We start from the raw sequence: 144,179 nt of genomic DNA on the forward strand, positions 1-144,179 counted from the left end.
TATATATTGATTAATTCTAGCAAGCAAAGTCACATGTCTTATTAATTAAACTTCTTTATAAGGTTTGGTTGGGAATCATCCATCGTTGGGAAAAAAGTATGCGTCGTTGCTGATGCATGAGATAAAGGTTGGATCTATAAAGAAAAGAAAGGTCGGCGACTTTATAAAATGGTCGAAATGATGTAAAGTAGACTATGCACTGTCCCCAAATTCAGCTCCTTTTCAGATTGGACCCAACCTTGGAATTGCTTGGAAGTTTTTATATAAAATGAAAGAAAAAAAAAATTATTTACTAGCATGTTTATTGATATATTAAATATATCATCGTGTAAAAGCTTGTCATATCGCCTAACATAATTTTTTTTTTTTTTTTTATAATTGATATATATATATATATGTCAACTTATAAATAACAGATAATGATATAGCTTTGAAAAATTGAAATGCAACAGAAGCATGATTATTCTTTCTTTTTTTAGGGCTAAAGTAGACAGAAGTTGACCTTTCAACCGAAAAGGAGACGAGTTGGGCCCAAAAAAAGCATCCTTGCTAACATAGGATATGTCTATATATATATAAGACCAAACCATGAAATTATGATAATGGACCCTCCAATATTTGGGCTTTATTTTAGAAATTTTGTGTCACTTTGTTAATCGGACTAAGCAAGACAGGAGCATATCACCTCTGTCTCTGCTCACCGACTTGAGCCTATGAGACTAACCTTATATTGATTTTCACCGCAAATAAAATATTGCAAGCAATCGAGCCCAAAAAATATATATTTACAACATATTTCGCCATATCGATTATGTAAGAATGCACAAATCTATTATATCAATTAATAAATAGTATTTTAACTTTGTTATAAATTAAAAGGGATTCACGTAAGGGTCCGTTTGGGAAAACAAATGTTCTCAAATATTTCTTTCTCAAATATTACTCAAACACAAAATATTTTTTAATTTTTAATTTTCATATTTTTCATATAATCATTACCTAATGGCTAATAATTATAATTTTTCCAACCTTCTAAACAAAACTAAGAAGCCAAATGCCATTACAATCTAAAATTTAGCTAATAATTCCTTAAAATTGTCTGCATTCGAAGAGACAAATGGGTTGCACGCATTTGTCTTAAATCTCCATATATGTGCATGGTTACTGTTTCCCTTACAATTGATTAATTTATGTTAATTTCTCTTTCATTTCTCTTCCTCAAACTCACACTCTCTTATCTCATATTTTGAAAAATTTTATATATTTTGATGGTAGGTTATTGAAAATTACGAAAAGTAAAATAAAAAATTAAGTAAAAAAAATATACATTAATGTGTAGATAAAAAGCTTACAAAATAATAATATTTTATTATTATAATTAGTGATATGACTGATTATAATAAACAGACAAAGGTAAAAAGTAAGGAAAATGCTACATGTCCCGCTGGGGGCTCCCGCTGGGAGCTCCTGCTGGGGCTGTAGCATTTTTTTATATATATTTTTTAAATTTATTTTTATATAGATATTTTTAATAATTTTAAATATTTTAAAAAATAAAATAAAAATTATAATATTATTTAAAAATATTTTCTTAATTACGAAGTAGAATAAAAATTAATATTTAATGATTTGTATTTTACTTTCTGATTAAATAAGTGTTTTTTTTTTTAACTTTCTGATTAAAGAAGTGTTTTTTAATGATTTGTTCTTTACTTTCTGATTAAGGAAGTGTTTTTTAATGATTTTTTTTTTACTTTCTGATTAAGGAAGTGTTTTTTAATGATATTTTAAATTTATTTTATTTTTTAAAAATATTTATAAGTGTAAAAAAAATATATAAAAAATAAATTAAAAAATTACACATAAAAAAGTACATGTTAAGCTCAACGGGAGCCCCCAACGAGGGTTGTAATATGACTATTTTAAATATTTAAAAAAAAAATCATAATATTATTAAAAAATATTTTCTTAATCATGAAGTAAAATAAAAAATTATAAATATTTTACTTCGTGATTAAGAAAATATTTTTTAATATATATTTTTTACTTTTGGATTAAAAAATTATTTTGTTAATAATATTTTTATTTTATTTTATTTTTTTAAAATATTTTAAAATATTAAAAATCTATATAAAAATTATTTAAATAAAATATATATTAAATAATATTACAGCTCCAGCGAGAGCCCGCAGCGGGAGCTGTAGCACCACCCAAAAAGTAACCTTTTATCCCAAATTTACCTTAAACTTTAGCGACTAATAATGCTGTAACCTAACCTAAACATTATCCAAAAATCAAATCAAGTGACTACTTAACTCTGTTAACTTATCAGTTATTGTACGACAATATATGTCTCGTTGTTGGCAGAAAGTGGTCCACATGGATACTGTTTTTTAAGACCAAAATAAACACACCGAAATCGGGCTTTAAAATTGCTGCCCGATTGGTTGATGATGTACTTCTCTATTGATCTGGAATCAATCTCAATTATTTAAGAGGATGTCTGCACAATATATTTTATAATATATATTTTAAAATGAGGATAATTTTACAAGATAATGTTATTTTTATAAAATATTTTATTAAACTATCTTTCATTTTACAATGAGAAATAATAAACTACCAACTAATTTACTATTCTTAAACTACTATTAAATAAAATAATATTTTTTTAAATTTGATTTTGCTTTTTAGTTTTGATTTGATGTATCTAAAATTTGAAAATATATTTTATAAGAAAGTAGTAGATAAATTGTAAATGGATTGTTAGTGTATCACTATTCTTTTAAAATATAATTGTATAATATGTTGTGAAAAAGTAGTAGATAAATTGTAAATGGATTGTTAGTGTATCACTATTCTTTTAAAATATAATTGTATAATATGTTGTGAAAAATTATGTGTGTTTATTATTTTTCATTATTTATTACCGATCAAATCACAGTTCAAGATAGGGGTGCTACCCGCATGGTGCGGGGCGGGGGCACCCCCTCCCTGCCCCCCGCCATAATATTAAAAAAAAAAATTTTTTGGTCTAAAAATATTTTTTTAGACCAAAATTATAATATAATTTAAATAATAAATTAAAATTTATAAATATAAAAAAAATTTAAACTCATTAGAGTTAGATTTTGGATTGATTTGGCCTCCTAGGCCAATCTTTATATAGGAGGCCAAAGCAATCCAATGACTTGAATATAATTTTAAGTCTTTTATAAATTGTGTATATTTATATACAATATATTTATTTAATATATATAAATAAAAAAATTTTTTTTAATGTGGGGCGGGGGCGGGGGCGGGGCGGGGCCCCGCTGGGGTCATCCCGCCCCCCGCCCCCGCTATGCTCTCTCTATGCGGGGCGGGGGACCCCGCCCCCGCATGAGCGAAGCGGGTTAGCCCGCCCGCCCATGCGGGGGCGGGGCCCCGCTGCCCACCCCTAGTTCAAGATGCGCGCAGGACGTGGAAGACATTTTATAGCCTAAACTCAGACCCATAGAATTTTAGGTCCATAAAATTTCAAGCTAATAAAAAAATGAACCATTTAATTTAAAATAAATAAGTGATTATTTTTTGTGTACAGGACAAATAAATGTTATTCTCAATTTCTTTTTTTTTTCAATAATATATATATATAGGTATTGCAAAATTTAAATGTTTATTTATTTAGGTATTTTATATACGAAGTTATTTGGAAAGATCAACGATTGAGAATTAAATTTTTTTTTAAAAAAAAAAACCGAGTATACAAGATTTTGACACGATTTTTCAACAGCAGCAATGGTAAAGATATAACTCCAAGTACTGTAAACAGTGCAGGCCGACATATCCTAGCCTACAATTTTGTTGTCATCTTCCGTTTATTACAAGAGGAGGAATTGTCGTTGAATTCAAGACTCTTTTAACTTTATATTTGTTTTTGTTTCTCATGAATGGGACCCCCCACATTTTTTTTTTATCTCTGATCAGAACGGTGCCCCATTTCCCATTACTGAATGTGATGTACATTCCAAATACCACCACCAGATTCCTATCCCTTTGTCCCGCAAACAGATAAAGTCATGTAATGCATGCTCGATATCCAAACTCACCAGACAGTACTCCAAAATATATGGCTAATCATGTCCCATGCATGTGGTGCATGGGCTTGCACTTCGATCAAGTGCCCCACCATGTTACAATCTACCATTGTCAATGTAATATTATAAATGGTTGAGTCCTTTCAAAACATATATATTTAAAATTCCAAATGCTTATATGGGCTTAATTTTTTTTTTCAGAAAAATTAATATTTATGAGATTGTTTTGATCATGTAAGGATAATTCTTATGGGTTAGGTTGTATATAGGATCAGAAGACGACACTAGTGAGGATGAGAGGCAGCTTTTTTTTAGTTATATATATATATATATATATATATATATATACATAGTTGTGACCACAAAATGAGAGTAATGTGACGGCCGTATTTTCGCATGAATACTTGTTAGAGAACACAACAGAATATCTCAAGCACAGCTTATTAAGTTGCTCCACAAGTTTATTCAACTTGAACGAATAATCCAGCCAGCTTCAAACATTTCCTCTTGGTGGTAAAATATATTACGTAGAATGAACTAGAGTAATACTCAACAAATCCACAACCTATATACTTTCACGAGAGAGATTCTACACTTTTTTTTTTTTAAAACTATGTGATAACCATTTGAGGGGGCTATATATAGCCCTCCCTTTGCATCTTATATAGTTGGCCTTAAAAGTTAGCCTTTAAGCCATACAATAAAGTGGTTGTTTGCCACTTTAATTCTTAAGCATATAACGCATGGCTATTAAGCTATATGTTACATGCTGTTACGACACAGAAGGGGTTTGCATGCCTGTGCGAGCTCCCTTCCGTCTTACAACACTGCATACATGAATTAATACCGTGACCACTAGTAGTTTAGATTTTTTTTATATACGTCTACAACTATCTCTCGATCGAGTCATGCAATAATTTATCAATTTTATAATGATACATTATGTGAGTTATAGAAGACCATTAATTATTCAATAGATAGAGACAAAGCAATAAGCTCGTTTTGTATAGTTTCTTCAGCATATGTAATCGTCAATGGTTTGATCTCCTGCCCAGTGTTGTTATCCATGTCTGGTCATCTCTTTATTAACATCATTTTAAAAAGAACTTTAGAGATTTTCTATTTAGAATTTCAAGCTCATAGTGGGATAGTAAAATAATATAAAGTGTATCTTAAAATATTTATTGTTATTCTGATCTAGAGTTTTTAAAACAACATTAAATTTTCAATAATTTAAATAAGACCCTAAAGGATACTATTTTATATTTTTCCAAAATAACCACTTAACCACAAGTCTCTATCACAAGAAAATTACTTATATGTAGTCAGTTATTTAATGTTAAAAGAATAATATTATATATAGTGTTATATACAGTTATATAGTACGTAAGCGTCGCGTAATCATTTTAAAAAATAACGAGATTTACTATTAAAAAATTAGTTTTTTTATGATGAAGATCTCGTATTTATTTATTTATTTTTAAATAATTACATGATGTTTGCACACTTCACAATTGTAAATATTATTTTTTTTATAAAAATAAATATATTCTCGTTACAAATAATAATTCCCGTCATAAAATATAACTCGTTATGAAGATTATTTTTTCTTAATGGTGCCCATAGATATTTGTACCGAATCATTCCTAAGTAATTACTTAAAGTCAACACCTGCAGAAAGGAAGTAGAGATTGATCCAAATCTCACAGAATAACTCCATGCAGAATATAACCTGTATTTGATGTACATCACTAAAGATCCAAAATCATCATTGTTTTCTTAAAGAATAAAATAGACGTTCATTAAAATAAATCCATATTTGTTTCCAGTCCAATGGGGTTGTAATTGTATGGCCTCCCCACTTTCTCTACAAATAGACGGACGACCCTACAAAACTCAAAACGGAAAGTGAATAATACAACGGAAAATTAAATAAGTAACGCGTAACGTAAACGCATGCAAGATGTCAGATCAGTCAGTTACTGAATAAATCAAATTTTTAAAACAAATTGCCATTTATTAAAAAAAAAATACCGTTAAAGCATAACGTCTATCGATCTCCTTTCTATAATGGGAAAAAATTATTCTGTTCTCTCAAATGTACCGTTCTAGCCTCTAGGTAATTTTTATTTTTATTTAATAATTAAGAAAGTGATTTTAAGTGTATTAAAATATATTTTTTAATTTTTATAAATTTTAAAATATATTTAAAAAATGTAAAATATATTTAAAAAATGTAAAAATATAAATAAAAAACAATTACAACCCAAAAGCGGTACAGTTGAGCGAGGCGGTAGAATAACCCTACTCTTCTATGATGTACCGTCGCCGCAGGAGAAGGAATCGTATCATATGCAGAGCAATCAATATATCGGTAGACTCTCCCTCGATCATCACTAATATTTTCATTTCTTATAAAAAAAAAATCAGAAAAAAAATTGCATTTCTTATATTTTTCTTACTGTTTAGTTAGCTGACAAAATAATGAAAAAAATGATATTTATAATTATGAAATGTATAAATGACATTTATTTAAAAAAAAAATATGAAATTTTTATAAAAAAAATAATTTTTTAATAATAATTTTTATTTTATTTTTTAAAAAATATATGATATTTATATAATTTATAACTATATCTAACGTTAGTTCAACAACGAAAAGCAGCTTTAACCAAAAGTTTCCACTAATTCCTTATCCAATCAAAAGAGATAAAAGGGTTAAAAAAGGTTATCAAGATTAGTTAGAGATCCTGTTGAAAAAACTGTAATCGAAATGGCAACATGCGTTGTACCCAAGTTTTTTCTTTACGGTGGTTTTTTTTTTTTTTTTTTTTTTAAACGCTGAAAAAGTACTGTTCGTTTATCAATTTTCAAATAAATATTTTATTTCAAAGAGATCGTTTTCTAAAAATCTGCAACCGTAGTGGCAACAGCCAACAGAACACGGTCCCTCTCCCATCGTTAAAAATATGATATTTCAAACATTTTGACGAATAATCATGGCCCAGCTACTTGCCGACATCACCCAATCTTTACGCTCCTGAAAATCTCATTTCCAATCCATCAGTCCTTCAACGTCTGGGATTTCGCCTCAAGAATAAATGCTACTTTATTGCACTTTCTGATAAGAATTAGCTAGATACACACGATTAGAAAAAGAAAAAAAAAAAAGCTAGATACACACGTCTTGTCCAGCAACCGAACGAAAGTATTGCGCCAAGTGGGAAGAAAAACCAAAGGCAATGTGCATCTCACATATTTCACGAGAAAGACGGTAAGGCGGAGATTTATTAGTGGATTTATTGATTTCTTTCCCTTCCGGCCTTTATGTTAAGTCTTTTGCTCTGCGTAGGAAGTGAACAGTGGAGACGGTGGATCTTCTGCTTTATTCTTTTACTTGTTTTGTTATAGGACGGAGTTGTTGTAGATTTGGGGTGCTCTGAGAGTGAGTTTGAGATGGGTTTTGTGAGTACCATACTGGGTATTTGGGGTTTTGGAGTGGGAACTTCAATTGGGATTGTGATTGGATACTACATGTTCATCTACTTCCAACCTACTGATATCAAGGTCCGTCTCTCTCTCTCTCTCTCTTTTTCTTTTTAATTGCCTTGTAATTTGCTCTTGATAGCAAATTCAGCTTTCCTTCGGTTATTCTTGATTCTATTTGTCTGAATGTATTTTTTCATGTTTTTTCTACATTGAATGTTTCGGTTCATGGTAGTGCCTTTTATCCAAATGAATCATACGCAAAAAGAATATTCCGTTGCTATGTCTGAGTTCCTGTAGATACCACTGTTCTTGCTTTTTGACATGCCTGGACTTTATTCAGGAAGCGAATTACTTTGTACCGACCGGGCAGTGTATGCAAATTGAAAAGCACGGACGAACCACAGGGAAACTTCAACAATACTTAGAAGCGATGTTTCGGTTAAAAATAAAAATCACCTTAGATTTTCTCACTATATGTTGTACCAGAATCAGCTAATTCTTAATTGAAATCTTGATTTTAAATCTTTCAGCTGCTATATATATATATATATATATATTTTGTAAGGGTGTTATTTTTTCTGTATAAACTCAAGAGTTAGCCGTGAGGAAGAAAAACAAAAGGCATGTAAATCATGTAGCACGTTAAAGCTACTTCTAAGTTGATTGTATTTTCCTCATGTTGTGCACGCCAGGATCCTGCAGTCCGTCCTCTGGTTGAGCATGATTCAAAAACTTTGCAAAGTCTGCTTCCAGAGATACCCCCATGGGTTAAAAATCCTGATCATGATCGTGTATGTTAATTCTTTAGAACTGTTCTTTCACTCTGACTCAGTTGTGTATTTTGATTTCTACTGATAAAAAAAAAAAAATTATGTATTTTGGTTTCCGAAGTGCAATGTGTTAATAACAAGCTTCTTTTACTTTTGTTTTTATGAAGCTTGACTGGCTTAACAAATTTATTGAGATTATGTGGCCTTATCTGGACAAGGTATGCATATCTGTGATCATTTTTATTTCTTCTGTAATGGACATTATTCTTTTGGTTGATTTTTCTTTTTTAGTTTTGTATTTGAGTAAGTCCAATATTTATAGGCAATATGCAAGACTGCAAGGAATATAGCAAAGCCTATCATTGCTGAGCAAATTCCAAAATACAAAATCGAGTCTGTTGAATTTGAAGCTCTGACCTTGGGCTCCCTACCACCAACTTTTCCAGGTGGAACTCTCTCTCTCTCTCTCTCTCTCTCACACACACACACAATTGGAACAACATATGCAATTGTTTATGAGGTCGTAAATTTATTTCTCACAAGAAAAGTTCCAAACTTTTTATCAAGTTATGCAAGATATGCAGATCATACTCGCACCTGCTGCACTGGGGGAAGGGTGCTAGTGAAGATTATTTGTGACCTATTAGACTATTGAATAACAGGTTCTCATGTAAACTGAACAATTCCACATTTTCTTAGGCAGAGACCTCTCAAATCTGCCCTACAACGGTCTCCTTGTAATAGTTAATTTTGGTATTAGAACGGACTCCTGTTAAATAATGGGTCTCCTTGTAATGGTTAATTTTGGTATTAAAACGGACTCCTGTTACATAATTGGTCTCCTACCCAATGGTAACCTTAGATTTTGCTTCCATTGCTTTACCAGCTTTTGTGTTTCTATAGAACTTGTACTTAAGTGGCTTATGTTTGGGCTGTTGCATGTACATTTACCATTACAATTATGGCCTATTATCACCATTAGTTTGTCCTTGTTGAAGTCTTAGGGGATGCTTGGGAATGAGATAGATGAGAAATCATTGAATAGTAGTGAAATGATTTGAGTTAAGATATTTTATTGAGTTTTGAAAAAGGAGAGAGAAAAAGTTAATAAAAATATTATAAATTTAAAATATTTTTAGAATATAATTTTTGTTTTAAGATTTGAAAAAGTTGATTTTTTTTTTTTTTGAAATTTGAAAAAGTTGTAATGATTAAGTAATAATTAGATGAAAAAGTTGAAATTGAAAAGTGTTTGAGTGATGTTTGGGAAAGAAATGAGATAAGAAATTTTGAGATGAGATTGGATAAAATGAAACGATCTCTATTCCCAAACAACCTAGTTTCCATTTGAGTTCTTCTTGTCCTGGTCTTGGAACATATACAAAGTATTGACAATGACAGCTATACTAACTTCATTTATCTTGTGTGTTCCTTACTCCATATGCAAATTTCTATGCTAGAGAAGTGCACTTGTAGACTGAATGCTGATTCTTGCTCTTGTTCTGTGCCAGGAATGAAAGTTTATGTCACTGATGAGAAAGAGTTGATAATGGAACCATCGGTGAAGTGGGCTGGGAATCCTAACATCATTGTTGCAGTTAAGGCTTTTGGCTTGAGAGCCACAGTTCAGGTATTTTCTTGGACGCTGTTGGTGAAGAGAAAGAAACTATTTCTTGTCAGGACTCAAAAGTTGACTGCCTGATTAAAAGGTCATGCATGGCACGTATAGATCTCTCTGTCTCTCTCAAGACACACACACATGATTGCATATGATTTAAGTCTGCCAGATTCAAGTTTCCTAAATGGGTTGTGATTTCTTGGGAGTGTTTCAGGTTGTTGATCTGCAAGTGTTCGCTGCTCCACGTATCACCTTGAAGCCTTTGGTTCCAACCTTTCCTTGTTTTTCTAACATTTATGTGTCTCTAATGGAGAAGGTGTGTGTTAATGGTTAAATTCTCATTCTATGAACTGCCCAGTTATAATTTTGCAGAAAAATTATCTTTGTTGTTACATATGCTTCATCTGTGGCTGGTGCCTACCCTCTGATGCTGATAATGCTCAAATCTTGATGAGAAGATCTCTTGCTTGAAGAATAATTTCTTATCATCTTGTTTATTTGAAAGCTCAATTTTTTTTTTTTGTAAGGCCCCGTCCCCAGAGTCAATATGCAGTTATAATATCCATAATAAGATCTCTCTCTGTCTCCGTCCTTTATCTTTTTCCCTCTTATGGTAATTTTATTTTGATTTTTGCAGCCGCATGTTGATTTTGGACTAAAACTGCTCGGAGCAGATGCTATGTCCATTCCTGGCCTTTATAGGTTTGTCCAGGTAAAATTTTCTATTTTCATTTTTTCCTCTTCTCGTCGGTTAAGTTATGATGTCATTGGCCAGGATTTCAATACATACCTGATGTGTAATATCCATATCAAGGATGAGTTTGTTGGGGGGGAGCAAATTAAGAACAAAATGAAATGATTTGATATCCTTTAGCAAAGTGACTGGAATCTGATTGTATTTTCTCCACTATTCTTGGTTGTATTTGGTTAAATTATGTGTCTTTCCTGAATATACCCTATTTCCCCAGGAGCTTATTAAAGATCAAGTTGCAAATATGTATCTCTGGCCCAAAGCCCTAGAAGTACCAATATTGGATCAAGCGAAGTAAGTCTGTTGCTCTACCTTTAAGTTATGATGATGCAAGCCTCTTGTTAGGACTTGCTAATGTTAATCTTTGGCAGAGCGATGAAAAGACCTGTTGGGATTCTCCATGTGAAGGTTCTGAAGGCAATGAAGCTTAAAAAGAAAGATATACTTGGGGCATCAGACCCTTATGTGAAACTTAAGCTCACTGAGGACAAGCTTCCTTCAAAGAAAACAACTGTCAAACACAGAAACTTGAATCCTGAATGGAACGAGGAATTTAATATGGTTATTAAGGACCCAGAATCACAAGCTCTAGAGATGACTGTTTATGATTGGGAACAGGTGTGTTTCTTCAGGTTTGTTTTTGGTAAATCCTGGAGTCTCCGAGGTCACCCATACCTGTGGTCAATATTAACTTTTTCTTGAACATGTGTGGCAATCTGTGCAGTCACTACCCACTGTTTGGTACAAATTTTGTATTTCAATTTATGCCGTAATTAAGTGGGAAATTCAGAGCCTCTTTAGTTTAAAAGCATCCCTTGGTTACCTATACAGATCTCCATATTACCCAACTCACAAGTTTAAGTTGGATTACCTTTAATTTTTCCCCATGTATTTCTCAGCTGGGTTTTCTTTTACTCAGGTTGGCAAGCATGACAAGATGGGTATGAATGTTATTCCATTGAAAGAGCTTACACCTGACGAGCCTAAAGTTAGGACTCTTGAGCTACTGAAAAACATGGACCCAAACGATGTTCAAAATGAAAAGTCACGTGGGCAGCTTGTTGTGGAAGTGGTTTACAGACCTTTTAAGGAAGAAGAAGTACCCAATGACACCGAAGGTGAAAATGAGCTACAAAAGGCTCCAGAAGGAACGCCTGCTGGTGGTGGTATGCTTGTAGTTATCATCCATGAAGCTGAAGATGTGGAAGGAAAGCACCATACAAATCCATATGCCCGGTTGCTTTTCAAAGGGGAGGAGAAAAGAACCAAGGTATATTGTTGTTATTAGTTTATTTATAGCTGTCATATTTGTTGGTTTTGGCTATGGATCGCTGTTTAAACTTTTTAGCAAAAGATACATGCCAAGTTGATGATAAAAAATTTTCTAATGGGGTTTTTATCAGTTCACTATATTGTTTACAAGCCAAACCCCTACTTTGACATCTAGGAAGGATTAAATACGGCATTCTATCTTATTTAAGATCTTTATAGAACATCAGGTAATGTGAAGCTGTTGTTATCTATACTGTTTAAAGCAGCATAGATATCTCCTATTCATTTATTATTATTATTATTATTATTATTATTATTATTATTATTATGTCCTTGCGGACCCAAGAGTCCAGCTTGAATGTCTTTTTTTATTTTCACTAGTATAATTGATAATAACATGCCATTGACACAGCATGTGAAGAAGAACCGAGATCCAAGATGGGAAGAGGAGTTTCAGTTTATGCTGGAGGGGCCCCCCACCAATGATAGGATTCATGTGGAAGTTCTTAGTGCCTCTTCAAAATTGGGCCTGCTGCATCCCAAGGTACATGTTTCATCCACTCTAAAAATCATCTAAACACCAGTTTTAAGATGGCAGCTCCTTAAACTCATGTAGAGTGGGTTTATAGGGGGCACATCGTACACTCTAGGGAATCTGAATGATATTGTTCTAATACCAAAATGAGGTTAATTTCTGCACTCTCCTCCTCGGCATGCAAAAAATGAACCATTTTTAGGAAATTATAAATACTGGTGTTGGTTATAATAATGCAACAAAATTGGCTTACGGAAATACTGAATGGGAGGGAATTAAAGAAACAGAAGTTCCAAGGGAAAACAGAATTTGCCATTGACAATTAGCTTGTAATTTCAGAGTCTTTTTTGTAGTTCTGGTTTTTAAGTTTCCTTGTATCGTATTCTTTCTCCATCAGGAAACTCTGGGTTATGTGGATATAAATCTAGCTGATGTTGTTAACAACAAAAGAATCAACGAGAAGTATCATCTCATAGACTCGAAGAACGGCCGGATTCAAATTGAGCTGCAATGGAGAACCGCAGGTGGACCGTAACACTTTTGATGACCTGGGTAGCAATTCCTCGGACAATGATATATCCAGGTTCTATTATTGTTTTCTTAGGATAAACCAAAATATTTGTTCTTCTCTGTTAACAGTAGGATTGATACATCCTTCAAAAACTGATTTCTGTACAGAAACCGAGGAAGAAAAACAATCTACTCCAGCTTGCATGCAGTTTGCCTGGTCCTTATGTTCCTAGCTTTGGATTTCGTTCAGTTTTGAGAAGAGTGTGATATATATTTTTTTTTATCAGAAGAGTGTGATATATATATTTTTTTATCAATAAAAGATAGATATTATATATATACGAACGAAAAAGGTATAACCCTTGTACACAAAGAAGTATCCATAAGTGCTCCTAAATACATTTTAAGAACGATAAATTAAAGATAAGAAATCTTGAATATTGTCCCCATGCAAAACAATAGTGGAAGACCAAAACATTAGAGTGGAGAAAAAAATTCTTCAACTCGGTCATTGTGTGTTCCTTATCTTCAAAACACCTTGCATTCCTTTCCGTCCAAATACATCACATAATGCATAACGAAATTATCTTCTATACTGCTGCCACTTGTTGACAGCCTTGCAATTTTGTCCAACAACCCAACAAATCTATCACCCTCAAAGGCATAATAATCCAAGTAACATCAACTCTTTAAAAGATCTCATCCCATAACACCCTTGTTATCACACTGTGTAATAAGAGATGGTCTACAGATTCTCTATTTTTTTTACACAGTACCAATCCACCAATACACAACCTCTCTTAAATTATTCGTAGTCAATATCTTTTCAAGAGCAGCATTCTAAACAGAAAAAACTATTTTAGAAGGCACACGAGCTCTCCAGACTGATATTAAAACCTCAATGATGCTAATCTGAATCATTTTCTCAGTTTTCAATGAACTTGTCTTGAACTAGTGTATATATATGTTTATAAATATCAAAAGAACGAGAAGAAAGAGACAACTCTACGACTAAAGTCCGGACGTTGACTACCTATAAAAAAAAAAAAAAGTCCAACTACCTATAAAAAAAAATAAGTCCGGACGTTGACACTTGCATAGGCGAGCTTCCCAAAGGTTTTTTCATGCATTGAAATATGAAATATAGATGCCTGTTTTGGTCTCATTTAGTAAATTCCTCGTTAGGCCCACAAAGGGCATCGATTCGGGCTATGTTTATTGGGCTTGCAACAATCTAAACTTTCTGATCACACAAATAGAAAAGGCCCAAGTGGGTATAGATGTGAATTCTCCAAACAATGCACTGTATTTATTCTCAGAATATTTTACTATTATTTATTATTTATTATTATTTAATATTTTATTATTTAATAATTTATTTTTATTTTTATTATTATTCACAAAATACTTTAAATATTTTTTCCAACTCAAACCCAACCTAAAGCTGGGTGTGAATAATACATCAAGGTCATCAAAATTATCACTGCAAAAGTCTGTACAAGCTGGACGTTTGGACGTTGAAAGACGAAATTGCAATCGTCTCGTTCAATCATCCATCAATGGGCTTTCCCAATTCCCAAAACGATTTCCAAAGGCCTTTGGGATATTTGCTTTTCCAATTCTAGCCAACGAGGCCATCATTGAAGTTTCTACCAAGCTTTCCTTGTGCCGTAGCCTCCGCACTCCGCCATGATAGACGAATCTTTGTTTTGACCGGAACCGTTTGGCCGTATATGTCAAATTTGATATGGTACGTTTGGATAGTGAGAAGTGTTGAGAATGTTTGTGAATATTAGTGAAAAAGTAATGAAAAAATAATAATAAAATATTGAATAATAGTAAAAAGTAGGTGAACAGTAATGAATAGTAAAAAAATAGATAAAAAGTAATAATAAAGTAAAGAATAGTAATGAGAGAGTACTTGAGGTACTCTCACTTGCCAAACATACCACAATGGCTGTGATCATTAATTTTGATAAATGAATCGTTTAGCCAGTTGAGATTTTTTATTCTTCTTATCTAAACACTATTTAAGATTAAAATAAAGATAGATAGTCTTTAGACTCCACAACAAACATTAAGGGTTTGTTTATTTTCGGAGATGAGTTGAGATTAAAGTTAAAAAGTTGAATAAAGTATTGTTAGAATATATTTTTTAATATTATTTTTGTTTTAAAATTTGAAAAAATTGAATTATTTATTTTATTTTATATTGAAAGTTGAGAAAGTTGTAGTAATTAGATTATATGAGATGAGATGAAATATTTTCTGAAAACAAACGAGGTCTAAATGGTGCCACGGATAACGTGGAAGTCAATATTATATAAATAGTAAGGAAAATGATAACTTGCAACTATTTTTATAACTAATTTACAATTCCATATGAAATGAATGGTAGTTTTGTAATATTAAAATTTATTTTTAATGAAGTGACGTGATTTTATTGGTTGTTTGATAATGAATTGTAAAAGAGTTATAAATGTATCATTACTCAAATATAAAATTACTTCAAAAAAAAAAATCATATTGGGCTCATTTATATTTCAATTACATATTGTTGGATTAAGATTTTTTGAATTTATTCTCGTTATTTTAGGAATTAAAGAGGTGAGACAAGCATATGAAGTGAATCCACAATATTTATATATTTTCAAATAAACTTCTCATATTGTATTAAACATTTAATAAATAATCAACTTGATGTATCTATCTCTGTTACTTTAGATCTTAAAAATCGAACAAAGTTTCAGTGATTCTAAATTATTTTCTGTGGTGGGCATTATCCTTGTATTTTTGTATAAAATAGTTAACCATGGTTGTCACACTCCTAGATTCTCATTCATTTCAATGTATTATTTAACAAACAATTGAAAGAATTCAGAATAAGTCCTGTGCACACAACCAATGTCTGAGATCAAAGGAGGAAATAATGGTTTTGTTGGGAAGCAGCCCAAATATACTATGTTCGTAAGTGGGGAATTTAACACTAGAGACCACGAATTTCAACCTCCCAAGTAAACAAGAGCATCATGAAGAGGGATTCTCTCCTCCTTTTCCCTTGAGATAAAAGGAGAGATTGAGCATCCAAAGACCCAACTATCCAAATGGGTTTTGTCAGTAACAAAAGCAGCAATCTTTATTCTTCAAATCACTTGCTTTAGATTCGTCTAATTCTCCCAATTCCCCACTAAACACGCCTTTTTTTTTTCTTAAATTTTCTCACTGGGGAATATGAATCTGTTCTCAGGCCAGTGCCCCAGTTTTGAGTTGACATTTGGAAGAACAAAGAGATGCTCTGCATTCCCTGTCTTTGTACCCAAACTTATGCGGCTCTCAAATTATCCCAAGTAATCAACTTGGGAACAAAAGTATCGTTGCATTTCATCCCCACTTATAGAACTGCTTTCACCCAATCTCATAAAAGTGGTCCAGAAAATGCCCCACTTTTTCGTATAATAAAAAGATCTGAATCAATTGATAAAAGTCCACGAGTGGACTCGGGTTGAGTCGTGTTCATTCTCGGGAATCGGTCCAACGTGCAGAAGATGAATGGGATGTTGTAGTGATCAAAGGGTTGAGATTGCAGTGGAGCATGCATGGTCAGTGAGAGAAATGCCAAGGAGGGGATGATTAGGTTGTGTCTAGACAGTGAACTGTGGAGTTTCACTATTATTTAATATTTTATTATAAATTTTATTTATTTTTAATTATTATTTAATATTATATTATTAATTTAATATTATTATTATTCAATTCAAAATTTAGGGAGTGTCAAATTGTATCAAGATATATATATTATACTATATGGATCAATCCGAACACGATCCATTATTGACCTGTTAGTGAATATTATGAAATATGTTAACACGACACGATCCATTTCAATTTGTTTATTTAAATAGGTTGAACAGATCAGAAATTAATTCATTTGACTTGATTAAATTTAACATAATTTTATATAAATGTTAAAATCACAATATCTATAAAAAAAATATAAAACTAATTACTAGTCTAAAATTATAATCTAAATAATAAAAATATTAAAATTAAAATATCAATAATTTTACTTTTAAATATAATGATATAATTATAATTTTAACTTTATTAACAAATTATAACAGGTCAATATAGATTGACCCGTTATTAATTCATTAAATAATAATATATTAACAGGTTAATTAATTTTAATCCAAACTTGTTAGGATTAAATTTAAATCCGTTATCATCATATTATATTTATATTAGATTAACGAATGGTATCACATAGCGTAACTCATATAGGATCCTTCGAACTGCTGGGAAAGTAAACATAATGGAAGGATCGTGGAAGACGTTTGACTCTAGGCCCACCACTGGACGATCCCGATTGGTGAGAGAGTGAGAGAAAATAGAGATGGAAACAAAAAGAGTAGACTTTCAGCTCACAGCCAAACTGGGAGTCAGAGGGACTGCGTCCGTTTGGGAAAAGACACAGACAGCCTTTGCAACGGGCCCATTCTCTTTCAAACCAACCCCTCTCGTTCAGTTTTCTCAGTTCTGAACCAAAAAGGACACCATCTACATTGGTCTTGATAAAGAAGGTGTGGATAAAAAGGACGTACCGTTTGGTAAATTATTTTCAACCCAAATGAAAAAAAGTAATTTGAGAGTACTGCTACTTAGAATTTTTAAATAGAGATTATATTATAAATTTAGTTAATTTTATTTTTAAATTTTTTTAAAATTATAATAATATTAATATTAAAATGATATTTTTTTTATTTAATAAAAAATTTTATACATACAATTTTTAAATAAAGATTATAAATAAAAATTTTCTTAAAAATAATTGCCCACATTGTTCGGTTGAAATCTTAATATCAATTATTTCCTTCATGATCCTTGGTTTTAATAAATGAAAAAATTTATAAAAAAATTTCAGTAAACTCAAAAAATCGGTGGCACTCCAATTAGTTAAATGGTCATAAAAGTATAAAAATAAATAAATAAATATAAAATAAATAGTTAAAAGATTAAAAATTAAAATATAAAATATAAGTACATTTAAAAGTAAAAATGAAGAAGTTGCACGTTATGGATACAACTGGCGGACCTGACCCGAAAGCAGAAGAAAAGGGAGAAAGACATCGACATTATCGTGCCCCTGTCATTCAAACCTGACAAATCACGCCGTCAAAAAAAACACACCATACAGATGAGTACCATCAGCCCTAAACTCCATCAGGACCGACTTGGTTAACCTCCGTCAAATCCGTAGGCCCAGCCATGCCCAAACTGCAGGTGCTAGCTACCTAAGGCCACACACACCCCTCCCATGCAACCCCCCCCTCTCTCTCTATCTTTTTGTCTTTTTGACAGTTTCAAATTGTTTATTCATTCCAAGTTTGATCCTTTGGGAGTGTTCGATTCTCGCTTTACGAGGCACTACCACTTCCACAGCTACTTGTTATAAGCTTCACAGTACCATTTGATTTCCCAGTTCTCTGCATGAGCTGTTGTCACCTTCCACACCCTTTCGCCCGCAAGTAATTCTCCGTGAGTGAACGCTGAGAGCCAGAGCCCAGAGATAGCCAGAGAGACATGACGACCTCTTTCACCTTTTCCATATTTGTTCATGTCGCCTTTGTTTTCCTTCTTTTCTCTCCGTGCTCTTCTACGTACGCTAATGATCTTCAAGTTCTGTTGAAGCTAAAGTCCGCCATGACTGGACCCAATGTTTCGGCCCTGTTGGACTGGGAGGACTCCTCGTCACCAACAGCCCATTGCTCCTTCTCTGGAGTTTCATGTGACGAGGACTCGAGGGTTGTTTCTCTTAACGTGTCACTTATTCCTCTCTTCGGCTTCATTCCCCCGGAGATTGGGTTACTGAAAAAGCTTGTCAGCCTAACCATCGCCGGTGGCAATCTCACGGGGAGACTTCCTGTGGAGATGGCGAACCTCACGTCACTCAAGGTACTCAACATCTCCAACAACCTCTTCAACGGAAACTTTCCCGGAAAAATCACTCTTGGAATGACGGAGCTCGAGGTTATCGACACTTACAACAATAACTTCTCCGGACCGCTTCCGGCGGAGTTCGTGAACTTGAAATGGCTCAAGCACCTTAGTCTCGGAGGCAACTTCTTCTCTGGTCCGATTCCGGAGATTTACGCCGACATTCAAAGCCTCGAGTACTTGGGCCTGAACGGCAACTCACATACGGGCAAGTTCCCAGCGAGTCTCGGTCGGTTAAATAATCTCAAAGAAATGTACGTAGGCTACTTTAACGCTTACGATGGAGGTATTCCGCCGGAGTTGGGATCGCTCAGCTCGCTTGAACTCCTCGACATGGCGAGCTGTAACCTCACCGGTGAGATTCCCAAGAGTCTGAGCCTTTTGAAGAACTTGCACACGTTGTTTCTACAAATCAACCGCCTCGCAGGTCATATACCTCCCGAATTCTCTTCTTTACATAGCTTAAAATCACTCGATCTCTCTATCAACGAACTCACCGGAGAGATTCCGGAGACCTTCTCGGATCTTAAGAACATTACGCTAATCAATTTGTTTAAGAACAAGCTTTACGGCCCAATCCCGCCCTTCGTTGGAGACCTTCCAAATCTTGAAGTTCTTCAGATATGGGAGAACAATTTCACGCTCGAACTGCCCGAGAACTTGGGTCGGAACGGGAAGCTCAAGCTCCTCGACGTGGCTACCAATCATTTCACCGGTTTGATTCCTCGCGATTTGTGCAAAGGAGGGCAGTTGAAGACGCTGATCCTGATAGAGAATTTCTTCTTCGGACCAATCCCCGAAGAGCTCGGCGAATGCAAGTCTCTTACCAGGATCCGAATCATGAAGAACCAACTCAACGGAACGATTCCGGCAGGGATTTTCAATTTGCCGTTGGCAGAAGTGATCGAGGTCAATGATAACCACTTCTCCGGAGAGCTTCCCTCCGAGTTCTCTGGGGACAAACTCGGCATTCTCACGATCTCGGGGAATCAAATCACCGGAAGAATTCCTCCGGGAATCAGAAATCTCAAGAGTTTGCAGAACTTATATTTAGAAATGAACAGGTTTAACGGGGAGATTCCCAAGGAAATCTTTCATCTACCAGCGATCTCTACGATTAACATAAGCGCCAACAATATCAGTGGCGAAATTCCTTCTTCGATTTCGACCTGTACTTCTTTGACGTCCTTGGATTTCAGTCGAAACAATCTGTTTGGCGATATTCCCATAGGGATTTCCAAATTGAAGGTACTCAGCATTCTCAATTTCTCGAGAAACCAACTGACCGGCCAAATCCCCGGTGAGATCCGATTCATGACGAGTCTCACAACCTTGGATCTTTCTGATAACAATTTCGTGGGAAATATTCCCACCGGTGGGCAGTTTTTAGTTTTCAACGAGAGCTCGTTTGCTGGAAACCCCAATCTCTGTTCGCCACGTCATGCGTCCTGCCCGTCCTTGTCGGGAACTCCGGGTCGAGGCTTCGGTCGGGGGCATAACAACTCCGGTTCATGGAAGGTCATCATAATCGTGATTGCGATCGTAACGGCTCTGTTATTGGGGCTCGTCACGGCTTACATGATGCGGAAAAAGAAACTCCAGAAATCTCGGGCTTGGAGGCTCACCGCGTTCCAACGTCTGGATTTCAAAGCTGAGGACGTGCTCGAGTGCCTGAAGGAAGAAAACATAATCGGCAAAGGCGGTGCCGGGATCGTCTACCGTGGGTCCATGCCTGACGGCGGTGACGTGGCGATCAAACGGTTGGTGGGTAGGGGTTCCGGGCTGAGCGACCACGGATTCTCGGCCGAAATCAAGACTCTGGGGCGGATCAAACACCGAAATATCGTGAGGCTGTTGGGGTACGTTTCGAACAAGGATACGAACCTGTTGCTGTATGAGTACATGCCCAATGGGAGCTTGGGTGAGCTATTGCATGGATCAAAAGGAGGCCATTTGCAGTGGGATATGAGGTACAAGATAGCCGAAGAGGCTGCCAAGGGCCTGTGTTATCTTCACCATGACTGTTCGCCGCTGATTATTCACAGGGATGTGAAGTCCAATAACATTCTGCTGGACTCGGAGTTTGAGGCTCATGTGGCTGATTTCGGACTCGCCAAGTTCTTGCAGGACGCTGGAGCCTCCGAGTGCATGTCCTCCATTGCTGGCTCGTATGGTTACATCGCCCCAGGTTCGTTCTCTCCTCCATTTATTTACAGTATACTCGCTTGTAGTATAGTAGTAGTGAATGTGCAATTAGATCGATACGAGTAATGCAAACATGCAGCCAAATCACCTTAACAGAACATCACCTTAACCTCCAAAAAGATATGGACCCGAGATTATCATCTCAACCAGTTCTCAGTTCTTTTGAAAACTCCGGTAACGTGTCTGCTTTTTGTCTCATTTAGTTGTGTGTGTTAGCATTTAAGCCTGAAGGTCTTCAAAGTTTTGAATTCGAGTACTAGACATTTACTTTCACTTCACTTTGAACGTGACCTAAGCATCTGAAGTCTCATTGTTCTTTGCCGTTCAATAGAATACGCTTACACGCTGAAAGTAGACGAGAAAAGCGACGTTTACAGCTTTGGTGTGGTGCTGCTGGAGCTGATTGCAGGGAGGAAGCCGGTGGGGGAGTTTGGCGATGGCGTGGACATAGTGAGATGGGTGAGGATAACCACATCAGAACTCTCACAGCCGTCGGATGCAGCATCCGTCCTGGCAGTGGTGGACCCAAGGCTGAGTGGGTACCCTCTGACAGGTGTCATACACCTGTTCAAGATAGCTTTGATGTGTGTTGAAGATGAGAGCTCTGCCAGACCCACCATGAGGGAAGTCGTTCACATGCTCAGCCATCTTCCTCAGTCTCCCGCAAGCCTCATCAACCTTTAACTATAACATGGTCTTGATGGGTTCTGAAGATCAATATTTAAGTACATAATAGTAAAGCAAAATTGTAATAATATTGTGACAACAGGTCGTGGGTGCAAGAAGACTTGGACTCAATTTCCATGCCTATAAAAAAATGTTGGTTTCTGGGTGTTGAACTCGGTCTGCTAAGCTGTTATATATGTGTGTTGATTGTCACAATAACGTATCGTGCATCGTGTCTTTGCTTCTTTTGGTTGTGGATCGACGATATTCGTATTTACACATGCTTGGCTAGTTCATATACAAACTTTGCAATGCTATGTTTTTAGACCAAGCTTTGAGAATGGTTGCATCTCTTATATTTTTCAACTTTTTGTCATGATTGTTCATTGTCCGACTACACTTTCCAAGTTTTGAATGTGCGAGAAGTCAGTTCTAGTAGTTACGAGTTCGCTTGCCCCTATATTTTTTTATGGGAATGTTGAATTCTTCATTTTGGCTGTTGTTCTAGTTGTATGACATCTGATGAGCTTTTAGATTCTGCCTTTACCATCTAAAATATGACCTAAATTTGACCAAAAAAAAAAACCCCAATGAACTAACCAAGCTTGCGAATCAAGGCGAACATTAACTGTAGTTTGTAGGTCTAGCACCACATGATTTCACCAACTAAGATGGTATTTCCAAATAGAACACCGTTTGACTTTAAAAGAGAGATCATTGTGACCAGTATTTTTTAAGACTACAGCACATTAACCCTAAGAGTTTAACTACATATCAGCCACTCTTACTCATCAACCCACACTTTATGTGGATTTATTTTTATTTATATTTTTTTCAAGCAAAGTGTGTGTTTTGCATCATTGGTTTTTCCTCCCCAAGCTGCTAGCCTCCATCTCATAAAACCATCTCCCCACGTGAAGTCCAGCAGCCCACGTCTCCTTTAGCCACTGCATAGCAACGTCTTTCCTCTGCATAGTAATCATGCCACGCCAAACAGAAACCGACGCCACAGCCTAGCCACGAGTCACTGCCTTGCACCACCAACCTCCATCTCACAAAACAACACTCCCTCATGGAGGCAAGCCATTGCATCGTGAGACTACCCTCACTATTGCGGTTCTATTGGGGACTCCGGTCTTGTCCCTAAACACTAAGGTCCATGAGTTTGCCTTGGTAAAGATGATGACCGAGTGACTTTGCCAACTTGCTTGGCCTTCAACAAAAGGGTTGATGTTTAAGTGATGGAATGATGAGAATTATGATGAAATTTGGTAGTCTAAGTGTTTAGTAGAGGCAAATCAATGTGGAATGGCTAAGGACATGTCCTTGAGTGTGACGCCAAAATGATGGGCTAGGGTTGGATGAGTGAGTTGAGGTTAGGGTTTTGGGTGATGGGTGACTAGGGTTGCCGTGGCTAGGATGAAGGATTAAGGTTTAAGATGCAATGCTAGGAGCGTATGCACAGGGAAGTGCTCATGGGCAGGCGCATGGGCGTGCGCGCTGGGCTGCGCGCGTTCACTAGTCTCACCAAGCATGCGCATAGGCTTGCACACATTGGGCATGCGCGCTGGGCTGTTGTGCCCAGCGCGCACTGTGTGGGTGAGTTGGCATGGTTGCCAGCCATCATTAGGCGTCCTGGGCATGTCATGGTAGGGGCCATGACATTCATGTGGAGCTGCTGTGGGGCTGTCCAGCCTTGTCACAGCATGGCTGGTGGCTTGGCCACCCCCACCTTTTAAGAACATACTTGCCCTCATGGATCTCATTTGAAACTCTCCATGCCCTCCCCTCATATTCTTCCTTGGTCATCTTCATGGCAAAACAATGTGTTCTTCTTTTCCCCAACTTTTCTAGCATTAAGGCCTCACTAGTCTTGACTTCCTTGAATGCCAAGGTTGCCCATTCATAGTTCTTGGACCCGAGCTTAAATTCCATAGTCCTTTTGTTGTAGTCAAGCACTACCCTTCCAAGACTCTTGAGCCATGGGTTGCCCAATACCACATCAAGCTCTACTAGAGGAAGTACATGTAGATCTACCACTATTCTCAGCCCTTGAACATTCATTTTTACTTCTCTCACTAGCTCTTCACATTTCATCTTATTCCCACTCGCCATCTTTACATCAAATGACTCTGTAGAAATTGGCTTCAACCCAACTTTGGTGACAATGTTGGAGTTGACAAAATTATATTTGGAGTCACTATCTACCAATAAAGGGACTTCAAATCTTCCTATACATGCCATCACCCTCATGGAGACAATACTTTTGGTTCCCTGCCATGGTATTAAAGAACAACTCGGCCTCCTCATAATTTTTATTAACTTTGACCTCTTCTTACTTGGACTCTTGGCTAGATGATTCCACAAAATAACTATCATCCTCTTCATCGCTCCTCTCATCAACCAACATGTACATTTGTCCTGTTTTACGTTTGTGTCCTATGCCCCATTTTTCTCCACACTTAAAACAGAGGCCCTTTTTTATTCTATATTGGACCTCTTCCCTTGAAAGTTTCTTCACTTCAAGTGGCTTAGATTTAGAAGCACTCTCCATTTCCTCTTTGTCTTTCCAAGGAACATTGGTTTGCAAATGTGTAGTAACATTGCTCCTCATCTACTTAGATTGACGTTTCTCCATATTAGTGCTCTCTTTTAGGATTTTTGCCATCCTCATAACTTCTTGAATCTAAGTGGGTTGCTTCAATTTGATTTTATTGGCTATCCAAGGCTTCAACCCATCCACAAACGTACCCACAGGGACCTCCTCAGACCACCCTCCCACAAGAGTTTGTAGTTGCCTAAACTCTTCAATGTAACTATGCACTTTGCCTTCTTGCCTCAACTTGGCAAGTTGGCCATGGTGGTTAATGGTAGGGGATGACCCGAATTGCATGAGGAATCTTTTTCAAAGGTCGTCCAACCCAATCTTCTCATCTCTTTCTCATATTGGTCTCGGATCCACCTCCACCACTTACTTGCTTTTTCCTCCAAATAAAAACATGTCGTCGACACCCTTTCATGTCTAGGCACCTCATACGTATGAAAGTAGTGATCCATCTTCTCTAGCCATTTATATGGATTTCCCCCATTAAACTTGGGAAAGTCCACCTTTGGCCTCTTAGGTCCTCGGTCATAAGCCCGGTTTTCCCTTCCATTTTCATGGTGGTCAACATCATATCTCCTCCCATGATGGTCTTTTCTTCTATCATTATGGCCTCCACGGTCATAAGGTCTCTGATGCTCATGCTCAAACTCAACCTCAAAAGCTTCTTCTCTTTGTGGTCTCTCAAGCCTCACATCTTGATACTCTTCTCTCACTCGTGGCCTCTCAAGCTTTACATCTTGATACTCTTATCTCACACTAGGGGTTCTAGTGGGTTGGTCAACATTTGGGATCCATCCCTCAACAACTACTTGATTGTTTTCAACTCTACCACCTCTTCTAAACTCATGTTGTGGTAGCTCATGTACAGACCCCATGACACTTGTCTCGGCCCCCATTAACAAAGGCCTCATTCATTTGCCTATCCGAACTATGTGGTGGCCTTTAACCATTAGTTTCCACCATTCTTCTCTCAAGCCTCTCTAGGATTGCATTGGTCTCCCGCTTAAAAGTCTCCATGTCCCTTCTACTCTCCTCAACCGCACGGTTGGTAGCATTCAAGAACATTGTAAATTCGGCCAAGGTAGTCTTGACCTCATTGATGATGTTGTCAAGCCTTGAGTTTTGCATTTCTACGGCCTCTATACGTTCTTAGTTGGAACCACCTTGTTCCTCCTCTTGAACAACACGGTTCATGGCTAGCAATTTAGTGGGTGGGGCTTTGTCTTGGTTCACAAGTCCAACCTTGGGTCTTCCACCAACTCGTGTGGTCGACCCTTACAATCAAACTACTTATTTCTCCTCCTCAACCCCTAAACTTCATGTATTCAACAATTCAATCAACAAAAATAATGGGATCCACTAGGGTCTCCTCCAACCAATTCACAAAGTTTGGGTTAACGCGTTGTTTACCTCTTAGAGAAGTGAGAACTTCTCAAAACACCAAGCAAGGTAGCACCTCTAAATGAAATCTCTTAACGAAAGCACCAATTAATGTTAGGACTTCTCAAGAGCACCAAGCAAGAATGGCTCTCAATGAAAGCACAAATTAATATTAGGGATCTCGGTCTTGTCCCTAAACACTGAGGTCTACGAGCTTGCCTTGGTGAAGATGATGGCCGAGTGACCTTACCAACTTGCTTGGCCTTCAACAAAGGGTTGATGTTTGAGTGATGGAATGATGGGAATGGTGATGGAATTGGATAGTCTAAGCATTTAGTGGAGGCAGATCAATGTGGAATGGCTAAGGACTTGTCCTTGAGTGTGGGGCCAAGATGATGGGCTAGGGTTGGATGAGTGAGTTGAGGTTAGGGTTTTGGGTGATAGGTGACTAGGGTTGTTGTGGCTAGGATGAAGGATTAGGGTTTAGGATGCAAGGCAACTAGGGTTGGTTGGCTTGGGAAAAATTAAGGAAAGATTCCTAAGTGGTAGGAATCTATTTAGGTAAGTGTGGGATTCGGTTTTGGCTAGGGTGGACAGATTGAGGTTGACTTGAGGTATTTTAGGAGTGGAGAGGTTTAAGGGATTGAATGAGTGATTGGAGGAATTGAGTGATTCAAGGGATTGAGAGATTTAAGGGATTGAGAGATTCTAGGGAAGTTCCTAGAATTAAGTGGTGTGATTGGGATGAGTCAACTTTCCTTAAATTATGGAAGCTGCCAAATAGGTCTCTTGATGGACGGTTAGGGTTTGTGTGGGTGGAGGCAATGTGTATTTCAGCTAGGGCTTAGTTGGATGAGGAAAGCTAGTTATGGTACGTGGCAAGTTTGAAAAAATGAGAGGCAATATGGTTCAGCTAGGTCAATGAGTATGATGGATGGAGGGCAATTATGAGAGGTGATCAATTGTGGAAGGTAGGGCAAACACAAGGGTGGTTGACTTTGGTAGATGACAAGGATCAAATGGATGAATGGATGGAGTTGTTGGCTGAACAACACAAAGAATTCTCAAGAACAACTCAAGAACAATGCACATAAAATAATAAGATCAAATAATAGAAAATGGAAGACAAGAGATGAAATGGAAAATACTCATAAGATTAATTGATCCTTAGGGATTCACGAATTGTACCCTAAAGATGAAAAGAAACAAGATAGATTGAATCACATATTCACGAATTGCAATGTGATGATCCTCTACTAGGGATTCACAAATTGTACCCAAGTAGTCCAAGCGCCAAGCACCAAAAAGATGATCTCAAGAACAATAGTCTACCCACTCAGGAGATTTGCCAAAAGATGTGTAAGAAATGCCTAAGGGTCTTATTTATAAGGATTACAAAGTGGAAATCTCCAAAAATTCCATTGGAAAATAATTAAATAAAATAAAATAAAAACAATAATATAGGTTGCAAGGGCCAAGTGGCTAGTGGCATGCATTGGCCCATGGATGAGCTTGGCTGGTTCATGGCCCTTGGTTGGGCTAGTTTGGTCCACAGCTTGGTAGGGTGCACAACATGGTCTATTGTTGGGCATGGCAGGGTGCCATGCATGGGCCTGCTGGTGGGCATGGCATGGTGCCATGCCAGGCCTGCTGTGGGTGTGGGCAGGAAGCCATGCGTGCGCACTGCATGGCCCAGGAGGTGGCCTGGGCGTTGACTCTGTGTGGCCCAAGTAGGTGGCCTGGGCGTTGGTGCTGCAAGGCATGGGCTGGAGCCATGCGCTGGGTGGCATGCCTGTTATAGCCACTGGCCTGGCCTGCAGGGCACGGGCTGGCGCCGTGCATTGGATGGCATGCATGTGAGGGCATGCCACTAGGCTCGCTGGCTGATGTTGCTAAGGCGCATGCAGGGCCGTGCATGGGGGCGCGTGCAGGAGCGTGCGCAGGGAAGTGTGTATGGGCAGGCACATGGACATGTGCTTGATGGGCCGCACTGGGCTGTGCGCGGTCACTAGCCTCCCCAGCCATACGCATGGACCTGCGCACGCTGGGCATGCACGCTAGGCTGTTGCACGCAGCACAAGCTGTGTGGGCACGCTAGGTGCGCTGGGCAGGCTAGGTGTGCTGGCCTAGTTACCAGCCTTACTAGGCGTCCTGGGCATGGCATGCCTGTGAGGCTGCTGTGGGATTGTCCAGCCTCATCACGGCATGGCTGCTGGCTTGGCCATGAGCCACAAAACATGGGGTCTTGACAAGTTCGTCCACCACACCACATCACCAACCAGGACGGCAACCTCTGCTCAGCCACTGTAGCCTAGCCCTGAAACCACCGTGTAAGAGAGCCAACAAGCCACCTGCAATCATATGACAAACCTTTGTTTTTCACACCCCAAAAAAAAAAGCAACCCATGTCCAACAGCTGTTCCACGCCTTTTTCCTCAGTCGCAAATAATGCTATTTCGTTGAGCACCACCGTTCAATTGTACTCCACCTTTCACCATGGTTGCATTACAGTAGATAAGCCCCAAAGCTTGGTCGTGCTACTCCCCACACCACCTTCGTTTCGGTTAACACCCACTCCACCATATGTAAGCCTCTCTCTCTCTCTCTCTCTCTCTCTCTCATAGTAAAGTTTTTCTTCCTCTTGACTTCAAGTCCTCTAGTTGATGTTTTTTTTTTTTTTTTTTGTGCTAAAACCGACAGGTGATATGGGGGAGGTTCTTCCCATTCGAAGACAACATGGGATTAGTGTGGGGTTAAGGTCAAAGACGACTTGGGGATTGAGGGCTTCTGTTGGATTTTTGGCTTCTCCCGGTTCATGGGATTAGTGAAACCGGTTCCCACGTAGGGTGTGTCGTGTGCGTTGGGGGGACCGGATGATACCAAGATTATTTCTAACCCTAAATGTGGCACAATTTCAGCTTCATAAAATGCCCCGAATGAGTTCAGATGGCCAACTCAAGAGCCACGCCCTTAGACAGTGTCGGACCTGATCTTCTGCACAAAACCTAGCTGCCTCCATGAACACGCTACTAGAAATTAAGACCATTGAGTTTGATGGGCAAGTACAACATTAAGCTTGGTCCTACGTAAAATATAAACAGCAGATGCAACTTCAAAATATTAGTCCGAATTGAAAGAATAATTAATATTTGTTAGAAATTCTAGATCTTCTGAATTGATGTTCCGCGAGACATCGCAACAGCTAGACATCGCTAGCTGTCCATGTGGATCCACGTAGTCCAGCAGAATGGATGATGAAGGGATGGGCGGATCATATAAATGAATTGGGCTTATGATGTAGAGGAGAAAAAACCCCCGGATCACTTATTTTAAAATCTTGCTTATTGGGCCGAAGTACTGGATGTTGGTTCAAGATTAACCACAACACGACTGGTCGTTGGATGAAAAAATCCTAAACAGCCCATCGGACCTTGGAAACGAAAATAGGAAAATCAACTTATCCTTGGCTTTTCTAACTTTTTCTTTTTCATGCAGTTGATTGTTTGAGCCTACAACATCTGTTTTTTACAGAGACTCCCCACCTTCAAGAAGGATCTTTTTTTTAAATAATGAAAAAATAAATTCGAACAAAAACTTGAGGGCTATGGATTCATTATCAATCACTTTACACGTCTTTCTCTATCTCACTTGAAGGGGTATATTTTCTTTTTTTAAGTAGCATCTAACAAAAAATGCATTGATTTTAGAAAAATTTTATTATCAAGTTAGTATGTAGAGTATACTTAATAAATTACTTACGTGATATAATTTGATTTGAAAAATATATTTAAAATTTTTAATCTCACAAATCAAATCTTATTATTTAAGTGATGTGGATGGTGTGTTTTATCCACCTGTTTGAGAATAAAATAACTGTTAATTTTACTATTCTTTTATATATAATATCAAAATAGTGAGAGACTGAGGGCTCGTTTGAATAATGAGATGAGATGAGATGAGTTTTGAATAATAGCGAAAACGGTTTGTGAATAATAATAAAATAGTTTGCATTGAAATGTTTTATGGTATTTTGGAAAAAGAAAGAAAAAAATTGAATAAAAATATTATAAAGTAAAAATATTGTTAGAATATACTTTTTTTAATATAATTTTTTTTATGATTTCAACAAATTGAATTGTTTTTTGTATTTTATTAAGAAATTTAAAAAAATTGTAACGATTAAATAAGAAAATTAAGGATTAATGAGATATTTGAGTGGTGAGTTGAGATGAGATAAAAATTGAAAATTAAATAAAATATAATTAGAATATTATTTTTATTTTGAGATTTGAAAAAGTTGAAGTGTTTATTGTATTTTATTTAGAAATTTAAAAAAATTATAATGATTAGATGAATTTAAATGCTTTCTAAATTCAAATGAGGCCTAACATTAAAAAATATTTATATTTATAATATTTAAATAATAAAATGGTATGAAATTAAATTAAATATTTATCTATCCAAACCAACCATGAGAGAAATCGAAAGGAATAACAAAGAGACAAAAGGTAAGTAAAAGTATGCGTGTGCGCGTCTCTCTCTCTCTCTCTCTATCTATATATATATATATATATATATATATATATATATTTATAGGTGACTCCCCACTAACTACTAACACGAGAATATGAATTTGTACTCCCGTAGCTAGTGGATCGATGTAGTGGAAAACGAATATATGCTGGAGGCATTGTTCCTAAACTTTAGTCACTTCGCATGCCATCCTAAATTCTAAAGGAAATGCTATGCATCTGCCCCACATCGGCACACACTTCACATAACTTTTTTTTTTTTTTTTGTTTTTTTTTTTTTACACTCAATAGGTTGAGTGTGTGCCGGTGTGGGGCAGATGCATATATTTTTCCAAATTCTAATACCTGGAAACAAAAACTCATGCTGCACTCTGATTTTTTGAGCATCGTATCTTAGCTCATATAAAGTGGTATAGAGTATTGATATTTGACTCATCAAATAAGTTTAATTTTTTAAATTTGATGAATTTATATTTAAAATCACTACATTAGATTCACTAAACACTAAAATCTAAAACTTTAAACTACAGCGTATTCTAATTTATCTTCAAATTTGAAGATTCAATATTCGCACTCTATAACTATTATTTTATTTATTTAAATTATTATTTTCTAATTTTGAGCCACAATATATTTAAGTTGGAAAATAATAATTTGAGTATCAAATTAAATTATTAATTAACATATAATTAGTGTAATTGTAAAATATGAAAAAATAAATAAATTAAAAATATTATTATTAAAAAAATAATATTATATTATTATTTTGATGAATCCAATAGCTAATCCAATGTGGAATTATGAATAGAGAGGTTTTTAATTTATGAAAAACATATACTTTTCATCAAAATTAAAAAATAAAAATGATGAATCCAATGCTAATACTCTCAATCACTTCCATCGTTTGGTCATTTATTGGTAACAATAGAATCGCACCTTTTTTAACAACGCACAACAAAACAGTGAACACTTTAGCATAGTCCACAAGCGAGCTTTCAAGTTGGGATTTGAGAATAATTTAGAAAGCAACTTCCGATTGAGATTTGAGATGATATGAGATGAGTTAAAATCACTTCTCAATTTAAATAAAGCATTTCCTTTCAATTTTAAGACGTATGATTGGCATTTTTTAGAACAAAGTCGTTGCTGGCCGGTCGGGCTAATAAACATAGAAGAGTAGCCCTCCAATCATTGATTGTCACGTAAGAAAATACACTATAAGAGAAATAGGTTTCCCCACACAGAAACACTTATAATCAAAAGCAACTCTATTGATTTTGCCAAGCGCACTTCATGTTTTCCTTTGCTCGTCTTCCTCGCTACCCCCGTCTTCCATTCCATCCCAACCCAAACAAAGATCTCGACTGCAAAAATAATCCCCGATGGCAACTCGAACGGCCAACACGGACTGCGATGGAATTCAACAGATAATAAAAACCTCAGAATATTGCTTTCAGGAAAGAGATACGATTTCTGTAAATCTGTACATAAAGCTCTATTTCTTCCCCTTTTCAGAGGAATTTCCCGATTTCTCGACATTTTTTTTTTTGCGAAAAAATCACTGGTTTTCAATTGGAGAAAGTTCAATCATATTTTCTTGGGTTTGACTGTAAATCAATTGGGTTTACAAAATTCAATTTGTATAAATCTTCGGCAGTGGATGGAGAGAAGCATCATATGACGTTCAAACTCCAGCGAAAAGCAAGTAAATAAATTTCATACCCAATTTCTAAAAAACACACAAGTAAATAAATTTCATATCCAATTTCTAAAAAACACATGAGTAAAGTAAACATAACAATAGAATTGGATTAGATTAACAAAAGAAAAAAGAAGATGATGATGATGGTCTCCCAACAAATTTCTCAATTTCTATTTTGATGGGTTGAAGTATTAGGGTCTATATTGGAAGTATGAAGGTTGGCAGTTTGTATCAAGGAAAATGATGATGGAAACATAGAAGACTTGCTGTGATGGAGAACACAGTGTGCATAAAAGGTGTTTGCTAAAATGTAGAAGATAAAATCACAAATTTATTGTATTGCTACGGGTTTTGAAAATGCCATCGATTATCTTCCCCTTCCAATATCACAAGTGTAGAAGCAAGACTTGGTCGTTCTCTTCCCCTTCCAATATCAGTCTCATCGATTATCTTTTTCTTTTGCAGATGATGTAAATACAAGTTCACAAAAAAGAAAATGAAGCAAAAACAGAATACGATTAGCCTCTGTGTCGCTAGAGGAGACGAAGGTGTGTGGGTTTCAACCGTTCATGCTATGCGAGAGGGGGTGCGGGCTACTGTGCAAAGGGGCAAATAGGGGGTGTGAAGGGTTTATACTAATCTACAAAAATCAGATATAGTGCAACACATGATAGCTTAGATAGAAAGCCTAGGTGTCAGCTAATTAGTGGTGGATTGTTCTTCTATATTTATTAGCCCGACCACTCCGCAAGTTTTCTTTTTTTAGTAAGAGTCATTTTATTCATCATTGCACATTAAACTTGATTTTTTATTTATTTTTTTCTTTATTCTTATTAAACGAATGCAATTTTTTTGCTGAATATTTATACATCACATATGTAATAAGAAAAAAATCAAATAAATAAATTATGTATAATATATGATGTAAATATATGAATAGAAATTTTCTTTAAAAAAAAAAATTTAGCTTAATGGACGTTGGAATCAGGTCCTTAATTATTTTGCAATATCTAATCCGATTCTATTGTCTGTTCTTTTGAAGAACCCTGGACGCCAAATTTTGCTATAATGATTGTTAAGAGTATTAGCATTCATCTATTTATATACATATGTATAATTACCTATTTTGTATAACTACTTTAACATTTAAGCAAAATTTTTATATTGACTTATGCATATTTGAGATAAAATAATAATAAAATATTATTTTATTATTATTAATTTTTTGCTAAAATCAATTTTTTATATATATTTTATAATTAGCATCCACTACATACATTTGATATTATTAATACAAATGTAATAATAAAAAATATAATTTTTTATATATTATATTAAAAATATAATAAAATGAAAAAATATATAATATATTATAATAATAAAATGAATGTGTATGTAAATGTTTGTTGTGTTGTTGAAGAAGGGAAAAAAAATAATTGTGAGAGAGAGGGAGGAGAGAGAAATAATAATTAAAATATATTTTATAAAGTAAATAATAATTATCTAAATTTAGATAAATACTATTCATAACTAGCTAAATATTTAGATACGTATAAATCAATATAAAAAATTTTAAAGTCATATTCTATAAATAGGACTTTATATATATATGTGTGTGTGTGTACAGAACAATGTGAATACTCTATGAAATTTCTTTGCTTTTCATTTTATCTTTCCAAAGATACCTTTTTCTTCGGATTAGAATTTTGACTTGGAGAACTTTTATTAAGGGTACATTTAGATAGTGAGAATATTCGAGAAATATTAAGAATGTTTATGAATAGTTATGAGTAGAGATTGAAATGAGTTTTTGGGTCCCATTGAGAGTATTTTGAATTGTTTGGATGTGTAAAGTATGTTAAGTTGTTGACTTTTGGATAGGTAGTTGAAAAATGTATGTGTCTCATAAATATTATAGTGATTTTATTTTTAGTAATAAATATTATAATGATTTTATTATAGTGATTTTTGAATATTAATAAATATTATAGTGATTTTATTTTATTTTTATATATAATAATGATAAATATTATAATGATTTTATTTTTAATTTATATATAATAGTGATAAATATTATAATGATTTTATTTTTATATATATAATAGTGATAAATATTATAGTAAAATTATTTTTTATTTATATATTATAGTGATTTTATTTTTTATTTATATATTATAGCGATTTTATTTTTTATTTATATATAATAGTAATAAATATTTTTTATTTATATATTATAGTGATTTTATTTTTTATTTATATATAATAATGATAAGTATTATAGAATATTTGTAAATAATTATGAATAGAAATTGAAGTTAGTTTGTGGATCTCATTGAAAATATTTTAAATTATTTAACATATAAAATATTTTTAAAAATATAAAAATACTTAAAAAATATCGAGAATATTTTACTATCCGAACATAGCCTAAGTCTTTTCCGTACATTAACACATAGAGAAGATAACCACCGCCTCCTATCGTACCAATCTTCAACCGGTTTGAACCAAACTCTCGGCAGCAACATCCATCATCTTGAACGAAAAAGAGCGGGGAAAGAAATGAGGAACTTAACTTGGGTTCTCCTCCATGTTTCTTTAGTTTTCCTCCTTTTCTCTGCATGCTCTTCTTCGTATAGCAGTGACCTCGAGGTGCTATTGAAGCTCAAGTCAGCCATGACTGGACCCAATGTTTCGGGACTGGTGGACTGGCCGGAGAACTCTTCTTCTCCAGCAGCCCATTGCTCCTTCTCCGGAGTTTCATGTGACCGTGACTCGCGTGTTGTTTCTCTTAATGTGTCTTGTATTCCTCTCTGCGGTTTCATTCCGCCGGAGATTGGGTTGCTGAACAAGCTGGTCAACCTAACCATCGCCGCTGACAATCTCACGGGGAGACTTCCGGTGGAGATAGCCAACCTTACGTCACTCAAGGTCCTCAACATCTCCAACAACCTCTTCATGGGGAACTTCCCAGGAGAATTCTTCCTCGGAATGACGGAGCTGGAGATTCTCGATACTTACAACAATAACTTCTCCGGAACGCTTCCAACGGAGCTCGCGAACTTGAAAAGGATCAAGCATCTTAGTCTCGGCGGCAACTTCTTTTCTGGTCCAATTCCGGATGTGTACTCCGAGATTCAGAGCCTTGAGTACTTGGGCTTGAACGGCAACTCACATACTGGCAAGTTTCCGGCGAGTCTCGATCGGTTAAGTAATCTCAAAGAAATGTACGTGGGGTACTTTAACGCTTTCGATGGAGGTATTCCGCCGGAGTTGGGATCGCTCAGCTCGCTTCAAGTCCTCGACATGGCGAGCTGTAACCTCACCGGCGAGATTCCAAAGAGTCTGAACCTTCTGAAGAACTTGCAGTTACTGTTTTTACAAATCAACCGCCTCACAGGTTATATACCTCCTGAATTGTCTGGTTTGGTTAGCTTGAGACAGCTGGATCTTTCGATCAATGAACTCGCTGGGGAGATCCCAGAAAGTTTCTCAACGCTTACAAATATCACGCTAATTAATCTGTTTAAAAACCACCTTCGTGGTCCAATCCCTGCGTATTTTGGTGACCTTCCAAATCTTGAGGTACTTCAGGTATGGGACAACAACTTCACGTTTGAACTCCCAAAGAACCTGGGCCAGAATGGAAAACTCAAACTCCTTGATGTAGCGACGAACCAACTCACCGGTCCGGTTCCTCTGGTTTTGTGTGCGGGAGGTAAGTTGAAGAATCTGATTTTGATGGAAAATTTCTTTTCTGGGGCAATTCCCATGGAGCTCGGCGACTGCAAGTCGTTAACAAAAATCCGAATCGAGAAAAACTTACTCAACGGGACGATCCCGGCTGGGATTTTTAACTTGCCCTCGGTAGAAGTAGTCGAAGTCAGCGATAACTACTTCTCCGGTGAGCTTCCCCCCAAAATCTCAGGGGACGCTATTGAAACTCTTGTACTTTCCAACAACAGAATTACTGGGAAAATGCCTCCTGCGATCGGGAATCTCAAAAACCTGCGAACTTTATCACTGGAAATGAATAGACTTTCAGGTGAGATTCCTAGTGAACTGTTTGGTTTGCCCAATTTGATAAATATCAACATCAGCGCGAACAACCACATTAGCGGCGAGATCCCAACTTCTATCGCCCGCTGTACTTCTCTTAGCTCCATCGATTTCAGCCGAAACAATCTCTTCGGAGAAATTCCAAAAGAGATTGCGAAGTTGATGCTGCTCAGCACTCTGAATCTTTCCCATAACCGGATCACCGGCTGCATACCAGAGGAAATGCGCGACATGAGCAGCCTCGTATCCTTGGACCTATCCAATAATGATTTGGTGGGGAGAGTTCCTAGTGGTTTTGTGATATACGATGACAGTTCATTCGCTGGAAACCCAAATCTGGGTCCCCAGAGCCATTTCTCTTGCCCATCTTCACCTGGTGAGGTTCAGAATTCGAGTCAAACCCACGGTAGGTTTTGTTCTCCGGTGCTCATTGCGTGCATTGCAGTGTTCGTCACTGCTCTGCTATTGGTACCGCCTCGAAGCAGACACAGCCACGTAAGCAAAGGCGGCACAGGGATCGTGGAGCGCGGGAAGGCAACGTCAGAACTCACTGACATCCGACGTGGCCTTATTGCTGGCAATGGTGGAACCCATGCTTAATGAAACCTTAATATCTCTGTTAAAACAAACAGTTGGGAACAAATGATCCAAGATCCAATAAATGAGAAGCATTTAATTTACATTTTTCTATCATGAAGGCCATTGTTTTTTTTTTTTTGTTTGTTAATTGCAAAATTAGTCTCTGGATTTTTATTTTTGTATTTCAAACTCTCAATTTGTTATTTTTTTCAAATTGATAACTACAAATTTAATGGAGGTACTTAATCGTAAGTTTCTTGAAAAGTTGAACACTGAGATAAAAAATGTGAAAAACTCAAATGCTGATTTTGCAATTAACCATTTTTCCTTAGAGCATTCCCATCTCATTCCTCATATCACTATTATCCCTCAATTATAGGAAAAAATTTAAGAAAAAGTTCAAAAACTCTCTCTCATCCTATTCCCTATTTTAGAATTTTGATTTAGGGAATGAATAGTAGTTTCTTAAATTATTTTTTATTAATATTTTATTTGAATAAATAAAATAAATTCTTTTTTCAATCAACTACATTTTCTCTTATACTCATATTTATTATACTTTTAAATAATATTTTTAAAAATAATTTAAATAATTACTAAAATATAAAAATAATAATTTTAAAAATATTATTAAACCCTTAAAAAAATAATTTAAATTTTTGTTTAAAACATTCACTATAATAATAGTTCAAAACATAAGAAAAAATATTAAGTAGTTAAGTTTAAAAATGGAAGTGAGAGAAAAAAATGATAAAGAAATAATCGAATAATATTATTTTAATAGAATAGAAAAATAATAGGGAATGAGATGTAGAATGTTTTTAAAAAATGAGTAAAATTTAGGATAAAATTATAGAAAGTGTCATTTTTAGCTAAAATTTAGGAAAAAATTTAAGAAATCGGATGTGAATGCTCTTAAGCACGCACTTCATTTATTTAAAAGACACCGTTAATCTTAATACAATACTTGAAAAGACAAAAGAAAACTAAAAAGGGCTATGGAACCATCAAATTGGTCCATACCTATCCCATGATTATTGGACGATTTAAAAGACGGATTGTCTTACCAACAATTTTGAACAATCAATCAAATAAATTGTCATGGTGTCTCCGTCAAAGATGGTGGTCAATTGTTTTGTACTGAATTTGCAATGGATAGAGGATTGTTGGGGTGGAGATTGGTTTTAGGAACTCATGAGTTCACTTGACTGTCGCTCGATAGTGGGCTCAGGCAAAACTCAATCCGTGAGTTCGATCGACTGTCGTGTGATAGTGGGCTCAAGCGAGACACAAACCCTAATATTCATTCGAGCCACGCTAGACACTTCGTTCGAGACAATATTCATTAGTTGTTTGCTCAAGGCTCGCTTGATACGCCGCTCAAGCAAATGACGTATTTTTTGTCAGATCAAGGTTTCCAACACTATTCCTATATATATGTGATAATTTTGACTTATTGTGTATAATTTTTAGCATAATTTTTAGAGTGAACAATAGTCAAACGAGTGCATATTATGTGAGAGAGCAAAAATCCTATAGAGAGTGAGTTGAGATAGAGTGATTGTAATCTATTTTGATCAATAAGATTTTTGTAACTCTATAGACGTAAGCAAGTTATCGAACCACGAATATTGTATGTCGTGTGCGCTTGATTGTGCTTGTTTACTTTAGTTGGCATTATTGATTGGCATCATTGATGGGTGTGTGTTTTGGCACAACAAGCTTGCCTTAAGATGTTGTGTGCTCATTTTCCCCAAATGCCTCTCTCAGGATTGGTTTTTTTAAGTATCGTACTTTGTAATTTCAAAATCTTGGCAAATTTGTATTCATGTAACATAAATACTACAGACAACTAGCGCGCACAACTATGGGGAATCGACTGTCACACATTAACCTATATACTAAAAAAAAAACAAACACAAAACACAGACGAAAAGGAATGAGGGAAATTTAAGGAAAGCGAAGGGAGATGGATATATAACTACTCTATCTCACCCACACACAGAAAGTGCGACCACGATTGCAATTTTTTCTTTGTGCATCCTCTTTCTCACTCCATTTGCAGTCTATCTTCATCTGTGATCTCTCTCTCTCTAAACTTCTCTTTCAATCTCTTGCTTTTGCTTCTATCTCCCATTAGCTTTATTCTCTTTATGCTTTTTATCGCCACTGACGATATGACTCTCTCCTTTTTTTGCATTGGTTTTGTCTTAGTTCCATTGCACTCGCTAATAAAAAAAATTCCGAGAGGATTTGTCTCTCTTTTATTTTCTTTTTTATACATTTGTTTTACACCCATTTGGATTTGGTCTCTAAATAAGAGTTTTTAGCCATGGAAGCTCAGAGATAGAGGTCTGAAAATGGGGGAAGGGGAAGACGGAGGGAAAATGAAAAAGATGGGGGAAAACTCAGACAAAAATAAAAAGGGAAGACTAACAAAAATATAAAACGGGATCATATTCTTTTTGTCACGTGAGACGTGCTTTCTGCACGATTCTCACCCTGGTTTCCTATAGAGTTTTTGTTCATGTAATATGAATGCAATTTCATACGAAACTCATGATGGAATTCGTATTATCATTGGGGAGATAACAAAATGTCAAGAAAAAACCTTGAATAGAATCAATAGATCCACATGAATGCATCGGAATATCTTGGGATTAGATATATTTTTCATCTGAAAAAATAATAAATTCTACTCTCCAAGGCTTAACAAACAGTAATACATGTCAAAATTGAATAATTGAGACAGCGAAAAGTAGATAACCCGAGGCTCACTACTTGCATGCCCAATTGAAACTGACTTTCTACCCAATGAAACTTAGGAAAAGTTGGTTTGAAGACTTACCCAATAGAATGAAACTCAATCTTAATCTTCGTAATTATTATTTTTTTTACTAATTATGCTGTGATTTTATGGAAAAAAATTTCTATTTATCATTCTTACGCCATAAACGTATTTTTATTTTTTATTTTTTTATTTTTATTTTTAACACGTGTGATATAAAAATGATGAATAAAAAAAACTCTAAATTAAAATGGTTGTAAGAACAAGTCCAAGATGGATTGTTGCATGGACGGGTTGGGGGGCTTTTGGTGGGTGGCAAGCGGGTTGAGATGATTTGGAAATGAGTTCAGGTCATTAGGAATAGATCTTTCTCTCCTTGAATATGAGACTTTTGAGAATACCTTATCCGAACATGGCTCCAATCCCAACCCGGAATAGTATGTTATTTCTAGGCCTGATTATTCAAGCGGCAATGATCTGACATGGCCCGTGTTTTATAATTTGTTTTTTTTTTCTTTGAAATTTAATAAAATATGCTGAATAACAAATCAGTTCAATTATTTTTTAAACAGAAATGTTAAACTCAGAGAAAGTTGGATTTCGAAAGTGTGTCTCGAAATTTTTTTTATTTAGTAATTAATGAAGTATTTTTTAATGATATTGTGAATTTTTTATTTTTTTAAATATTTATAATGATTAAAAAATATATAAAAAAAATAAATAAATAAATGTACTGTTCGGGACATTAGACATTTATTCGGTAGTTGTATAAATACTTTTTTTAAAAGATGAGTGAAAATTGATATTTGAACTGAAGGAGATTCGTAGCCCATACTCATATGGAAAATGATTAACCCACAATATTTTGTCCAACACATTGTACACAATGTATTGAATGATGAGTATTTTTGTAAAACATCTTATAAAAGTAACATAATTTTATAAAAATACTTCTCATTTAATACATTGTTGTATAATATATTGTACAAAATATTGTAGGTATATCATTACTCTACTCATATATTATTTTTTTTTTTGTTGATGCGCATACTCATATATTGTTAAGGCAATAATTTTCATTTCAAAGTCGAAATCTTGCTATAATTACATTTATATGAGCACATAAGCCAAATAAATTGACACAGAGCTATTAATAGGCTACGCAAACTAGTAAATTATACCTTTATTGCCTATTGAGAGGTATAATTGTACATAAATGCTCGTTTGTTTTTAGAGATGAGATGAGATGAGTTGAGATTAAAATTAAAAAGTTGAATAAAATATTGTTAGAATATATTTTTTAATATTATTTTTATTTTAGGATTTTAAAAAGTTGAATTATTTATTTTATTTTATGTAAAAATTTAAAAAAATTATAATGATGAGATGAGATAAAATATTTTCTGAAAACAAACGAGATCTTAAAATTTGTATTACATAAAGAAGAGGTCAAAGTTGCGCAATGGTACTGAACAAATTCTCGTTCATTGAGGAGAGTTTTGGATATAAAAATCATTTGAATTCATATAATTTTATATAATTATTATAATTATTTTAAATTTTTATAAAAAATATAAAAAATAATTAAATTTTTTCAAAATTTAAAATAATAATAATATTAAAAAATAATATTATATCAAAATTTTATTCAATTTTTATTTCAATTCATAATATCTTAATTCACTACCCAAACCTCCACTTACAACCATTTTATAAGTATTTTAAAACTTGTTGTATGGAATAAAAAGTAAATTTCTAAAATTAAAAATAGTTCTTAATAAAATAATAAAATTATGGTTGTATTTAAATGTCAAGATTACCTTAATCCATCTAAAAGCAATCACTGATGAGACTTAATACTTTTAAATTTTTTTTTCAAAAGTTAAATTCATCTCAACTTAATTTTTATATTTAAACACATATCGTAATCTATTTACATTTAAATATAGCTTAATGAGACTTATAAAATATTATTATTTATGTATAAGCTTAACTTATTTGAAATTACTTTAACATCCAAATGCAAGCCACATTAGTTGATTGTAAATTAGAAAATTCTGTAAATTATATTCTCATCATACCTACATTCCTCTATAATAATATGTTATTATTCATCAAATTTTTATTTTTTAAAGTAAAAGATGCTTTAAATGTATTAGGTCTCGTTTATTTTTACAATTCATCTTATTTTATATTAAAAAAATGATTTTGCTCGCCAAATATGATTGCTCTACTTGACTGCTCAGAAAATTTTATTTTTTTATTTTTTATTTACTTAATGATAAAGAAAATGATTTTAATATATTGATATATATTTTTTATTTTTTAAAATATTTAAATATATTAAAAATATATAAATAAAAAAAAATTATAAAAAAAAATTATCAATCAATTAGAGCGGGCAAGTCAAGTCAATAAAAAAAAGCCTAGTATTTGAAAAAGTAAAATGACCTGCTTATCCTTCGTCCGATTCAAAGTGATTTTCCGCCATCTCCCATGTCCCTGAGAGGCGAAGAGAGTGTGTAAATGGAGACGAAAAGCCCTCTCCCATGTCCGAACACGGTGACTGTTCGGAGAAACCCTCACCGGAGGGCTAGGCCTACCCCTTCCACAACCGCTCCCCAAATACCCGTCCCATCCTCGTCTTCCTCGACGATAGCCCGAGATATTCCATCATTTCCTATCCAGGACATTCTTTCAATAGAAATCCCCCAGAAGGGCCAAAGCCCTACAAAACTGGACCTCCCGTCCTCATCGTCCTCTTCCACCGATGCTCCAGTCTCCGAGAACCTCAGAGTCTACCTCAGAATTCGGTCCCTTTTGCCGCCCAAGGCCACGGTCCGAAACGGCAGCGCCGGGGAGCAGAATCATAAGTCGAGAGCCAAGAACGCGTGGCCCCAAAAATTAGCTAGTAAGGGCTCTGTTCGGGACAAGAACGCTATGAAGAAGAGCGGTGAAGTTTGTCTCACGGTCAATGATTTTCAGTCAGTGACACTATCGCCGCCCTTAGCTTTAAAAGAATCGAAGCGAATCAAGTCTGAGGTTTACGGAGGGTTTTCTCACGTATTTCCGCCCAAAGCGTCTCAGGTTTCTTGCTTTTCTAGTCCGTTTGGTTACCATGAAAATGCATTAAAATAAGAAGTATCTGAATATCCAACATGTAATATTCTGATGGAAGTGAACTTTCCGCTTAACTAGTTTGGTTCAGATGCGGAAAAAGTATTAAATTTTATTTCATTAGGATTCTTGTTACTAATTATCACGATCTTTTGGAATTTGTCTCTATGACAACACAGGGTGAAGTGTATGAGAGAATGTTGAAGCCTCTGGTCGAGGATTTTCTCAAGGGCAAAAGCGGAATGCTTGCTGCATCGGGTCCTAGTGGCTCCGGTAAGACTCATACGGTTTTCGGGAGTCCTAGGGAACCTGGTATGGTACCGCTTGCGCTACAGCAGATCTTTAAGCAGTCAGGGGGAAATAATTCTGAGACATTCAGGTACCTGGCAATTGTGCAATTACGTCTATAGATATCTACATTATATTTAAGAGTTCTGAACTTGCCAGAGTCCATTGCATTGTGAATGTGGGGTTTTTGTCTAATTTTTTCCCAGATGTGGTAGCATTATCAGTATATTCGTAGTTCAATGATTCTAATTGTTAACATGTCTGGAGCAAATCAAGGTTGTAAAGAAAGAGACTTCTCGTATCATGTATTTTCAGGTCATTTTCTATATCAATATTTGAAATAACTTCAGAACGAGGAAAAGGAGAGAAGGCATACGATTTGTCACCTGATGGAACTGAATTAAGCATGCAGCAATCAACCATAAAAGGCCTACAAGAGGTTCATAGATATTTCTGTTTTATGTAAACATTGGCTCTTTTGCTGATTTACATTCATATGGATAACAATCTAACATCTATGTTGATGATGGAGATAGAACTAATAATATGACTTGTCTGTGTATGCAATTGGTATAAACAGGTTGTTATTTCTGATGCTGGACAGGGAGGGTCTTTAATAGCCCGTGCTATGTTAAAACGTGCCACAGGAATGACTAATGCAAACAGTCAGTCAAGGTAAATGACAACCCAACTATTTTTCACTGATATCGTTATTGTATTTTATAGTTGATTTAGATAAGAAATATCAAAATAGTGTTGTGAGTATTAGAGATTTAAATGATCACTATGATCAGTTCCTGTTATGCTTAGTTGTTATTCAGTTAGATTAGTTAGTAGTTAAATGCACATGCAGCAGTTTAGGTAGATATTTGGCTAATCAGTTCTAGAACTAATCACTGACTCTTGTATATATTCAGTTAGCTGTTTTATGCAAAGTTTTAAATTTCGTATATTGTACCGGCCGGTACAGAGAAGGGCCGAGTTTCATACTAGTCAGAATTTTGGCCTGTATAGGCTGATATTTTGGATTTCGGCCTTTACTTTTTTTTTTTAATCATTTCTTCCTCATTTGTGGACCCCTAATTCAGACCAGACTATTTATAATTTATATATAAATTATTCATATATGAGTTTTGCTACACAACCTCCATCACACTCCACATTCTATATTTTTTTAAATTTTTTAAATTTTTAATATTTTTTTTTAAATTTTTTTTGAGTTTATTTTTTTTAAATTATTTCAAATTTTCTATTCATTATTTATATGATAAATATTTGATAAAAGAAAAAAATAATAAAAATTAAAAATAATGTGGAGTGTGGAGTGTTAGGAGGTTGTGAAAATTTTTTGTTCATATATAGACCATTATTTTGGAATATAATTTATATATATAATTTATTCATATATAAACTATTCTGAAATAGTACCGGTATTGAAATATCTCGTTTCAATGCCTCGACCGAAATGGTATTCAAAACATTGGTTTTATGCTCTCCCCTTCTTTTAAAATCTTGCAGCCGGTCGCAGTGTATCATTAACATTAACAGCGTTGCGAACAAGGTTGATGAAGTCGGTAACAATGCTGTCTTAACCATTGTTGACCTTGCTGGAGCTGAAAGAGAAAAAAGGACTGGGAATCAGGTACTTTTCCTTTAAAATAAGCTGATTTATTTTTATAATAGTTGTTGCAAATTGTTGAAATATTTGCTGGTTTTGATTCTGATATCTGGTTGTATGATTATCTATATTAAGAAAGTAAGTAAGAAAAGATACTTTCTGATTAATTATCTTAGTAAAATAATACAAGGGTATATATACTATTTACAGGGCCAAAAGAAATATCTACAGTTAGTTTAATTCTAAACACACATTGGAACTAAGTTTAACTTGAAAATATAAGCAAGTAAAAAACTTTGAATGATACCTCAATTAGAAACTTTAATACTTCCCCTCAAAATGGAGCGTAAATGGAATGAACTCTCATCTTGCATATCAAAGTAATAAACTGTGATACCCCATATGATAAGGATAAGGGTAGGTGGTGTATAGGATCTCACATTGTTTGAGGAGGAGAAGTTCTTGCTCTTTATAAGGTTTCAATTGTATTATTGATTAGTCCTTTTGAAGTATAGGCCATGTGATTTGGGCCTTCTATTCGGACGTTAAATAAACTGCTCACTACCTAAATCCTTAGTGAGAACATCAACAAGCTGATGTTGAGAAGCAACATGAAATGTCTTGATAACTCCAGCTTTGAAGCTTGTCTTGTACAAAATGGCAATCAAACTCAATGTGTTTTGTATGCTCATGAACAAAAAAAATTTGCAGCAATGTGTAGAGCAGTTGTATTATCACAAAACAGATGAGCACTGTCAGTATGAGAAACCCGCAAATTTGAAAGTAAAGTGAGAATCCAAACAATTTCACAAATGGTGGTTGCCATCGATCGGTATTCAGCCTCTGCTGAAGAACGATCAATTGTTTGTTGTTTCTTGGATTTCCAAGAAACCAATGAATCTCCAAGAAAAATACAATAACCAGTGATAGATCTTTGAGTATCAGGACATGAACCCCAATCAGAATCTGTAAAAGTTTTAATCTGAAGACAAGTGTTAGCTGGAAAGAACAGACCATGACCTGGAGTAGATTTTACATACTACAAAATGTGATAGGCTGCTTGCAAATGAGGCTGACGTGGCTTATCTATATATAATAAACAATTCAATATTTTCAAATCTCAAAATAATAATAATATTAAAAAATAATATTCTAATAATATTTTATTCAACTTTTAACTTTCATCTAAAACCATCTCATCTCATCTCACTTTTTAAACCGCACCTAAGCCTATGTATAGAAAAAGTAAGGCCAAGTCTTGTAATTGTAAGATGTAAAAGTCTACCAATAAGTCTTTGAAAAACTGTAGGATCCTCCAATAAATCACAACCGTCTCGACTAAGTTTCAGATTCTGCTCCATAGGAAAGGATGTTGGTTTAGCATTAAGAAACCCAGCATCTTGAAGTATTTCAAGTGCATATTTTTGTTGGCATAAAGAAATACCTTGAGGAGATCGAGCAACTTCCAAACCAAGGAAGTATTTAAGCTGTCCAAGATCCTTTAACTTGAATTTTGTGTCTAGCAGCAATTTCAGTTGATCAATAGAATTTAAATCATTACTGGTTATCAAGATATCATCAACATACACAAGAAGAGCAATGTAAGAATCACCATTGGAACGTGTAAAAAGTGAATAATCAGCTCTGGATTGAGTAAAACCAAGCTCAAGAAATGTAGTGGAAAACTTGGAAAACCATTGACGTGATGCCTGCTTCAAGCCATAAAGAGATTTGTTTAGTTTGCACACCTTAGACTCCCCCTTAGTATGAAAACTAGGAGGTAAAGTCATGTAGACTTCCTCTAGCAAATCACCATGTAAAAAAGCGTTATTTACATCAAGTTGTATAAAAAACCAATTCTGAACAACAGTTATAGCAAGTAGTGTGCTAACAGTAACTGTTTTTGCCACAGATGAAAAAGTTTCAAAATAGTCCAAACGTTCACGTTGGGTATAACCCTTAACAACTATTCTCACCTTACATCGTTCAATAGAACCATCAGCTCTATATTTGATTTTATAGACTCACTTACATCCAATGGGTTGTTTCCTTGAGGGTGGGGAGGTAACAGTCCAGGTATTATTGGTTTCTAGAGCTGCAATCTCACCCGCCATAGCATCTCTCCAATGAGAGTGCTTAACTGCTTGATGATAGAACTCAGGCTCAATGTCAGCAATAATTGCTAAAGCAAAATATCTATGTTTAGGAGATAAAAACGATGATATGAAACTGATTAAGAGCATATTGATTACCTCCTGGAACATAAACAAAACTTGTGGAATTTGATGCAGAGTGTGTAGTAAAAGAGTTACAATAATAATGCTGCAAATAACCAGGAGCTCCTCGAATTCGAGATGATTTATGGAATAGTAAGGAAATTGTATGGAAATTTTGTGGATGAATAATTTGTATGTGAATTGGGAGAAGAAGGATCTTGAGTTGCAGGTGAGGTTGTGTTTATGGTTGTATTTGCAAAAGAAAAAACTCCAAGAATAAGAGGAGAGGGTAAAGTGACTATTGAAGGCACAATAAACATTTTAGATGTTGGTGATTGACTTGGAAATGGCAATGGAATAATGGGTGATTGCACTGAAGTGGATTTAGATGGACACACAAAAGGTAAGGAAAGAGAAACTTTGTAAGGGAAGACATGCTCATGAAAGACAACATGTCTTAAGTAAAGGTGACTTTTGTAGCAAGATCTAAGAGTTTGTAACCTTTTATACCAAAGGGATAACCAAGAAAAATACATTGTCGTACTCTAGGATCAAACTTAGACCGAGATCTGAGTAAAGAAGATGCAAAACAAAGACACCCAAAAGTTCTAAGATGATCATAACTAGGAGGGGAATGAAAAAGCAACTCACAAGGAGATTTATGACCCAATGTAGGGGTTGGTAATCTGTTTATGATGTGAGTGTCTGTCAAAATGGCATCACCCCAAAATGAAAGAGGTAGATGGGATTAAGGCTTCGTTTGGAAGTTGAGCTCATCTCAACTCATCTCAATTCATCATTACAACTTTTTTAAATTCCAACATAAAATATAATAAACAATTCAACTTTTTCAAATCCCAAAATAATAATAATAATAAACAATAATATTCTAATAATATTTTATCATCTCAACTCAACTCATTTCAACATCCAAACCCACCCTAAAACATTAAGGTCCGAGCTGTGTTTAAGAGATGTTGGTGTTTATGCTCAACAACAGAGTTCTGTTGAGGAGTTTCAACACAACTAAGCTAATGTAGGACACATTTGGAATTGAGAAAAGATGATAATGAAAATTCAATACCATGATCAATACAAATTTTCTTGATTTTGGTATGGAATTGGGTTTTGATTAACTTGAAGAATTGAGAAATTATAACTGAAACTTCTGATTTGCATCGCAAAAGATATACCCATGTGGCTCGTGTACAGTCATCAACAACAGTTAAAAAATATTTGTGACCTTCAACAGTGGGAGTAGAGAAAGGCCCCCAAACATCACAGTGAATGAGGTCAAAAGGAAACTAAGAAAAATGAGGATTATTGGGAAAATGCAGCTTCTTTTGTTTGGCCAAAGGACAGACAGAACATGGAAGATGGGATCTAACATGTTAGAAACAAGTTTATTGAGAAATTTCATCCTTGAAACAAAACGATGACCTAATCTCTGATGCCAAATTTCAAACAATGTACATTTTGATGAATTTGAACAAACAGACAATTGTTTAGCTAAATTTGAAGAAAATACAGACAGACTGAGATTTATGTAAATCATTGAGGAAAGAGCCTGATTGTTGTAGTACATAGAGTCCTCCTTTTGTCTACCCACTCCAATTAGCTTCCAGTGAGTTAGGTCCTGTATGAAAACAAGATCAGAAAGAAAGAACAAGCAGCAAGTTAGAGATGAAGGTAACTTGCTAACAGAGATTAAATTGAAAGAATAGGCTGGAACACAAAGAACATCTCTAAGAATGAGAGTGTTAGAAATATGGACGGTGCCAATGTGTATGACAAAGACACATTGGCCATGCGAAAGTTTGACTGTAGTGTTTAACGATTGAAGTAAAAGAAGAAAAAAATGAAGCAGAAGGGACTATATGATATGTGGCTTCCGAATCAAGAATCCAAGAAAGAGAATCAAGATTAGTAGTATTAATGCTAGTAGAGGAAAAAATTGAGGGAATGTGATGATTTGGGTTATGAGAAAAGGAAAATATACCAGCAAATGGAGAGGAAACAGAAGCGACTGCATTAGCAGTGTGTTGTGGAACATTAGAGGAAGAAACAAAGTTGGATGGTTGGAGCAAGGCCAATAGTTGCTGATATTGAGACTTAGTCAAAGAAATGGGAGATGCAACAGAAGAAGTGTTGTTAGAGACATCCTGATTTGCCATGGACTGCTACCTTGGCTTGAACTTATATCCCAGTGGAAATCCATGGAGCTTGAAGCACTTCTCAACAACATGACTAGTGGCTCCACAATGTTTACATACTAGACGTTCTTTCTTGGACATTGATCTTGCAGGACAAGTAATATTAACTTTTACAGCAAAAACATGATTCTTAGATGAGGAAACAGGGAGGATTGAAATCTCACATTGTTGCTCTTTTTGTAAAACAAGGCTGAAAACCTTGTTAAGAGGAGGCAAAGGCTCCATTAAAAGGATCTGAGCCCTAATAGAAGAATATGACTCATTTAAACCAACAAGGAACTGAATAATTCGTTCCTGTTGAGCATATGTGTTTAGGGTATGAACAGCCCCACAAAAACAAGCCGAGATCGGCTTGTAATTGATTAATTCATCCCAGAGTGCCTTCAACCTTGTAAAATAGGCACTAACATACAATTGCCCTCGAGAAAGAACAGAGATCGATTTTTGTAATTGAAAAATGCGAGGACCATTCTTTTGGGAGAATCGTTCCTTTAAGTCATTCTAGATCTCATATGTTGTGTTAATATAAAGGATGCTAGCAGAAATTTCAGACGGAACTTAGTTGAGAGTCCAGGATATTACCATATTGTTGTAGCTCATCCATGAAGCAAGCATCGGATTTGAAGGCTTGAGGATGGTTCCATCAACAAACCCTAATTTGTTTTTTGCAGACAAGGCCATTTGCATTGATCGGAACCAAGTATGATAATTGTCACCAATAAGTGGCTAGGTGACGAGAACGATGCCAGGACTATCGCCTAGGTGAAGGAAGAATGGGCTAGCTGCTTCTTCCATCGAAGAGGAAGAATGTGTCGGCGCCGTGAGGGAGAGAAAGAAACGTGTAGAAGGTCTTAGAAATCTGTTACCATATTAAGAAAGTAATTAGGAAAAGATACTTTCTGATTAATTACCTCAGTAAAATAATACAAGGGTAAATATACTGTTTATAGAGCCAAAAGAAATATCTACAGTTAGTTACATTCTAAACACACGTTGGAACTAAGTCTTAACTAGAAAATATAAGCAAGTCAAAAACTTTGAATGATACATCAATTAGAAACTTTAATAATCTACCTGACTGCTCTCCTATAACCTTGGTAATTTGTTGTTTCTCACAATAAAACTGGATACTATCTAAAGATTTGAAGCTCAGAAGGGGCTCTATATGTTTTCGTTAAAGGTAATAGTCTCTTGGAGCTGGGATGAAATTTTAATTCGGGATACAGTTCTAAATTTCTTTCATGTTAGACATGTAATGTTCTAGGGAAGCATTGGAACTCTAGGCAATAATTGGAATCATTTTCCCGTTTTTTCTCCAAATTTTCCAGTACTATTACCAGATTATCAGAAATATAAGCTTAAACTACAATATAAGATTTAAAAGAACATCTTTGGAATGAGACTTTAGGGATTCATGATAAGATTGCATGAAGTTATCTTAAGCATTGAAGGGTAAATGTCATATGTATAGTGTTGCGACCTTGGTCGGGCATATCTGATCGTAACTTGGTCTGACAATTTTCAGGGGGCAAGATTGCTTGAAAGTAATTTTATCAACAATACATCAATGGTTTTCGGCCTGTGTCTAAGAGTATGTATCCTCAATTTGGTTCATGGATCTCATAGTCATTCATGCTATATCTTCGTAATTTTCCTTAGTTGCTATATTTTCTTAGCATTTAATCATTGATTGTTTCACTTTATCGATTGAATACATTTTATTCCTTCCATTCTGTATCAATATTTATTCTTCTGTGTGCACGTGATATAGTTCCTTTCTTTTTTTACAGTCACTGTTAGAGCACCAAAAGAACCCCAAGAAGCCATTGCAGAAGCACTTCCAGAACTCATTGGTAATGATTCTTGTAATGATTTCAGATGTTACTTTTATTAATGCATTTTAGCTTACAATCCCTTTTTTCAATACATCTCCCATTCAAGGGTTTCTTGTTGGCAAGGAAATATTGCTACACAGTCTTCTAATCTTTTGGTCTTTTCACTCTTGGATTGATTAACACATTCTCATCGAATCAAATATAAGCTACAATTGCGACTTCTTTCTCTAACAGTTGACCAAATACCTGCGAGATTATTTGGAAGGAAAGAAGCGGATGACACTGGTATGTAGGTTGTGGGTAATGGTGCTTTCTGTTTGATGAGATCTTCCATGGCCAATTTAGTAATCTGAAATTAGCTTTCACTCCACTTTTCTCCAACAAGCTTCTGAAAAAACTTCATGCAATTTTTATTTTTTTTTGCACTTGCAGATTTTAACAGTTAGAGCCGGAGCAGAAGACTATCTTGATACATCCTACTTGCTAAAACAAGCTTCACCATATATGAAAATCAAGTAAAATAATATAGCAGTACACGTATTCTTTTTCCAGAAATCTGATTATACTTCCAAGTTTCTTAGTATTTGTCTTGTAATGTTAATAATTTTAGGTTCAATAATGTTGAGGAGTCTTCCATCAAGAATGGTAACAAGAGGCATGTCCAAGCATTGCCTAGAGTTGAGCAGCCCAAAAGAATGAAACTTAGTGGCCTTGAAGCCCACGTGGTATTTTATTCATCCTTTTTGGAGTCCTAAATGTTTCCCTTTTAGAGTTCTAATTCTGTGCATACCACTAACATCAGTTAATTTTTTTCCTCCCTGCATTTAGGCGTGCCTACTGCCTAGTGTAATTTGTCAAGTCCATTTCTTTGCATGGGGTTCGTAAGATGTAACGTAGGTTCAGCGAGGATTGAATTATACTCTGGCTTCCAAGTCTCATGGGTACTGTTTTTGAAGTGTAGGCTTTTCTTTTGATATCAACATAAAGAACCTAGAATGGGATGGAATATATTTTTTCTTGATAGCTTTGGTGAAAGGCCGATAATTTACCTGATCTATATGGTCACAGGTCTGAGTTTTAATGGGTAAAAAGATATGTTGCATTTGCAGTGTCTTTGGGATTCCTTATCATTAAAAAAATATTGCAAAACCTGTTGAGTAATGCCTTTTTGCTTTGTTATAGCTTTAGAAGTGAGGAATACAGCATGCATGGGAGAAAACCTCCCTTATGATTTAATAGAGTTTTTCTTTTTGAAACTCTTGTACCTTCCAATTTGTTCTTGCAATTTGGAACTCGTTTCTCTCTGAATTCATCCTTGCCATTTAAATCTCTTGGATTACAAAGGAACATACACAAGAAAGTTGTAATATTGGTACTAAAGTATGATATGCAGTACTCTTCCCCAAACTTAAAATATGTTCAAACACTGAGGACACAACACTTTTCTACTAACATCTGATACTTGTTTAGATGGCTTGTAAATAACTCATTCTATCATGTGTAAAAAGTGCCCAATGAAAGATTTAGGCCTGGTTTGGATAGTGAGTTGAGATTAGATGAGTTGAGATGGTTTGTGAATAGTAGTGAAATGGTTTGAGTTAAGATGTTTTATGGGGTTTTGAGAAATGAGAGAGAAAAAGTTGAATAAAAATATTATAAAGTTAAAATATTGTTAGAATATAATTTTTTAATATAATTTTTATTTTGTGATTTGAAAAAATTGAATTGTTATTTGTGTTTTGTTTGGAAGTTTGAGAAAATTGTAATAATTAGGTAATGATTAGATGAAAGAGTTGAAAATTTGAAATTGAAAAGTGTTTGTATTTGTGGTGTTTGGATATTGAGATGAGATGGGATTAGGATGAGATGAAAGCGAGATGGGATGGGATGAGATGAAAGCATCTCTCTATCGAAACCAGGCTATACTTCTTTCATGTACTGTTACATAGTTGTGTTTTATTAATGATTTCTTTTTTTACTATCTATGGTCCTGCAGACAGATAAACACGCAAACATGTTTTTTTCCCTAGGCTCCTTTAAACATATATATTAATGGTTAATGCTAACACAGCATGTGCAAGTATCTAAATTTATAGTAGTTGCTGGGCAACATCCTACGTTTTCATGAAACGTGAAACTCATGTCCTGTTCCACATAATGGCTGAAAATGGATTTCCTTGATCATCATATCTGCAGTTGGATGTGATTCCTGAGATCCAGTTGTTGGTCATACTTTTCAGATTGTTATTATGAATATTTATGTGATTTTAGGCTTACATTTATCATCACTTGTACTTTGATTTGATTTCAGCCTGAAGAAGGAAAGTGCATTGGAGAGGAGCAAGGGCTTTCTGAGGAAGGTTGTAGAAAATGCATTAATTTCGTGGTTTCTCATTTTGTTCTAGTTACTTGACTTGCATTTTATTCTGGTTTATCTTTAGAATATCTGGTATATTTGCTTCTTTTCAGAGGCCTCTCAAATTTTCAGATTGGATGTTAATGAAAATGCAACCAGAAAGTCGGACTTTCCCAGCTTGGCAGAGAAAGAGAGAAACCATCAGATCATGCAGAATTTCACTAAAGCTATATGGAACGTCTTGAAGCAATATAACCAAAAGCTCAAGGTATTAATTCATTAATAGTAAGTTTTGGTTAAACATTTTTTTTTCTTGTATATGACCCGTGTACTTGGGCTTTTGCCTATTCCTACGATCTATAAAATCTTATTTACCAATAAAAAAAAAAAAGTTTTGGTTAAACATTTTCATTCTGTACATGCCAGATCATGAATTAGTAACTCATCCAATCTCCATGAATGTCTTGAAGTTTTGATATCTCAATGCAATTTCATCAGTCAACTGCCTGGCACAATCTATTCCAAATTTCTGGTTCTGATCAGGTGGCAGAGAGTGAAATCCAGATTCTCAAAGAAAACCTTACAAATGAAAAGACTAGAAGTCTTGAGCTGGGAAAAGAGCTGGAGGATTTGAAGTTGTGCTGTACTTGTTCCAAGGGACTTCATGGTGATGCCTCCTTGCTTAAAATATGCACAAGTCCAGAATCCATTGTAGAATTAAATGGATCTAATAATTTTGAAGAGGTTTGCATTACCCACCACCCAATCTCTCCTTTTAACGTGCTGTTTAATTTTCTTTTGCATATTTTCCTGGAACTACTCACTTTCTTGTTTTGCTTATGATATCCATGTAGTTATGCTCTGATAAAATAATCTATACTTAATGTTGATGTTCAGAAAGATGTGGACCTTCATTCTTCCAGCCTCGGGGCATCTAATTGCAATGACACTCTTGGAAAGTGTGACTCCTGTCCAAGACAGGATAAATATGTGTTCTCACAGGTATAAAGATATCTGCAATTATTTTGTTCAATCTATTTTCATAAAGTCCTGGCCCTGGTATTATATGTTCCTAAACTATCTCATGTAGATCTGGGAGTTAATAGTTATTCGTTCGCTTGGGATACGCCTATTTGCTTGCTTTAATAAAATCTCTTATTACTTATAAAAAAAAGTTATTCGTACATTTTGTTACATGTTTCTTTTGATCTCTCAAATATGATTTATATTTCCTTTCTTTTTAGTACTTTTGGCAATATAACAGTATTTGGATTGTATTTCAAGGAAAAAGGTGGAAACTTTTCCTTAAAGTTGAGTGGATTCGACTGTGTTGACAATAAACAAGAATCTGATGCCACTGTAAGGATGCGTCACCTTATATTTTTTTAGTGGTGTCTCCTTTTGTGAAATCCTTTGATATCGTGAAAATTTTTTCTCGAGTTTTCAGGAGAGTGGTTCTGATGTTGACATAGGAAATGCTTCATGCTTTTGTGTTGAAAACTGTAACCAGCAGAATTATCAGGTATGACTGTTGAAGTTGGGAACTTCTTATATTAGGAAAGAAAGAACATGTGTTTACTCTTATGTGTGTTGAGAATAGCTGGGGATATAACATATTTCTGACATTATGTAATCAGGTAGGTGATATCTATCCCAGGAATGGACACGACACGGGGGATTTAAACGAGTCTAAATCTTTGGGAGTCAAATATAATTATCCAGATGCTGATGCAACAGGTTTGATTCAAAAAGTTTATTTTTTGTATGCATATTGTGCTATAATGACTACTTGTTCTATGATATGGAAACCATTGGTAGTTAGATGCTTGAATTCTTTTGAATAGTTTATAGAATCTAGATACCCAATGTGTCCTTCAGAACTGGTAGATGCAGGAGATCTTCTTGTTAGCAATTAGGCCTTGTTTGGATTCGAGACTCATCTCAACTCATCATTACAATTTTCTCAAATTCCACCACAAAATTTAATAAACAATTCAACTTTTTCAAATCCCAAAACAATAATAATATTAAAAATAATATTCTAACAATATTTTATTCAACTCATCTAAAACCATCTCAACTCATTTCTAAATTCAAACGAGGCCTTAATGTATCTTTTGTGATTTTTGCATATGAAGATAGTTCTAATGCGCTTTGTTTAGAAGGTAGCCCTAGTTAATCTGAAGGGATTTGGATCCCAATAGTATGGTCTATGATTAATGTCATTCTTCCTTATCTACTAGTATATATTTCAGCCTGATTTCTATCTGTAAGTAACAAGTTCAAGGCTTTCAGAGGTTGCTATCAGCTGTTCTCGGTCACATGGCATAGTTAGAGATGATAGCTGTTCATCCGTGGAGCTGGACCAACTTCTTACCAAGGAGGATAAGGTTAAATTCTCTTTCACGACTTATTCTTTGATCTGAAGTGGTGCTTTTTCCTCAGGTTTTATGTCAAATGTGTGTTTTTTCTGCTTTGATGGTTAGTTTGTAATGTTTCTTCAAGTACGATATCCAGCTAAACACATGAAAAAATACTACTCTGTCATTACATACATATATCTGCTTTGTTTAATTACTTTCTTCGTGCATTACCCATATTCAGTTGACTATACTGCTTCTCCTTTGTCTTTTTACCCAAATAACATCATACGTTGTGACCTGAAGAACTTGGTGCTTGCAGTAAAAGCAGAAGAGCAAGGTTACCAAGCTGGGACCTGAATTGGCTTTGCCACTATCCCTAAAATGAATTACTTTGAGCTTGTAGAAACACGCACACATCTGATTATTTTGGTCATTGTCAGGTCATCCCCATGGACTTTAAAACTTTATTTACAATTAAAAATTGAGGTATAAATTGATTAAAAGATAATTCAACACTTCTAGAACTGAAGAAGTTATCTTGGCGGTGAGCTGTATAAACCAGATGTTCTTGTTTCGAAGCTCCGGATTTAGGGCCATTGGACTGGGGGAATTTCCTCTTGAATTATCCGAGGTGCAATTGCTGGAAACTTCTTACTAAGGGCCTGTGCACCATCGGGATTAGTTGGGACTTTGTTCAGGACACCCGGTGCCAATCAAAAGAAAAAAAAGAACTGAAGAAGTTATTGGTCCATTAATAGAACTTGTATATATATATATATATATATATATATTTTCTTGTGAATTGAAAATCATTCTTGGGCAACTTTGTACCTTTAGATGCTTGCATACAGAGTAAAAAGTGGTTTCATGGTTCTTTTTCTTCTTTGGATCATTTTTTAGGAATCTTGGGATTTGCCATCATCACCTAAGGAAGATGCTGCATTTACCCAAGCATGCAGTGATCTTGATGTGCTGGATAGTGAACCTATATCTGGTACTCCCTATAGAGACTTAAATTTGGAGAAATTAAGCAGGTCAGTGGGTTGTTGTTTCATTTTCAAAGTGTTTGGCTGCCCACACTGTCTTCGGTAATCTCAATGCTGATGACACAGCTTCTCACAATTAATCAGGAAACCTTTGCTTGCATCCTCGATATGGCCAAGGGACTGCAGTGCACTGGATGTTGACGATGGGATTATGGAGCCAGTGGTAAGTTGGTTGTGTGTTTCCCTGTTTGCTACTTTTATGCATATACAATCACTTAAATTTTGAAAATGTTTTGTGATCTCTCTGAGATGATCATGGGAATGCCAACACATTTTTCTCGTTTGTTAAATGAAAAATAATTTTATATGGATAATATGATGCTAGGCTTTATATAAAATTTGATCTGCTCTCTTTTCTTCTTTCTTGTTCTTTGTCTTTTATAGGATTTGTTGGATCCACCTCAATCACAAAAGGAAAAGGTTACATTTACCAAAGAATGCGAAGCTGATGATGTGCCAAATATTGAACCAAGAGTTGATTCTTCCAGAAAACTCGAGAAACCAAAAAGGTAACCGGGGTTGCCTTCCATATTTGAACTTGACATGTCACAATGTGTCTTGCCTTGGATCTTGTTGAGGCTATTAAGTTTACATATTTTTTTTCAAGGTGGATCTCTATCCTTGTTCCTGAATCTATTTGCATTTTATTGCCAAAAATTAGGAGACTTTTGCCTGCATCATCCATATTGGTCAGGGATTTCAGTGCATTGGGCGTTGAAGATGATGTTGAGAAACCAAAGGTAAATTTGACAATTCTGCTATTTTCTTTTTGGTTTGCTATAGCCTATTCCTGTCTGAGGCACTAAAGGAAACAAAATATTCTAAGTTTCGAGGTAAATTTGATAAATCAAGTTTGTACCTCAATTCACTGACGTGGAATTAGGAACCAAAACAGTGTTTTTTTAACACCCAAGTAGTGAAGTAGGAGGAACTCTTCATAAGGTGGGAATGAGCACACTACAAAAATAGCCTTGCGGCTTCATTTTGGCCTACGATTTACAGACAATATTAGCTGAAGAAATAAGAAAAGGACAAGTATTTAAGGATTTTTTTACAAGTATTCTAGGAAATATTATTGTATATTTCTATTAAATCATATGCAGAGCAATAGAGCTGGAAGGAAACTGGCTATGGATGAAAGAAAAACAACTCAGGGTAGGATCGCTCTCCTGCGCTTACTTAAGATCACTCCCCCGTAATATAGCAACGCTGTTTTACAAGCAGGAGTAAAAAAAGGCGCTTTTTTTTTTTTCCTTTTATTTCGGTTTGGTGTATAGTTGGGACTTTGCGGCCCCCGCAGCTCTAAATTACGGAGTCTGGTACTTGTAACAGTCACCATTGTTGTTCCAAATAGAAAGCTTTTACATAATATGTTTTAACTCTCAGTCGTTCATTCTGTCCAACTTGTGTGCACGTCCATGACTAAAATGTTCGTGATTCCATGGTTTAGGTTTTAGACTTGGGAGATTCCTTTGTCCTCTCAATTGTTTGTAGTCTCGAGCGCATGGCTCGGTCGAAACTGTGTCTTGGGAATTTTTCATTTTCCATGAAAAAAAAATGCAGTGTTTTTGGGCTACACCGACAGCTTAGGACAGTTGTGGGGTTTGATCGGTAGTATGGCGTTGTCTGAGCATAGGCACGAGTACAACAAACAGTTCCTATGTCCCACGCCAATTTATTCTTTATTCTTGGTCGGTACTGGCCCATGCTATTAGCCTATTTATATAGATTAAGAAGTCGAGTCACTTAAAGCTGGTAGCCTGGTAGTGGTAGATGCTAGATGAGGCGGGGGGGTGTTTAGACTTTAGATGCATCTACAAAACTACAACTGAGCTAAAGGTAGCCTGGGAGAAGACTGAGGTGGGGGTCATCTCGCAACTTGAGTCTTTGAGGTTGCCACGATCCGATGGGCTAGCCCAAATTGGTGAAATCGGCTCGCCCTGGGAGTGGTGTACACTTGGGTTTATCTCAATCTTCTCACCGTCGTGCACAAGGCCCTACATTGTGGCTGACACGATGGACTTACTACCAGCTGCCCATTGTTGTTATATTTGTAACCTCCCATTCGGTTTGCCACCAAAAAACAAAATATTACATCACTATCTCGTTATCTATGCTCATTTTATTGCGTTGGTATTTTTTATCAATCAAGAAATCAGTTTTTATTTCTTAAAAAAATAAGTTTAAGATTTGATAAACTGTCACCTAAATCAATAAAGTAAGATAATAATAAAATAAAAGTATAGTTATAGCATTTATAAGAAAGAATTGTGAAAAAGAAAGACACTATTTTAGTTGAGTTGAACAAGTCGTAATTAAGGGTCTTTAGAATTTTGAAGATACTAAGATCAATTCAGTTTAGTTTAATTTTAAATTGAGTCTAATATTTAAATACTCAACTTCTAAATTACTAACATCATTTAATTTAAAATTTTTTTACACGTGAGATTTATAACTTTTTTTAATTCAAAATTTTATTTAAAAAAATGTAAAAAAAGTTAATCTCTATTAGTTAGACTCATTTTTTTTATAAAGAATTTATATAAAATTTATTTATTTAAAACTTGCAATTAGCTTGCTATTTGTGTTAGATTCATTAGATGTGAAAGTTGTAGCGCGTTTGCTGGTGCTATGGGGAGACCTGACCTTACGTTGCGTGGACCACATAAGCGTTCAGTGAAGTGGGTCATAAATACCTTTCTGTTAACTTTACATTATATTCTAGGGTAGTGATACTACCCTATTACCATCTTCTAAGTGCATTTCAAATTTTTTTATATTTTTATTATTATTTTTTAAGTATTTTTTTAACATTCTTAATCATTAAAAAAAATTAAAAAAATATATAACTTTATTAATATTTAGTTTTTTAATCATTAAGTAAAATAAAAAAATTTTAAAAAATCAAATAAAAAAATAAGTAATAATAGGATAGTAACTTATCATTATTCTATAAAGTACTGCTTCATTTCTCGAGAAATGTAGTTAGAGAACTCACTGAAAAAGTAAAAATAGTTTTTTTATTTTATTTTATTTTATATATATTTTTAATCATTATAAATATTTTTTTAAAAAGTAAAAAATTTATAATATTAATAAAAAATATTTCTTTAATCACTAAATAAATAAATAAAATCCCATTTAGAATCCATATTCGAAACCCAAATTCGAATCCTCTCTCTTATTCTATATTCTGAGCCCGCCATATGCTTTCGACTTTGGACTGATGGAAGAGATTATGTCTGCTTTCAACGTCCCAATCCCAACTGATTAGCTCAACCTTTTTGTTCTTATCCCTTTATTTTTCACCCTGTCATCATTAACTTTATCATGTCTTGTCAGAACGTTGTGAGCTCATTTTTTCCTAATCATTTCAAATTATGTTTTTAGACACTTTTAAAAGCACTGGCCACACAACTTCGGCCTCGCTCAAATTGTGTTTTCTTTTTCTGTCGGCCGGACATTAATAATAAAATGCTATAATGTAACAGAATGGCAGACCAAACCCAACAAAAAGAAATCTGTATCGACCATAGTAAAGAGAAAAGAGAAATAATACATTAACTTTTTTTAAAAAAATAAAAAATAAATATGAGATTTAGAAAAAAAATTAATTAATTTTATAATTATAAACTTCACTCTTTTTAAAAAAAAAGTACACATGCTTATAAAACTTATGACTATATAACATTATTCATTACGCCTAAATCACTAAAAATTCTTAACTCTTATGATAACAAGATTTTTACCTCATGGTGCGGGTGGACATATGCACAGCCCTAGCGACAACATTCCCAACATTATCTAGCACGTGAAATGTAGCTAGTCACATGTACGCGCATTCCGCAAGAAAAAATGAAAAACATTACATATAATCAAGTATTTATACCTAACCCATTGTTGGAATACACACACACATATATATATATATAGACATTAATTTTATCGTGCTGCAAAAATTAATTTTCCATGGAGTTGTAAAGAGCACAGTCAGGAAAAAAGATGTTGATCGGTTCGCACTACAGTGGGTGATAACATGTACATCTCATGTTTACATGAAACTATTATTTCTCAACGATATATTATCCAATTCTACTATGTACAACTACCCATGCGGAATTGCTGCGTAATCGGGTGACACGTTAGCATCTGACAAAAAATATTAAAAAAATTGAGAAATGAAAATTGAGAAACCGAGAAGACCATCGTACTGAAACCCAAAAGGAAGGAAGGATTGAAACCCATAAGGAAGAAAGAATGACTGTGACTTGGTTCATCTAACTGAAACCGAGAAGACCATCAGAGTATAATTCATGTAATCGCATAGAAGAAAAGAAATATTAGTAAAATAAATTAGAAAAAAAAAATAATAAAAACATTGTTGATGTCGTGTTTTGCGGCCCAAGCAACTTCATCGTTCCCTAGTTCACACGCAAGGATGGAAAAGATGGGGGCTCATAGTGGTGAGGGTCACTTCCAATGCCTAAGTCAGTGTCAATCTTAAGGATTAGTTTTCTGGAAAGGAAGAATACTCATCATTTTCCCTGCCCCTGGCCTTAGGGAAGGAGTATATATACCTAGTTGTGGTGGTCCAATTACCTGTTAGCGATAGCGCGTTGGCGTACTGGGGAGGCCCTGGTGGCGAGCGATCCCCTGTCAAGCCGATCATGGTCATGCCACTTCGTACTCGGATTGTACTGTCCTCATTCATTTTGCCAAGCAATAGGCCTTCCATGCTTAATCATGGCCACCTTGACGAGTCTATGCCCATAATTATCGTGGCATGTCGATCCCGCTAGTCATTAAATGTGACGTGCCTCTGTCCTGACACGCCATTTCTTGCTATCTGTTATGTCGTTGATTATCTGGGGGTGATAGTGGTTGCCTCTGACTTTGCGTACGTGGTTTGTTGACCATGGAATCAGGCCTTCTGGCTTGGAAGGCTCACACTTTGTGCATGCAACATTGTCGTTCCTCCCTTTGTCTCCTAGGTAGGGCCCGCCCCTCGGACCTGGCCCATCCTATCCCTTATCCTGGTTTCCTATCGTTGGGCTGCTCGTGGGCCAGACCCTTGCATATTGGCCCGCTGTGGGAGGAGCAACCTTCCTCACAGTACCTAGTGAACTCGTACCACTACGTGTGGTGAGAATTCAAATAGTTTTCGCTGCTTTCTTCAAATCGATCTTTCCTTGCACTCACCCAACACCTTGCAACGGTTTGGTTGCCTCCATAATGGCTTGCAAGCACCTTGGGATCTTCCCATCCTTTTGTTCCCGAAGATTCTAGGTAAGTGGGGGTCCGTCCATGCACTCGCCAGCGCATTGGCCCATGTCTTCCATGCGCATGGTGCCCACTCTATACTTGCTCGTGACTTTGTGTTGGTTGGGTTCCCCATGACACCACTGAATGAGAATCTTGGGATTCACCACACCCCTTCTGTTTTTTATGGCTGGTCATTTCACTTCCTGCGGCATGCAAATCGTCACACACCCTTCCCTATTTAAACCTACTTCTCCTCTTCGTCTTCTACCTCTTCTACTTCTCTCACTTCCTTCCTTATATTCGTGCTCGTCTTTGTTTACTCGGTTCTCTCCTCGCCATTCCTTTGCTTCACTTCTTCCATTTTATTATCATCGATGGCCCCTAAAAAAGCTTCCAACTTACGACGCCTGTACTTGGCAGGGCAGAGCTGGGAGTTGTTAGTTTCCGCCGCTGACCTCTGTGCGCTAAGGAGAACCTACGACATACTAAAATCGGCGATTTTGGAGCTCCCCGGGCCTCGCATCACTGCGGTGGATTCGGATGGAATGGCATCTCATGTTGCACTCTACATCCATCTGCTGGAGGTATTTTTTCAACTTTTCACCCTTCGTGGCAAACTCTCCTAACACCTGACTGACGACCACTTGGGAGTCTACTTTTACTTCGACCTTGGTGGCTCTCGCAGCCTGGCTACTAACATTCCTGCTAGTAGAGCCTCATACTTAGCCTCATTGTTAGTTGTTTTGAAGACAAGTTTTATCACGTAATTGTGTTCCTTACCAAGCTCAATGACAATGTGCACCCCTACACCCCCTCCAACCCAGCAGGACAAGCTATCGACGTAGACCTGCTAAGGCTTTTCCTGAGATGCAACATGTATCTCTTTCATGAAGTTGGTAAATTTGGTAACAATATCTGCTAGCACTTGCCCCTTAATCATTGCCCGGGGAGGTACTCTATGTCAAATTCACTTAGTTCGATTGCCCAGTTCATCAATCGGTCGGAGGTGTCGAGTTTCTGTAATATATTCTTGAGGGGAATGTTGGTGAGTACCTTCATAGGGTGGGCTTAGAAGTATGGCCTTAGTCTCCTGCAGCGACCACTAGTGTGAACGCTAGCATATGTGTTCGTGAGTATCTCGCCTCGACTCTGCAAAACACTTGACTCGTGTAATAGATGAGTCGTTGTCTTTCCTCCTCATCCCAGATCAGGGCTGTAGATACGGCATGCAGTGATACCGCTAGGTACATGGTCAAGTTCTCGCCTGATTCGGTTTGGCTGAGAAGTGGCGCTTGAGCTAGATATCCCTTTAGCTCGCCGAATTTCCGGTAGTAGTCGGCATCCCAATTTCACGCTTTCCTCAGGACTTTAAAAATGGGAGACATTTTTCGGTTGAGTGGGCGATGAAGTGATTCAAGGCTGCCAGTCGCCCTGCGATCCTTTGCACTTCATTAATGTTCGAGAGGACATACCTACAATTGCTTCGACCTTCTCCGGGTTGGTCTCGATTCCCCATTTGGAGACTATGAAGCCTAAAAACTTGCCCAACTCCACTCCGTAGGTGCATTTCTTTGAATTGAGATTCATCTTGTAGTACCGTAATACTGCGAAAGCCTCTAAGAGATCAGACAGATGTTGCTCGGGCCTCTTACTTTTGACTAGTAGGTCATCCACATACACTTTCATGCTTTGGCCGATCTGATCTTTGAGCATCCAGTTGACCAGATGCTGGTACGTGGTGCCAACATTTTTTAGCCCCGAAAGACATGACCTTGTAGCAATAGAGTATTCGGTCGGTAATGAAGGCCGTTTTTTCTTTGTCATCCAGGCTCATGCAAATCTTGTTGTAGTCTAAATATGCATCCATGAAGCTGAGCAGCTGGTGGCTCGTGATTGAATCAATGATCAAATCGATGCGAGACAAGAGGAAGTTATCCTTTGGGTAAGCCTTATTTAGATCAATGAAGTCGACACACATTCTTCACTTCGCGCTCGCTTTCTTGACCAATACCAAGTTTGATAGTCATTTGGGATAGTAGGTTTTCCTAATGAGACTCACCGCAAAGAGATGACCAACCTCTTCGGCTATGGAGGTGTACTTCTCAGCACTGAAGTTTCGACACTTCTGCTTGACTTTTCTGCCCGGGGATCAACATAAAGGCGGTGTTCGATGATGTCGTTATCGATCCATAGCATCTTTTAATGGCTCCATGCAAAGACGTCCTGATGCTCTATAAGGAGTCGCTTCATTGCCTGCCTCAACTCGGGAGCCATCTTGGTTCTGATCCGTGTAGTGCATTTGGGTCTTTGGTGGTCCATAGAAACCAGCTCCAGGGGTTCATTTAGCTTTGCTTGACGTAGGGTCTACTCATCACGGATCTCTTCACCCCGGTTTGCCAGGGTCGGTGGGGGTGGTGGCCCCACAGTCGCCTTTGCCTTTTTAACCGTCCTGATGTCCTTCCCTCCATGTCTTAACTCACGCTCATTACATTCTCGTGCCAGCACCTATTCACCTTGAACTTCACCCACTCCCGAGTTTTTAGGGAATTTCATCTTGAGATGATATGTTGACGTCATCGTGCTTCGACTGTTCAGGGTCGGATGGCCCAATATTACGTTGTACGAGAATAGGGCCTTCACTACTAAGAAGTCAGTTAGTGTCGCAGAAGTTTTTGGGGCTTTCCCAGCCAGAACAGGCAGAGTGATGGTCCCCACTGGTTGGACCACATCTCCCATGAAACCCTTGAGGGCATCGAGGCCGGGTACAGGCGGTCGAGATTGATCCTCATTCCGACAAACACTTCCCATAATTGGATGTCGGTAGAGCTGCCATTGTCGATCAGGACTATTCGTGAAATAAAGTTGGTGACCTGCACAATGACCACCAAGGCATCTTCATGGGGGTGGAGGATCCCCTCTTCGTCTTTCTTGGTAACTATTATGGTGGCTCCTACTATATGCCTCCTTGACCCGGTCGCGGTTCTCTTAGTTGTCAATATTTTCTCGTATCGGGCCCTAAGGGTGTCATCCTGATGAAGTGGGTCCCCCATAGGCATATCCCCCACCGATAATGCGAATTTCGCTTACTAGGTTGTCATCCTTGGTCGGGCTTTAGTGCTGCAGGCTCCGGTCCTCTATCTCTTCATGCTTTCGCTTCGCCGGGGCCCTGTGAGCTCATTTTCCCTCCCCCTTAGCTGCCTTGTTCTAGCAAGCTCCTAAATTCCTCCATCCTTCGCTTCAGAGTGTAACAATCCTTCATTTGGTGTTTGTTGGTCTGGTGGTAGGTGTAGTATCTACGGGTCTCCTGACTCTGTTGAGGTCCCCCCACGCGAGCTTGGGGTGCGCTCACCTTCCACGGTTATACTTAAATACACTTGGGTCCCACCATGCGCTCAAGTCAGCACCTCGTTTCTTCTTTTGGCCTCCTGTGGGCCCTTATTGTTCTTCTCATGGTTCGTCTTGCTACTCAATCCGACAGTTCTAGTTTGGTCTTTCAGGAAGCCATCAAAGTCTAGAGGGTGTCTTCGGCATTGATAAAGCCGTCGGCAAGGTTCATGAATTCCCTCAGAGTTCTAAGGGTTTTTCTTGCCAACTTGGTCATGAACGGGTTTTCGCGGCCAGATCCCCCAACAGAGGGCCACCAAGGTGATATTCTCATCTTGGTTGTCTAAAATCATGTGCTCTCGATTAAATTGGGATAGGTATGCCTTGAGGCTTTCGTTATTGTGCAATTTGACTGTCATGAGGTAGGCGGCAGATTGTCTCCTCTTTCAACTTGCCATGAACTGCGTTAGAAACAGGCGCGCCAACTCACCGAAGCTATCGAAGAATCTTGGTGGTAGGGATCCGAACCAAGCCTTTTCTGCTTCCTTCACTATTAGCAGGAAGGCTCGGCACGCGATCTCATTCGAGAAACCGTGAAGGATCATATGGGTCTTGAACGTCTCCAAGTGTTCTAGTGGGTCCTTGGACTCGTTGTATGTCTCCATCTGGGGGACTTTGAATTTGGGTCTTTCATGATCTTCACACTATATGGCAAGTCCGTGCTAATGAGTAGCTGATCTATAGAAAATGACGCGCCCATCCATTTGACCATTTCTATGTATTTTTCCCCAAGCTCCCGGAGTTTGTGGTGCATACATCGTCTTTCTTCCTCAGCTGTGTTGATTTCTGGGGAGTGCCGCGACTTGGCGTGTTCGTTCTGGCTGTGTCTGATCCTCCTTCCAACTCCTCATTAGTCAGCTTCTTTATTGTATCTCCCATTTCAATGAGTCTTGCTTTCATAGTCCCAGATTGGTCTTCTTCTCTTCGCGTGGCCTAGAAACGTATGGTTGCCAGCATACGAAGGACATTCTTCTATAGGATATATCCCACTTACGGAGCCACTGTTGATGTCGTATTTTGTGACCTGAGCAACTTCAATGTTCTCATGGTTCACTAGCAGGGATGGAAGAGATGGAGGCTCAGGGTGGTGAGGGTCACCTCCGATGTCTATGTCAATGCCAATCTTGAGGATTCGTTTTTTAGAGAGGAAGAATAATCATTCCTTCTCCCAGCCCCTGGGGAATGAGTATATGTATCTAATTGTGGTGGTCCAATACCTATCAGCAGTAGTGTGTTGGCATACTTGGGAGGCCTTAGTGCAGGGCAATCTCTTGCCAAATCAATCATGGTCATGCCACTTCGTACTTGAATTGCATTGTCGTCCTTCCTTCTGACAAGCAACAGGCCTGCCATACTTGATTGTGGCCACCCCGACGGGTCTGCGCCCACATTTGTCTTGGCATGTCAATCCCGTCAGTCATTAAATGCGATGTCCTCTGTCTTGGCAGCCCTTCACTCATAATCTGTCTTGTCGTCAGTTATTTAGGGGTGACAGTGGCCGCCTCTGACTTTGTGTGCGTGGTTTGTCAACCATTCAAGGTCTCAGGTCTTCTGGCTTGGAAGGCTCACACTTTGATGTGTGCAACATTTTGGTTCCTCCCTGTGTCTCCTAGGTCAGGCCTGCCCCTCAAGCCTGGCCCATCTTATCCTTTATCCTGGTTTCCAATCGTTGGGCCGTCCCGTGGGCTAGGCCCTCGCATCTCAGCCCGCTGTGGGAGGAGCAACCTCCCTCACATAAATGATTTTATTTGCACAAGACGAACATCCAAAAACTGAAAAATACCAATACCCCAAATGCCATAATCAATGTGTCTAATGTCCCTTCCGTTCCCAGCTTTCTCGCTTTTCTCTCCCTCTTTTCTCTCCAAATAATCTTGATACATTTTCTTTCCCTCCTCCTCTTCCTTCCCTTTTTATCCTCCAACACCATCCCAAGTAGTGCCAAACTATCAATCTCGTTCAAATGCTTCCCATCCATGTTTTCCACCTGTAAGCTTACCTCCCTCAATTGCAGGTCCCCTCCCCCCGACGCGCCACATGTTACCACAATCCCACACTATACGAACTCTAACGAGGATCCTCTTTCACCGGTCAAGAACGTCACGAAACGTATGTGTATCTCTCTGCTCAAGTAGTACTGCTGAACCGACACTGCCTTGTGGCTTGAGAGGTTCACTGCCCTTCGTCCAAGCGGTTCAATCATAATCTAGCTTAGCGCAAGGTCCTTCTTGAGCTCTAGGCAGGCGTCCTCACAGTTGGGGAATTGTATTGGCGTTAAGACCACATCTTTTGGGTCCAGAAGGTCTAGCCGAAACGACGAGCACTAGAACCAACCAGACACAGTCTCGGTCTCGGTGTCGATGACCTTGCAGAAAACAAGCTTAAAAGAGGGAATGAGTCAAATTAGAAGATAGAAAAGGAAAAAGCTTAGAAGGAGAAGAGAAAATGAGAAGACTATCAAATGGAAGGAGAAGAGAGTCAAAACAGTGTGTTTTGACTTTAACGTCTCGTTAAAGATGACATATCAAATGCTAGTAGTGTAGTTCATCTCATCACCTATTGCAAGCTTTAATTAAAACACACCGTTTTATTAAAGTGATGTGGAGCGGTTGCATACACCGGTTGAATAAAGTTTTTTTCTATATTATCACATGCAATCTGCATTTGATCCACATCAATTAACATGATTTAGGCCTTGGTTGTAATTGGGGTAAAAATGTAATGTACAAGATGATATAGATATATTGAATTCTAGATTCGAGTATACATATATATATATATATATATATATACATATATGTATTTGGTACATGGAAGATACAAATCAATGATGGTCTTCATCAGTTCAATCAACATTCAGCACGCCACCTCCAAAATCAAACCAAGGCACTAGCCCTTCAAGACAATGACTGCAAATAAAAAAAAAAAAAAAAAAAACAGAAGAAGAAGAAAAAGAAAAGCTAGTAATAACTATTATCCTCCTTTTTGGATCGAATATATGCTATCCAAGCTTAAATATGACAATGTGTGAATCCTTTAGGGAAAAAAAAATATATATATATATATATATTCGCCCCCATAGTTTTAGTATTCTCCATGTACTACGCATTAATGGGTGTTTAAGAGGGATATTAATACATCGTACCATGCCCCTCTTCTCCTCCGTTGCACAACTCCATTTTTTCTTAATTAAAAAGTTATCACGTGTGGCGGCATGTGACTCATATGGACCAACTGAGACAGCGATGACCATCCAAGTAACTCACGTACTTTCTTCCTTTTGGGCTGAGACCGTGTCCAACCTCATAAACTATTTTCTTCCAAAAATCTATTATTATTATTATTATTATGTTTTCACGTTCCCTAAAACCCCCCCACCCCCCAACGTTACCGGTTCATCCGGTCCTTCCCGAGCCGATTAGCCCGAGTCACTGCCTGCGCCAACGCTCCTCACGTGCAGTATGGTTTACCAATTGGAAAGCAAAACCGGCCGACCCAGAAAAACCTTAAAAACAAAAACAGAGAGAGAGAGAGAGAGACGGAAATTTAAAAAACAAAAAGCATTTACGAGGTAGGAAAAAAACTTGGGAACGTTGAGCGTTTCTCTGGTTCGGGAATAACAAAAATTAGCTTCACGGAGAACAAAGCGAGGGTTTTGCGAAGAGCGTGAGCGAAATCCAAGCCATAGAAAGATACAGAAAGTGTACCGATAGAGAGGTACACAGAGAGGAAGCTGAGCTAAGCTGCTACTCCTTGTGAAGGCCGAGTCGGAGCTAGGGTTTCGAATTCATTGACCAAGGTAAAGAATTACACGCCTCGATTGTAATTATTTCTTCTCTTTTTGCATTTTAATTTTTGTGATATTTATTAATTTCCGATTATTAGCGTCATTAATCACCCTGCCCGAAAGCATTAATTATAATTATTTCTTTTGTATAATTCTCAAATTTGTTTATCTTCATATCACGTCTGAAACGTGCCATCAACCCAAGGATTCTTCGTCCTCTTGTTTCTGCTATTTTTGAATTCTAGGGTTTTGGTGCTCTATGCCTATGCTAATTTGTGTGTTTTTTTTTTTTTTTGCCTTTTTTGGGAGTGTATTATTTCAGAGAAGATGAAAGTGTTTCTGTATGGTTTCGAGCTGTTTGGTTTAGAATATATGCTTGCTTTTGATCTAGCAAGTCTGAGTTTTGTTAATGTTCCATTCACATATAGCTTGTTTTTCGGGTTTTGATATGTTGGCCCTGCGGTCGATTCAGGATTGAATCACCTTTTTCTTGGCGGTTCAGTTTCAACTTTCTCGGCATTTCAAGGCATTAAAATATCAGGTGATTTGAATTCTTTCAAATGTTTGGACTTCTTCATTTCCTTTTGAAGTTTTCCACTTCATTATTTTTCCCTAATTAAAAATTTTGTGAACTTCAGCCAAAATGATTTGGGAGAGTGGAAACTATTTTTAAATGATAGGTTTGAATGAACCTCAATCTTTTTTTTTTTTTCTTTTTGATCGATGGACATGCACGTGTGTTTTGTTATAAATGCGAGCCTGATTCAGTCTTTTTTTTTCTTTGCCTTGTATTCTTGTTAATATTTTCATTTGAAAGAACGGGACTTCCGTACATTAGAAAGTGGTTTGCAACACATATTGACAGATGTTATTATACTTGGTATTTCTTTATTGGGCTTACATGCAACACAGGAATGTTGTCTTCTTCAGTGGTTGACGGATTAAAGTAAGAAAAAAGGTTTTCATTTTATGTCCATTGCATGGTTTATTTGTTACATACAGGGAAAGACACAAATGACTAAACCTGCAAAAGCCCAATAAAGGTAGCTGAGAATTAATATTCAAAAGAGCCTAAGAAAGTCTCCCACAGACATAATTTGTTTATTAATCTATGGCGTACATATCATCTCAACACCTCCTAGAAAGTCGTTGGACAACTGATGATCTAATCTTACATTTTAATTTAGCAGCTCTTATTTACCAAGCATGATAAAAGCCCAATATTTACCAAGAGAACCTAAATTAGATCTTTTAATTTGGGGTCTGTAATGTCACATTGTCCAAAGGCAACAGCACAGTTGTATTATGCATGGAATTCAATTGGGGCTGACAACCAGTTCCTGCATTACTATGGCTGCTTTTGGTAGGACCATTAGTAATTGAATATGCTCTAGAAGTCATCGTCCTTGTGTAAAATGTGATCAACTTTCGTCCCTTTTTAAAGAAAAAAATCTAGAAGACCCTTTTGTGGGGTTAGTTAGTTCTTGTGAAGGTTTTTAATTTGTTGGGTTTGGCCTTGCATTTGTGTGGATTCATAGTCTCTGTTAACTTATTCTTATCCCATATATGGTGTATGGTCTTCTTATGTATGTCTATTAGTATAGTTCTGGCGGCTTTTTTGTTCATTCTACTTTCTGATTGGGCAAATTTATTTCGTTTTTATTATTCTTGGATTTTGTATAAAGGCTTAATTTCTTTTGAAGTTGTGTAATCAATGAATGCCCTTGTACTTTTCTGAGTTTTTTGACTTCATCATTTATGTTCGTCTTTAACATGTTAGCTGCTTCACGTTGTTTGTACTTTGTAGTATGTTGCCAAAGTTGCTTGGTAACTTGACCATTTATCATCAGATCACAGATGCCTCATCTCAAGACCCTTAGCTTTTTGTCCTTTGTTTAATTTGAATTAGATCAGAACTTTGTTTAGTTAATGGTAACTAGGTGTGCTCAGTTGTATACTTCCTGTGTACTTGGGGCTATGCCTATTTACTTTTTTCAACGAAACTTTAATTTACCTGTCATTTTTTTTTTTTGTTTAGTTAATGTTCAAGCTTGCCGTGTATGGGGCATTATACTGTAAAATTTCTGTTTTCCAAATTTGTAAACTGGCAATGAAACAAATAGGAAAGTCAACTGTATCTGACCATAGAAATGTGCCAAAAAGTAAGTATACTTGATTCAAGTGCTCACATGACTTATTGAAGGTGTGATGACTTGAACTAATGCATACTCTTATCCAGTTAAACTACCCTTAATATTACAAATTACCACCAAAATAAATGTGTACCTTGTGATGCTTTAAAAAAATGCTTTAATCCGAATCAATGGATACGCAAATACTAATGTTCCTGCTCATGTATTATTATTTTCTCGTGTTTCATCCTCTCATGAGTTTTGGACTTCTTTAAATAAATAATTTTGTGGAGATGAGTACTTTTTTATGAATATATACTTGGAAAACTCTTTCGGCATCTCATCCAGGAGGAGGAACAAAGTAGGGATTGAAGTTGATTTTTCCTAATTTGTTGATTGAATTCCTAACTAGGTTAGTTAATTTCCCTAATCGATCTCTCCCTTTGAAGTTGACTCAAATATTTTAAGATCAACAGTTTTTTTTTGGACACTTGCCGAGTTAAACATTATCGTTGTGAAAATATTAACTTTTTGATAAGTATCGCTAAACTAGCATGATAGGCAATGCTCTTGTATATGTCCCATATACTTGGGCCTTTGTCTATTTTATGCACAATAAATATTTATTTATCGATTAAAAAAAAAAAAATCCATCTCATTTTACTGGTTTTGGTTGGTGTTATGTTTTTCTTAGTAGATTTAATGTTTGTAATTTATTGATCACGGCTGAGGCTTTTTCCTGGTGTCCAATTAATATGCAAATGCTGGATACACTTAAAAGTCAAAGTTAGTGTTGTGATTTGCAAGCTCTGCCAACCAGTTTATTTGAAAAGACTCAAAATTGCAAAGATGATTGTGTTACCGGAACTTGATTGGTTGAACATTTTATTAGGCCTGCTTTAGGTTTCTTGTTACACCCCCTTTGGGTGAAAGTAATTTGGGGATGACTTATTGTTGTGGTTGGGAGGGTTATGCTTACAGTAATTTTATGCTCTGCAGGTAATTGGTGAACACTGTCCTGAGATTTTACTGCAGTTTCCAATGGGTAAAAAAGTGTCAGCATGTCTCAAGGATTTATTTGATGCTTGGAAACTTGGTGTTTGAAGCAGGATGACTCTGGAGGATTTCTTTACCTTGACTGAGATGAAAGATGGGCTCACTGTCCCATCTCGAGTTGCAGAACTACTCAATGTAATGCAGAAGGAGAAAGATTCTGTCATGAAGAATGTTGGCGATGCAACCAGGCAGTGGGCTGCTGTTGCAAGTACTATTGCTGCCACTGAGAATAAAGATTGTCTTGATCTTTTTATTCAGTTAGATGGGCTTGGGTATATTGATGGATGGTTGAAGGATACTCAAAATTTTGGTAATGACACAAGTGACAGCTTCGTGGAAGAGTCAATCACTGCTCTGCTACGAGCACTTGAAAAGCTTCAAATAGACAATGAGAGATCAATATCTTCAGGGATTTGGATTACTGTCAAGAATCTTCTTGGCCACAATAGCTCTAAGGTTCAGGATAGAGCAAGAATTTTATTTGATAGCTGGAAGCAGGGTGAGGATTCTGATTCAATTCTCCAGAATGTTGAGGATAAAAGTAGAAGGCTTGCTGAAGAGGATGGTGGGCAATCTACTTTAGATAATCCCATCACCAGAGGAAGTGTTAATGAAGAAAATAGCGTGTTCGAACATGCCAAAGATGAAATTTTGCCATTGAGAAGATCAGATGAGCTTCAGCCAGAAAAGAGTGAAGATCTACACGTTCCAACTCATAATGATCAGCCTGGTTCCCACAAAAAACTGGACCATGAGGATGCTAAAGATGGAAATCCTGACCCTTTAGCCTCCTTGTCAAACACACTACAAGAAAATCCTTCTATAAAGGAAGTATTGCCCATACATGCTGCAGAAGGAACCACTTCTACTGGGGCTTGTGGGGTTCCAGTTACAAAGCAGTGCACTGATGATGCGGTACTTTCTGACGTTTTAAATTTGAATGAGCAATCTAAAAACGAAAAGCAGGTGCACAAATTTGAAAATTCTTCAGATAAGTTGGGCATGGCTGAGATCTCTTCTACTTCGGATGCATCAGAATCTGGAGGTGCTTGTACAGGTGATGATGATGCAAGTATGCAGAAGATTGTGAGGGAACCTGCTTTGCAGAACAGTGTTGCTGCAGGTGAGAGAGATGTCTGTTCAAAAATCAGTGCCGTTGGTGATGTGAAGACACCTGCTTCTGATTCTAAGAGTGGGTTAGATGATACAAGAGTTATAAAGCATTGCAGTGGAAACATATTCAAGACTACTGGTCAAGGCAGTGAATGTTGTTCTAATGCTCTTCAGGACTTGTCTGCCAATGGAGGTATTTCAGGAAAAGTTGAGGATTTAGATACTAGTTTCTCTAGGATGGAAGACACTGTTGAAGCTGACGAAGATAAGGAGCATACAAGTGATGATGGCGATGATTTAATGAAAGCTTCTGATTTTCCTAAAGCAGCAATGGATATCAAGAATCCTGATGTGATTGACAAAAGAAGGTTCAATATTGAACGCGAGTATGGCATAGTTGATGCCCTAGAAGTTGCTCGGCAGGTTGCTCAAGAAGTAGAGAGAGAGGTGGTGGATTATAGAGAACCTTTCAGCAGCTCATCTTCGGAGAAAACATCAGAAGGTGGAATCAGGCAGCCAGATAGCCCAGAGTCTATAAATGGAAAGCATGAGCTCCCAATAGATGAACCACAAGAGGAGGTACCAACAGTACCAACTGGGCAAAGTCATTCTGTGGAGAAAAATCTTGAGGGGGATGAAGGCTCAATTAATTCAGCTAATCTGGACAATGGACCAGAAAATTCTACTCATGATATGGAGTCCTCTCAGGTGACTGAAGCGGCTCAAGAACCAGAGGTTAACATAGAGAAGGGCCCGTGTGACTTTGATCTGAATCAAGAAGTATCCTCTGATGAAACAGATTGTCCAGTGAATTCCTCTACACCGATTTCTTTGGTTGCTGCTTCAAGGCCAACAGCAGTTCCTGGATTACCTGTAGCCCCTTTGCAGTTTGAGGGGAGTCTTGGATGGAAAGGAAGTGCTGCTACTAGCGCTTTCCGCCCAGCATCTCCCCGCAGAAATCTAGATGGTGATAGGACGACTCTTTCTATTGGAGGAACTAATGATGCTTCAAAGCAGAGGCATGATTGCCTTGACTTTGATTTGAATGTGGCTGAAGGTGGAGATGAGTTGGGAAAACAAATTCCCGCATCATCTGGCCTTCCTTCTGGGGAATCTTCAGTTGAAGTGGGCTCAATGAGATCAGGGAGGCTAAAGTTGGATTTGAACTGTATTGGTGATGATGGGGATGCTCCAATTCTGGATACAATTATGGGAGAACAGCTCTTCAACAACCGCAATAACCATCGCAGCCCATCCCCTGCCTCGTCATCTTCGTCAATGCAGCCTTTTTTGAGGAACATTGATTTGAATGACAGACCTAATATTCACAGTGACACTTTGGATCACGGGCCTAGCAAGTCTTCTCAATTTGTAAATGAGTATGGAGGACCTAAACCATATGCTCCTGTTATTTCTCTCATGGGCACTAGAGTGGAAGTCAATAGGAAAGATTTCACCTCTCAAACTCCATCTTTGCCAAATGGCAAGTCTACAGAGCCTACAATGGATGCTAGCATGACTAGAGCAGGGGGTGTTTTGGGGATGGGTCCTACAATGTCTTATACCCATTCTCCTGTTTTTGGGAACATGGGATTGACAACAGGACCCACCATGTCTTTCTCCCCAGCTATTTATGGTGCTGCTGGCTCAATCCCCTATATGATGGATTCTAGAGGAGCCACCGTTGTCCCACAAATTGTGGGGTCTGCATCAGCTGTTCCGCCTGCCTACCCACAGTCAGCATTCATCATGAGCATGAGTGGTGTACAGCAGCCAGGTATAAGCAATGCTGGACAGTCTCGCCCAAATTTTGACCTGAATACTGGGTTCATGATGGAGGGAGGGAATAGAGAATCGGGGGGTTTGAGGCAGCTTTTCATTCCTGGTCCAGCCAGGTCTATGGAGGAGCACCTGAGAACCAACTTACAACAACCCTCTTCAAGCTCTGGGAATGGTGCTAAAAGAAAGGAACCAGATAGTGCATGGGAACCCTACCCATTTAACTATAAACACCAGCAGCCTCCGTGGAAATAGAAGCGTTTTATTTGTCTATGCTTCTTCCTTTCTGTGAATCAGTTCATAAATCCAACCAAGCAAATTGATGCTTCAATGCCTCGAATGATCCAGAATATTAGGTGAGCCATTGGCTTTAGTGGGAGGGGAATTATAACTGAATAAAGCCAGGGGAATTGTGAATGTAATATGATTCTTGCCATTAATTGCTGAAGGGAAAAAGTTAGGTTTAATGTTTTAACTTTGATTTACTCTCTTTTCTGTGTTTCATAGATGGCCATCGTAGTCATGGAAGGCTTGGTACATTTAGCTGTAATTTCTCTCTCTCTCTATATCACAGAAATTTATAGGAACCCTCTGTTTTTTACGTTGTTTTATGGTGCTCCCATTCCAAGTTTCGAGAGAATAAATCGAGTTCTCGTTACACGTATGGCTTTTCTCAATAGTTTATCTGTCACGAACTTAACTGCTAGAATTTTCTGGACACGGGGCCTGAAAATTTCACGTTTGGAATTGGTTCTACTGGAAACCGCATGGAACGTATTCGAGTTTCATCTGTGGCACCTAATTGACAGCTCTCCTGGTTGGGATCCAGGCGAACATTGGTGCAACTTTATATAATAATTCTGGTCTACGATCTAGCGGTGGTAGGTCTAGACTAGACTTCATATTGCAGGGAGAGCAAAATAAAAATCTCAAGTTTCATAAACGTTTGGAAACCTCAACCTTTTCTTCTTTACTGCTAATGTTACACTTTGACGTTACATCGTAATAATTTATAAAACAAACAAAATGATGATAATGAATGTCCAAATGAAAATTCCATAGAAAGTCCATTCCTCGCACGGAGGTATGTTATAGGAAATCTTAGCCACCGACTTGATAGTGCTACCTGGGCTTGTACCTGGAGAAAGAAATTGAATAACACTGAGTTTTCCCATGCAGCAAGCATTGTGGCATTAAAACATTATCAATGCAAATTCCCTGACACTATAAATAGGATACAACGGTAAGTATACTTGAGATCCCAAACAATGGGCGAAGATACCTGGCAACGGCTCCACCACATAAGCATCTAAACATAGTCCTCAATTAAAATATAAACTAGAAAGGTGAAAAGGATTGCAAGCTAAATCATATACCTTGACTTGCTCTTAAACGAACTTTTGGATTTTCTCTTGGGTGCACTGACGTTTCTTTTCTGCTCTCTCGCCCATGTCACTCTGGAATAGCTCCCACATCTGTTCTGTTCTGTTCTTGATTGAGTTTTTTGGGTTAGAGGTTTTGATTTCATACCGGTCTTCTTCACAATCTTGCCAGCATCCTGCGCCCTCTTTTTAGCCTTCACTGCTTTCGCCCGTTGGTATAGCCCACATCGACAAGTGACTTTCCAGTCTTTTCTTTATTAATTTTCCCATTACCCTGCAGTTCTTCAAATTAGACAGTGTGCGCCACCTTATAACAAACTTAATAAAACCTCCTACACTTAAAGGTAAGGTAACAAAAGAGAAACAAAAAAGCTGCAGTTGATAATAATATCACTTGAAAGGGCAAGCAAGGCAATTTTGTTGACACAAAGAAGCGGAAGTAACCTTGGACAAAAATCAGCTCAGATATTGAGTTACAAAGATCGAGAAACAGAAGATAGGCCACAGATCACAGAGAAAGTTGTGCGAGTGTGGATGCATGTGCCAATGTAAGAATCATATAGACAGAAATTTCGAATTGCTGGCATGCATAATAAACACAGGCAGATCGAAAGGCTGCACCAAAATTTGACAAAGGCAATTAAAAAAAAAAATCTAGCAAAATTTTCATTATTCTTTTAGTTACAATATCCAATTATGCACATTCTTCATGGTACTACGCATAGGTTTAGTCATCCACTTGTCCCAGAAAGCTTCTGATCTTTTTTTGTTAATCCAGACAATTTTTGTGTTGCTAAAAGCTGCTTTTTAACAAGATAGAAGAACTATTCAATATTTATGGGAATCAACAAATACACACAGATACAGGAGAAACATACTTCTAATTTGTTAATTTGATTTTTATCCTCCAACGTTTCTCTAGCTGCTTCCAATTTTCGACGCTTCTTCGAGGCAAAATTTTCTATTCAACATATAGCATTCAAGAGCACAAGTCATGTTGTATATCAACAAAACTTTTCACAAAAAGCATCAAATAAACAAGTTCAGATACACAACAAGATATAAGCACCTCACGCTCTCGCTTCCTTTTTTCATTCATTTTGAGGTCTTTGGCCTGTTGGACACTGATTAAGTCTTTTCCAGGATTGTTTTCTTTTTCCAAAGATGCCTGTTGATAATGTTGCAGATGCCATGTCTCAATCAGTTAAACTAAAACCTAAATGGAAGTGTTTGGAAAGAGGACTCCACTGGAGATAAGACAAAACAAGGGGAAAGAAAAAGTAGAGAGGGAAGTTTTGGAAAGAAGCATGGGGGCAGGGAGCCAATAGAGAGGGAGACAGACGTTCACCATAAAAAATGGCTAGCTACACTTGGATCACACTGTAGAAGGACCTCGAAAATAGAATACCCATCTGCTTTATATATATAATAACAAAATTTCACAGAAGATCAAAAGAAAAGGGCAAACCCTGGTAAAGGAGAATATACAAGATATAAAAAGTAAAACCCAGTCTGACCAACAAGGGCTGCATGGGAATTTGAATATCCAGCAGAGAACAAAACACCATTTGTATAAGCACCCTTTTGGAGAGGTGATGTAAAAAATGACATTACTGGGGAGGCTTCTGGAGTCATAAAATTTTATTGCATCATATAGAAACGATATTTTTTATAAGAATACAGAAGCAATCAAGTGGTATTGAAACTGCAACACCTATCATGCAGAGACATTAAGCACAATTGCTCCCTCCAGGTCCAAGGTTCAAATCCTCTTGGGTGTAAACAATTTCTAGGGGTCATCAGACTGGAGGAACTTCCCCTTGAATTACCTAAGGTGCATTTGTGGGAGACTCCTTGCCAAGGCCTGTGCACCCCCCGGGATTAGTCGGGACTTTGTTATCGGACACTCCATGCCAATAAAAAAAAAACAATTGAGAAGTACGCATGTGGTTTTCAATTGACCATGTCAAGGCCATTGTCAATAATCCAGAAAAAGATGAGCCAACCATTTATCCAACAAGTCACGTACTAGTCAAGATGCAAAATTTAATTCTGTTCAAAATTTTGAAAAATAATAAAAAAAAAAAAGGAGGTGCTTATAAATAACCTTTACAGCATTCGCAACAAGCTTTTTCTCTTTCTGTAACAAACCAGGTCTTTTTGGGCCGTGAATAAATTTCATCCTTATATGCAATCATATTTTCAGCCTGTTCACATCATAGAGGTGCACCAACTTATGTCAGCTAAAAATATATCTGAACGATCAACTAATCACAATTAACCAAAGAAAAATCAGATTACATGGGATACTTTGGGAGTAAGAATACAGAGCTTCAAAACGCTGACTTTGTCAAAATAATAGAAAGATCAAATACAAATATTCAACTCATTTACCATGGAAGTACAACTGTATACAAATGATTTCAAATGAAAAGTAGCACATATGTAAATTTACAAACCTTTGTTGCTTCCATTTCAGCTTTTCGTAGGGCTCTCGCTTCACTGTATATATTCAAAATCTATTATTGCATTCCAATGAGAAATAAGATGAAAAAGTTTTAAAACCAAAATACTAAGACCTCTCTTCTTGAAGAACTGCAGCCACTTGATCTTCCATGTGCTCAATTATCTCAAGACCACTTAGTTATTGATTGCTCAGCAACAATTCGACTCTTCAGCTTTGAACCAGCTCTCTTAGCCTACCAAATCAGAATCAGAATTCAGGTAAATCTTAGTTATTGACGTCGGGCCGATATCCGGATTTGAGCTCCGAGCCATTCACTTGGCCTGTTGTAACTTCACTCAGATTTGGGCCTTTCCAGAGTCGCTTTTGAAAAGGAGTAATAACGGAGTGGGAGAGAGCGGCAAAATCTTTACTGAAAGTTGCAGTTTGTTTGTAGCAAAAAATCATTGTACTTGTATGTGTAATATTATAAAAATTAAGGAACAAGATTGATTAAGATAAATAAATGAATAAATCTCTTCAATCTGTTTTTTAACATGATATGTTCAGTGATTTTCAAAGGGAATAATCAGCCTTAGTTGAAGCATTCCCAAGTCTACCGTCCCACCACTCCGACGTGAAATAGGCTCCTCTTCAACTAAATTTAACCAGAAATATAGTCAAAAGGCAATTTAAGTGAGTAGAGGTAGTGAACACATTGGATTATGTTCACACAACCTTATTTGGTATTTAACTCCAATGCATGCACGCAACAACTTGTGCTTCTGACAAGTTATGTACGTGAACACGAAGAATGCGAAGACGACTCCTGCTTTTCACATATTGTACTGACTGCATAACCTAATTTCATTACCAAGGGCATTGCATTGCCTACTAGGCTACTTTGAGGCCAAAAAAAGGAAAGCATCGTTATTGTTGTTCTCTCTCCCACATTAGCTGAGGCATTACCTGAACATGAAATATTGCTCATATGGGCGAGGAGACGAACGACTCTTCCTCCAAAAAAAGAGTTGACTTGAAATTATCCAACACCAAAGGCAACCAAGTGATTGATATCTGTCCACCATCTTTACACAGATTGCATACTATGATTCGTGTGTTTGCAAGCAATTAAACTTCTTTTGGTCAAATAACCTAATAGAACGACTGATCAAAAAAAAAAATAACCTAATAGAACTCACTCCTTATTAAATCAAACAATATTTTTTTTTCCATAGACGTTAATCATGCATCAATTATTGTACAATTGTTTCAGCTTTTTATTGCACTTCAACAAATGTGTCTCTTTATGTCCACCAAGGAATTCTACAGATGGTATTAAATAAGTATCATTGTAAGCCAGTTAATCACTTGGCTTCCTTCTTAAGGATATCTGCATACATACTTTTCAACTATATACCATACAAAATGATCCTATTAATTTCAAGTTTCTTCATAAAAATCATTAAGCCTCTTTAAAATACAATAAGTGTTTAATCTCATCTAATCTCATCTCATCTCATCTCATCATTACAACTTTTCTAAATTCTCGCACAAAAATGTTACTATTCATTCCAAATCTTGTCATCCCCGGTAAATAGTGTGTCATATTTCAAGGAGTTTCTTATATCTACCACTTAAATGGCATCAACTTGAGAAATGTATCACATCAAAAGTGCTATGGAAAATGACGCAGGTAGTGATGAAGAATAGCCTTACTCAAAATAGAATGAAAAAGAACAAAAAAAAACCAAGTGTTCTAATGACACTCACCTGCTATTGAACTCGGCATGGATGCACAATATAAGAGTGGACAAACCATCAAACTATAACTGAGAGCTAATACCATAAGAACAGATATGCATACGGCCTGCTAGTTTTGGGGACTCCAAGATGAAACTAGAAAGTATACACGGGGAGGAGGGGGGAACCTAATCAAATGAAAATGGAATATAAATTCGCCTAGGCAAACAGCCCCGACCTAAGAAATGAAAAGGGGCAGGAGAATAGCCAAAATAATATCAGGCAATACAAACACGAAAGGTAGTTAGAGCAGGCAAAAAAAATGCATTGCGATTATCCAAAACTGAATGGCCAACCAACACTCATGAAACCTCGCTAGAGGACAATGACTTTATCAATGTTTGAGCATCTCTCCACTGTAAACCCGTCTCCTTTTGCCTTAATAGAAAAGAGATATATGTATAAAACAAGAACGGTTTGAGAATCAAATTGAAGCCGCAGAGGTTGAATCTAAAGCTTCTACTCGTGCTAAACAGGCTAAGCTAGTGCAAGATAATCTCAGAACTTTATTTATAAAGGGATGACATTGAACATAAGCAACACCAACTTGAGTTAAATACTATTTACATTCAGAAGAAACGGAAACATTTCTCAACTCTAATATACTAGTAAACAAACAACCCAACGTTCATAAACAACTTAACATTCCCCACAAAAAAGGGTGCATACCGATTCGAATCAACCTGAACCAGAATTATCTCCACCGGAACCGGAAGCTCCAGAGGCACTCGCCCAAACTTTCTTCTTCCTCTCCTCCTCGTACTCCGGATCATCCGTTGGCAACTCGAATCTACAAACCGGACAAGAGTTTCGGGATCCCAGCCACGGGCCAATGCAATCGCCGTGGTACTCATGCGCACAGGGCAATTTCGTGGCCGTTTCGCCAACGTTGACCATGTCCTTACATATAGCGCAGACCAAAGCCTGGTCCTCCGACGCAATCTTCACCGTCGGTAAAGTTGAAACGGCTGATTTGGCCGCTGGTGGGGGCCCTCTCCTTGCGGATATATCGTTCTCCGCCAAGGCCTGCAGTAACGCCTCGTACCCATCTGCGTCCACGTAATCCTCGGGATTACCGACGTATCGGTCCGATTCAGGAACCTCGAGACGAAATTCGATGGAGGTGTCCTCCATGCCCATCAGAATCTCGGCCCAGTCCAAGATCCGGTTCCGCCCGCTCCTTGCCCGGGGCACAAAGTCCTGGATCCGAACTCGCAGCAGATCACGCCGCCTTCGCCGCATATCTTCCTCATCCTCATCTCTCTCTAGTTGATCTTGATTTTCCTGGTCCTCGTTGTCAGATCGATCTTCTTCTTCGTCTGCTTCGTCGCCATCCTCTGCCTCTTGATTTTGAAACTCAGTATTGTTCGGATCTTCGTCTTCTTCATCATTATCCCATCCATCGAGCTCAATCCGGAGAAAATCGTCATCAGGCGAATGGTCCCGAGGTGGTGGAGGAGGCGGGTGGTCTTCACGCGCGGCCTGCGCCATCATACGGAGGACCTGAAGAAATTGCGAGCCCAGAAACGGATCTTCAGCCTGATCGGATGATCCAGAAGGTAAAGCCGACGGCGGACGCGACGTAGCAGGAAGGGATTCGACAAAGCCGTTCTTGCACTCGTGGCAGATAACATCTGGGAGATTGTCTAGGGTTTCGATAGAGACACGTTTCTCGCAGTGGTAGCACCAGTACTGCAAGGTTTCCGTGTCGGAAACTGGCTCCGTCGGTGTCTGGTAAGGGGTTCCGGCCATGGTGTTTCGGGTTAGTGTTAATCCGATACGGCCGAGGCAAACCCGGCACGAGGTGGAGGCGAAGAAAAAAGGGTGGGGGGTATTGGGGGAGCTCTAGGGAAATTGGGGTTGGATTAGATTTTTGAGGACTGGTTCGCCGAGTGTGCAATTAAAGGTTAAGTGTGGATATAGTTAGGTGGTGGTTTGCCTTGCATTTAGAGCCGTTCGATGGGAATGACAGCGTGATTACGTGGATTTGAAAAACAATCGAGGCAGTTAATGCTGAACTTTTGTCGAGTTTCTCTGGTGGGTCTACCAGTGCCGCCATGGTTACATGCCGTTCCTTCGCATCAATATTGGACAATTTTCTCTCACAATTTTTTTTTTATTATTATTGCTTTAATAATATGCGGTTATTAATTATTGAAGAAATATATTTTAGATGCGGAAGATTTGAAACAGAAATTTTCGCTTTGCTTTTTTTATGGGTTTTTATGAATTCTGTATGTGTTTATATATTTAAGAACAATATTTTTTCGTCTCATATTTTTTGACGATTTTAACCCTTATTTTTTCAGCAAATTCTTGTTTTCGTCTATTACTTTCTGTATTTCTCTCTTTGTTGGCCATCTTTCTCAACTTAAAACATTGTTGAGTCTAAAATTTGACTAAAATTTTAACTTTTAGTTATAGTATCAATTTTGATTAGATAAATCCACATTAGACTAGTTATTTTAAAGTTAAAATAATAATATAATATTATATATTTTAATATTATTTGACAATTTTTTTTTTATAGCATGTTCAAGAACCTGTGAAAAAACATTCAAGTCCAAGTCCAGCACAATATTCACACTCTCACGTGCATAAATCATACCAGAAAATTTAGGAAAATGATTTATTATCTTTATTGTTTTAGAAAAAAATATGTGCAGATTGATTCCACTGGAGTAGTATGTCTCATACTTCTTAGTGTGGGGGCTTGAAGATGAAGAAAAATAATTATTATATTAAGGCTCATATACAGAAGTCTCTACTGCAATTCATGGCTGCAGTTCTTGCTAATAATGAGAAATACCTGTTAGAAACTGGACAAAAGGTCAAATGATGGCAATATAAAAACATTTCTAAATAACTTATCGATGACAAGTATTGAGAGGGAACTTTTGGAATTCAGTTTGTTCACTTCCAACAAGAAAGACTCAAGTTCCCTATAAAGATTCTCCAAAAACATGCACAACGATATACCATTTTGAGAAAGGAATTTATCCGGATAACTATTGATCTGAATTTGAAAAACAGCCTGAATCCGAATCCGAATGAGAAACAGAAGAAATGAGAGAATGAAAACAAAAAGGAAAAAAAATCTCACAAAAAAAAAAAAAAACTTCTTTTAGTCCAAAATCAAGTTCATGTTTAATGTTCAAGAATTGAATTCGTACATCTCAACCAAGAAAAAGAGAAAGAACATCAAAGCAAAAGGAAAGAGAGACTTGAACTATAAGTTGTCTTTCCCCAATATGGAAATTGAAAGAGAATGATCGCGCAATCTCCAGAGCTAGATGAAAAAATAATGAGCTATCAACAAGCATGATTCCTTTCCCCTAAATTTTTTCCAATAATTGCTTTCCAAAAAAAATACAGACCCCCAATAATACGGTTGTCTCATAAAATTCCATAGTAAATATTTTCTCAGGAAACAAACGAAGCTTGAGGAAACCCAATAGATAAATATGATGCTTTTCGATTATCTGTAACTTAATTTCATTTTCATGGCACTGATTTGACTCTATCATGAAAAACTCGGATCGGCCATTTCTAAGTTCCAGTAGATCAGGAAAACACAGAAAGAGAAAAAATCTAAAGATTTATATGGTAATCACAATATTACAGCTCGAAGAAATAACGTTAAACAATTTTGGAATGAGATAGAACTTACGTTGAATCTTCGTTCTAGACTCACCAAGATAGAAGTACTGATTCTATTATCAGACTCTGAGTAGACTGTATCCTGTTACGACCCACGGACAGTGTGAGAGCATTAGCATTGACAATGGGTTGGAAGAAGACGACAACGTGGACGATCGACGGAGAGAAGGGTGCTTGCGGGCTGAAGAAGACAAAGGATCAAATGCTGGGAGCTTTCGGGAGAAGAAAGAAAAAACGAGGAAAATGGGCGATTTCGGACAGTAGAGAGAGAGAGAGATATATATATATATTTCAAATAATAAAATATGTATTTCCAGTGTGAACAGTGACTCGCCATGTTTGGAGAAGACTTAAGATTTACTGTAGCTCAAGTCTTAAGCTTTGGATCATTGGCTAGTCCAATGTGGAGGCTTTTTCTCACATCTAACTAAACTTTAGACTTGCATTGACATTTGGCTAGTTCATTGCCAGTGCTCTTAGACCCTCTATATTTTCTCTCTCTACGCCTCCCATCCCTTGGCTCCATGCACTCATTGTCAGCCAGACAGCAGCTCTCTCTCATTGTCAGCCGGACAACAACTCTCTCAACCTCTCCTACATTTCCCCCTCGTAGTTGTCGTGCACTCGCCATAAGGAAGACCCATCAAGCTATCAACCACTGTCTTGAGCAAATCTAGCCTCCAGTTCCCAATTTCATTTGCTCTTAATGAGCTAATAGTTGCATGCATGTTATAAATTCTGTCGTCTTTTGTGGATTTTGAGCATCGATTGCAGAGATTTGAGATTGGGGTGCTGAAAACGAAGAAAAAAATTATGTCATGTGTGGTGTGTGTGGGTTATTCTTCTTTGTTTTTGTCGTTGGTACGCACTGTCGTGCGTGGTGTTTGTGAGTTGTTATTCTTTGAATTCAGAATTGTTGATTATTTTCTTTGGTCATCAATGAGAGGGATTTTGGAGGTCAGGTGCCAAATATGAATTCTCATTCGTAGCCGCATCAGTTGCTTTTGTTCGTTATGGGTTCCAGTGTACTGTGGGTATGTTGATTTTCAATCGTTTTTCTCTTCTTTATATGGGACGTGATTCTCATGGGTAGCTCGAAATGTATTTCTCATTTTTGTTCTTCTTGAAATATGGTCAGATCAGTGTATAGGTCTCTCTAGATCTGAGGGATGATTTCAAATTTTTTTGCTGTCGTTATTTTTGGGTTCAAATGTTTTTGGATTTATTTTTATTTTATTATTTGTGCTTGTTGGGTTTTCATTCTCCTTTTTTTCTTTGGATATGGATCTTGTTGTGCAATTTTTGTTCGTCGGTATGGAGCATATTTTTTTGGGTTTGTCAGTTCTTTGATGTTAAATTTCTCATTTGTTATTTTGGTTATGCTTTAGTTTTTTCTGTAAATCTTCTTTTTGGTTTTCATCAGCAACTGCTAGGCCATATCTCTAGCCTTTTTTGGTCGAATCCATCCAAAAAACATTGTCCTAGGAGTAACACTACATCCACCGAAAATCTGTCCCGAAAAACACATTTCATTTTTTTATTTTTCATTTCATTTTTTTCATATAATTTTTAATCATCATAAACATTTAAAAAAAATCACAACGTCATTTAAAAACACTTTCTTAATCATAAGTAAAAAAAAAAAAATTCAGAACACACTTTCAAAACACATTTTCGGTAGATTTAGCATTTCTGTTGTCCTAGATACCACGGACGGTTATCACAATCTGATTCACATGTTTCCATATATCGAGAATATCAACATTGGTGCAAAGGGAAGCAGCACAGGTGTTGTTGCTGAAATAGTCATATTTTCTATTCTTCCTTATGAGTATTTCCACTATTATTTTTTTATGGAATGTAGTAAAAGGTTGTTTGTGACTGTATATGGAGTTGATGAAATGCTTAAGCTTTATTGGGTTTAGCTAAAGATCGATGGAATTTGGCTTTGGCAGGCACTCGGATTTTAGCAATAATTTATATATATAAAAAGAAATAGAAATGTGCTAGGTGCTAAAATATTCACCTCTTATTTATTTTTTGTTCTAAGGGTATTTTTGTCTCCAAATCAAATGTTTTAATATTCATATTTTAAATATTGAAAAAAATTTATCAGTTATATTTTCTCAAAACTCGGATGATGTGGATTTGTTTAAAAAAAAAAAAGTTTCTGAACCAAATTAATTTTGACTTTTGAGTTTTGGATTATCTTAATAATTGAAATTTGAATGATTATTTAATAGGTCATCTCATAAATCATGTCATGGCATAAATATTTTTACCCAAATAATGATCTATAATCTTCATATTATATAAAATGATAGGATGAAAATAATAATACATTTGAATTATAAAACTATTTAATGCTTATGCAGTTAGGTCTCAAATATAGCGCCACTAAATGGGTCATACAAATTTTATGCTTGTTGGTAATCCATTTCTAATTTTCATTTCCCATTCTTTTTAGCTCAGTTGAGTTTGTTGAGTCGATTGGACTTCTTTGTTCTACCTCCAATAACCCCGAGGTAACCGACAACAAATTGAATGTATCTATTTTAATGATTGGTTTTGACCTATTGAAACATATATTTGAATTGAAAATGTTTTTTAAGGAGTCTTACTTGAGGCTATGTCGCAATGTTATGTTGGAAATGTTGATATTTATGATGCCCTCAATATATTTCCAGATTTTCAACTTCATTGAATTTAATCTTCATTTTCCTTCAATGTTTCCTCTATATTGACAATGTCATATTTATTCTTCTAGTCATTCATGTTGTTTTGATAGAGATTATATTTAAGAATAATGCTAGAGCCACCGCTGGGGTTCCCGCTGGGCTCTATCATATATTTTTTTTAGTTTTTTTTTTATATAGATTTTTTTAACAATTTTAAATATTTTTTTTTTAAAAAATCACAATATTATTAACCAATATTTCCTTAATTACAAAATAAAATAAAAAATATTTTTTTATGATTTTTTATTTTACTTTGTGATTAAAGAAGTATTTTTTAATGATTTTATTTTTTACTTTCTGATGGAATTGTTTTTTAATGATATTCTAAATTTATTTTATTATTTAAAATATTTAAAAGTGTTAAAAAACTTATATAAAAAATAAATTAAAAAATACACATTAAAAAACACATACTAGAGCCAACGGGAGCTCCAAGCGGTGGCTCTAACATTGTCCTATATTTAATTGGTGATTTATATCATATCTATTTATTTATTTTAAAGCTTATAAAATTTAAGAAATATGGATGGATGAGACTTTTTCTTTATATATTGAATAGATCATGACACATGTCCTCCAATAGATATAAAAGACATTTGTTATTCTTTGAGTATACTTCTTATTCAAAGTACGTTGAAATGAAGTAATTATCTATCTTAAAAAATTATGCTTTTTAAATTAATGGTTTTTAAATTTATTACTTTCCCATGTTCTCTAATTTTTTGTTTTGAGTTATCTTAATAATTGAAGTTCAAATGTTTCATTATTATGTGATCTCAAAATGCATATCGTTGTGTGAATATGTTTAGGGAAATAACGATATATCATATTTATATTATATAAAATCATAGGATTAAAGTGGTGATATATTTGAATTTTAAAACTGGTTGATGATTAAATATTTAGGTCTTAACTATAATACTACTAAAAGGGTCAGAAAATTGTTTTTTATGCTTATTGGTGGTGTGTTCCTAATTTTCATTTTTCATTTTCTATTTAATTGATGATTTATATCATATATATTTATTTATTTTAAAGCCTATAAAATTTAAAAAAATTCAACTCCACTTCTAGCCTTTTAAAATTAACTTGCCTTGGAATTAGACCAACTAAATCATAACATGTGTCCTCCAATAGACACAAAAAACATATATTTGTTATTCGTTGAGTATGGTTCCGTTAAAACTTGGCCAAAATCAAATTGTTATGTATTTAAAAAAATCCTACTTATTAATTTAATTGTTGTAGAATATATTACTTTTTCATTGTTTGACTTTTGAGTTTTGGATTATCTTAATAATTAATAATTAAAATTTGAAATATTATTTATTAGGTCATTTGAAAAAGCCTTCATAGCTTCACATATTTTGACTCTCTCCCATTTAATGTAACAGAACATTTTCTTTAATTTATATTCATGTTTTTGGATATCAAGATTTAGGAAAAACATAAATATTTCAATTTATATTTTTGTTTATACTTTACAAAATCTGCAACTTCCATTCATTGCCCCCAAGTCTTTCTCAACTGAACATACAGATTATTTGATGCATCTTTTCAATCTAGAAGGATTTTAAATGAACATTGCTAATTTTATTTCCAGAACCATGAGAAACTTCATATTATTTTCTATTTTTAGGTTCTATTTGTTTGATGCATGTTTTCGATCCAATCCATTTGTTTGATGCAGCCAGTATTCATAATTCTTTATAAGTTTTGATGCATGTAACAACACATTAAGCCAAAAATAGTGTAAAAAATTATCTGTGGTGTGCATTTTCTATGTTTTTTTTTATTGTGAGGAAGCTTACGGTGAAGTCATGGATAATCAAAAGTCATTGACATCATGAAATTCACTTTCATAATTTTTATTATAAATTACTCCTCTTTATGTATTGGGTGGTGGGATTCATAACACCAAACTGCTGTATTTATATTTATTTACCATACTTTATATTTCCTATATTTATATACTTCTAGATTTTTATTAACCATACTTGAACTCTAAATTCATTTGATATAGGAACATGTACCATATGTCTAAAACATTGCAACATTGTGTTCCCACAAAAAGACTAGGCGCAGATGTAGATCAATCAATGTTTTAAATTTTGTACCGTACCAGCAGGTACAGCTGGTATTTACCATACTAGGATAGTGACTAGCACAATAAATGTATGTGTTTTGTACTGGGTCAAAACCGGTTGTACCGATGCGTTTCAATCAATACCAGTCATTCCGGTGTATCGACCGAAATTATTTTTTTGTAATTAATGTAAAATTTTTTACTTTTTTATAATTTTCACTCCAATCCTCACATCTAAATGTTATTTTCTTAACTTTTTTTAATCTCATTTTCTCGATGACTGAAAATCAAATCCCTACTCTCATTTTTGTGATGAAGATAAGTAATTGTTTTTCTTTAGTAGTTGGATTGATAACTTAGAATTATTATTGAGTTTTATAGATATGTGTTTTAATTTTTTAAAACTTGCATTGATATTATTTTGAAATATAATTTATACATACATAAGAGCATTGGCATTGGATTGGTTATTTTATTCTTCAAATTTTGAAGAATATGTAACTTTTTCACTTTTAGCTAACCATTCAAAACTTAAAATCTACATTGGATTAGTCATATTATTCTCTATAATAATAAAATATTATTATTTTTTATTTTTTTATTTTTATAATTAATTTTTATTTTTTAATTAATTCTATTTTCATAACCTCTTATAATCTCTAACAATCATATTCATTTTCATTTTCATAATCCAATAAACAAAATTTCATCACACAATATCAATATTATCAAAATAATTACATCGATCTTCAATGCAATCAAGCCAATTCTCACAAACATCATCACCAACTAGTGCAAAATAAGAGTAATGAATAGGGTGGTAATCAACATATAAAACTATAAACATCACACCCATATTTGTGATCCAAAATAACAAAAAACCACAAAATAATCATGGGCTACAACCACAATATACAAAACAACTCCAAAATGTTTCACCAATAAAAGGCTACACATCTTCAAAAGATGAAGATAGAGATGGAGATGAAAATCGCTTCCTGGATTTCTCAAAAACCTCTTTTTGAAGATTGAAGAAATACTCTCGTTGCATTCCATTCATGCCAGCAAGATCCATTTTCATTATCTCCATATCGATCTTCTTATTCTTCGTATCATTTCTCCTCTTTTTCTCCGCAAGTAATTGAGCTCTATCAGCATCCAATTTACTGGCCACTTGCATTCTTTCAGACATAAAGACAGCTCTATCATTTGTCATGCAATTTAAGGCCTCAACAAATTCTAAATCATATGATTCTGCAGCCTTCCTTTTTCTCTCTCTTTCTTTCTTAGCCTTCTTGCCTGGAGGTCTCTCCAAAAAGACCTCTACGTTGTCATCTATCGCGTCGTCTCCTAATGGAGTCGACTCCGCCATAGCATGGCATTTTCCATGTGGTTTACTTCTCGTAGACAGTATAGACACGTGTTGTTGCCATTCTGGTTGGTGTCTCAATAGACACCAACAATGTTCCATGTTGTATGTGGCATTCTCAGTCTCTCTATACATGATTTTAGCTCTTTCAATCTAAATATGCGAATGTAACAAGAATGTTATAATTGAATTTCAGCAAGAAGATTTAAAATGAAATTTAGTTAGAACTCATACCTTGTCCTGCTCTGTCGCACCACTTGGATGCAAAGATTCTACTTGAGCCACAGTAGCACAAAATTTATTTGTGCATTTTTGAATCACCGACTATCGATTGGTCAATGATCCTCCAGAACGATTTGTCATGCTAGTATTTTTATGCTCATTATAACAATTGCTAATTCTCTCCCACATTTGAGAATATTTTTTATCTGTCCCACGTATAGCATCCATGCTAATATTGAGCCAAGCCGACACGAGGAGATTGTCCTCCTCTACGGTGAAAGACACACATCGTTGTGTTTTCTTACTAGGTGGCATTTTTTCACTTTTCAATAGTGTTGCTTGGAATCCAACATTATCATGGGTACTAGTCATTACGGTTGTGGATCTCCCTTGGTCACCACTTTGCAATAGAGTGGTAAAGAAGGAATCTTCATCAAATGTGGTGTCCATCCTTGATTCAAGTATAATTGTAAAAAATCAGGACTAGAATCATAAACACTGCTTAAAGTATTCACACAAAAGTTTCAAAACTTACATAAACCTAAAACATTGAATTCAGATTCGTATTAACTCAATACAAACTTATGTCTCTCATCCCCACACGCATAAAGGTACACATAATAATTCTTTACTGCTTAGGAGCACAGATCAAGAAACTGTAAGTTTCCTCCATGTAGATTACTGCACAGAAAAAATTAGGGGCCAATATGGACAAGCATTTCTGCCTTAAGAAATGCTTTCTCAAGGGGCCAATATGGACATAAATCAGGGGCCAATATACACATAATAAACGCATTTATGCCTTAAGAAATGCTTTCTCGAAGAACTCCATACACACAACAGTCACTATAATATCTAATTAATATCTCCAACCCACGGTTGTTTCACTTTCAGATATTTGTTGGGGTGCATTAACATAGCATCCTCTATTTCCAAATATCTAACAAATATCAAAGTATATTATAATAGCAAGGTATATTATCGCCTTGATCTTAACAAATATCTAATTAATATCTCCTCTAAAACATGATTAATCTTTCTTGTATAATTTGATAAATAGTTTTTGGAGAAAAAAAGGAAAATGACAATATATAATAAGATCAAGGCGAAGAAACTGAATTATGTGATTTATAATACTAATTCTTTAATATTAATTCAGTTCAGTTTTTACGTCCGAAGAAACTACCCAAAATCAGTACAGACCAAAATACTAATTCAGTACAGACCAAAATCAGGAACCACGAAGAAACTACCCAAACAAAGAAGCTACCCAAACAGAGAAGCTTAAGTGATCTGTATCAACAGAGGCAATCGTTCGAAAAAACTACCCGAGACCTTCGACTTCAAACCCAAACATCAACAAACTCAAACCCAAACTTCACAAAATCAAACCAACATCCGGAGAAATCAGGGTTAGAATCAAAGTTAGGGTTTCAAATCAAACCCAAACATCAACAAAATCAAACCAACTTTCAGAAAAATCAGGACTAGAATAAAAGTTAGGATTTCGAATGATTACCGTGTGCTTGGGAGTGCCGTGCTGCCGCTGTGCTGTGCTGGAGAGCTTTGTCGCAGGAGAGAACGGTTGCGAGGGGAATGGTTGCGGGAGAAGAGAAATGGGGAATAGGAGAAATGGGGAAGAAGAGAAACAGGGGAATAAGAGAAAAAAAATGAGAAGAAGAGGAAGAAGGAAGAGACGCGGGAGAGGGAAGAAGAGGGGAAGAGAAAAAAAAAAAAAGATGAAGAGAACAGAGAGGAAGAGACGCGAGAGAGGGACGAAGAGAATGAAGAAGGGAAGACGAAATGCGGGAAAGGAAGAGGAAGAAGAAAGAGAAAGGGAGACGCGAGAGAGAGCGACGAGATATAATAAACTATGAATTTGGAGATGAAATAGTGTTTTTCATCTTTGAAGAAAAAGATAAAATTACTGTAGCTAATATTTAAGATGGAAAGTATTTGGCTAATTCAATGTGGGTCAACTATTGATAAAGTTATTTAAATTTAGAGATGAAAAGTGATTTGAATAAACCAATGTGAATGCTCTAATTAATTTATTATATATAAACTATCTCGAAACGGTATTCGAAATGGCAGCGGTCTCAAAATATTTCGTTCTAATACCTTAATTGAAATGGTCATCGAAACAGTATTCAAAACTTTTAGATCAACTCTAGAAGCAGTGCCACAAACATTTCAATGTTCTTTCGATAAATGTCGAGGATGAAGACACCAGATGATATCTATATGCATAACCCCCAAAACTGTGTAGCCACCACCTGAATGACAAAGAAAACAAATTCCATCATATTTTGGCGTTTAAGCGAGAAACTATAATTTGAATTCCCAACAAACATATTTTATTTCCCAAGCTTGCTTCAACCTATGATTTGTTTAAACTTATTACTATTTGGCTTAATAGTTTCCAATTGAAATTACATTATTATCCTTCTTTAGCTTATCGTTATAATTTCTTTTGATTATATAGAACACATTTATATTTTGTAGGAACTTGTTTTTCTCTCAACAGGGCAAACGTGACTTGCACCGCACGTTACCCCACTACTAGTGTACATATACTGATATACATATATACATATATATATATATATATATATATAAATGGAAGGGCTCTAACCCTTTCCCTCTTTGGGACCTGCTAGACCATGTTATGGGCCCGAACACTACCCTAACCCAATAAACATTGAATCGAGGATTTGATCCACTAGAAGAATATAAGCGGTTATCATTGAGAGGATAACTACCTAAGAACCTCAAAAGAGATGAGTTTAGACGTTAAGATGAATTTAGGTATATTTAGGAGAAGTTTGAAAAGGTTGTGGGTCTCATGTATAGAGAGATGTTGAGTTGAAAAAAGTTGTAAATCCCACATGTAAAGAGGTTTTAAATTGAAATGAGTTTAGTAATACGAAGATTATGTGTTTAGATATTAGAATAAATCTAAATTTAAATCGAACTCACTTAGATCAGCCTTAAATAGTTGAGAAAGTCATATAAACAAGTAGATGAAAAATTTAACATTAAAAAAAAAAATTGAAAAACTATTATTCGTTATACGAGCTCATTAACTTTCAAGTGGAATTATTTATTGAAAAAGAAAAAAGGAAAGAAAAGTAAGGAACCGTATCTTATTTTAATACTAGAACCCCACAGGAAATGGGTTATCTAGAATGGGTTGAAAATTGGAAGTCTAAATGTGAAAGTATGCTTCAATGGGTCCATACTATTTTCTAGGTATAATTATGGGGCCTGGCCCATCCGGACGATTGACATCAAGGTCTATTCTAGCAGTACCATAACGGACACTGGGTGGCATTTTTCGTTAATTTTATCTAAATACAGAAAGAAAAACAACCTTTAAAAAATGAAAATGAATGAGATATTTTTTTAAGTTAGTCTTTGTTTTCATATTCTTTATATGATTGGAATTTGGGACCATTAAATTGAGATATTTGTCTGACAGATTCCAATATTTAATGTAGACGGAACTCAATACGTATATATATGTATATAAAATATTCAATTGGGACATCCATATTCCTTAAAACTAAATCGACAAAATACATTATATCGACATATAATTAATTGATTAGGTGTCGTAAATCGATGGTCTACAGTTCATCCTTCGTCTTAACGTGTTTTCCTTTACCGTATTCGCAAGGTGGTCAATTTTTCCACAATCTCGATTCTCTTTCTTGGACACTAATGTCGTTTCATGGAAAAATAAAAATAAGAAATTTATCTTAGGTTGTCTCTTCTTGACCCCGTCCTCTACGTCGTTTTGTAATGCACCGACACTCCATATTCCACAATGCTACCCAGATTGGCAATGGACAAAATAAATAAGAAAAGTCTGGCCATGTAGCTGCCTATGAAATTAGGGGGAATTTCCAACTCTAATTACTTTTAAAAATCAAGAAATATTTCATCATCCTTTCATCGTACCAGTCCTTTTTCTTCCCGTAAGGAGGGGTGTTGGATGAGACCACTCACTCATATAAGACAGACCTGGTATTAGGGAGGAAAAGAGGCTCCCTAACCTGGCGGGTGAGGGGACCGGGATGGCTAGTTGCCCGCATGCATAGGGCGGGCGGGCAGGCAGGCAACCTGTAAGTAAAAACATTCACTAGTAATTGAGGACCATTCATCCATCGCAATTGGCTTTCACTTAGAAATGGAGGCCTTTTTATCTTCTCGTTTTCTTTAATAACAAAAACAAGGAATTGGATAACACCAATCACTTGAGTTGGCAACTCAATTTACGAGAGATCGGAAAACCTATAATGTCTCCAGTATTTTTCATACATCTCAATTCTCGTAACTCTTGAACCCATAAAAATAGAACTCCAACGAGACACCGAAAGGTACCATAAAACTAGAAAAATTCAGAAGTGATCTCGAAACAACTCAGACAAACCTCCCGACAAATCCGTTTGACTGAAATTGCGCGACATCTAAGCCATTCGACGCATTACCAAGATTACCAAGAATAGAATACAGACCATAAAACTATAGATCTACGCACGATGCATACATCAAGGCTATCATTTCAAGAGGTTGGCTTGGCCATTTTTAGGTTCTCCATCGTATCGTACGTGCTGCTGCTAATACCTACCGTCAGCTCAATCGGTCTCTCCCACCCCCACCCCCCGCCAACGTTCCAATCATTCATCTCCTTCCTCCGTATACGAACACGTTATGGAAGCAAAGGAAACAGCAAGGACAACTAAACAAACACACTGGGGCCTTTACTTTATGCACAAAACTGATTCCATTCGATAGTAATTATTACATGTACACTCTCTTCCTCTCAATCAAAATAGCAAACACCTCGTGGTTTTTAATATTTAAAGACAACAACTCAAGCAACAAACACCACCAACCAAAAAGAAGACTTATGTATCTTACAGTGTTGAAACCCTTTTCTCTTTGCTTTTTTCCTTAAAGCTTGTTTTTACAAACGGCCGTGTGGGGTTTGCTGCGGTAGCCTGAACCGGACCTGAGAAGCAGGAGACTTCACCGCCACGCCGTGCCAACATATACCACCCTTGCACATTTCGTGGGCGTGCTCGTGCGAAACTGCATACGTGGCCTTGCGGGACACGTCCCAAGTCAGCGTTCCGATCAAGATGAGGCCCACCACGATGGTCGACACAATCAGCACAAAACCACCACTGAAGCTCCGGCCACAGGCACACCCATAGACCTTGATCCCCGCGATCACGGCCACATAGATCGTCGTCAAGTTCCCCACCACGCAGTCAGACAACGCCATCTCCGTTTCTATTAACGCTTTAGCTCTATGGATGGTTATTGAAGCCCCAAGGGAAGGGTATTTAAGGAAGATTAAAAATTGGAAACGACTCGGGATTTGAGAGTGAAGCAGAGGGGAGAGCAGCAAGCAAATCTACGGAGGGATCGGAGAGGGGAATTAATGAATCGTCGTCTGGAGAATGTCTGGGGACTTGATTATGGAGTCGAAATTACGAAAGTAGGGCTAGTTTCGATGTCTGATGTAATGGCGTAATGAGCTTTTATCTTCAAATTCTGGGTGGTTTCTCAGAAGGGGAAAGTGGAAAGGTATCTACTTATGTTCGTACACCCGCCGACTTTCGGAAACCCAAACAGATACCGCCACGTCCTCTCTATGTTGTAATCCTGCCTACGTGGCTGTGCTGTCGTCCAAAGTCTCCTACATTTTTTCTCCCATTCTTCTACTGTAACGACGTCGTTTCTGTCACGCTTGGACAGTTTGAAGCAGATCAAGTTGCCACCTTGTTATTGGAGGCGGCTCTTGGAAACGCCGGGCTTTCAATCTTTACGGGGTGGACGGTTGACGATGCACCAATTCCAAATGAACGCGCGGATCTGAGCCACGTTTTACAATATTCTTAGTTTGTTGATGGGCAGGCCACGTATTGAGAGTTGAGCATTGAGCTGTAACCAAAACAAAACCTTTTTATAAGTGATAGCGGCCCGCAACTCTGGGTAGGACTTCGCTGTTGCTTAAAGCAGCTTCTTCCCTTAAAAAAATGTCGAGTGTTTGATTAACGATAATGAGATTGAAGGGGAACCCATAACCATAATGCGCGAAAAATATTTGAGGAGTCCAAATTTAATCGAAACATATTCAAGGCTTTAAGCAAAGCCTACTTTAGTTGGGATGGATGGTTAAACGTAGATAAGGAATAAAATCTTAGAATATTTGGATCTAATTATTTTCTATTTTTAAAGAAAATTATTTAATACTTTGAGTGACTTACCACTAATAAAAATAAATCGAGGGAAGCGGTTGGATCACCCCCAAAGCATGTGGTGAAAAACACCATCTTTAATGACTTAAAAATGGTACTTTTGAAATAAATTTTTTAAAATCAGAGTTGTTGTTGGCCACCGCCACATTTTTTTTTTCAGTTCAAAAGTGGTTGACTCTTTAGAGAAAAAAAAAAAAAGAAAAAGAAAATACAATACATCCACAAATCGTGAGAGCATTCACGGGTAAGTCACTTCACTTACTTTCGTGTCTTTCATGTCGATTCACAAGTTATTAATATAAGTAATTGATGATGTGGTATTTTACAGTTCGAGCAATTTCGCAATCGCCAAGCTCATGCTACCTATAATTAAGAGAAATAAAGGGTTCAAGTGACATTTGTGGTCACTTTGATGTCAAAATCAATGAAAAATCTTCTAATGATGAAAAAAATTCAAAAATTAGAAAGAATAGTAAAGAGATTCAAGAGAGTCTTCTCATAGAAGGGATGACTGCTATTTATACCTGATCTAGGCCTTACTGCCAAGAGAGATCGTGGCGCCTCAGGTCGTACTTGATTTAGACCAGCTACCACTCATTCTCTGTTGCATAAGTGTGTTAGTCTACGACTTAGGCGATCGAGAGAGATTGTGGCGTGTTAGGCCGTGCTAGGTCAGACATGCTGCCACCTTCCTACTAGTGTTGGGTGCCAAGTCATGGTCGAGCCGTCCTACATACTATGGGGGTACGCCGTTGCGTGCCGGGCCTTTTGACATATGCATTGAATGTGACGTGTCTTAAGTCTGACGAGACCACGATTGGTGCTTAGGTAGGGAGTGATAATCTCTATAAGAGTAATAATATATACACAATACTTTTTACAATATATGATGTAAAATAAATATATTTTTATAAAATGATATTATTTTTATATAGTATTTTCTAATAATACTTTTTATTTTAAAATATAATTGTGAAATATTTTTATAAAATTATGTTTTTATATATAATATTTTATAATAATACTTCTCATTTTAAAATATAATTATAAAATATATTGTAAAAAATATTATGAGTTTATCGCTTCAACTCAAACAATATGCTGAAGCTAGTGAAAATGGGAGAGGATTGGCTATAGCCTATAATTACAGGTGAATCTGATTGCACAGGGCTGAAAGTCCAATCAAGTTCTCTTTCTAAAATGTTAACATTGTACGTAATAGTATTTCGTTTTATTGTTATTTAACCGAGAGAAGAGGACAAATAATAATTACCAAAATTCCTGTATTAAAGATGAGACAACACTTTATTATGGTTCATTGTTCCCAAAAATAAGAAAAAAAAAACGATAAATTATATCTTTTAGTTAAGCAAAAAGCTAATCACTCAGTTACCTTCGGGTTTCATGAAAAGGAAAGTCATAAAACATATTAGCTTTCACAAAACTAAAACAAATAATTTATAGAAAAAATTAAGTTTCAAATATTATCAGCTAAACTTGCTACTGTCAAAAACATTAAAAAATACACACAAAATTTATAGAGACCACGCAATTCTGTTCTAGAAATTTCTCAAACTCAAATACCATTAAAATAAATATTCAGTCTTTTTTTTTTTTATCAATGGCTACAGTTTTTGCCAATAAATTACATGGCCGACTCGATGCCTAGGTAAGCTAGGTAATTGGCCTCCCACTATTCGAGGCCTTTTGAAGGGAAAATGATAGCGTTCTATTTGAATTTGCTTCCTCAATTTAATTATTTATTTAATGATTAATAATTGATTATTAGTGTTTTATTTTTTTAATGTTTACAAAATATTTATAAGAAAAATAAATTAAAATTTGCACTGGAACAAACCCAACAATCAAAAGCTGACCGCACAGTAATAGCACCCTAAAAAAATAACACTACTACAGGTTCGAAGACTTTTATGAACTGCTTTTTACGTACTAACGTGGCACTCTACGATTTGCAGCTCATTTTCTGTTTAACAATCCGGACCAATCCAATTTGTAACGTATATAATTTAGAGTGATGCTAGATCCCTTTAAATATGTCTTCCAAAAGTATCTTTACTGTATTTTTTATTTATTTTTTAATGTAAAAAAGACGCGCACAAAAATTCAGTGATAACTTTTTTAAACACTTAAAAATAAAAACATAAATTTAAAATAAAATGCGTTAGGGGCACATATGGATGTCACCCAAGTATTTTCCTGGAATTTATTATTTATTTTTCAAATTTTCAGGTTTTAGTAATTATAGATTCAGTTGCAGGATGTGTAAGTTTTGCATATTCCCTTTAAAAATAAGTCGAGTCTATTTTTAAAAAATTAATTTTGTTATGTAGATTTCAAATTTACTCACCTTTTTCAAAATAAATGTACGAGACTTGTATATATTAGAATTGAAAATATTATTTATCTTTTTTTTTTCCCTCATTACAAACTAGATGTGCGATAATAATGGTTTTGCTTTGTACTTTTTTTGATTTTTTCTGTGGATCTGCCACTGCTCATTATTCACACCCCACACCTTATGTGAAAATTATTATTTTTTTATTCTCTTGAAACGAGTGTTTGAAATATAATTTTCACATCTGAAAGCATTTTAGCCACCCAACCTTCAAACCGTTTTCACATTTGAAAGCACCCCGCGTCGCCCTCCCTTTCGTCGTCCAGCACCGGTGAATCATCGCCACCCAACCTCGTCGCCACCCGGAAATCTTGGTGTGCGTTCCCTCTAATGCCGAGCTGGGTCCTACAGACTGTGGCTTAAAAGCCTATTCCTCAAATTTTTCCCAGACCCAGAATCGGAACCATCTTGTACAAGCTCTCAAAGATTAGATTTTTCCATTCGAACAAAACTGAAACAGATCTCAAATTTCATTTTACAAAGATTTTAATTGGGTGTTTTAGAGAGAGAAATTGGGATGAAAAGTTAGTGCCCCACTGAAGGTTGCGCTTGTCGAAGGAGACGAAGAGTGAGAACAACAAATCGATGGCGCTAATTGGCTTAAAAAAGAAGAAGAAGAATCAGATTTTGACCTCAGTGCACCGCCACCGTTCAAGTTGGATGACATTAAAGCCGTCATTCCGAAGCATTATTGGGTGAATGACCTGTGGAGGTCCATAAGCTATGTGGCGAGGGATGTTGCGGTAGTTTTTGGGTTGGTTGTGATCACAACTTATTTTAATAATTGGTTTGTTTGGCTTTTGTATTGGGCTTAGGGAACTATGTTCTAGGCTCTTTTTGTTATTGATCATGACTGGTAATTGCAATTTAAACTCTTTTTTATTTTGTAGAGGGATGTTGCGGTAGTTTTTGGGTTGGCTGCGGTCGCAACTTATTTTAACAATTGGTTTGTTTGGCTTTTGTATTGGATTGCTTAGGGAACTACATTTTGAGCTCTCTTTGTTCTTGACCATGACTGGTAATTGCAATTTAAATTTTTTTTGGTTTTGTAGAGGGGAGCTTGAATTGTAGAGAAGAAGGGAAGCTTGATCTGTCAGATAGGGGGGGAGGAAAGGAGATGGCGTGTTTGGGTGAGAGAGTGGGAACCTGTTCACTTGTTAGCGAACCCGGTTTGCCACATAAGGTGTGGGGTGTGGAGGATAAACATGGGTTGATGAGAAGATTTATGCTTTGTTTTCTAACACCCAATTTGAAAAAAATGGATAAAAGTAAGATCTACATAAAAAAAAAAAAATATTTTAATGGTCGACTCCTTTTTTTTTCAAAAACAGTATGCTAATTTTACATACTTTAATTTTACATGCTAATTTTATAGTATTATTCAAAACTAGAAAGGAAAAAATATACCAATTGAAGGTTATATTGTGGATCTGAATGCTTGACCTCTTTTATTAAAATAAAAAATAGGCTGCATTAGTGCGTAAAAATTCACACGTAAAAGTCTTCGTACCTATAGCATTTTCCTAAAAAAGATATTAATGGCCATTATCGAGAATTAAAAATAATTACATTTTTTAAGAAATTATATTGATATAAAAATTATTTAGGAAATAATATTAGAAGGTCCCAAGAAAGAAATTCTTAAAAAAAAAACTTTTAAGAAATAAAAACTTCTAAAAAAAATATTATTGACTAATGATTATAAACAATTATCCACCTTATTAGTTTATATAAGAGAAAAAATTGTTAGCATAATTAAGAAAAAAACTTAATGAAGTCAAACGGAAGCAACTTCCATTGGAAGGGATATGTTGATTCCCACCGAGCCAGGGCAAGTCCATCTTTAGGAGGCCCAACGATGAGAATGTAACTGGCCGCATTAAATGTGATGACATAGTACCTAGTACACTGGACGAACACCCCTGTCACAAGGAACAGAAATCGCACCTAAAGAGGGAGTATAAAATCAAAAACAAAAATTCTCTCTCACGTAATTTTTACAAGAATTATCTCTTGCAACAAGATGACTGATTTAAGCATGAAGGTGCTTCATTACCCACCTAGCCTTCACGTATTTTATGTTGCAGATTCATTGAGCTTATTCTCCGAAATAATCATAATTAGTGTAATTATTAAGAAAAAGTAAAAAATTAGTATTTGTATCTAGGAGGATGGTCTATTACATTATTATAACGGAATAAAAAAGGTCTTCTAGAAATTTTGCCTTCCGCCTCAATTTAAATTGGGTTTCCCATGTGATTACAAAATGAGTTTTCTCCAAGTTAGAATAAAACATGTGGAAAGAGCTAAGAATTAAGAAAATGAGTATTATGATTTGTACAAATTTCAAGTATACAAGTTTACGAACCTTTTATAAAAATTGGTTTTATGTTAGTATGTTGCATGAGTTTATCCCTTTATTTTGACCACTCTTGTATTTAAATTATTTTTTAAATTTTGTTTACTTAATGGTTAATGAATTAATTTTTAGCGTATTGGTGTATATCTTTTTATTGATGTAAAGATGTCTAAAAAATATAAAAAATAAAAAAGAATAAAAATAAAATGTGAAATTTATATTAACGGGCACACCCAACGATCAAAATTGGACCATACACTAGCACCACTTAAAAAAAAATGTACTCAACTCAACTCTAATATAAAAAAGAGTTACAAATTATTTTTTGTTGTTGTGAATTTTTAAATTTTAACAAAAGATTGCACGAGTGTTTAATATTTTTTATTGTTGTGAATTTTTTGTTGTTTAATAAAAGGAAAATGATTTATACATAATATTTTTTATAATAATTTGTTAAATGAGATAATTTTATAAAATATTCTATAAAAATATTATTATTTTATAAATATAAAAATATATTTATCTTACTATATTATTAAGAAATATATTGTGAAAATATATCGTGTGAATTCAATACTCAAAGATAAAACCCTTCAACATTTCGCGAGCTAAAAACACTCGTTGGATCATCCACGGTGGCCGAAATCGCGCCACGTTTCGTATGAAGGATCTGCAGCCGTGTTTAATCATCCAGGACGACAAAATAGAACCAATCCAAGAGCTGCTTTACCTCGTAAACTCGTTGGATGAAGAGTCAAGGTCCGGTCGTGAAAATCACGGTCACAGGCTATATATACTCGAAGAACTCGAAGAAACTGAGGTGTCAATTAATAAGCCGTGGCTAATCTAAACGGATCATTTAGCTGAGCGAGGCTACTAGAAGTTATACAGTACGACGAGGAAGTGGACGATCCCTTCCACTCTGTTGCTTCTCTGTCTCCTCTTTCTTCTCCCAGATCAAGGTACGATTGGGTATTCCCTGGAAAACAAAGTACCTTTTTTTTCAGAATTGTTTAGCAGAAGATTCAATCTCAAGTATTGTATATAAATACTTCTATTGTGTACGAATTAAATACCTTGCAATCGTTAACATCTTTCATTTTCACTATATCTTCTCCTCTCTCGGCAGTTCTCTCTTCATTTATCCTAACTCCTTTCCTGACATGGTATCAGAGCTTTACTGAGAAATGCCTTCGCAAATTGCAACTCTACCTGTGTGGGTTAACCACGCGGCGCTATGCCTATGTGAAACTCCGAAGAGCTATGTTATCGTAAATTTTTGTTCATTTCTTCTTGTTTTTTTTTTTTCTTTTCATTCTAGTTGCTGATATTGCAAATCATGGATCGATTTCGTGATGAAGACTGTGTTCATCATTATCCATTCGATGAAATTCGTCAAAGGCTTCAAAATTTGGAATTTGTTTTAGGTTCTCAAATCTTCGGTATGAAATTTTAGATTTCTTGGCCTATGAAAATGCATCAGTTGATTATTCCGGCGGGTTTTGCGGTGATTAGTTGCTTAAGTTGGTACTTCCGTGTTCTGGATAAAAGTAAACATTGTTTAGATATAAGCTGCTATCTGGTTCTTACCTCATCCATGAGTTGAAGTTTTAGATCTATTCAAGATCCAACCCATTTACATGGAGCCAGCGGATATCAACCCTGTAACTAAAAGGATCCCTTCCAGCCCGTTGATCCAGTTTTTTTTTTTTTGTTTTTCGGCTTCAAGTTAGCTCAGGCCTCTGATAAGCCCAACTCAAAGTTAGTTCAGCCCATTTTTTTTTCTATTTGAAATAATTAGCCTGTCTCTATCCGATCTCTCTTTGTTCTTATGTGTTGGAGCAATCAGCTCAATTCTTGAGTCTTTCTCCATCTCTCTTCGAGTCCCAAATGAGCAAGCCACAAGTATTTTGTAAAAAAGGTGGGCCACAAAAAAAAGTAAGCTTTCCACAAGCCTCGCCCAAGTTTTTCGTAAAAAAAAGTAGAGTCTGTTAAGAAAAAGTAAGTTTGTCACTTTTTTTTTTAACAGTGAAGTCTACTTTTTTTTTTATAAAAAGGCATATGCGATGTTTATACGTTTGGGATGTGTATATATCATTATTCCAACTCTAATATTTCTTTATTCACTCTCTTACTTCTTTTTCTTCCGGTTCAGACATTTGCTTTCCGGTTCAGGACATTTTCGCCTATTTAGTCGTTAGAAAAATGATAAATATTTAATATTTTTCACAATATTTTACACAACTATTATTTAAAATTAGGGATGTAAAAATAACTTCATTTTATGAAAATACTCTCATTTTAAAACATAATTGTGAAATGTGTTGTGTAGGTATTATTACTCAAATAAATCTCTCTCCTTTCAATTCCTTCTTCAGTTCTTCAAGGTTTTCAATCTTCGGTATCATGGGTTTCAGTGGCTTCATTTCCTTGGGCTTATAGAGTGCTCACATTCACTCTGCAAATGGACGTAACTTTTGGTTCCTTGTGCTGATTGTTCAGTACTTGGCGCATCTCTATTACTGTGTGGCTTCTCTGCATTGGTACTATGCGACTTCACAGCTTCAATACTAATTGTTTTGTCTTCAGTGCTTCAAGCAATTAGTTTCATGTTTCTAACTTTGTTTACTTCAAGATATTCCGGCTTCAGGGGGGAGTATTAGAATTGTAACTAGTGTTAATTATTAGTTACAAATTAGTTAGAGCTGGTTAGTTTCTTAACAAAAGATTTAAGCTCAAATCGTATAGAAAACAACTAGAGATTTGTGGGATTCCACAAACTAACGTGTCACAGTGCCACGTTAATTTGAGTTAATTTGTTTTACCCCCTCCCTTTTCCAAACCCTCGAGACCAGGCCCACCAAACCCCCATGAGCAGCATCAAGTTTTCATCTCTCTCTCTACTTCCCGTTAGTACTCACCCACATGAGCAAAAAATGGACTGAGTTGGTACCCACGGATTTCCCGAGTTGTGGATCTATTTTTTTGTTTTTAAAGAAATATATATTCTATCTTGGTTTCATTGCTTGGTACCCATGGATTTAATGAGGAGTTAGTGTCAAGATTAGAACCAAAAAATCCATTTTATATGAAGAACTGTGTCAAATTGATTGGAGAAGGACGCCTTTAAATACCTAACTCTCAAGTTACTAAACTCATATCAACTCAAAACCTCTTTACACGTAAGATTCACAACTCTTTTCAACTCAAAACTTCTTTACACGTAAGATCCACAGCTTTTTTCAACTCAACACCTCTTTATACGTGGGACCTATAACATTTTTCAACTTCTCATAAATATATCTAAACTTATATTAACATCTAGACACATCTAAACTAATTTTAGATGGACTCCACACAACTCACTACTATTAATAAAGAACTCAACTCAGTTTAACATACAAATAGAACCTTAGGTTGCATTTGATTCCCAAACTCAGTTGAGTTCCCTGCATAAAATTATCCAAGTACCTTTGTATCGTAATGCAGCAGAAATATCTACCAATTCACTAAACAAATTGGTTAGTTGTTAATTATGTAATAATTTGATAAACAATCAAATACATAAAATAAATGAAATGTGTAACACCAATTTTGGCATCGAAGAGAAACCCTTTAAAAGTGAAACCCTTTAAAGCTCAATTACAAATAAAGTTCAATTACAAAACCTTTATCAATTGACACTCTCACTTGACTAGATAAATGACTCATTTATCTTTTACTGCAGTAGCAGCTAGAACCTTTGATGATTTTCAAATATTGATTTTTCTTTTGAAACTCTAGTGGCTGAACTCGGTCACCTCAACTCCGACACGAAGTATGCACGCACTTAAAAAAAGAGATAAAATATTAGAACACTCAAGTACCACTCTCTGAGAGAAACAATATGAAAATTCTCAAAAAAAATTTCTCACTAAAATATGCACTAGAAAGTACTCTAGAAAATATCTAGATCTGAATCTCTACAGATCCTAACCAGTAGTATACCTTAAATAAATAATTTGAAAGCAGTTTTAGTTTCAGTAGGACTCTGCTGACGAGGCGAGTCTATCGCGAAGACGTCTCCTGAAGGAATGCTGACACACCCGCGATAAATTCTCTCTACAGAAATTGAACCTAGTTTAACTTCTTTTCTGGATAAGAGCAGATTCATTGAGACTCGATTTTCACACTTATGAATTATCTAAACAACCTCTAATACCTCGTAGATAAACTTGATATTGTTATAGATAACGTCAATAAATAATTTACATTCATTTAAAAATTACAAACTTAATGATAAGATAGACTCTATTATTTTAGTCATTTAATCCTATCCAAACTTATCGATTTATATCCAAAATTATCAATTTTTCTAGCTAAACTTTTACATATACATTCCATTTTAAACTCCTTCAACCATCCAAACAACCAAATGAACTGCTTTCATACATGAGTTTAGTGAGTTTTGTTCCTGTAGATGGATTGACAAAAGCTGATCTCGCAGCTTTATTTTTATTTTTCTGTAACTCTCTCTGCTGTCAACTCTATCTCTCTCTCTGGCCTTCGCTTACAAGCTTCATCTTTCTCTCATTTATTTCTTCCGGCCAACACAAGTATTTTTTTTGCAAAATATCACTGCAGGTTGGCGCGATGGGGGACAAGCATTGCCAGTGAAAAGTCATGGATCCCACTAACTTTACAAATTCTCATAAATATATTTAAACTCATATTAATATTCAAATATACTTTAAACTCATTTTAGATGAACTCTACATAACTCATTCCACTACTCAACTCATTATTATTTATAAAGAATTGAGTTCAGTTCAGTTTAGCTTAACTCAACATCCAAACACAGTCTAATATCTTTAATGGCCCTCAATCTTATATACAAGTACTTATCCCGTGTATGAATTAGATAAGTGGTAATTTTTATCTTCAGTCTATCTTCACCTCTCTCGATAAGCTCTCTTCTTTTCCCCCAACTCACCTTGCAAAAAAATTTTATGCATATTTTCTTCATCCCTTGTCTATGATTTCTTTGGCAACGACTTGAGGAAAGGAAAATCTTTACGCAATTTGAAGACATCTACCATTTCGCAGAAGAAAATTGCTCAAGTATTTGTTTCATGATGTTTTCAGCGAGTGAACGTCATCTGTCTCTGGCCATTAGCTCCTTAATCATCGGCCGGTTATTTCAGTGTGTATGTGTCATTTAATCATAATTTACCTAAGACCTTGCGCTGCTCCCTATTCATCTCAATTTTTCAAACCCTATGCAAAACATGACTGCCATCACCGCCCCCCCCCCTTGGTACTTTCCACATCCGGCCGCCTCTCTTCTCCCACTCTCTGAAGCCCGTCGACTTACCCACGCGTATGATCCAACACGAGTAAGGACTTCTGAAGCTGATCTGCGAGTAATTGAGCCAATCCAATTACTCACTCACAATATTTCCTCAATGAAGTTAGAACTTAGAACAGCCGTGTGCCTTCAGCTTCCATAGGAGCAGGTTGATTTGCACCTCCTTTTTTTTATCCTTCATTTTTGGATTGGTTGAAAATGTCCTGAGTTTATTAGATTCATAAATGATCTTTCATAAGCTTAATGAGTCCTGAGAAGAATTCTTAACAAACAAAGGATATAACTATTTAGTAATGATTGGACGTCCATTTCTAGCAGAAACCACCATTGCTCTGAAAATCATATAACTAGCTAGTAAGCTTACAGTTACAGCAAAGTTGGTCTACTTTAGTATTTGCCCACCATTCAAGATCCATTGATTTAAAGTAAAGCAAACACTTTTTTTTTTTCTAGCACATGTAATGATGTAAGTTTGTTATAACAACGAGATTTTTTTATTATATAAAAGCTCTTTCTTTCTATGCCTATAAAAAGCTCTGGATTTCTAACTTGTGGTACAAACTACAAATTCCTCGCTAAGTAAGAAAGAAGCAATGTATACGTCTAGCTCCGAACGTCTATACAAGTGGCATAAAAAATGGGCTTAGCAATCAGAGAGAGAGAGAGAGAGAGATTAAGATAAAATAAAAAAGAGGCATAGAAACGATGTCAGAGAAGCGATCACTGAAGCAGAACAAGATGGGATCTTGGGTGAGTCCCCAGTGAAAAAGTCTGGAAACCATGATGAGGGACTGTTGACCAGCTCGTTTGGCACCTCCCGTGGCTGTGACTCGGTTCCGGAGCTATTTGTTGTGCTTGTGGTTGGAGATGCATCTCTTGCAGATTTTTTACTGTAGAAAATATAATTGACAAAGTTATATGAATTTCTTTGAATACGCCATAGCACGATCGCTCTTAATTGAAAACCAAAATGGTACTATATTCTATGAATACAAATAAACTCTCTCTCTCTCTCTCTATGTTGCTACGATGGTTAAGCTGATTTATTCCAATTAGGAGAGACTGAAATCAATCTCAGCCCCCACAGTACTGCTATCATCTATTTTTTTGTTCATTTTCATGTACTCGAAGAAGTTGATTTTACGGTACGTAGTCTTGAAATCACCTTTGTGTATCCCGTAAGTTAATACCACTGACCCGTACGTTAGCTTGTGGCAGACAAAAGCAACTTAAGAAGATCGAAAGTAGTGTGAAAGCTAACACAGAATAATCGTAAAGAAGACAACACTAACCATAGATTCACCTTCTAACTCATCTTATTAGTCACTGTAATCCTATAAAAATGTTACAATTTATTTAAAATTTTATTTAATCTTTAAGTTTTAAATAATTTTAAGTAGTATGATGGAAGATAACAAAATTTAATTAATATAGAAAACACTCCGTGCTAACTAAAATATAAAAAGAAGAATAAAGTCTCGTTTGGATACAGAAACACACTCTCTATCTATTTCATTTCATTATTATAATTTTTTTAAATTTTCATATAAAATATAATAAATAATTCAATTTTTTTAAATATCAAAACAGTAATTATATTAAAAAATAATATTTTATTCAGAGACCTTTACCTTGCTCCTGAAGGGCAGAATGTGATTGTATAATCTGCTCCTGTACACGTAAAAGTACTCGTAGCATCATCGTAGGCGTAACTATACGATCTCGGACATGCAGCTTTAAACATCTCCGAGTAAATCGACGGCTTACAAGTGGTCGGTGAACCATATGCGCCATTGCAGCAGTACTCGGGGCTCCCAAACGCCTCGCATGCACTCTTACACGCCGCACCGTCCCCAGTCCGCAACTCTTTCGGGCACTGCTGGTTCAAGTCCGTTACGCACCCGGTTGACAAGCACGTCCCCGACCCACCGATCACGTCGACGATCATGGGTACGTTGTATCCGTCAACTAGGCTCACGTCGTAGAAGTCCTGTGTACTGCCGGACCCGATCGTGAACTCCGCCAGGGTTGCCGGTGGGTTCGCTCCGGCACCGTTGCATTCCACCTGCTTGGAACCACAGTCACCGGTGACGCAGCTTCCTTGACCGAGGTTTGGGTCGAAGGTACAGCCGGTTCTACCCCAGAATCTACCGGACCAGTTCGGCGGGGCCTGGAAGTTCCGGGAACTGCCTGGCCTGAGTTCGAAGCCGGTGCTGTCTAATTTGGCGCTACCGGCACTGGGTTGAATCCCGGGCCATACTGTGTAGTCACACCTGTTTATTATCGTAAATGTAGCCCCTGAAATGCCTGCATCAAGCCAGACCACCAAGGTGGATAAATTCAAGGTTTATATATCTCCATAATGAGATTATCTGAAGCGTTTAAATATTAATTACCTCTACAAAATGCAATAAAAACTACGAGGCTGATGTACAGAGAAGAAAAGCAGGACACGGTGAGATCCATTTGAGAGATATATAATAATCAGTCGATTACAATATATATGATATCGATAAAGATGAGATTATTTGTGATATTTAGATCTCTTTCTAATGAAAGAAAAGCCGCATTGCCAACAAGTTGACGACGATAATGATTGGTAATGTAGGGGGATTATAGGATTGATAGATACGAGAGAAGAAGAATGAAGAAATATTAGCTGAGATTTTTCACCCATAAAACTGAGAGGATGCTTCTATTATGTTTATGACAAAAATGAAAATGGAAGAAAGATTGTGAAGGAAAGAGGTGAGTGTACGCAGGTCTGTCTGCCCCGCTGTATATATATACATAAAAATATGTATGGAAGAGCAAAGCTGCTATTGTGTAAAGAGTCAAGACAAAAGGAAAGTCATCGATCAGCCACGTAATCTCCGATGATCAAACACTCGCATATATGGGGAGATCAGAGACCCAGAGAATTAACTATATAAAGTACATTAGATCATGAGTGAAGTATCAATTAATACGTAATTAAGGAACTAAATAGAAGAACGAAGGAAAGGATTTAAGTCTGGAATTAATTTATGTCGATCGTCACTCATAATTAGAGACGTTGTCATGTCTTAATTAAGTCTCTATTTATTGCCATTATGTGCCTTAATTAGAGACGTTGTGGGGCCTGTTTGCACTAATTAGATGGTGAAAACTGATAAGGAACCTACCGAGTACGGATCAGGTAGTTCAGCTGCACAATCGATGCACACGTCGGCTTTTTACGTCGAAATTTCAACTTATATTCACGTTTTTCGTACGATTCGAAGTTGAAAAATTCTATTTTTAAATCTCATGCACTAAGAATCATTATTTTTACAATTTTTTTAATTTTATTCTCTTATCAAATATGTGATATATAGATTATGAATAAAATAATTTAATTATTTTAAAAATAATAAAATTAAAAAAATTTTAAAAAAATTTTAAAAAATAAATTTTTTTTAATATATAGTATTTGGACTTACGAATAACAATGTTCTTCGAAGTTACGCTAACATTACGCAGTACTGGTACTGCAAAGTTCGGTGCATTTCTCAACAACTTCTTAGAGACTATCCCGGTTGATTAATTAATTAATAAAAAATATATTTAATATATGTACAATAATTTTTAAATTTTAATTTTTTTTTAAAAGTTATTTTAATTAAATTTTAAATATTTAGAATTTAATTAATCTAATATGAGTATATTTTACTATTTAATAACTAAATATTCATTAGATTTAATTTTTAATTAATCTAATGAGAATGCTCTTAACAAAATAAAGTTGAAGATATTGGTACGAAGTCATTCCCTTTTTCCTTTTCTAGTTCCCATTTCAATTTTTTTTTTCTCGGCCTTTCTAGATTTCAATGATTTTAAGCAAAATTACTTTCTGTGTTTGTTAAAGTTTATTGGCCAAAAAAACACAACCCTAAAAGAATCAATTAATGAATATTAGTCCCTATCATCACCTCTACATATTTTCCTTCCCTCTCCTAAATTAGGTGCCAAAGTAATATTCATGACCTCCCACTTTTCATGATTTAAGCACCACTTCGGAGACATGCATGCATGCATTTTCGTGCCTCCACACATGATTCCCGATACTTTAATTTTTTTTCTTTTTTTCTTTTTCCCCAAAAAACACACTGCTTTATGCCTTAGTTGTAGACTTGTATACTGTTTGAAAAAATAACCACACTCACAAACAACGATAACAAGATAGATAATGAAACAAATACAGAATCACAAAAATCAATTACACACAATCAATCATGTGACACAAGATAATTTATGTCGTCTGACAACGTGTCTATGTCTACAGAACTGCATGACATTTTATTCAAAATAGATTACAAACACACAATGAGTTACAAGAGATTTCCTATACTCACAATCTCAACTCTCTCTCTTTCTCTAGGGCCTCTCTCTTTCTCATGAAAGCACCAAAATGCTGTTCCTCAAATTTTGCTCTCAATTTGATGCCTTCATCAAATAACATAACATATATATATAAATATAAATATATATATATATATATATATATAAACGACGTCAGAAACCCTAAGGAGATAACTTTTGTGTTATTTCCTAGAGCGAACTCATTGTCCAAGGTTCCCTCTACTCAAAATCTCAACTCTCTCTCTAGGGCTTCTCTCTCTCTCATGAAAGTCCCAAAACGTCATTTCTCAGATTTTACTCTCAATCTGATGCCTTTAGAAATCATAAGGAGGCAACTTTTGTGTTATTCACTTGAGATGAGTATTGAGTGTGCTTCAAGCGAACTCACTGTCCAAGATTCCCTCTACACACAATCTCAACTCTTTCTCTCTCTAAAGCCTTTCTCTTTCTCATGAAAGCTCCAAAACGTCGTTCAACAGTTTTTACTTTTTACTCTCAATCTAATGCCTTAAGCAAATAACATATATATAGCAAACGACATCAGAAATCCTAAGACGGCAACTTTTGGATTATTCGTTTAAGCGGATTCTCGAGCGCGCCAACAATTGAGTGTACCTCAAGCAAACTCTTTGCAGCGAGAGTCGAACGAACTTTCAGTTTGATGTATTCTCAATATCTCAAAACTAGGTTCCACATAACTCAACATATACTTGCTAGTCTCGTGTCGGAATCGGATAAAGCATATAAATTAAAAATATTCATGAGTTATACGCACAGCTAGCCTAGGCCGTAATTAAAAATATTAAGCTAGCACCATCAAAACTCTCAAAGTTAGCTTCTAGATCTCCTCTCCCCGTCCCGTGTGATTATCTCATGATCAGCAGGGCTTGTTTGGATTCGTAAGTCATCTCAACTCATCTCAACTCATCTCACTACTATTTATTACTATTCAGCAACTTTAACTCACAAATCTCACTACTATTCACAACTCATCTCATTACTATTCACAATCCATCTCAGTTCATCTCAAGTTATCTCAAGTCATCTTCGAATCCAAACATTTCCTAAATCTTCTTGTTTTCTTCTTCTTCTTCTTCTTCTTTTTTTTTTTTTTTTTTTTTTTTTTTTTTTAATATAAGCTTTATGTCAATTAGTGGGGTTTAATATTGCTCAGTACATATGAAATGGGTTTGGTACAGACAAATCAATTTTGATCGGGCAGCTTATCACTTGAACCTTTAGCATCTTTTGATGATCTGTATCAACATATATATATATATATATATATATATATATTTATATATATATATACTTGAGCCTTTAGCATCTTTTGATATATATATATATTTATATATATATATATATATATATACTTATTCCATCTAACCAACTTGTTGGAACCAATTATGTTTAAGAATCTTAGCTTTCGGCTCTTATATTCAATGGCTCAACTAAAGTAGCAAATCATCCTGCATTTTCATGGGGGCTTCATATATTTTTCTAATGTATGGAATTGGATTCCAAATGATGACAATTTTTCTATATCCATAATATATAGAATGAGCTTCGTTTGATTATTAGAATCACGCAATTGAGTTTTTTTAAGTACTATATATATATATATATATATATATATATTTGAGAACTTTTGGAAGAAGATGATATGCACCTTCGATCTTCATGCTCTACGAAATTAAAGTTCAGCAGCAGCAGTTAGCTATAGCTAGCAAAGATTCCATGCACTAGATCATTTGTCCTTCTAATGGTCCCCTTAATTTGAAGTATCTGTTTCACCATTCTTTGAATTCAAGAAATTGTTGATCAACTGATCACTAGGATGATCAACAACAACAACAATATCAATCATAAAAAAATAGGATGCATGATCAAGACCTTCTCATTGTGCTCTTCAAATAAAATAAAAAAAATCAAGATACTAAATATTAATATTGAGTCTTATGGTATTTATTAAATTTTTAATATTATTTAAAAAATCTACCATATTTTTTTTAACCTTTTCTGTTGTGTATATATACAAATATTTTGGAATTTTTTTAAAATAATATGAATTAATTTTGTTTTTACGGGACTGAAAATTAAGAACATTCGATCTAATAATTTAGCTTACATGACATGATAACTAATTAATTAAGAGAAAAATGGCGAAAATGCTGGAATTCGTCGTGGGTCCCTACTCCTAGCATGGGTGGAACCTTTAAAAGCAAAATCTGGGAAGTGGGAACTGGCTTTGCTTTAAAGACTTAATTGCCAAAAGATGATTATGCTGATCATGATCCGCGTCACTGTATCAATGGTGCCGTGGATTTGCACTTTCGTGCATGGCTCCTTTTCATTCATGTGCTATATCTTAAATTATTAAGTACCTTAAAAACTCATCAACTTTAAATAGATATTTTCTAAGTAATTTAAATCCCAATATTACTAGCTGGAGAAGCTAGAACGTACCGGTTGTTTTCTTTGGCTACTGGCGTTGCTACTTCAACGCCTTAAATTATTAAGTAATTTAAATTCCTTACTTAAGCCCAAAGCCTGCCTCATTTCGAGCTTAATACCAAGAGAACCTAGCCCACAGCCAATACTGACTAGATAACTATCTAACGGTGACAAAGGATAAAAACGGCTATCATTCAAATTTACTAAGAGATGAACCCTCATCTTCATATTTGAATTCAAATGATGGATACCTATTATCAGTTAAAGAACAAAGATAGTTCATGAAGTTCTATATAAGGAGAGAAACTAGGTATGTAAAAGGATCGAACTCATTGGTACTGTTAGAATTATCTTCAGTCACTGACTTAGGCATCAGAGACGTTCCCTCGAACCCCCAAGCCCTCTACTCTTTGGTTGCAGGTGATAGTGAAGTGGTGGTAGTGAAACACGTCCATAACAATATATATATTTATATATAACCTTGTGAGAACTGAGGGGCAATACTTGGCGACAAAAACAATTATTTATGAAAAAAATAGACTCATTTTGACAAGAAATAATCATTTTCGTTGGAAATAACTGGTCACAAATAAATAATTTTCTTATAGTGGCAGCTAGGTTTCTCATAAAAATTTGCAAGCATTGATCATCTCTATTTTGTTTGAGCATATAACACTTTCACACGATATTTATAATTTATCAACTCAAGAATTTTAGAAATACAATAATACAGCACACCTCGTGTATGTTTTATACTAATCAAGTGGATATACTCCATTTCGTTTTTATTTTACGTGATCATACTCTGGGATCGAAGCTGCTAGCCTAGGGGTTCATGCTTCGTGTATTATTACTTAATGATCAATGTATATGTGTTTATATATATATATATATATATATATATATATGCAACGATGCATCAAAGCTCGAGTGAGCCCACTAAAATAAATGTAATGTGCGTGTATTAATGGTTGTTAAATATGACATATACCGTCATCATTATAAACTATATACGCCAATATCTACAAATTAAACTTTGTGAATATGTATTAATTATTTGGACTTATTTAGAAGGAGATTTGATAAGGCCACAAAGATATCATACAAAAGTAAACTAAAAAATTGATATGATTGTTAACGTCGTGTTTCGTAAGTTTTTGGGTGAGATTTCAGCAACTTAGGCCTTTAGAATTGAGCTTGTGAAAATAGTGAATAAAGAAATTGGGAGAGGGCGGCCTTGGGGCCGGGAAGACTCCGATACCAAAGTTAGTAAAGTATTTTGGAAAGTTTGTAAATAATTAGGGAGTTTAGAGATCAGAGAGCCTTTCTCGTACCTGGAAATCAATATTTTTACTGGGAGTCTGGGGGACAGATCATGTCTGCCTCTATGGAGTCCATGTCCTTTTTGTTGTTCATTTTGTAAGAGTTATTTAATGCGACATACCTCTGCAATTAATGTGACGTATAGCTCAAGTAGTGGTGTCATTAATATGGCTTAGTTCCACGATTTGCCTTACTGATCTGCTGGTATCTTTGGTGGTTCGTCGATATTCCAATATCAGAAGATCAAATGTCCTCCTCCGTCTTTCCCACTTTGCCCTATATGAGCGGGGTGTGGTCGACCGGCATCAGGCCTGTCCATCCCATCACCCATCATTATTTATTTTTCCTTACAGGCGAGTTACTTCGTGGGCAAGTTTAGACTCTAGGGCCGGGCATTGGGGCGAGGCCCATTATCCTCAGCTGAGTGCTCAGTGAGCTTATGAGTGAGGGGAAATTCCTTTACAATGATCATGTCATACAATACAATAGATCGAAATTTATCAAATTTTTTTTTGTGGCTAAAATCTTTTTCATCTTGAAAAAGCAAAAGTAATAAAACTGAAAAAAAAAAGCTGGGGAGGACTTCAAAGAGAAACCAGTGATTATAAACTGAGAGCAAAACCGGGATGGTTCTAACAAATTGTCATAACTCATAATAAAGTACTTATAATTGAAGATCGTATGTTGTTTCAGGATAAGGTTACTTTAAAGAAAAATTGTAGTATTTGTAGTCGTGTGATCGATGTTCGATCGTTATAATCGAATGATCTAATTAAAAACACGAAACGATCGAGTGGTTGGCCCTAGCTCAAAACAAGTTTATCGGAAAGTACGTTAGCATTAATAATATTTGATGGCATGCGATCGAAAGTGGGATGCCGACGCTGCATGCGAGGTCGCTGACGTGCTCATGTCTGCTCCATGTCAAAAACAGCAGAAAAATTTATTCGTGGTTTAAGCGCCGATTGCTGATGTACTGTCTAATTTTTCTTTTGGAACAAGCATGTTACGTTCTGAAACGGAACATTCAATTAATTGGTTGGTTTCATAGTGCGTGCATGCACGATATGTATGCATAATATTACTTATATAAGCTTTATTGCCTATCAATCTAATCTTATCCTAATTCGACAAACAGATTTTGTATGTGCAAAATGATTACCATATGATCATTACGTACGTCAAGTTGAAGGGAACCAACCGTACGTAAATATGTGAAGCAAATTTTCTTTTCACCATTGGACTTGAAGTAACATGACCTAATCGGATAATATTCTAATTAATTAAGCTACGTCGAATTAACGAGCTGAAATTCTGGAAATAATTAAGAACATCGAAGTCTTACGGCATATATATAAAAAGGTATTGAACAAATTATCTTTACCATGCTTCTTTCAACATCAAGAATGCAAAGTGACGTGTTATCCGTCGTGTAAAGAATCGTTCGGATAATTATTGCCCTTATCCATATTGTTTTTTACTCCCATCTTCTAGCTTTCTGCTTTATCTTTATTGAAGCAGCTTTCACAGTACGTAACATGAGCAGACATGAAGATCTGGATATTACCTGATCTTTTCACTTTGTTAATCAACTTTGATCAATAATTTCTATACTTCCGTACTTCGTAGTCAATGTCTGAGCCATTAATGACTAGACATTGACGAGCCAGTCAACTTAAGGGTGTCGATGATATCCTTCCATCGGATCGGAGGGCATGGAACATGCTGGCCGGGCCAACCTTGATGTTGATGGAGATAGAGGTCAATTGCATGTGGGTAATGCCCCGGCCGATGTGAGCAATTAAAGAGGAATAGAGTACTAGCTAGGCGGGCAGTAGAAAATCATGATCAGTTATTCACGAAAAAAAGAAAGAAAAGAAAATAATCATTATCATGAGTCGCTCATTATTCACCCAAAAAAAAGAATATCATGAGTCGCCCATTATCTATCATTATTAGATATTGAATGCGGCATTTTGCAGTAATTTATTTCTTACAGGGAGTAGCAGAAGGTGGCAGTCTACCTTCATGGCCAAGTATTCGACAAATTACAATAATATTATTAATTGTCTTTTACATAATTCATGGTGTAAGTCTACAAGTACGAAATGGATAAGTTAATTTTATGTTTGAGTGACTTGTGTGCTGGTTTGACGCACAAAAGCAGCTCCTTAGTTGCTGCTCGAATCTTGATTTGACAGAAGGTTAATTCATTTTGTGGAACAGACGGTCCGAGCTAGCGTTCCTAACGTAAGATTGCATCCATATATGGGCATACGTAAAGGCAGATCAGGTGGCCTGACCCATCTAAGATCGTACGCGTATAAGTTCGCCATATATATCTCAAGGTTAAAAAAAAAAAAAAAAATGTTTCATCTTAAATTAGTAGTCAATCAAACTTTACTGATGTGTAAAATTTAGGTTGATTTCCATTCGAGTGATAAGTATATTATAAAACCCTAAAAACGTGACATATCCACAAATATAACATGCAAGGATGAAAAAATTAATTTATAATAGAAAGAAGCCCATGCATTAATAATGATAAAAAAAAAAAGGATATTTTGATAATCCAACGTCTAGCTAGTCAATATATTTCTTCTTAATGGAGGGTATAAGATATTTTGTATTTGTAGAAAACTATATATGAGAAAATTCTAAAATTCAATGTGTATATTGACAATGTAGAGAATTGGCCTATTTAAAGTTTAATATATAGGGACTGTGTAATAAAGGAAATACAATTAATACTTACATGCAAAATATTCTTATCTAAAATATGGAGAGAATTAATATTACCATAATATTATTATAATCTTAAACAAATACTAACAAAGGGATCATAGTATCTCGTATTATATTATATGCTAACAGTATTAAATGGATGGTATCTCGTACTTTGTATTCAGAAAAAAAAGGGGGAGATAGATCGATACGCTCAATTTCAGCTTTCAAATTAGAGCATTGCTATTATAAGCTCCACAAACCACACGCCACAATTTCTTTTATTTTTTTATTTTTAAATTTTTATTTTTTGGTTTTATTCTTCTTAAAAAAATTGAATTCTTCTACTCATCATCCATATATCATATATTTAATAAGAGTAAACAATTAAAAAAATAACAAAAAAAGTGGTGTGTAATGTATAAGGCTTATGAATATAACTTTTCTTCAAATTATACTGTATCATATACCCCATGCATGCAGCTCCTTCGTTCATACCGGATTTAGGTATTATATATTAAACGCAGGTTATTTGCTGGATATTGTTTGATTAGAGAATGGAATTGGGTTCGCTTGGGTTGGGCTCGATCGAAATGTTTTTGGGGCTTTCGGTAAGTGTACTATTAATTGGGGCAAACTTTCAAGCCCTTGAGGTTTCCCTTAATCTAAGAAGCTAATAAAATTTTGTTGTTTAGTATTGAATACAGAGATCAATGTGCATGTCGGCATACAAAAAATGTCCTTATTTCGAACTAACTAGGAATCCTTCCCATGGTCAGAGTTTCGGTAATTCAAAAAGAAAATTAAGGCCTTGTTTGTTTTTCAAAAAAATCTCATATCATCTCATCTCATCTCACCTCATCATTACAACTTTGAAGATGGTCAGAGGAAAGATGGTTTTTGTTGAAAATGTGGTACCACAGGCAAATTTCACCGAACATCTTAATTATCTAGTGAGGCTACGTGAGAGCGAATTCTGAGTCACGTTGTCTTTTCTTCATGCCGGCAACCGACGGGCCGGTTTTTACTCTTGGTGAATTAGAGCATTCTCATTGGATTAGCTAAAAGCTAAATCCAATGAGAATTTAGCTATTAGGTCAATAAATTGCTCACATTGAATTAGCTGAATATAGCTACAGTAATATCCAAACTAATTTCTAAATTTGGAACATACTATTCATTCATCAAATCCTTTTTATATTATTTATTTCTCTCTCCTTTTAATATTAATTATTTATCTCTCTATTTTAAATGACAATTGAAAAAATATAATTAGAATACAATTACAAAATAATATATAATATTATAAATAGTAAAATATGATAAAATAAAATAAATTTATAATTAAAAAAATTAAAAAATTTTCAAAATTATTAATTACTCATTACTATATAATGAATAAATGGATAATTCAATTTGGAAATTTGATGTGAATAGTCAAAATTAAATTCATCTTATATTATTTTATTATCATATAATGAAAAAATGGCTATTCCAATGTGGAGATTTATAAAAATGGAATAGCTAAAAGTTAAATTCATCTTACATTCATAAAAAATGTACTTTAATTTAGCCATTCCAATGAGAGTGCTCTTAGAAGGTGTATGAGAATACGGTGCTACGTCCACCGCTAGCTAGCTATCGTTAGGTATAATTGGTGTTTTTTTTTTTTTTAAACACTTTTAAATATATTTTTTTAAAAAAATCACAATATTATTAAAAAAATACTTTTTTAATCACTAAGTAAAAAGAAAAAGAAAATAAAAAACTCTAATAATAACATCGAGCAGTAAGAACCAGTAGTGAGAGTATCATTTTTTTATTTATAATTTAAGTTAAAATGATTATATTATTTATAATATATGTAGTTTCTTAAAAAAAAATCCCTCATATAATAATTATAGTACGCACGTACTATAAGAAAAAACAGATTGAAAAAAAAAATAGTGCTTTATTAATTCCATAAACATAAATGATTGTATAAAAAAAATGAATCATCTCTCTCGAACATCAACGCTAATTCATAAAGGACGTTGCTATTGTCCAGAGAAATTCTCTACCGAATACTCAAAACACTTTTTTTTTACTTTTTCTTTTTCTATTTTTTAAACTATTTAGTTATTTAAAAAAAATCATATATTCATTTAAAAATACTTACTTAATCATAAAAAAAAGTTTAAAAAAAATACAAAAAAAATTCGGGTAGAAATCTTGTGTGAGAATAGTATTTTACATTCATAAAACGCAAGGAAATTATTGAGCAAACAGTGTTAATGTAGATGTTATGAGATTGATTGATCATTGATCCTTGTACTTAATGACAAATGCGTGGGCCTTTTAAGATTCTATCAGATAAAGTGGTATCTTTTTAACTTATAGTCAGGCGGCCTGCATGATTCAGACCTAATAATACAGCCTCTATCTCGTTGGTCATCTGCTATTCCAAAAGTCAAAATATTCCTTTATGACTGGCCATGACATGAATGAAAAGATCATGATCAATTGAGCATACAAGTAATATATATTTGGTTGAGTACTTAATAATGAAATTAATATTCCTGAGCCAGCGCCCCAATTCATGACTTTCGAATTAACAAGGGAGAAAGGGAGGGAGGGAGACAAAAATAAGAGGGAAGTGGGTCCATTTATACGAATACAAAAACAAAAGCATAAAGTTTCCGTGACGTACCAAATTTGCCATGCGCGACTAAGGAGTTATGGCAACCGACGTCGTGCTTCATGCTACCAGCCTTCGAGCAGTAATCCAATAAACAAGAAGTCTCCGTTTACACACTTGAGTAGTGACTGATCACGACTGATTAGCCATCAAGCAAAAATCATTCATATTACTCTTTATATATATTATAAGATGGGGTGTGCGTCATGACCTACTACTATATACATGAGTTAATTATGTTGTCCGGCCACTCAAAAACTATGTTTGTGAATTGCCAGATTAATTGGATGGCATAATTAAAGATTTGAGTATGTTTTTCTTTACACAAATTGATTTGAAGAGCTCATATATAATCGGATAAGTGGTATCAGAGTTACAGATTATAAGCCTGAGCAAGTACGTGAGCATTAATTGTTTGAGTGTGTTTACAATATGATCATTTCCTACGACCACTCCAAAAAAAAAGGCCTAGCTACAAGATGCATGCGATGTCAAATGCCTCAAAAGAATCGAATGCACTCTTAGAGTATTGTCATTAGATTCATTATTTTTATCTTTAAAATTTGATAAAAAAATACATATTTTTTATAAATTCAAAACCTCTTTATCCATAATCTCACATTGGATTAACTATTATATTCACCAAAATAATAAAATAATATTATTTTGTAAATAATAATTTTTTTAATTTTTTTTTTCATATTTTACAATTACATTAATTATATGTTAATTAATAATTTAATTTGATACTTAAATTATTATTTCTCAACTAATAGTCAATTTTTTAATTAAAATAAATAAATATAAAAGACTGTTTATATATGTGAGTGCGTGTGAGTGCGCTGCACGAGAAAATCACTCGAAGAAGACTGTTTATCGTTGAATTAATTCAACTATAGTGAAGTTGGTTGGTATTGACAACTATGATGAAAAGGTAGCCAAGTTTAACACATCATGTAATGGTTAGTACAAAAGTACATCTCAATCCTACAACGAAGATAAAAAACACATGGAAATCAAAATTAAGGGACTGTAGATAAAATAGGTCAACCTGGTTGAATTGGAATAAGAGAAATGTTTTGGGTCTCGTATAGGGTGTCGTTTGGATTTAAAGATGAATTGAAATGAATTGAGATGAGTTATAAATAATAGTGAGATTTGTGAGTTAAAATTACTAAATAATAGTAAATAATAATGAGATGAGTTGAGATGGATTGAGATGAACTGTGAATACAAACAAGATCATTAAAAAAATATTTTTTAATAATGTAAATTTTTTTATTTTTTTAAAAATATTTATAACGATTAAAAAAATATATGAAAAAATAAAAAATAAAATATACTATTCGATAGGCTAATTCGGGCAATTTTTTGATAACTCTAGCAGATATCACAGATATCATTGGAACATATATTGGCTGCTGTTTCTACCAACTCAATTCTTGTTTTGTTTTTATTTCTGGATCAGCTTCTGACTATCTCAAGTACTTGCTTCTAAGGGTGGAAACATGATTTCTAGCTAAAGGTGTACCATTGGTCCGTTGACGATCCCATTTTCGTGGTTTTATTTTTTAATTTCCAGATGTTTGAGTAATGATCCGGTGAAGGGAGATCTAGCTCGACTCATTTCTAATTTTCTACTTTATTTGCAAAGAAACTCTTGCACAAATATAACATGAAAACGAGGAGAGAGAGAGAGAGAGAGAGAGAGAGAGAGAGAGAGAGAGAGAGAGAGAGAGAGAGAATCACCATGCACTATGCTTGAAAACTCCGAAAAGCACCTTGAATGACAAATACAGATAACCAACCGACAATTTCCGAACCAACATTAACAAATCATTAAAAATAATTAACCCGAAAATATTAGAAGACAAATATATATGCAGTGGGAGTAATGTTATTTCATACCATATAATATAATTAGCTCATTCGTCACGTCAAACATCATCTTCCACGTCTCACATTCTTGGGCATTATTAATGTTATCCAATGATCTCTAATTTAATATATATATATATATATATATATTAAGCATGATTGTTTCAGAGTAATATATTTTATAGGTTCACGAATTCGTTGATGTATTTACACGTGGACACAGCTAGCTCTGCTGTGCGATGTCAAACACAAATACAAGTTGAGTGATTTTATTTTTGTCGTTTTTATTTTAAAGTCATATATATTTGGCACCAAATGCGGTGGTGGTTACAAAAAAATAATCGACACTTATGAAACAAATGAATCCCCCCCACCTTAATGATATATATAACAGTGGATTCCGAAGAATTTCTTAGCATAACAAAGATTAACGATGCACTTCTTTCATCACCACCGCCACCAAAAAATAAAAAATAAAAGTCCCATCCCTGCACTACAGATATTTGCGTCGCTTCTTTTTCATCTTGACTCATATCCTCGTCACCAGGGCCAATCCTATGGGTCTCTATAAACGTCACGTCACGTCACATCACATCACATTGCCATGCCGTTTTGGGAGGAGAAGGTAATGAACCGTTGGGCCCACTAGGCCACCTATATTTTGGGCTAAAAGGGGCATGTGGCAAACTAACTCGGACTCTTATGGGCCTGCCAGTGGCAAAGTCAGCGAAGAAGTTAGAACTTAGAAGAGCTGCCACAGCTGACAAATTGCCACTGTGATGCTGACCGCACCCGCAATGCCATAGGATCTCAACGCGTGGGCACGCGTGGAAGGCGATGCACCACTCTCGTCTAATACGCCTTCGTATATCATCGTGCCGTTGATGGACGGCGAGCCTGTAGTTGTCGTTGGTGTTGGCGTGGCCTGCCCTTCCGAAGATTTTTGGCTGCAAAAGAATAATATTAATTATTAATTCTGCAACGGTCAAAAAAAAAAAAGAAACGTTACTAATCATGTCACCACTCACAACGACATCTCGGTGAGTGTGCTGGCGAAACTTTACTGGGTTTTGGCCGTTAAGCATTAAAGAAAAAAATCTGGACCGCATCCCTAGGGTATAGTTATAGAGATTCGGGGAACAATTTGGTGTATTGGGTTTCGATTTTTATCTTTTGGTGTATTGTGATATGGGACTGGGGGCATGCCAAATTTATTTTTTATTTATTATTATTATTATCACCATGGACCTAAGTCATGAATAATTTTGGACACATACTCTCGAGAAATTATTTTTTCTAAATGTACTCTTATGACAAAAGAAAGTGAGTCAAAACTTAACTGTGAAGTATTATTTCTTTGATAAATTATTGTGGATTTGGATTAGAAATTTTTTTTTATCAGTTACTATTTATTATTTTATATCTCACATCTTATAAAAAATCTCACTTTATGAAAAAAAATTATAGATGTAAAATTTAAAAGTAAATAATAGTTAATGCATAGAATTTTCTCTTTGAATTATTATTTTTTTAATCAAATATGTGATATATAGATGATGAGGAGAAAAATTCAATTAATTTAAGAATAATAAAATAAAAAATAATATAATGTGTAGTATGTAGAGATGATGAATAGTAAAGTTTTTGAATTATTATGGATCTTGAAGAAATTGTCTAGTGCTAGGTAGGCTGTATATGACTTGTGACCAACTTTAGGTTTTGACATTTGAGCAGCCTCTAGCTGCAGCATTTACCAACATAGCAGGCGGTGTAGATCATGGTTAGAAAAGATTTTTCTGGAAAATGACGTTACCACACTAAATATGATCCCATCCCATCCCATGCCGAATTTATTGATAGCATGAGCAAAACGAAGTCGGTACAGTTAGTGCTATGGCTGACTCTATACTAATTACACACTATGCATCTTAAATGCCTCGACCAACAACTTACGATCTAAGAGCTCATATATCTCTATAAGTACAATAATAATATATATATATATATATTTTTGGCTCTAAATGAAATCATTTTAAGCCACTGTGATTTAAAAATATTAATAGGCGAAGCAGTTTAAAACATGTTATGTAAAAATGATATGATTTTAGAGCCAGTAACTTTTATTTTCATTTTTATTTGTGAAAAGCTGCGCCGGAACGTGCAGGACATTAACGTTCATATTGACAGGCTTTGTAGAGATACTTGCGGACAAAATTACCCTTTACCGTTAAGTTGTGAGGGAGAAAAAAGTAGCCGGTATGATAGGGAGTTTCGTGCAAATTCGTTTACCTGGTGTTGGGGGTGGGGCAGAAGGTAATTGTGTAATCCGCCGATGCGCATGTGAAAGTGCTGGTCCTGTCATCGTACGCATAGCTGTAAGCGTGCGGGCACGCGCTTTTGAAGATCTGGGAGTATGTCGATGGCTTGCAGGTGTCTGGTGTAGCATATGCGCCGCTGCAACAGTATTGCGGCTGGCCAAACGCCTCGCAAGCGCTCTTGCAAGCCACGTTGCCGTCGGCCTCGGCGCTCGTGACCTTAAGCTCCGATGGGCAAGAGTCGTTGAGATCGGAGATGCATCCGGTAGTCGTACAGTTCTGACCGGTGCCACCCTGAGGAACGACCTGCATAGGGAGGTTGTACCCATCGACCAAGCTGACATCGAAGAAATCGAGGCCACCGGAGCCATCGAGCGTGAACTCGGCCAAGGTGGCGGGTGGAGCGGCTCCATTGCCTGAGCATTCGATTTTCCCTGAGCCGCAATCACCTGTGACGCAGGAGAACTTGTCGGTAGAGTCTTTGGAGCAGAGGGTACGGCCCCAAAAGCGACCACCCCAGGAGGTGGGCGCCGTGATGGTCTTGGACTCGCCCGTTTGGAGACTGAAACCAGTGGTGGACAGTGAGGGAACACCAGCGTTAGAGAGAATGCCAGGCCATACCGTTTGCTCGCACTTGTTTATTAAGGTGAAGGTGGTTGAAATTACTCCTGTACATCGAAAGAGAGTCGTTGCAATTACATAAATAAAAAAGAAATTCATTCGTAAGAATCTTAACGAGTAATGCTTTTTAATTATATATGTATTTTCTACTGTGATTGATATTCATGGGATCTTAGATGTCAATACCTTGTAATGATAATACAAGCGTTAATAGTGGCAGTAATAATGCTGTTAATTGAGTCATTTAAACTCAACAACTATTAAAGGGAAACGAAAGAAGAAGAGGATGGAGGAGGAGGAAGAAGAATGGAAAGGGGGAGGAGGATGAAAAGAAGCTGGTGGGTTTGCGGGGATCCCTAAACTCTCTTCTTCAGGGGCAGGAGAAATGAGAAATAGGAGTTGAAGCCTAGAAGGTGATGAGATTCTGCAGAATAACTGAATAAGGAGCAATGCGGTATTTATAGTGGGAGTGGCACAGCTAGCTGCACCCTTGCGTTGGCTTTTGGATAGAGACGTTGTGCAATATGATGATGGACCCCCCAAGAAAAGTAACCGTGCTGTAGCCAACGACTGCAATGAGGCATGGTAAGGGAGGGAGGGAGGTACCGGGTATGGTACTAAATTCAATTTTATTTTAAAAATAAGAAAAAAAAAATTGCTTGGTGTGAAAAACAGAATTTATAATAACGAAATATTATTTTCATCGGTACTTAGGAATAATACCTGCCCCCTATAGGGTGGGGCCATCCCTCCCCCGCCCCCCATCCCAGCATATGCGGGGTTGAGAAATTTTTTCCGTATCCTTTGCGGGGTGGTACCCCATTTGCTGGCCGGGGTGTGGGGCTGGATCTCCATCCATCCGCAGCCCCGCATCCCCCTACTAGGCCTTTGGCCTAGAACAATCTTCTAGGTCCTAAATGACCTAGAATATGATTTTGGGCCACATTGAGCTCATAATTTAACTTAAAAAATATATAGATTTAAAAACTCAAAAAAATATATATATATAGATTGAACTATTAAATAGATATTAAGTTTTAACTATTAACTAATTAAGTAATAATCACCACTAAGGCACTAAGCTAAAATAAGTAGTTTATAATTATACAAATTAAGAGAACTAATAATCTATTACATTATTACAAACTCCTCTAAAAAAAATAAATATTAAAAGTTGTACAATTAACTATTGTAGCAATATTACAATTAATTGTAAATTAACAAAATTATAATTTTTCAATTTGATTTTGGGGTGGAGCTGTGGTGGTGAGTTCACTGAGTGATGAGTTGTAAAGATTATAAAGATGAAACAAAATTTTAAATGTAAAAAATAATTAAGGGAGAAATTGTGCAAACCATGACAATGGTGGGTCCAATATAAAGTCATACTGCATCGGAGATAGCCGTAGACGCCGTCTCATATATAACTATAAGTATTAAATTTAAAATTAAATTAATGAATACCAATTAAATGAAAATAAATAAATTAAAATAAGAAATTAAAAAATGAAATTAAAATAAATACCAGATCCAGGCTGATCATCACCCTCCTCCTCGATGTCGGCCTCCTCATACTCAAGAACATCCAGAGCATCGATATATTATATACATTTTTTAATTTTTTTCTTTTTCTTTTTTTTTTTGTAAAAAAAAATAGATTTTATACATGATTTCTAGGTTTCTAGCTACTCATCGATTACGATACTTCAGCCTTCAGGTGTGTATATATATATATATATATGTTGGTGGCAGTGTCTGAATATTTGTTATATAAATAATAAAGTATATTAACAATGAAAAAAGCTATATACAGTCGCCTGTTATAAGTGCAGGACAAACAGCAGCTAATGTGGCAAAAATAAAATACGTACCATTTAGTTTGACTCCCATTTCCCCACGAACTCTCCCTCCTTCTAGTTCCCAATGTACATCTCGATGGCACAGGCGTAGAAGAGGTGTTGGGGAGTTTGATCCTCTCGGCCATATTCTCACAGTGCACGACGTATGGCGTTGTCGAAGAGGTGTTGGGGACCTCGATATCCTTAACGAGGCTGTAGACACGGTTGGCTTGACAGGACTCGATGCAGGAGCGGAGGAAGGAGTCCAGTACCTCACGGCGGAGCATGGCGATGAACTCGTTTGTCGGAGGGTCTTCCCAAAGTCCTCATTGTTTTGAGGACTGTAATCTTCGTACTGGTCGCATCTGAGTTCTTTGGTTAGTCCTTTTTTTTTTTAATTTATCTTTTGTTAGGTGTAAAAGGTAGTTAAGATTTGATTTACAGAGGGTCTTGATAAAAATGGGCGTCGATGGGTTACAGAGGTCAGCTTCACTAACTCAATTCTCACTTTCTTTCTTCTCTTTTCCCTCTTCTGTGAATGCTCTTCTTTAGTTTTCTTAGTAAGTTTTGCTTCTTCATTTTGTGTCGTGATCTGGGCATGTTTTAGTTAGTTGTATCATTTGTCTTTCCAAATTCACAATAATAAAAAAAAAAATTAAATGACTGGCCTTCATTTCTCATCAGAAAGGAGTCCCATTCTCCAACTCTAATCTATGAAATCGGAGAGATCCCATTACCAACATTCACATTGGTGGCGGCAGGAGATTTGGACTGCCCCTCCAGCAAAGTTTAGAAGCAGGCATTTGCCCTCAAATGTCATTTGGTGTCTATGGCTATACTGAGTGATGTAGACGAGAGTAAGTCTACTTTTAACAATGATATGAGCACTGGTTCAGAGGATGAGGTTTTTTTTTTTTTGGAAAACAAAATCAAAAGAACGTTGAAGTTTCAATTTTAACAAAAGTTCACTTTCGCATACAGAGCAAAACCACTCAATTACTATATGGCACTTTACAAAGACCAAGTGGCGAGACACATTATGCAACAAACACAATCTGCAAGATTTTTATCCCAGCTCCACTAGCATCTGCATAAGGAAGAGAATCATGGGCCACATAGTCCATCTTGTACTTGTCAAGAAATTCTTGTGTGATCACCCAAGATGCATTGGGAATGATTTCATCCACCCACCTGCAACGACGACATAGCGTTCGTCCTCTGTCATAACAGTTTTTCCTTTATATTTATGGGTGATCTCATCACTGCAACATTCAACAAGCAGATGGGTGACTGGGAACAATTTATTGGCTTGCTCAAGGGAGCGAGCATGGCCGAAGTGGAAGAGATCGTAGATCCCATCAGCATAGACTCGAACAGGAGGGTCCGGCACGAAACCTGAAAGCTAGACAAAACTGAAAGCTCTATTTTCTTTCTTATTTCGTGTGTTTTCTCTTTTTTTTTTCCTGCTGACATGACATTAGCGACTCCCCACCGCTTGCGCCAACCGACTGTACATAGAAGAATTGATTAACAATATAGTTTCTTAGACTTGAAAGAATATAAACATAGCAACTATATAAACAATTATATTAACAATATAGTTTCGAAACACCCTAGTTTGAGATCACTGTTAAAGTTGCCTCAATAACATGGATATTATATTGTTTTTATGCTCATAGATTGTCTTATATCTTTCGTTCATCTCTACTCCATTTCAGCGGGTTGATTAATGTATACATGTCTCATATTTAGGGTCTTTTACGGGGGTGTTTATGATTTAATTTACGCAACACTTTGTTACAAGTACAGATAGAGCATATTGATTAAATAGTAGTAATGAATCTCATGAGTTTTCTTGTGGGGTATTGGCAGGTACAAGAAAAAATAAAGTGATATGGATATGGAAGTAGAATATGGGATCATCTTAGGAATCTTGAAGTGTTGTACCTAGTGGTGTATGCAAAATGTTAAAAGAGAATAGTTTTTCTATTTGATGTTGGAAACAATATCATTCTTAATGGATTTAAAAACATCTCCAATAAAAATCTGAACTTTGTTCCGTAAATTAAATTGCAAACATGCCGTTTCCAGGTGTGGCTAATGAATTCTTCACGGCCACTGGTGCATTCTATTTTTTTTTTAAAAGCAATACAAAATTCAATCCTTTTGGAATATAGCACTTTGTATAGAAAAATAATTACTCGGATAAGGGTCAAATTAATAAGAGAGAATGGTAAACAAAGTCTATGTAAAGGTGAAAATAAGTATGAAAATTGCAGCTATGAATGAAGAAATCGACCATGGATTCTTGAAATAATCACGCAGCAAGGCTATTAATCTGAAGGCTGAAGTATTGTAAATTCAGGATATTTCGAAACCCTAAATTAATTTAGAGTATTTCAAAACCCTAAATTAATATAGAGGTTTCAAAGATTTAATTTAGGGTATTTCAAAACCCTAAATTAATATAGGGGTTTCAAAGATTGAAACCCCTAGATTAATTTAGGGTTTCGGATTGGAGCCCTAAATTAATTTAGGGTTCCAATCCGAATTAATTAGATACAAATAATATCATGATTCAGTGATTCACACACATTACATAATGCAAACAAAAATAAACAAAAACAAACGGACGAGAGTCATTTAAAGTTTAAACAACATGTACAATCTAAACTTCATAGCACACAATCCACAAAATCTCATCCTCCATCTCTGATAAACCCAATCCTTCCTCTAATTTCTATTAAATATATAAATTACAAAAAAAATTAAATTTTGAATTTAGGGTTTCTTACCTTCGGACCTTCAGTGACGGAGATGAAGAGAGAGAGACCAGGTGCGAGTCATGCAACGGCGACTGCGACCGCAATGCAGAGAGAGGGACCGAGTGCGAGAACTCTGAGAGAGGGAGAAATGAGAGCGAGGGAGAAGTGAGAACAAAGAAGGTTTGAGAATTGGGAGGGGGGCGGGGGGTGGGTTTTGATATAAACCCAAGCATGAAACGACGTCGTTTCATGCCTGGGCTTTTTTTTTTAAAATATATATAAATCCATGCGGGGTGGAGCTGGGTATATACGGGGCAGGGTTCACCCCCATCTTGCCCTCGCCCCCAGAGGTTGGTCCAGATGCGGGCGAATGGCCCCGCCCCCGCCCCTGCATCTACCGGATGGGGTGATCCGTCGTGTTGCACGGGGTGCAAGGCAGCAGGGGTGGGACCTCACTGCCCACCTCTATAGTCATTATTTACTATCTCACACTTCATATCCTATAAAAAACAATCACACACTCTATGAAAAAAAAATTATAAGTGTAAGATGTAAGAATGAACAGTAATTGATGCATAGCATTCCTCTTACAATAATTCGTGGAAAGAGCTTACAAAATTGGCTGGTTTCAAGAGAAGTGGAGGCTCGTCTCAAGACAAATTCAAGTCATAGTTTGATGTCAAAGTTGAACAAGTGCATAGTGTTTTCTATAGACAATAATAATGAGCATGAGTCTTATTTTTTAATATTCCATTATTATCTTTAAAAAAAATGAATATAATCATTGCCAGCTTGCCACTCAAATTGTGGATCACAAATGGAAATGGAAAAAACTTCTTCCTTTTTGTTTTTTTGTTTTTTGTAGGCAAGTTTCATTGATGAAATAGAAGCTGTTACAGAGTTCTGATACTACTTATACAAATAATTATACAAATAAAGAGGGTCATTTCCACTATGAAAGTTTAGGCGACATTGTAGAATTGAAATGAGAGGAATGTTTCCAAATTTGAGTTTGGATGCTACCCATTGTGCCAAGTTGTGCGTACATCGATTAATATTTATCACCTTCCAGTCTTCAAAACTGCGTAAGCAGTTGCATTGTCCAGTCTGAGGCTGTATTTGGGTTTTAAAAAGCTTGCACAACCTGTTTTGAATCTCATTCTGCCACAATCTCTTTTATGCCCTTGATTCCAGCCTGTTGAGTTGCCATAAGAGTCGCAGATGCCTCTCCTATGTTTGGGTTAGTGCTGTGGATATAATCTGTTTGAACAAATATTGGGATTCCACTTTTTGATCTGCATATTGAGGCTATGCTACTTCCTTAATCTCTAACTGCTACATCAAATGTCAATGAATGGTAATATTCCGGTGGAGTTTGCCATTTCAATTCTTTTTGTAGTTCTTCTGTGATCTAGGCTTTACCATGTTTCTTGTGGAGTTTTGTGACTTTGAAAACAAATAACTCAGGAGTTATTTTCTGGTACTCTGGACCATTAAACTTCCTTGGTAAAGGTTAGGCGTGGAGGCCGGCATCATGAGACATGTCATTAACATTGATATTTGATGAAAACCTAACAGTTGGTCGAAGTTAAGAGGTCACTTTGCAGTCACACCAAAATTTAGATATTACAGAAAACAAAAACAAACAAAGAAGGCCGGAAAGAAAGCTCTCCAAAAGCTCTCCAAGTGCACATGATATTTTTCATTGAAGTTGGCATGCACGTTGCGTGCAACAGGCGAACTCGATAAAGCTTCAGATAGCTGGAATTTTAAGATATTGCAGGTTGTGCCAATGAGGTATAGCGTCCGTAAATCCTGTATAAAGCAATGACAATTCCGAAACGTAAGAACAAGCTGGTGGTCACGTACGTTCACATATCTATCGTACTCATGATGATCAGTGATTCAGTGTAACGTTTCTGGACGAAATATATATGCATGATCATGAGAAGCCGACAAAAAAAAATCATAACAGAGACAAATGGAAATGGGCATTAAATATCCGGTATCTGTTATCTTCAACCGTAGCCCTGGGTTTCTGTACGTTGCGTGTTGGAGATCGGTTTTAAAGCGATGGCAGTGTCTGGCCATGCTGCTCAGCAATTGAAAGCTATACCCAACACGTACGACTCGAGTGCATGCGGCCTTGAGCTGTTAGTACTCATGTATTATTGCCATTTAATTAGCAGTAGTACTGACCCAACACTTAACATTAATTTCTTTAACTATATGTTTAATTCGTCCCCAAGCCAAACAGAGTTTTGGTCACGTAAATTTTGCATCAACAAATTGAAATCACTAATGGGATAGAAATAGAAGAATTTTATGTAAATTTGGTTGGGTTTTTGCTTTTTGTTTTTTAATTGTTCAACCAAAGCCGTTAGCTTTTGTTTGAGTTGGCCGGGCAACGAGGTGTCCCTTGTCCATGACTCCACGACCGTGCATGCAGATATTATTGAATGAGAAATTATATTTGTAATCATAAAATATATAAATGTCTTATAATTTTTTTAAAAAAAAATTAATAAATATGATATTTATATAAAAAAAATTAAATTTTTAATAGTAGATTCTACTATTTTTTAAAATGATTTCACAATACTTACGCACTTTATAACTATATCTAACATTATTTATTTTATTCTGAAAAATACTTTAATTACAAAATAATTTTACAAAAATAAATTGATGCATAGCTGGATGTACTGGTACACTAAATTATAAAATTATTTTTATTATAAAATAGATCAAATATATTACATGAAGTTAATTTATTAAATTTATTTTTATAAAATCTCTTTATAATTGTAACACTTATCTTTTACTCTTCTCTCAAATTTCCCAGCAACTGGAAGCCTAATATTGCATTAATGATGTGAATATAATAATATTAAGCATATATATATATATCATTTAATTTAACCTGTAAAATTATTTCATCATCTCCTAGTATTACTAAACTCTCGTTTGGATATATAAACGGTTTCATCTCATTTTATTTTATTTCATTTTTATAACTTTTTTAAATTATCGCATAAAATATAATAAATAATTTAATTTTTTAAAATTTTAAAACAAAAATAATATTTTATTTAATTTTCAATTTTTATTTAAAATCATTACATCTAACCATCTAAACGGAGTCTTAGGCTTCGTTTGGATCATCAACCTATCTCAATTCATCTCAACTCATCATTACAACTTTTTCAAATTTCAACACCAAATTTAATAAGCAATTCAATTTTTTCAAATCTCAAAATAATAATAATATTAAAAAATAATATTTTAACAATATTTTATCATCTCAACTCAACTTACTTCAACATTCAAACTCAACCTAAATCTTATAAAATTTGAAATATTGAAAAAAGGACTCATAATTAGTCAATGAATCGAGAGAGAGGAGGCTGCCCCCAAAAAGAAAAGAAAATCAGAAGTTAACTTGAACTCGAGCTAAAGGTGAACGAACCCAGTATTGGATAAGAAAATTTTTCAAAAAAAAAAAAAAACCATACTAATTGATAACATGTACAAATTATGGGAATTCAAATGAGAAGGTATCACTGTATCAGGATGAAACCTCAATTTTTTTTCTCTCTGTGTTTTGTTTTTTTAATAAGCAAGGTAAAACCTTGATCACTATCACGGTTATGGTGTAAGAGTCTGCTTTGGTTAGCTTTTAAATAGGATACGTCTTGTTTTAATTGGTTATATATATTCCTAAAAAGTCAACCTTAAAACGATATTACTTCAGGTCTTTTCTGACATTTCTGTCCCACACACTATCTGATTTTGTTTGGAAGCTCCCGTATCATTTTATTTTATTTATAAATATTATTTAAAAATAAATATATTTTAATTTCAAATTTTCAATTCGATCTTTTGATTTAATAATTATCTAATCATTATAACTTTTTTAAACTTTTAAATAAAACACAAAAAATAATTCAACTTTTTTAAATCTCAAAACAAAGATTACATTAAAAAATTATATTCTAACCATATTTATTTTAACTTTATAATATTTTTATTCAATTTTTTTCTCTTTTTTCAAAACCCTATAAAACATTATAATTCAAATTATTTTACTATTATTCACAAACTATTTCACTATTATTCACAGATTTCTCGTCTCATGATCTCATTCCCCAATCCCCCAAGCATGCTAGCTTGAAGAATGAGATGATTTAACGGCTTGGAAAATGAGATAACATGAGAATTTTATGAATAATTATAAGATGATTTGTAAAAAGTAGTGAGATAGTTTGAGTTAAGTATTTTTTAGATTTTGAAAAATGATAGATTGAATAAAAAATATTATAAAATTAAAATATTGTTAGAATATAATTTTTTTTATGATTTGAATTATTTTTTGTTTTTTATTTGAAAGCTTGGAAAAATTATAATGATTCGTTTGAAAAAATTGTAATGATTAGTTTAAAAGTGTTTGTGTTTAATTGATATTTGAAAAAAAAAATGGAATGAGATGAGATTAAATATGATGAGAATTATTTCCAAATATCTACTTAATTAATAGATCCATTAATGTTAGGTATAAATCTAAGTTTTGTTAGTTTTGTACATGCCCTTTGTAAAAATAGTGAGATCCCACTACAAAGTAATTTTTATTATATTTGTTTCAACGAGGTCTACTAATTTACAAAGAAACTATATAATATTTGAGATTTATACGCATCCTTGTTCCAATTAATTATGAAAAAATTTATACAATTTTTTATTATTCACATAATTTCTTCACATCATATTTTTTTTAATTTTTATTATTATTTTCTTTTATCAAATATTTAATATATGAATAATGAATAGAATAATTGAATTAATTTAAAAATAATAAATTTAAAAAAAAATATTAAAAAATATAATGTGTAGAGCTAGAGATTGTGCGGCATTGATCATTAATTATATGGCAGCGCAGCATCGGATTCCACGAGGGACAGTTTGAGGTTCAAACTAATTAGTTTGAACTTCCGACATGTCCGACAAACCACTTAATGGTTCAACCATTCAACTGCTGATCTCAGAATAACGATTTCAATGAATTAGGTTGTTCCCCGAGAATACAAGTCTTACCAGAAAACAACCACTCAGGCAATGGGCATTCTGGGTTTGAAGAAATCAAGAGCATGCAGCCCATATGCAAATATCAAGTCGGATTGGTGGTTGACAGGTTGTAAATAACCTGAACAGTTACGTTGAATTTTCTACAAATGTGACAGGAAATATTAGTTTCTTTGAATACACGTATGATCATGTATGTATATATATTATATATATGCAGCCACCAGGTTAGACGAGACTGCATGCAGGAGGTTTCCAACTTTTACAAGTTAGCTACGAAGGCACGCCAAATGCAGAAATTGATGTTTATATAACTTGCAGGTTTTAGTGGTCAGCTAGTGTTAATTGAGTCTAATAATATTTTGTTAGGAAATTGGGTTGATTATCATGATATGATCGCGCGCGCTATACATGCATATATATGTTGTCGCCTTCATTACTTACGCCAGCGAAGACTAATAAAGATTCATGCTGCAGTACTAAGATCCAGTCTTGAAAAAGAATGTTGAATCAAGTGATTTACATTGAACAAGTTTTCTGTTTTCATGATTCGCGTTGGTCAAAGAAAATGCCGGCCCTGGATTATATATGCATGCATGTCTATCTCAAAAGAAAATGGACTTGAATGGTCGTTCTCAGCTTTTTAGATATCATGTTTTATTGGTGGACTGATGTTAATTAATCAGTAGGCCGGGGAGGAAGTTGTGCATGGTTCTTGATATATATTAGTTCTGGCAGCTAGACCTAATGGACTTGAATGGTCGTTCTCAATGCACGTTTGATCTCAAATGTAGCGGACTAGACCTTCATTAGCAAGGGTGATTATATATTCACGGATGATCAATAGAAGACGTTATACACAGAGAGATCGATTGAGAGCAGCGCGCAACAATAAATAAATTTTATATAGCTAGCTCTTGATAACGCATTATATATGCGAATTCACTTTACACAGATTTTTTTTTTTAAAAAAAAAAAAAAAGCTGCTAGTTAATGTGTGCTGACAGTACTCCTAGCTAATTCATGACTAGACAATTGGATTTCTCGATTACCATATATGCAGGCGAATGCGTAATTTCTTGAGTGGATAGTCCAAGGGGCTTATCTTATCTGGCTTTTCTTCCACCTACACTAGTCTCCACCAACACTCTCGTCTCATGTGTTTCAACTTGTTTCGGAGTTAAGTTAAGCGGAACATGATGAGCAGCCTCCTCGACTTTGAGTTAGTCAACGACGAAATCTTGTGCAATATTTCCTCGGCAACTAATTAAGGAATATGAAGAATGTTTAGGAAAGAGTAATTCTGAAGTAATGAATAATTTTAAATTATTTTTTGTACTGTGAATTGATGAGAGTGGGCAGCTAAAATTGAAATGTTGTGTAAAGATAATTTATTTAGAGTATTTTTTTATATTATTATTTTTTTATTATTATTATTATTTTTTTTACTTTGTATTGAAACTCATCAGGTGTAAATGATACGTTGAAAAGTTGAAATTAAAAATATTCTGGAATTAAAATTTGTTTGGACAAACTTTATTTTTAAAAATGAGGAATTTTATGTATCAGTTAGTTACTGTTCATTCTCACACCTCACACTTATAATTTTTATTTTTTTTTATAAAGTGTGAATGTATTTTTTATAAAATATGAGATAATAAATATTAATTGATTAGAAGAATTTTCTTCAGTAATATCAACTTTTTGGAATGATCGGAACGGCTCTGTGTTGGATCTCCAAGAAGGTTATATGGGTCGGGGTTCTATACTCTTTTGTCCTCCTAATTGCATCCACAAATTACAGTCCTTGGCCCATTACGGACCCTCCTTTGTCCCTCCTTCTCAAGATTGCTCCTGATGCAAACCACCTCTCTCTCTCTCGGATTGGAATGAATTTTAAGCAGCACCCATATCTTGAATTTCGTTCGTCCTATCAAAATCTATGAGCAAGACAATATTGTAGGAAATTTGAAGGGAGGAGAAGAAATTTGAACAGAAAATTGGAGCACAATCAATGGAGGTGAGCCTCTCTCCAATCAAATAACTTTGATAAGTCATAAGGGTTCTCCTTAATAATGCCGGGACCACCATAAGATGATAAGATATATAATTCGTTTTTGTCATAAAGCACTCACCCTTTTGATCTAATCACTTCGTAATCATGATGGGAATAAAAAAAGGTTTTAAACAGCTGGACTCCTCATTCACAAGAAAACGAAATCATGGAGAATGCGTTACAGAGTGCAGTTTTTCTTTGCGCATGAAAATTTAGTAAGACTAACGTGATACAATGACTCTCATCATCACTTGATCATGCATGCAACACTTCAAAGCCGTTTCACGCATGAAACACGAGAAATATTCTTCAAAGAAAAGCTTGCTTCATTATCTGCCATGTAAATTAACACCACCTGGTTTTTTAGAAACGACACATAATCTTCGAGTGGTTCGCGGAAAATATCGAAACCGTGAGATGAAATTCAATAGGGGACTTGAAAATGAGATGTCGGGCTTCCCAAGGAAGGGAATTTAGCTAAGAAAGATAACGTAATAGCTAGCAGGATTCTGAGGGTGACCATTTTGTGATTTCAAAAAGGTAAAACAGAAAATATTATATACATATATATATAGCAGCTATTGTGATCGGTGCATTCGCAACAACCGCCCACCCTTCTCAAAGACTATATTCGCATAAAAACCAAAATGAATAATAGAAAAACAACCAAAAATGAAATCACATCGTTCAGCAGTCTATGAACCCATTCGAAAGAAATGGCATCTTTTGCTTTGTAATCTTCCCTCGGACTGCAATCGATAACAATGTCTGAGCAACCTTGATGTGTTAATTGGCTGAATATTTAAAATCACATCAGCTGATGCAAATGGCGATACAAACTGCCATTACCTAAACCTCATTATTGCCATACTAGATTGCTTTTTTTAACAGCAGTTCTTTTGTAGTTATCTACACTGACATGTCAATTTTTTTCCGAGAAACGACCACCGCCCACACTATGCATCAAGCTAGCTTCTCCAATCCTCACCACGCCTACTACAAGTTGACATTGTGTTTTTAAAATGGTTAAATTTTACACTTATGATTACATGAATAACCAATAATTAATAGATTCTTTTCAGATGCTAACCTCTTCACGAGCATATAGGAAAGGGTTTGGAACTTTATGATCCTAATAAGCTGCATCTAAGAGCTAACGTCTTATGGTGTACTAAGGCTTCTTACAAAACAAACATCCCCGGAATTGGTTTAAGTGGTAAAGGCCTTGGTCTTGGTCTTGGGGGTATACTACCTAGTTCCTTCAAGGCTAAGATTCGAATTTGTTTGGATGCAAACAATCTCTAGAGACCATCAGACTTGATGATTTTTCCTTTGAATTATCCGAAATACACTTGCGAAAAATTCTTTGTCGAGACTTGTGCACCCTCAGAATTAGTCAAGATGTTGTTCTTGACACCGGATGCCAATAAAAAAAATGTACAGCCAGGACAGAGAACTGAATGTATGGCCATGAAACTTTTCATTCTCTTGGCACACAAGGATCATCATATAATTTTACAATCCTATCTTCGGACACACCCAACACACTATTAAAATAGATCCCACAATAATAATCCATATTAATATTTTAAATATTTTTTTATATAATTATAATGGCTTCATGAGTTGTACACTAAATTTGTAACTAACAAAACTCTTTAGAAAACTTGATCATATAACAGAGATAGGAGAACAATTTCCCCTTTTCCTTGAATTAAGATTACAATTGGGGCCACAATTCTAGGCTGTATGACCCAAACATCAACCTATGCGACCACGAGCCTAATTTTAGATGTCATATAACGGCCCAAACCTAGATTGGGGCTGCCTCTAACATGGCACAAGTTCAGTCTGCATACAGCCAGCCCCTAAAACGTGCCGCTATTCAATTCATTACGATAACGTTAGGGCAAAATAAATATTACTACGGTTATAATAGGACAACCTAAAGCCAAGACTAATTATTAAATTTTCCCTGAGGTGATCAGAATAGCAAAGGTGGAATATTTCAACATACCTTGCGGTTAAATTCAAGAGAAATGATATTTGCAATTATGGAGTGTGCAAGTGTCGCGCAATACCTTTAAAAAAAGTGGATAAATATGAAATCTACATAAAATAATAATAATAATAATAATTTTTAAACAATAGACCCTACTCTTTTTTAAAAGGATTGCGCGGTGCTTACAGACTCCACGACTGTATGTGTAGCATTACTCTAAATTCAACACTCTGAACTGAATAAACTTCGTCGTTGATTGTAATGTCCTTATCGAACAGACCTTCAAACCATCTGGTTGTTATGTTAATGTCTTTATGATCAGATCCCTGGAAACAATACCCAAGAAGTAAGTTGGAACATGACTCCAAGAAACTAATTAATATCTCACGAAGCTCAGTAAGTTCGAAAAAATATGATACTATAGCAACTATACTGACTTTCTTCTGCTTCTTCATGATCATCCTCTCCCCTAACCATTGAAACGGACAAAGCCTGCAGCCTCCTCTGGACACCATCTTTTGTCCTGAATCAAGCCATCCATCCATAATTCACGCTGCACATCCTGTCGTAGTTTATCTAACAAAAATGAAGCATCTCTATTAGCATTAGATATATATATATAAATATATATATATAAATCTCTGTGTGTGAACCATAGATCATACAATCATATGAAACATTCAAACTTGGCAGAAACCGCCAAAACCATGGAGCAGTACTCATATATACTATCATATCAAACTTGGCACGAAATTCTCCAGCAAGTACACAAAAACAAAGGCATTGGAATGTACCATGTAAAATCCAGTCCACTAATTTAGGAGCATGCCAAGATTTACAAAGCAAACAATGATTTGAGCCTTAAAACTAGCAATCTGAGAAAGTTGAAACTACAAATTATGAATACACATTATCAGGGGCAAGTACTGAGAACTGAAAAGGTTTATGTTTCCAAATGAATCATTCTGCTGGTCTCTCTTCACCCAACAATAAATAGACACTAGACACATAATAATTTAAGATGGTCATGTACTGTGGTCGGGAACTTGGAACTCAGACGATTAGAAGTTCCAAACTCGGGAGGCACCATTCAGAAATAACATGACTTAGCACACTACTGAAGACAATATTGTCAAGTACTCATAATATGCGAAAGTAATTAATTAACCATAACTAACCAACTATTCAACTAACCATAACACAGAAAATTGAATATTAATTGCATAATGAGATTGTACTGCTCAGAAAGAATAGTAAGCAGCATTGTATGCCGATAGCACCTCTACCTCTATCACTTACCAAGTTATTTCTCCATACTCATCTTTATCGTGCTGGCATAATTACATAATAGAATGTTCGCCTTAAGTTGCAGCAGACCATTATAACATTATGTTGGGTTTATATTTATACATATACATATACATATACATATATATATATATATATATATAAGTTTGTTTTCTGTACCAATAAACAAGGAAATCAGTGCAAGAAGCAAATCAACCAAACCCTCCAAGAACATGTGAGCCGACACTATAAAGGAATGAATTTTTATCTTATCTTCGATGACAAATACACAACCAAAACTTTTCAACTACGGGAAAGAATACTGATTATAAACTTACCACAGAAAACAAGTCTACAACTACAGAAGCACCTTCACTGGCATTAGAGCTTCGAACGCCTCTTCGACAAGGGAAGCTACTCGGTATTTATCAACGTCAATTTGAGCTCAATTGAATTCGTAATTCGTAAGAAAATAATGTATACAGGGCTGTTTTCGCAGCAAGGGAATATTGGCGGGGGCACCTGAGTGTACGTTTGATTCGAGGAGTAAAAAAGGATAGGAGTTCAATGCTCCGACGGACGGCGAGCCGAGCCTCACGCTTTATCTGGTTTCGGCTCTTCCTTACATTGGGATCCAAGTCGCTGCCACCGCCTTCTTCGAGATCAGACCGTATTGGGGCATTGGACAATTTGAGGTCGCGTGGCAGGTGATGGACGTTACGGTTAGCCGAAGGCACTGATTAGCGAGAGACGAAGATAGACGGTTTTTGTGGCCGGTAGCAAGACTGAGGAGACGAAATAATGCGGTGCTGCGTAAGGGCAGAACCAGTGGAGGAGGTGCAGTGTCGACCATTGGTTTAGAAGCCCAGATTGGCCATTTTCTCTAATCCCCTTGCGACGCAGCACCGTCTGGTGAAGACCTCCTGCCTCCCGAGTCCGGACCAGTGACCAGCGTGTTTCGATGCACACGGCCCAATCTTCAATGGGCTATAGAAATTATATATGGAAGGTGAAGTCCATTCAGGCCCAGCTAAAGAAGAAGGTCCAATAGGTTAAGTAATGAATGGAGTAATGGACTCCTTTTTTTTTTTTTGAAGAAAATATGTAACTTCCCATAGATCAAAGTCTCTATAGTAGAGACAATATACAGTGAGGAGGATCCCAATACCATACCTACAATACATTCAAACAATTCTAAGGCATTCTTGTCTAACGTGTGTGCAATTACATTTGCTTCTTTTGGAATGTATTTGATGGAGCTGCTTTCAAAGCATTGAAGCAGGGTCCTTATATTGCTACTAGCATCCCAACAGAATTCAAATCTTCCATATGTCCTTCAATAGCCTGCACAACATGCTTTGAATCTCCCTCCAAAATAACTTTCCTAATTCTCAATTCATTACCAAAGATAACTGCTTGAAGGGCAGTATAAGTCTCTGCCAGTAAAGGATCAGGAAGTAAAACTTGCCTCTTCCTCGTTGTTGCCAAAAATTTTCCTTCACTTTCACACACCACTATCTCAATTCCTATCTTACAATTAATCCTATTCACTGCTACATCCCAACTAATCTTGGCAAAATCATTTGGGGGAGGTACCCAATCTGCATTCCTAACAATAGAGTTTGAAAGCTAATTGGTTACCATTACCTGAGATGCTCTAAAGTCTTGCAGAAACTGATAGGCTTGTTTCACTAGAAGATTAGGATGAGTAAAAGTGTTTTTAAAAATAAAATCATTCCTTCTCCATCATAGCTTCCATAGCACTAGTGACAGTTTCTCCATCTCCTCTTTGTTTAGCCTTATGAACATGACTTTCAAAAGATCTTGAATGCTCTTGAATAAACTAATGTTTTTTTGAATTTTCATAAAACACTGTCCCCAGACGTTCCTTACTGATATTCAGTCTCATAATATATGTTCTATAGATTCTGGTTCCTGCAAACATAAAGGACAAAGAGGTTCTACCAATATTTTCTTTTTACATAAGTTGAGTTTGGGAGGCAGTATGTTAAGACAAGCTCTCCATATAAAGGTTTTTGTTGTTGGGGGGAGTGACAATTTTCAAATTTTGGTCCATTCTTTTGCTTTATGTCTTTCTTGTGAGGTTTGGCCTTCTGTTCTGCTCTCTATTTCACCTTACATTGAATATTCTATTTGCTGAACATCTCCACATTAATATGTCTGGCCTATTTGTGTGACTGATAGGTAGTTGGCTAATGAGTTTACTTCATCTTTTGTAAAGATTTCTTTGAGTAAATTAAGATTCTAGTCCATTGTATATGAGTTGATTAGTTCCTCAACCTTAGCTTCTGCATCCATAATGTTTATTGGGCTTTGTACTTTGAAAGTAATTGGTTGAGGCAGCCATTTGTCAAACTAAATTATGATTGATTTACCATTTACAATCCTCCAAATGGTATATTCTTCAGGGAAATGTCTTGTTGAAATTAGGCTTCTCTGAAAGTTTCTCGTGTGTACTAATCAATTCTCTCTATAATTTATTCATGAACGTAAGCGATCACTTAGGAAAACTTTGCTTTTAAAAAAGGAATCTTCTTTGTTACAAAACTTAAAAAAAATAATAAGAAAAATGAATTTAATCAGTAAAAAATTAAATGAAAATAATTAAAACATGAAGAGAAGTGTTGTTCTTCAGTTAAATTTTATCTTGCTCAATTATATTTTTTTAGATTGCTAAAATTTTTGTTGAATCTTCAATAATAGGATTTGGGTTTAAATTCTAGAATTTGAATTGGCAGACTCCAAAATCAGTCCGATCACGAGGTTAGGGCATAGCCGGGGATGGGGTGAAATAATTAAAAAGAGGCACCCAACTCAAACGGGACCGAAAGCCAATGACTAGTATATCATAATTAATTAGCCTGAAGATGATAAAATTTAAAATAAAAAAAGTAACACTACTTGGATCTTAATGTCCGGAGCCCAGCTCGTTGAAGTTGAAAAACCAAAGCATACGTTGAAACAACTTCTCCACTCGTAAAAGGAAAATAATACTATGTCTTATAGTTTTGTCCTTTCATTTAATCGCTCACTTTAAAAAAAAAAAAAATTAATAGTTAATAAAATAATTATTAGTGAATTAGTGTATTTTTTAAAAATATTTATAGATATTTAAAAAATATTTGAAAGAAAAAAAAAAAAAAAACTATAATTTACACTAAGATCAGCATGCAAGAAATCATTTAGTAAAATGCAGAATTTCATATATTAATCAGGCTGTTAAAAGGCGCCTGTTCACACTTACAAAAGATTCATACTACATTTATACACGGTAACATCGACTTGCTAGAATTGTGTCAGGCTTGGGCTCTCAATTCTGCCACAATATCCCTTAAAATACCCTCAGTGTCATTCTTCAAGTCCTAATTAAGATCATCTCCATCTCTAATTTTAACCTAATGAATCTTCCCGCTTTCTTTTGGGGCTACCAGCATTGATCGGTCTCCCATCTCCGTCGTGAATTTCCAGAAAATTGGGAATCCATCGTAGCAGCACGCGTTGCCATTACCGTAGAATAACTCGCCGTCCGCCGCCGACGGCCGTAAAGCACGCGATCGTAATCGGCG

At 35.7% G+C, this 144,179-nt stretch overlaps 11 protein-coding genes and 1 long non-coding RNA gene across 14 annotated transcripts in view; 5 read left to right on the top strand and 7 right to left on the bottom strand.

Moving 5' to 3' along the window:
• The first annotated feature begins 7,215 nt into the window (after positions 1–7,215).
• LOC108982114 (synaptotagmin-2) lies at positions 7,216–13,363 on the top strand. 2 transcript variants are annotated; one of them, XM_018953402.2, is made up of 14 exons: positions 7,216–7,353; positions 7,432–7,646; positions 8,261–8,359; positions 8,506–8,556; positions 8,661–8,784; positions 9,850–9,968; positions 10,171–10,272; positions 10,594–10,668; positions 10,925–11,001; positions 11,079–11,325; positions 11,627–11,977; positions 12,392–12,523; positions 12,912–13,097; positions 13,193–13,363. In XM_018953402.2, exons 2-13 carry the CDS (start codon positions 7,536–7,538, stop codon positions 13,047–13,049), a joined length of 1,626 nt encoding a protein of 541 aa, XP_018808947.1. In that variant the 5' UTR covers positions 7,216–7,353; positions 7,432–7,535; the 3' UTR covers positions 13,050–13,097; positions 13,193–13,363. The 2 variants fall into 2 exon arrangements, with proteins under 2 accessions (XP_018808947.1, XP_035538556.1); XM_035682663.1 differs by having other exon boundaries at positions 7,491–7,646.
• A 5,033-nt stretch (positions 13,364–18,396) lies between these two features.
• Positions 18,397–22,193, top strand: LOC108982112 (receptor protein kinase CLAVATA1-like). The gene is made up of 2 exons (XM_018953400.2): positions 18,397–21,206; positions 21,555–22,193. The coding sequence occupies exons 1-2, from the start codon at positions 18,605–18,607 to the stop codon at positions 21,905–21,907; spliced, it is 2,955 nt and encodes a 984-aa protein (XP_018808945.2). The 5' UTR covers positions 18,397–18,604; the 3' UTR covers positions 21,908–22,193.
• Positions 22,194–34,561: 12,368 nt separating this feature from the next.
• On the top strand, positions 34,562–36,854 carry LOC108982113 (receptor protein kinase CLAVATA1-like). The gene has a single exon (XM_018953401.2). The coding sequence runs from the start codon at positions 34,668–34,670 to the stop codon at positions 36,762–36,764; it is 2,097 nt and encodes a 698-aa protein (XP_018808946.2). The 5' UTR covers positions 34,562–34,667; the 3' UTR covers positions 36,765–36,854.
• Positions 36,855–42,001: 5,147 nt separating this feature from the next.
• On the top strand, positions 42,002–57,952 carry LOC108982107 (kinesin-like protein KIN-6). The gene is made up of 23 exons (XM_018953396.2): positions 42,002–42,618; positions 42,828–43,027; positions 43,252–43,375; positions 43,517–43,611; positions 44,455–44,578; positions 50,509–50,574; positions 50,774–50,836; positions 51,053–51,103; positions 51,251–51,333; positions 51,429–51,543; positions 53,130–53,178; positions 53,288–53,442; positions 53,718–53,918; positions 54,072–54,176; positions 54,459–54,533; positions 54,622–54,696; positions 54,812–54,911; positions 55,470–55,564; positions 56,438–56,571; positions 56,668–56,746; positions 56,968–57,092; positions 57,245–57,323; positions 57,687–57,952. Exons 1-23 carry the CDS (start codon positions 42,058–42,060, stop codon positions 57,780–57,782), a joined length of 2,850 nt encoding a protein of 949 aa, XP_018808941.2. The 5' UTR covers positions 42,002–42,057; the 3' UTR covers positions 57,783–57,952.
• A 10,804-nt stretch (positions 57,953–68,756) lies between these two features.
• LOC108982119 lies at positions 68,757–75,705 on the top strand. 2 transcript variants are annotated; one of them, XM_018953408.2, is made up of 3 exons: positions 68,757–69,028; positions 69,489–69,557; positions 72,148–75,705. In XM_018953408.2, exon 3 carries the CDS (start codon positions 72,259–72,261, stop codon positions 75,349–75,351), a length of 3,093 nt encoding a protein of 1,030 aa, XP_018808953.1. In that variant the 5' UTR covers positions 68,757–69,028; positions 69,489–69,557; positions 72,148–72,258; the 3' UTR covers positions 75,352–75,705. The 2 variants fall into 2 exon arrangements, with proteins under 2 accessions (XP_018808953.1, XP_018808951.1); XM_018953406.2 differs by lacking the exon at positions 69,489–69,557.
• A 307-nt stretch (positions 75,706–76,012) lies between these two features.
• On the bottom strand, positions 76,013–81,098 carry LOC108982118 (DEAD-box ATP-dependent RNA helicase 28-like). The gene is made up of 7 exons (XM_035682685.1): positions 79,891–81,098; positions 79,058–79,177; positions 78,938–78,980; positions 78,586–78,685; positions 77,357–77,439; positions 76,473–76,752; positions 76,013–76,234 (listed from the first exon to the last, which is right to left on the bottom strand). Exons 2-6 carry the CDS (start codon positions 79,093–79,095, stop codon positions 76,675–76,677), a joined length of 342 nt encoding a protein of 113 aa, XP_035538578.1. The 5' UTR covers positions 79,096–79,177; positions 79,891–81,098; the 3' UTR covers positions 76,013–76,234; positions 76,473–76,674.
• Positions 81,099–81,207: 109 nt separating this feature from the next.
• Positions 81,208–82,631, bottom strand: LOC108982117 (E3 ubiquitin-protein ligase CIP8). Its single transcript, XM_018953405.2, has one exon. The coding sequence runs from the start codon at positions 82,474–82,476 to the stop codon at positions 81,403–81,405; it is 1,074 nt and encodes a 357-aa protein (XP_018808950.1). The 5' UTR covers positions 82,477–82,631; the 3' UTR covers positions 81,208–81,402.
• A 12,887-nt stretch (positions 82,632–95,518) lies between these two features.
• LOC108982106 lies at positions 95,519–96,844 on the bottom strand. The gene has a single exon (XM_018953395.2). The coding sequence runs from the start codon at positions 96,090–96,092 to the stop codon at positions 95,772–95,774; it is 321 nt and encodes a 106-aa protein (XP_018808940.1). The 5' UTR covers positions 96,093–96,844; the 3' UTR covers positions 95,519–95,771.
• Positions 96,845–107,430: 10,586 nt separating this feature from the next.
• Positions 107,431–109,943, bottom strand: LOC108982108 (thaumatin-like protein 1). Its single transcript, XM_018953397.2, has 3 exons — positions 109,590–109,943; positions 108,825–109,500; positions 107,431–108,083 (listed from the first exon to the last, which is right to left on the bottom strand). The coding sequence occupies exons 1-3, from the start codon at positions 109,657–109,659 to the stop codon at positions 107,867–107,869; spliced, it is 963 nt and encodes a 320-aa protein (XP_018808942.1). The 5' UTR covers positions 109,660–109,943; the 3' UTR covers positions 107,431–107,866.
• Positions 109,944–122,886: 12,943 nt separating this feature from the next.
• On the bottom strand, positions 122,887–126,121 carry LOC108982120 (thaumatin-like protein 1b). Its single transcript, XM_018953409.2, has 3 exons — positions 125,752–126,121; positions 124,919–125,612; positions 122,887–123,576 (listed from the first exon to the last, which is right to left on the bottom strand). The coding sequence occupies exons 1-3, from the start codon at positions 125,807–125,809 to the stop codon at positions 123,372–123,374; spliced, it is 957 nt and encodes a 318-aa protein (XP_018808954.1). The 5' UTR covers positions 125,810–126,121; the 3' UTR covers positions 122,887–123,371.
• Positions 126,122–139,459: 13,338 nt separating this feature from the next.
• Positions 139,460–141,523, bottom strand: LOC108982111. Its single transcript, XR_001994658.2, has 3 exons — positions 140,931–141,523; positions 139,743–139,881; positions 139,460–139,631 (listed from the first exon to the last, which is right to left on the bottom strand). It is a non-coding gene; the product is annotated as an uncharacterized LOC108982111 (long non-coding RNA).
• A 2,271-nt stretch (positions 141,524–143,794) lies between these two features.
• The window catches only part of LOC109000891 (chaperone protein dnaJ 11, chloroplastic-like), an 831-nt gene continuing 446 nt past the window's right edge, over positions 143,795–144,179 (bottom strand). The window contains exon 1 of the mRNA XM_018977929.2: positions 143,795–144,179. This exon is cut by the window's right edge and continues 446 nt beyond it. Within this exon, the coding sequence (XP_018833474.1) occupies positions 144,038–144,179 (142 nt within the window). The 3' untranslated portion in view covers positions 143,795–144,037.

The sequence above is a fragment of the Juglans regia genome, chromosome 11 (genome assembly GCF_001411555.2).
Source record: "Juglans regia cultivar Chandler chromosome 11, Walnut 2.0, whole genome shotgun sequence".
In the NCBI taxonomy this organism is placed as follows: domain Eukaryota; kingdom Viridiplantae; phylum Streptophyta; class Magnoliopsida; order Fagales; family Juglandaceae; genus Juglans; species Juglans regia.

Excerpts from the sequence above, each read along its gene's own strand:
- LOC108982112 (XM_018953400.2), top strand. The coding sequence starts at position 18,605 with ATGACGACCTCTTTCACCTTTTCCATATTTGTTCATGTCGCCTTTGTT. Across the intron at positions 21,207-21,554 it reads GTATGGTTACATCGCCCCAG|AATACGCTTACACGCTGAAA; the intron begins GTTCGTTCTCTC and ends GCCGTTCAATAG.
- LOC108982120 (XM_018953409.2), bottom strand. The coding sequence starts at position 125,809 with ATGACTCAATTAACAGCATTATTACTGCCACTATTAACGCTTGTATTA. Across the intron at positions 125,613-125,751 it reads GCTTGTATTATCATTACAAG|GAGTAATTTCAACCACCTTC; the intron begins GTATTGACATCT and ends TTCGATGTACAG. Across the intron at positions 123,577-124,918 it reads TGCCCCACCCCCAACACCAG|CCAAAAATCTTCGGAAGGGC; the intron begins GTAAACGAATTT and ends ATTCTTTTGCAG.
- LOC108982114 (XM_018953402.2), top strand. The coding sequence starts at position 7,536 with ATGGGTTTTGTGAGTACCATACTGGGTATTTGGGGTTTTGGAGTGGGA. Across the intron at positions 9,969-10,170 it reads GCTTGAGAGCCACAGTTCAG|GTTGTTGATCTGCAAGTGTT; the intron begins GTATTTTCTTGG and ends GGAGTGTTTCAG. Across the intron at positions 11,978-12,391 it reads GGGAGGAGAAAAGAACCAAG|CATGTGAAGAAGAACCGAGA; the intron begins GTATATTGTTGT and ends CCATTGACACAG.
- LOC108982118 (XM_035682685.1), bottom strand. The coding sequence starts at position 79,095 with ATGGAAGATCAAGTGGCTGCAGTTCTTCAAGAAGAGAG. Across the intron at positions 78,981-79,057 it reads GCAGTTCTTCAAGAAGAGAG|TGAAGCGAGAGCCCTACGAA; the intron begins GTCTTAGTATTT and ends GAATATATACAG. Across the intron at positions 77,440-78,585 it reads TTGTTGCGAATGCTGTAAAG|AAAATTTTGCCTCGAAGAAG; the intron begins GTTATTTATAAG and ends TATGTTGAATAG.
- LOC108982117 (XM_018953405.2), bottom strand. The coding sequence starts at position 82,476 with ATGGCCGGAACCCCTTACCAGACACCGACGGAGCCAGTTTCCGACACG.
- LOC108982113 (XM_018953401.2), top strand. The coding sequence starts at position 34,668 with ATGAGGAACTTAACTTGGGTTCTCCTCCATGTTTCTTTAGTTTTCCTC.
- LOC108982119 (XM_018953408.2), top strand. The coding sequence starts at position 72,259 with ATGACTCTGGAGGATTTCTTTACCTTGACTGAGATGAAAGATGGGCTC.
- LOC108982106 (XM_018953395.2), bottom strand. The coding sequence starts at position 96,092 with ATGGCGTTGTCTGACTGCGTGGTGGGGAACTTGACGACGATCTATGTG.
- LOC108982108 (XM_018953397.2), bottom strand. The coding sequence starts at position 109,659 with ATGGATCTCACCGTGTCCTGCTTTTCTTCTCTGTACATCAGCCTCGTA. Across the intron at positions 109,501-109,589 it reads TTTTATTGCATTTTGTAGAG|GCATTTCAGGGGCTACATTT; the intron begins GTAATTAATATT and ends GGCTTGATGCAG. Across the intron at positions 108,084-108,824 it reads TTCTGCCCTTCAGGAGCAAG|TAAAAAATCTGCAAGAGATG; the intron begins GTAAAGGTCTCT and ends TATTTTCTACAG.
- LOC108982107 (XM_018953396.2), top strand. The coding sequence starts at position 42,058 with ATGGAGACGAAAAGCCCTCTCCCATGTCCGAACACGGTGACTGTTCGG. Across the intron at positions 54,697-54,811 it reads GTAACCAGCAGAATTATCAG|GTAGGTGATATCTATCCCAG; the intron begins GTATGACTGTTG and ends TTATGTAATCAG. Across the intron at positions 56,747-56,967 it reads ATGGGATTATGGAGCCAGTG|GATTTGTTGGATCCACCTCA; the intron begins GTAAGTTGGTTG and ends TGTCTTTTATAG.